The 121,896-nt window shown below is 46.9% G+C and overlaps 1 protein-coding gene across 1 annotated transcript; it reads left to right on the plus strand.

Annotated features, from left to right (window-relative positions):
• The first annotated feature begins 47,112 nt into the window (after window positions 1-47,112).
• Window positions 47,113-121,373, plus strand: LOC137538916 (catalase-like). The gene is made up of 13 exons (XM_068261348.1): window positions 47,113-47,191; window positions 61,812-61,980; window positions 78,781-78,891; window positions 86,457-86,587; window positions 88,969-89,073; window positions 94,488-94,613; window positions 99,361-99,549; window positions 103,506-103,658; window positions 110,022-110,160; window positions 112,438-112,565; window positions 116,817-116,924; window positions 119,042-119,122; window positions 120,600-121,373. Exons 1-13 carry the CDS (start codon window positions 47,126-47,128, stop codon window positions 120,672-120,674), a joined length of 1,581 nt encoding a protein of 526 aa, XP_068117449.1. The 5' UTR covers window positions 47,113-47,125; the 3' UTR covers window positions 120,675-121,373.
• The last annotated feature ends 523 nt before the right edge of the window (window positions 121,374-121,896 follow it).

A 121,896-nucleotide genomic window follows, 5' to 3' on the forward strand; every position in this document is an offset into this window, starting at 1 on the left:
CCAAAAAGTTCAGTTTTGGTCACATCTTTCCAGAACACATTCTTCCACATGTTTGCTGTGTCCCCCATATGGCTTGTGGCAAACCTCAAACTGGACTTCTTATGCTTTTCTGTTAACAATGGCTTTCTTCTTGCCACTCTTCCATAAAGGCCAATTTTGTGCAGTGCACGACTAATAGTTGTCCTATGGACAGATTTCCCCACCTGAGCTGTAGATCTCTGCAGTTCGTCCAGAGTCACCATGGGCCTCTTGACTGCATTTCTGATCAGCGTTCACCTTGTTAGGCGTGTAAGTTTAGGTGGACGGCCTTGTCTTGGTAGGTTTACAGTTGTGCCATACTCCTTCCATTTCTGAATGATCATTTGAACAGTGCTCCGTGGGATGTTCAAGGCTTTGGAAATCTTTTTGTAGCTTAAGCCTGCTTTAAATTTCTCAATAACTTTATCCCTGACCTGTCTGGTGTGTTCGTTGGACTTCATGGTGTTGTTGCTCCCAATATTCTCTTAGACAACCTCTGAGGTCGTCACAGAGCAGCTGTATTTGTACTGACATTAGTAGTAGCAGTAGGGTATTGTACCGTGTTAGCCATCAGTAAAAGCAAGAAGTTTTAAATCAGGATGATACCATTTATTGGCTAACTACAAATGAATAAGAATAAACAAGCTTTCGGCCTTGCAGCCTTCGTCAGGTTTATATCCTGTTAGTTTGCAAGCTGGTGGTACAGACAGCTTATATACATGCAACATCAAAAGGAAAAACAGATATTTTTTTCAAGCATAAATACATCATTAAGATGCCTTAATACAAACAGACCATCTAAATGGGGTAAGATAAGGATCCTTGTTTACTTTCTTGCTCACAGACCTGGTATTAGGATTGACCCAGAGCAAAACCAGAAAGAGGAACGTGTCCCTTTGGTTGTCACCTACAACCCACACCTGGAAATCTTAAGGAGGATTGCTAAGGAACTTCATCCCATTTTACACAAGGATCACAGACTGAGAACGATATTCCCTAAACCTCCACTCTTGTCATATCGGCAACCACACAATCTAAAACAGATGATTGTCAGGAGCTCTTTGAATAGGCCTCAACAAAACGGAACATCACCCTGCCGACAAAAAATATGTGGGACCTGCAGACACATTTACTCCACTGACAGGGTAACGATACCAGGTTCACAACTGGAGTACAGAGTACAAGGTACATTTTCCTGTGGGTCCACCAATCTGGTATATCTGATCATGTGTGCTAAATGCCCCAATGTTATGTACGTGGGAGAAACTGGACAAACTCTGCGCAAACGTATGAATGGACACAGGCACACTATTAATGATACCAAATCTGGACTCCCAGTTGCTACACACCTTCGGTCCAACGGACACAGCATGGATGATCTTCGTGTCACTGCCCTGAAGGGCGGCTTCAAAACGTCAAATGACCGATTAATAGCAGAAACAAAATTTATAAATTGTTTCAAAGCTGTGCAGAAGGGTTTGAATAAGGACAACAACTTTCTATATTGGTATGAGATTGATGATATATGAACTGTCTCAGCCACCCTAGCTGAACTTGTGAACTAAGAATTTACGATACCTCTGGGTCAATCCTAATACCAGGTCTGTGAGCAATAAAGTAAACAAGGATCCTTATCTTACCCCATTTAGATGGTCTGTTTGTATTAAGGCATCTTAATGATGTATTTATGCTTGAAAAAAATATCTGTTTTTCCTTTTGATGTTGCATGTATATAAGCTGTCTGTACCACCAGCTTGCAAACTAACAGGATATAAACCTGACGAAGGCTGCAAGGCCGAAAGCTTGTTTATTCTTATTCATTTGTAGTTAGCCAATAAATGGTATCATCCTGATTTAAAACTTCTTGCTTGTACTGACATTAGTTTACACACAGGTGCACTCTATTTAGTCATTAGCACTCATCAGGCAATGTCTATGGGCAACTGACTGCACTCAGACCAAAGGGGGCTGAATAATTATGCACACCCCACTTTGCAGTTATTGATTTGTAAAAAATGTTTGGAATCCTGTATGATTTTCGTTCCACTTCTCACGGGTACACCACTTTGTATTGGTTTTTCACATGGAATTCCAATAAAATTGATTCATGTTTTTGCCAGTAATGTGACAAAATGTGGAAAACTTCAAGGGGGCCGAATACTCTTGCAAGCCACTGTATCTACCTATGCTGGGCACCTACACTTAGCTACCTATGCTGGGTCCCTACACTTAGCTACATATGCTGGGCATATACACTTAGCTACCTATGCTGCGCACCTACACTTAGCTACCTATGCTGGGCACCTACAGTTACCTACCTATGCTGGGCACCTACACTTAGCTACCTATGCTGGGCACCTACACTTAGCTACCTATGCTGGGCACCTACACTTAGCTACCTATGCTGCGCACCTACACTTAGCTACCTATGCTGCGCACCTACACTTAGCTACCTATGCTGCGCACCTACACTTATCTACCTATGCTGGGCACCTACACTTATCTAACTATGCTGGGCACCTACACTTATCTACCTATGCTGGGCACCTACACTTGGCTACCTATGCTGGGCACCTACACTTGGCTACCTATGCTGGGCACCTACAGTTATCTAACTATGCTGGGCACCTACACTTATCTAACTATGCTGGGCACCTACACTTATCTAACTATGCTGGGCACCTACACTTATCTAACTATGCTGGGCACCTACACTTATCTAACTATGCTGCGCACCTACACTTAGCTACCTATGCTGCGCACCTACACTTAGCTACCTATGCTGCGCACCTACACTTAGTAGCTACCTATGCTGCGCACCTACACTTAGCTACCTATGCGGCGCACCTACACTTAGTAGCTACCTATGCTGCGCACCTATACTTAGCCACCTACGCTGGGCACCTATACTTAGCTACCTTTACTGGGCAACCACACTGAGCTACATTTACTGGACACTTAGCTACCTGTACTGGTAGATCTCTTGGTCGCAGTAAATTTCAAAACAGCTCATGAGCCAAAAAAGTGTGGGCAACCCCGCTCCAGAGTATATATTAGACAAGCTAATGTGATTACTCATTTATCCATATACAGTACAAAATCTTGGTAGCATGTACTGATGCAATATTGTTATGTCAGCGATACCAATTTTTGTCCACTAGATGGCTGTAGAACACTGTAACACAGTCTGTTAACATGTATCCCATACACTACTACAGTTAAATACCAAATAGTTTTCACAACACTTACCTGTACACGAATATATTTCTTTTTTTATATTTTATTTTACCTCTACTTTACATCACCTTTTGTACCCAATTATTTTTGAACATAGAGTAACACTTGCTTATGTCACTAAGGGCAACATGCCCTCTAACAAGATGGCTGCACTTACACCGCTGCTTCCTACACTGGCACGGACTTCCTATGGATTTAGTGTACTACACCCTGGTTAAAAATGGCTGAACGGAGCCTTCCATCATTTCCACACATGCGCAAACCATCACTGATGCATGACATCACTGATGCGACGTAAAGGTCGCATCACTCTATCAAATTACCCTCCGCCCACCCCACAAATAACGTCATATGATGCGATGTAAAGGTTGCATCAGTCAAACACCATGCCCGCCCCACGCATTACATAACAGGATGCGACGATTTCTGATTGGATGCTGGCCGGCGTCCTACACTATTTAACATGCTGTTTTCTGACACTAAGGCACACAGGCGCCTGGTGTCACCCTGCTTAGGGATGATCGGAATTGAGCAAATTCCGCTCTCCCGCGATTGCGGTATTCCGCCAGCGCTAAAGTCCGTCGCCATTACATTTCCGCGGAATTTTGCGAATTTCCACGAAATTCTGCATTCCGGTGGAAAAATTAAAGTTCCCCCGGTCATTTTTTTTTTTTTTTTTTTTGCAGCAGGAGGTGTCGCTTAAGCCATGGGACCTAGCGGTGGTCCCATGGCGGTCATTTTGGCGCTGCAGGAGGTGTTTCTTAAGCCATGGGACCTAGCGGTGGTCCCATGGTGGTCGTTTTGGGGCCACAGGAGGTGCCGCTTAAGCCATGGGACCTAGCGGTGGTCCCATGACGGTGGTTTTGGCACCGCAGGTGTTGCTTACACCATGGGACCACCGTAAGGTCATTTTGGCGCCGCAGGAGGTGTCGCATAAGCTATGGGACCTGGCTGTGGTCCCGTGGTGGTCGTTTTGGTACCGCAGGAGGTGTCTCGTAAGCTTTGGGACCTGGCAGTGGATCCATGGCCGTGGTCTTGGCGCCGCAGAAGGTGTCGCATAAGCTTTGGGACCTGGCGGTGGTCCCATGGCAGTGGTTTTGGCACCGCAGGAGGGGTCGCATAAGCTTTGGGACCTGGCAGTGGTCCCATGGCGGTGGTTTTCGCGCCGTAGGAGGTGTCGCGCAAGCTTTGGGACCTGGCAGTGGATCCATGGCCGTGGTCTTGGCGCCGCAGAAGGTGTCGCATAAGCTTTGGGACCTGGCGGTGGTCCCATGGCAGTGGTTTTGGCGCCACAGGAAGGGTCACATAAGCTTTGGGACCTGGCGGTGGTCCCATGGCGGTGGTTTTGGCGCCGCCTGAGGTGTCGCGTAAGCTTTGGGGCCTGGCGGTGGATCCATGGTGGTAGTCTTGGCGCAGCAGAAGGTGTCGCATAAGCGTTGGGACCTGGCGGTGGTCCCATGGCAGTGGTTTTGGCGCCGCAGGAGGTGTCACGTAAGCTTTGGGACCTATACAAAATGGTTGGGATAGGTGAGATTGTTAGAGAGCTGGATTCCTAACATAGGATTGATTGCTTTTTGTTAAGACTGTAATTGGTGCTGAAATAATTCCGATTTTCATGCAGAAATCCTGTTGTTTTCACTTTACCCTTCTTGGCGGTAAGCCCGAGCTGAGCTCGGGCTATGCCGCCGGAAGGCACCGCTCAGGCCCCGCTGGGCCGATTTTCATAATTTTTTTTTCACTTTGCTAGCTGCGTGTGCAATCCAATCATCGCCGCTACCCGGCGATCCACCGCTATCCGTCGCGCCGCAGCCGCCCCCCCCAGACCCCGTGCGCTGCCTGGCCAATCAGTGGCAGACAGCGCTGTGGGGTGGATCGGAGTCCCCTTTAATGTCACGACGTCGATGACGTCATCCCGCCTGTCGCCATGGCGACGGGGGAAGCCCTCCAGGATTCCCTTCTTGGTGTAGCCGATCGCTACATGAGAAAAGCCGATGGCTGCATGAAAACTTTGCTGCCCCCTGGCGGATTATGATAAACCGCCAGGAGCGTTAAACTTCTTCTAGGGGCTTCCTTGTGACTGGCTAACAAAATTCCGCATTCCGCCAGAATTATGCATCGTTCCGCGGAATTTCAGCTATATCGCTAAGGCTATTCCGATGCGACGGAACAGAATCACCAAATTCTGGCCAGAATCTCGGAAAATGCAATTCCGCAGAACGCGGTAAGCATCCCTAACCCGGACTAGTTACTGGTAAGATGCTAAAAAATGTATTCCCCCCCCCCCCCACTACTCTCCTCATCTAATATATATAACTCCTGTTTATATTACTTATCTGTTACTATCTGCACATTTGTATACGCAATCTCCTCAATCAGCCTTTATGTCTATTACTGTACACCTGGCTGTTTATATTTATAACTATTTTCATCCACTATATATTCAATCCCCCCCCCCCCCCCCCTACACACACCTCTCCACAAACATCACAATCCCAGCCTCATATATTATAACAACCACATACCATGATTGTACTTCTCTAGCACTGTCATTTTAAAACTAAATGCACAAAAATACACAAGAACACATCCATACCATCTACTTACCTAGTTCTGGTGCACACCATATTTTGCCTTTGTCTCCAGTTGTGTGCTCCTATATTTTATTTCCTGAGGAAGCAGGTTTACACCTGTGAAACGCATTGCAACCCTCTTTGGAGTATGCCAATAACATTTGTATCTACGTAAGTTGACAGTTTCCAGTGTCTGCTCGCAGGAGGTAAGCCCACCACTGCCTCCTAAGCATTTTTAAACCTTTTATCATTGTGATTTTATTCTTTTGGTGCCTCTGTTCTCCTATTGTACATAACTCATTTATCCATACTGCTGCTCTGCCAGAAACCACCAGATGGCAGCATTGGATAGGACTGCGTATATCCTACTCTTGATTACTGATAAAAAATACTCTTATAAAGGAACTCCAGCCTAAACAAACATACTGTGATTAAGTTACATTAGTTGTGTTAATTAAAATAGATAGGTAATATAATCTCTTGCCCACCCTGTTTTAAAAGAACAGGCAAATGTTTGATTTCATGACGGCAGCCATCTTTTTGGTTGAAAGGAGGTGACAGGGAGCATGAGACACAGTTCCAACTGTCCTGTGTCCTGAGCGCCTCTCCCAGTTGCTAGGCAACATGAACAACAACATAGGAAATCCCATCATGCTCTGCACAGCATTAGGGAAAAAAAGCCCGGGCTTTTTTTCTTTGATGGGTGGAGCTTAGCTAAAAATGCAGCTAAAAATGATGCTTTGGTAAGAAAAACAAAGTTCTGATGCTGTGAAACTGTTAAAGAAACACCAGGCCTTTTCAGTGCTGCTGAGTAGATTTTTAGTCCGGAGGTTCACTTTAAAATATAGATTCCTGATTCAGGGCCAACAGTGGTTCTGAGTGTTTGTTAAAACGCTTGCGGGGGAAAAACGCTTGGCTAATGAAAGTGAATGGGATGGTGCACACCAGAGCGGTTAGTTTCTATTTCACCAAACGCAAACCCGCGTCCTGCAGCATTTTTGCGTTTTTCTGAGGTGATTCTGCCTCAATGTAAAGTATAGGAAAGTGGAAAACCACTCTGAAAAACGCCAGATCAGAGCGGTTTTCCAGGCGGTTTTGTTACATTAGCTGCTCAGTAACAGCTTTTACTGTAACAATATATGACATCTGCTACACAAAAATGCTCCAAAAAATGCTAGGCATGGTTAGAAAATCTCTCTAAACATGCCTAGAATCGCTCTGAAAAACCTCTTCAAAAACCTCTAGCGTTTACAAATCCGGTTTTCGGTGTGCACTGGCCCTAACTATAATTAGAATTTGACCTGTTTGAAGGAAAACCTGAGGCGAATATATGAAAGCTTAACCTCCCTGGCAGTAAGCCCGACCTCAGGTCGGGCTACGCGCGCAGGAGGATTTCTCAGGGCCTGCTGGGCCGATTTGCATATTTTTTTTTCTGTACACGCAGCTAGCACTTTGCTAGCTGCGTGTACTACCCGATCGCCGCCTCTCCGCGTCGATTCGCCGCTATCCGCCGCACCGCCCCCCCCCCCCCTAGACCCCTTGCGCAGCCTGGCCTATCAGCGCCAGGCAGCGCTGAGGGGTGGATCGGGACTCCCCATGACGTCGATGACGACCGTCACCATGGCGACCGTTCTGAACGGGATTTCCTGCTTCCGCTGATCGCCGGAGGCGATCGCAGTAGGTAGGGGGATGCCGCTGTCGGCGGCTATCATGCTAGGCTAGCTACATGACTTAAAAAAAAAAAATAGTGCTGCGCTGCCCTCTGGCGGTTCTAATTGACCGCCAGGGAGGTTAATAAGACACAGAGGCATGACCTGTGCACAATGACATGCCTCTGTGCCATTCTGGACCGGCCCCATCCCCCCCCCCCCCCGTGCTCTGCCTTCCCCACCCTCCAATCGGAAGCTAACCCGGGACTCAGGAAGCGTTTCCTGGGTCATGGCTTCGCTTCCAGTTGGAGGAAGCTAGCAGAGATGGGGAGCGGCAGGGGGAGGAGCCACGTTATGGAGAACAAGCAGATTGACAAGCTCCGCTAACTATCAAATTGTCGCTAGCCTGGCGGTATTTTTCTGGGGGGGGGGGGGGGTAATGGGGCCGGTCCAGAATCACACAGAGGCATGTCATTATTCACAGGTCATGCCTCTGTGTCTTATTAAGATTTTATATAACCGCCTCGGGTTCTCTGTAACAGATCAGTGGTAACAGATAATCGATAATGCAATCATTTAGGAACAATTGAGCCCACCAGGTTCTATTTTATATACAATACGATCATAAAAATCTGTTCAAAAATATAATCGTTTAGTAAGAATTGTACAATTAATGAGCGCCTTTGGACCAGTCTCTATAAAGATTATAAAGAGTGTCTCCTGCAGATGCCCCAAGAACCCCCAAGATGCCCCAAGAACCCATCTCACTGGAGCTTAACGTAAATGTGACTCCTTTAAAGAAAAAAAGAAACCAGATACTTACCTAAGGAGAGGGACGGCTCTGGGTCCTGATGAGTCCCGGTGCACTCAGTGGAGTGCTGGCTCCCCATTTAAAGAGAACCAGAGATGAAGCACCCTCTTGTATTTTACCTTCTAAATCAGTGGGAACATGACAGTAAACACCTAATCTGCTCTCTGTTTCATTGTTCTCTGTTTAATCTGCCTGTTATCACCTCTGATAAGAATCCCCGACTGAGCACTCAGTCTAGCTTTGCTACGGAAAGATTATAGCTGAGCCTGTCTTCTCTGGTGTCTTTTCAAGCCCAAGCCTGCCCCCTTGTGGCTCTGCTATAATGACTCAGCTATAATTATTCCCAGCAAAGCCAGACTGAATGCTCAGTCCGGGATTCTTATCACAGCTGATAACAGACACTTTTAGCAGTGAGGATGAAACAGAGAGCATGGTAAGTGTTTTCTCTAATGTTCTTACTGATATATGTGGTAAAATACACAAGGGTGCTTCGTCTCTGGTTCCCTTTAAATCCCCCACTGCGGGGGACTTTGGAAGCCGCTGTGAGCTGAGTCCTCCCGGAGACAGTCGGCTCTGTACTGCGCACTCGGCAGTGTGTGAGAGAGGGTGCTCACAATGCGCAGTATAGGGCGTCCCGAAGACTTTCTGAAGTCATCTTCGCCTGTCGGAAGGAGCAGTATTTGGCCAATTTAGTCAAATACTGCTTCCCGGGAGAGGAGAGGGAAGGCTGATTAGGATCCAAAGCTTTCCCTCTCCTTAAGTATCTAGTTTCTTTTTTTTAGCAAGCGGTTCCCATTCACTTTAACCTCTTCAGGACCACAGTCTTTACCCCCTAAAGACCAGGCCATTTTTTGTAAAATGGGCCACTGCAGCTTTAAGGCCAAGCTGCAGGGCCGCACAACACAGCACACAAGTGATTTCCCCCCCTTTTCTCCCCACCAACAGAGCTCTCTGTTGGTGGGGTCTGATCTCTCCCCCATGTTTATTTTTTTTTTTGGTCAATATTTTTCTTATTTATTTTTTATTAAATATAGCTATTTTTTCGCTTCCCGCAGCCAGCCAATCATGGTGATCGGCTGTCATAGTCTTCTGCCTATGAGAGCCATTCGCTCTCTAGTGTCCCAAGGGGACAGCGGTGTGATACGACTGTCCCCAGTAGGGTGCTGCTGCAGATCGCAGCGCTGTACTGTTTCGCCATCTAACAGTCTCCAAGCAGCGATCGCCGCTGGGAGACTGAAGCTCCACCTACCAAGCAGGAGATGCGCGCGTTTCCTGTGCCCAATCTCCTGCAAACTGAAGCCACAGGACTTTACGCCGATTGGCGTTAGGCGGTTGTGGGGCTGCTGCCGCGGCCACGCCCTTCGGCGTGATGCGGTCGTCAAGCAGTTAAAACCTGATACATGCATCCAATTTTAATTGGCCAAATGTACAACTTCCATGTATTATGGGGGCAAACCGAACACTGTGGATCCAGCATGACTCCTGATCTATCTAGAGAGCAGTGGATGGTCCCTTATGAGCCAGAGCTCAACAATTCCACTTAGAGACCAGTGCTCTGACTGTATGAGGCAGCCTGGAAACCTCCATCCAATACTTAGGTGCAGCACAAGCAGGGCTTCCTATTGGCTAAGAAAATGTGCTGAATCTGAGATAGCATCATTAGAATCAAAAGCAGTACAGTTATCATATGACCAGAGCGATAGGACACGTGTGTGTGTGTGTGTGTGTGTGTGTGTGTGCGTGCGTGCGTGCGTGCGTGCGTGTGTGTGATCGATCTTCAGGGCTGCCATCTGAAATTTCTGGGGCCCATACTGGGAAAACCTATTTGGCCCCTCTTACTCCCCTCCCCCATATTTAAGGTGAACCACCTATATTTAAGGTGGTTCAGCAAAGCGCTGTGTTCACTAACTGAACTTACAGTAAGTTGCTCAGTTCAACCTCCAAAATAGTGGGAAAGTTAGTAGGATAGTTGGCTGATATTTTTATATTGATCCTTTCCAAGAAGTGCTTTTGTAGAGAATAAAGGAAATATCGAGAACCTCCCGTGAGGAGGTGGACTAGTCCAAAATTTTTCAAAACTGTCAGTTGTTTTTAACCTACTGTAAGTAACAGCAACCTGGGGGAAAAAGTAATTTACAGACCATTTTAGCTGGAGAGAGGTACATTTTATGGAGTACATATTATTAGGGCTTCAGTGTGAGAGCGCTTGAGTTTTCAGCTCTCCAAATGATCATTCATAAAGTTGACGTTAGTGAATTGGCCTCTGTGCTGTGTTGTCTTTCTCCTTTTCGGGGCTTGATGTAAATTTGATGCGTCGTGTTCTTTACTACTTCCTCGGAGCCACAGCTTGTTCCGCCCCCTTGTAAAGTGTTATGGGCCAGATATCCGGGTACACCAGCTAGGATATGCTACCCCTGACGCTGGAATGAAAGGGAGAAGGGCATAGGACTGCACGTCATTGAGAGCAGCGATCGGCTCCCATGTCTGCAGTGTAGCCGTTACACAAGCCAGGAGTGGCTGCCCTGCAAATGGACCGTGGCTCCCAGCTGCAGACACAGTCCTCTGCTCTTCTGCTTTCATCCTTTCCTGCGCCGGTGGCAGTGTTTCCTAGGGGTAGTAGCCAGACATGTTGGGAGCGAAAAATGCAGCGGGCTCCTAGCGTGCCAAATGGGCAGCGGCTTCAAGGGGGCCCAACGTGCAGCAGCTACAGATCACCCATGGGAGCCGCTACACTCTCCAGCGAGCGAGGGGGTTTGTCAAACCAGGCAGTGGGTTCTTGGTGAAGAAGACTGTTGTCACCGGTGTAGCCGGTGTCCTGTGCCGATAATGCGCAGTCATGTGTAGCGGCTCATTCTGATAAGGAGCATTTCTCTGCCCTCTCCTTTCATCCTTTCCGGTGCAGGGGGCAGAGGCTCCTAGCTACGCATCACCCAAGGGGGCCAAACAGGCTGCGGCTCTGTGAGGTGCAAATGGGCTGCGGCTCCCAGATGTAGCGGCTACACAGCCTGTCCTAGCCGCAGCGGCTACACATCACATGAGAGGGAGAAACAGCGGCTCCAAGGGGGCTAAATGGGCTGCGGCTTCCAGATGCAGCGGCTACACAGCCTGTCCTAGCTGCAGCGGTTACACATCACCTGAGAGGGAGAAACAGCGGCTCCAAGGGGGCTAAATGGGCTGCGACTCCCAGATGCAGCGGCTACACAGCCTGTCCTAGCTGCAGCGGTTACACATCACCTGAGAGGGAGAAACAGCGGCTCCAAGGGGGCTAAATGGGCTGCGGCTTCCAGATGCAGCGGCTACACAGCCTGTCCTAGCTGCAGCGGTTACACATCACCTGAGAGGGAGAAACAGCGGCTCCAAGGGGGCTAAATGGGCTGCGACTCCCAGATGCAGCGGCTACACAGCCTGTCCTAGCTGCAGCGGTTACACATCACCTGAGAGGGAGAAACAGCGGCTCCAAGGGGGCTAAATGGGCTGTGGCTTCCAGATGCAGCGGCTACACAGCCTGTCCTAGCTGCAGCGGTTACACATCACCTGAGAGGGAGAAACAGCGGCTCCAAGGGGGCTAAATGGGCTGCGACTCCCAGATGCAGCGGCTACACAGGCCCGTGCTAGCCACAGCGGCTACACATCAAGCAAGGGGGCGAAACAGGCGGCGGTTACAAAGGGTGTAAATGGGCTGCGGCTCCCAGATGCAGCGGCTACACAGTCCTCTGCTCTTCTCCTTTCATCCTTTCCGGCGCCAGAGGCAGAGTTTCCTAGATGGCGTAGCCGGACATGTTGGAGCGATACACGCAGTAGCGGGCCAAATGGTCAGTGGCTCCAAGGGGGCCCAACAGGCAGCGGCTACAGATCTTCCATGGGAGCCGCTACGCTCTCCAGCAAACAAGGGGGTTTGTGAAACCGGGCAGAGAGTTTTTCGTGAAGAAGACGGTGGTCACCGGTGTAATGCACTGATAAGGTGCAATCATGTACCTTTCTGCCTCTCAATGCAATTAGGCGCAGGCATTTGCCCAGGGCTTGAAAGGGCAGGGTGTACTGGCTGCACAGCTCCTGACTGGTACCGATAAGGAGCGTTTCTCTGCTCTCTCCCTTTGTCCTTTCAGGCGCTGGGGGCAGCGGCTCCTAGATTGCGCAACTGGACATGTTGGGGGCAAAACATGCAGCGGCTCCTAGAGGGCCAAATGGACAGCCGATCCCAGCTCAGTTGCAGCAGCTACCAGCTGTTGTGACTACACAGGCCTGTCCCAGCTGCAGCAGCTACACATCACCCAAGGGGGACGAAACAGGCAACGGCTCCGAGGGGGCCCAACGTGCAGCGGCTACACAGCGCCCATGTGAGCCGCTGCTCTCTCGACCGTTCATTTAGCACGGGGGCCAAACAGGCCAAACAGGCAGCCAGTTCTTGATGATGTAAACTGTGTATCCGGTGGCCAGCGCCGATAAGGCCTGGTCATGTGCCGTCTAAGTACCTCGCCCTGGTAGGCGCCGGCATTCCCTGCAAGCCACTTACCACCGGGGTAAAAGGATTACAGGGAATGTGGCTGAAAGTGTAACAAGGCAGGCAACAGCATCCTATCGGCACCATAGACCATATCTAGGAGCTGCTGCCCCCCCCCGGCGAATAAATGTTTGAAGTGTGAAGGGCACACGACGTTGCCGTATCGGCAACGGCCAGAAGCTAACATCTGCTACACTAGCCAGGTGACGCTACATACACAAAGCGACTAAGCTGAGCTACACCAGGGAGGAGATGAAAGTGTAGCGGCTCCCATGAGGGCTGTGCCGCCGCTGCACCTAGAAGCCGCTGCCCATTTTGCCTGCTCTGAGCCAAAGCCCGTTTCGCCCTCTTGTAAAGCTTAAGGAGCAAGATATCCAACTAAATCATCTAGGAGCCACTGCCACCGGCGCCGAAAAGGATGAAGGTAGAGGGCAGAGAAGCACTCCTTATCGGATCTAGACAAGAGCTGTGCAGCCGCTACACTAGCGAGGAGCCGCTGCGCTTTTGAGCCCTGGGTAAATACCAGTGCCTAATTGCTTTTGGAGGTAGAATGGCACATGATTGCGCATTATTGGTGTTGGATAACGGCTACACTGGCAAACACCATCTTCAACAGCAATAACCCGCTGCCCGGTTGGAGCCCTTGCTAAATGATTGGTGGAGAATGTAGCGGCTTCCTTGGGCGCTGTGTAGCAGCTGCATGTTGGGGCCCCTTGGAGCCGTTACCTGTTTCGCCAGCTTGGTCGCTGTGGAGTCACTGCAGCTGGGAGCCGCAGACCATTTGGCCCCCTTGGAGCCGCTGACTGTTTTGGACTCTTGGGTGATGTGTAGCCGCTGTGGCTAGCACGGGCCTGTGTAGCTGCTGCATCTGGAAACCGATGCCCATTTGCACCTTACAGAGCCGCTGCCTGTTTTACCCCCTTGGGTGATGTGTAGCTAGAAGCCGCTGCCCTCGGCGCCAGAAAGGATCAAAGGAGAGGGCAGAGAAATGATCCTTATCGGTACCAGCCACGAGCTATGCAGCCGCTACACTGGTGAAGAGCTGCTGCCCTTTTAAGCTCTGGGCAAATGCCGGCGCCTAATTGCATTGGGATGCAGAAGAGAACATGACCGCGCCTTATCGGCGTGGGACACCGGCTACACCGGTGACTGTCTTCTTTTACAATAACCTGCTGGCCGCTGAAGAGTATAGCAGCTCCCATGGGAGCTTTATAGCCGCTGCATGTTGGGCCTCCTTGGAGCCGATGACCATTTGGCCCGCTAGGAGCTGCTGCATGTTTCGCCCCCTACATGTCTGGCTACACGATCTAGGAGATGCTGGAGAAGGGCAGAGGACTGCACCTCATTAGAACCACCTGCTAAACTGGCGAGGTTCACTACACTTTTACCGCGGGGGCTATGTAGATCCAGGGCACAGGGAGCAGAGCTTCTGTTCTAGCCGATGTGCACAGTCAGGCAATGTGGACGTGCACAGATAACGTCCTGTGCGACAAAATGATAAGTGTTTAACTGTTGAAAGATTAGTTACAATTACTCGGTAGAGGAGGACACAAAAATGAGTATCGGTGTAAAGCATGGACGGACAGATGTAAACAAAGTCTAAATGAACTGATTCGATTTTATGGGCTTAATTCACTAAGACAAATAACATCGAGGAGAACGCCAGCGCATACCACTAAGGCTGCATCTGAAATGTCCACCAGCTCAGTGTGAAGCACCTAAATAGATTTTCTGCACACTTTGCATTCAGTTCAGATGCAAATCATATGCAAATCTTCTACTACTTATTATGCAAACAGGAAACTCAGGAGGAGGGACTGGGAGCAGCTAACCTGACAGTTACATAGTTACAAAGTTAAAAAAAAGGTGGGGGACATTTTTTTTTTGCTTAGCTGCTCCCAAGGTTTTAAATTTAGGTTAGGTCACTTGCCCGGAGGTTTGCCTCAGTGGTGCAAGTGTCTAGTATAATATACTTTGCATGCAAACCATATTGGAAGCTAAAGTTCCTCCTAGTTTAATAAATGTTAGCACTTGTCTTGGATGCAGGGCATGCATTTTTCAGTCTGACAGAGGCGGTGTATGCCTGTGCGATTAACCATTCAATTGCAACATGTGTTTAGGGATGCGCAGCCTTTCCCCCCCACTTTTTTTTTACTTTGTAACTATGTAACTGTCAGGTTAGCTGCTCCCAGTCCCTCCTCCTGAGTTTCCTGTTTGCATAATAAGTAGTAGCAGATTTGCATATGATTTGCATCTGAATTGAATGCAAAGTGTGCAGAAAATCTATTTCGGTGCTTCACACTGAGCTGGTGGTCATTTCAGATGCAGCCTTAGTGGTATGCGCTGGCATTCTCCTCGCTGTTCAACAAAATGTAAGTTACACATTTCTTTTTTGCTTAGCTGCTCCAAAGGTTTTAAATTTAGGTTAGGTCACTTCCCCGGAGGTTTGCCTCACCGTGGCGCAAGTGTCTAGTATAATATACTTTGCATGCAAACCATATTGGAAGCTAAAGTTCCTCCTAGTTTAATAAATGTTAGCACTTGTCTTGGATGCAGGGCATGCATTTTTCAGTCTGACAGAGGCGGTGTATGCCTGTGCGATTAACCATTCAATTGCAACATGTGTTTAAAGACAAATAACATACCTTATCAACGTTAACACGTCTTATCAGAGTAGCATAGCGAACTTATGCCTGCTAATTGGCAATGACGAGAGCTCCACTCGTCCTGCCCTGAGCCCCTGTGCGTTCGTAGCGCTCGCTGTGCTACTCTGATAAGGCGTGTTAACTTTGATAAGGCTGCTATTTGTCTCAGTGAATCAAGCCCTTTGTGTATGTATTTTAAAGTTTACAATTTTTCCAGATAATGCCTAGACCATTGTCTATGTCTGTACGCAGCTTAAAGAGGAACTTTAGCGGAAAAAGGGGGAAAAAAGAAATCAATACATTGCAAAGTGAGAAGTAAAAAAAAAAAAATAGAAGAGCGATCAAGAAATGATAGATATTCGCCATGCAATTTGTTCCTAATGTTTGATCCACAATCAGCCTGCAGGTCCTCATCTTCACTACTGGCGGGCATGGAAAAAAACAGACAGCACCAACTCAGAGTGTTCGTTCCTGTTTCGGAGGATAGCACATTTTGGTGCTATACTTTTTATCACAGCATCATAGATTACGGTCCCTTTTTTATGGTTATAGCGGCTACTCCTGGTAATAATGCATTTGTGTGCCTCTGAGGAAGCGGCTTTTGGCTGTAAAACACGTGTCAGGCATTGTTTGGTTCTGTGATTGGATACTTTGTTCATATGACTGCAATCAAGGAGACTGATATTTATAAAGAATAAAAGACGGACGCTGTTCCTTTAAAGCCCCAGTTGTCTGTTTTGTATATATCTATAACCACACCCCCTAACATTGCGATAGGCTTAAAGGTTGTTTTTCTATAGATATACATATGCACAGAGGTAGATACTGGTTGCTTGGCAGTTGGAAACAGCTGTTATTTCCCTCAACACGGCTCACAGACCGGAAACTGTCAGGACCATGGCCATGACATCACACTGTGGGAGGGGTTTCACCACTATCCGCCATACAGACTCCCCTGATGATCTGTTAGAGAAAAGGTAACGATTTCTTGTGGGAAAGGGGGTCTCAGCTACTGATCGGGATGAAGTTTAGGGATGCTCATTCGGATTCCGCGGAAATGCAATTTCCGAAATTCCGATTGGAAATTGCATTTCTGCATCGGAATGCGGAAATCGGTAATGCAAGTGCGCATCGGAAATTTCTGACAGACTTTAACATTGATTTTCTCAAAAACTATAAGGTCTTTTTGAAAACTTTATTTGCATCTTGTTCACAAGATTCTGTTTAATAAACCCTGAAAATGTGGTGTTTCTAGGACTAAAGGGGGCTTTTCTATTAACCGCTAAAGTCGGCAGATTTTTACTGTAATGTAAAATGCAGAAAATTTGCTTCTGCCTATTTTCTGCATTTTACATTACAGTAAAAATCCGCCGACTTTAGCGGTTAATAGCAAAGCCCCCGTAAGTCCTAGAAACACCAAATTTTCAGGGTTTATTAAACAGAATCTTGTGAACAAGATGCAAAAAAAGTTTTCAAAAAGACCTTATGGTTTTTGAGAAAATTAATGTAAAAGTTGGGCGGAATTTCCGCGATTTCCGGCGGAAATTGGTAGCGGAAAGCGGAATCGGTAGTTGGCCATGGCGGAATTGGCATTTCCGACCATCCCTAATGAAGTTCAATCCTTGGTTACAGTTCCTTTTTAAAGTAAACCTGAGATGAATGAAACACAAGGTGTTATACTTGTGTGGGGTTTCCTCCAGTTCCCTGTAGTCCGTGGGCTCCTGTCTGTCCATCCGGGACCACGCCTACGCAGTTGGGGACTCTTCCGCGGCTGCCAGCTGTTGACCACACGGTAGCAGACCGACACTCACAGAGCCCATGAACTACAGGGGACTGGAGGAAACCCCAGGTAAGTATAAATCATTTTGTTTGAGGACAGGTACACTTTAACACATGTATTTTATGGCATATGTCAGACATTATTATTTTCAATGTAATCTTTAGTGACGCTTGAGTCATATAATACGAGTACTTCAGCGGAGGTGACTTTTACCAAATCCCGGGGATGAGGAAGACGCTGTGACTGTGCAGTATTACACAATATTATAAATCATAAACTCATCATTGTGACACATGACAAGGAATGATGTGTTCCGGGAATTAATCTTCAATAGGCCGGTAGATCTCGCCCGATGCAATAGAGATTACACACATGATGTTAGGCTCTCGGTAGCCTGAGTTATAACTCCTTCCGCAACAAACTATTCACCGGCAATAGTCATAAAACGCAGTGATGAGCGAAAATGCAAATATTCTTTTCACCGAATTTTCACGAAAATAAGTACTATTTTCGTTTCGAAAGGCGAAAATTCGTCCAAATATTTTCGCATTAATTTTCGCCTAAAGTCAGGGGTTTTTTTTGCGTTTAATATCTAAGCCGCCTTACAAACTAGAATCGCCAAATTTGCAGGGCATATTAAGGAGATATGTGGGTACAAGAGGAAAATTTTTTTTTCAAAAAGACCTTATAGTTTTTGAGAAAATCGGTATTTGAGTTTCAAAGGAAAAAAGTATACATTTAAATGCGGTAAATGACAGTTACTGTAGCAAACCTAGCGGTAGTGTAAATTTACTAATATCAAAAGAAAGGGCCAAGTGCAAAATTTCGCCTTTTCAAACAAAAATAGTACTTATTTTCGCAAAATTCAGCAAAATGGGATTTTTGATGCGAAAATGTGCAAGCAACACTGATAAAACGCACTGATCCCAGATGCAGGTGTGTCCAAGGAGCCACACAATTTAAAAATAAACCTATTCTCAGGGCCAGTTCAGAATTTTTGCAGTCTGAAGCAAACATTGTGAGGATGCCCCCCCCCCCCCCCCCATCCTGCCCCCACACATTTCATTTCAAATACTGTATAGACTCGCGTATAAGCCTAATTTTTCAGCATGTGCTGAAGTGACCCCCTTGGCTGATATGTTACCCCCCTTGGCTTATATGCAATTCACTGGAGCAGAATGGATGGTGGAGCAGGTTTCGTTACTGGCAGAGGAGCCTAAGGATTGTGCACTAGTGATTCTGCTCTTGCCAGCTGGCTTCCTGCTGTGTTAGTGCCCCTCATCCCCTGCAACCTGGATTGCAGAGTGAGCTGCTCAAGACTACCTGTGTCCCCTGGCTTGTGGAGCAGAGTATGTAAGCAACGTGTCAGCGGTGCAATGATCGGGGATTCTTCCTGTGTGGCAATCTCTATGTCTCATATCTATGACACCCATCTAGTGGCGTCTTGAGACACAGCTGTGTGATCCTGGGGAACATCTGGCTATGGGGAGGGGGGCTGACTTGTACTGGGGGAACATCTGGCTGTTGGGGAAAGGGCTATACTGAGGAGGGGGCTTATACGCGAGTCATTCACTTTTTCCTGGTTTCTGAGGTAAAAATGAGTACCTCGGCTTATACAGGGGTTGGCTTATATGCGAGTATATACGGTACAAAAATTACCCCACATATGAAACACAGCAATAACCCACATATAAACTGCAAAAAAATCTCTTCCACGTATTATCACTGGTGTCCGTGGGCATTATAGATACAAATAATACCCCATCATTCTGCGTATTATCCCCCCAACCGAAGTGCAGTCATCGCACCTGGCCATCATTGGTATTCACTCAGTGGGCAAGTGTGCCGGTTCCTCATCACTTTTTGTTCAGTGTGTGTGCGGGGAATGGGGGAGAGTGAGTCAAAGTTAACCATTTCAGCCCACAGGGATTTTTCACCTTATGCATCAGAAAAATTTACACCTCCCATTCATTCGCTAATAACTTTATCACTACTTATCACAATTTATTGATCTATGTCTTGTTTTTTCCGCCACTAATTAGGTTTTCTTTAGGAGGTACATTTTGCTAAGAATTATTTTTTATAAATGCATTTTAACAGGAATATTAAGAAAAAAATGGAAAAAATTCATAATTTCTCATTTTCCGGCCATTATAGCTTTAAAATAATATATGCTACCATAATTAAAACCTATGTATTTTATTTGCCCGTTTGTCTTGGTTATTACACCATTTAAATTTTGTCCCTATCACAATGTATGGTGCCAATAATTTATTTAGAAATAAAGGTGCATTTTTTCAGTTTTGCGGCCATCACTATTTACAAGCTTATAATTTAAAAAATGTTCGTAGTATACCCCCTTCACATGCATATTTAAAAAGTTTAGACCCTTAGGTAACTATTTGTTTTTTGGTAATTTTTTTTTTCCATTAAAAAATTTATTTGGGTAATTTTTGGGTGTGGGAAATAAACAGCTCATTTTAAATGTTATAATGTGTGTAAATTGCCTCGAAAAATGTATGTAGATGTAGTTTTACTATTTGGCCACAAGATGGCCACATTGAGTTTTTTTTTTAATGTCCTCCTTGCTTCCCGGAAGCATAAGGAGGACGGAAAACTTTTTTTTTTTTTAGAAAGACTGCGGCCTCTGATAAAAGACCATCGGTTTTTCTGCTGGGGACTTAGATCAGTGAACGGGAACCATGATCTCAGGGCTACCGGGGAACAGCACGGGGGCGCGCCAGCGATCACGCCAAAGCGCAGCACTGCAGCAGAGCAGCCGCCTGGACATGAGGATCTTTAAATGGTTAAAGAAAGTCAGAAACAGTGACAGCTTCAACACGTATGCAAAATTCATGCAGAGCCCTGTTTTAAAACCAGATGATATCACAGGATCATGGCCAGATTTGAAGCTAGGCCACTAAGGCCATGGCTCAGAGCACCAGGAAGCAGGGGGTAGGAAGCGGGCTGCCACACTCAGACAGTTAAATTGCCAAACAATTAAACTACAGCGATCCGAGACCCAGTCTGTGGCCACCCTGCTTCCACAGGCAGGGGCAAATGCAGGATTTTCAAGGGGGGATTCCTGACCGGTCTCCATCACCAACACAAAATACAATATAATAATATGGTAGGACATCATTCTGGGTACACATAATGCAATTCCCATCCGACTGACAGGATCTGAAAATTATGTTCTAAATGTCTGATCTGCTCCCGATCGTCAATGAGATCGGGAGCAGTTTGGATACAGATAATAATGGGGACAGCTGACATTGGTAATGAAGGGAAAAGTGAAGTATTGAAACAGCAGGGCACAGGGCTGTGCTCATACCTGACTCTGTTATAGATATTCTGGCGTCTCAACTTGTGCCTGTCCCCAGACACTGCACCGGCTCTGGTCTGATGGGGGATTCTGGGCAGCTGTAATCCCCCCTGCGTTTGCCTATGACAGGGGCAAACATTGGAACACAGGAAGAGAGCACAGGATGGGGGCAAACACATGACAGTGGAACACAGGATGGGGCAAGGGGGAGGGGACTGGTGACAATGGACCTAGAGCAGTAAAATGTACAAATCCATCCCTGCCCAGGATGTTTACACATATACAGCAGTTTATTAACCAAAGCTTCTAACATAATCAATTAGCATGAGAAAGCAAGAAACTCAATTAGACTGAGAACAATTGTTTTTCTTTGAGCTGACTGAACTACATCATGTATCTGACTACTAATCAGCACTGATCTATATTTCCCTGCCCTGTACTTTTTATTTTTTTATTTTAGGATACTTCAATAAATCAAATGAACAATTTATGATACAGTAGTTCCTGGTGTTTATATTTATGAAGGTGCCCATATTTTTGTTGAAATTTCCTGTCGATTCCAGGCAGATCCTGTATGTCAATCTAAGGAAAGTCTGAAAGGGATAGTCTACAAAGTACACTGCATTGCCTGTAACTTTGTACATGAAGTCATTAGAACATTGCTGCAGACTGAGACATGTTTTTTACAAACCCTGGGGCAGGGACAGTGTAAAAATGCCAAAGTTTGTATAATTCCTAATCTATGTGTAGTGGGCACATGCAGTCATTAGAACAATGGAATAGAGTATACCTCAGCGGCACTGAGCAGGCGCCAAAATGATCTGTCTTGTCAGTATGAACTTCTGGGCCTCACTCCTGCACTGTAAGCCACTCATGCACTAGCAGCTCCCCTTGTGGCTCTGCTTTGATGCTATTTAAGCAGGAAATCAGAGCCACAAGGGGGCAGGCTTGGGCTTAAAAAGACATCACAGAAGACTGACTCTGCTATAATCATTCCCGAGAAAATCTAGACTGAATGCTCAGTCAGGGATTTTATCAGAGCTGATAACAGGCAGATTTAGCAAAGAAGAATGAAACCGAGAGCAGGGTAGGTGTTTACTGTCATGTTACCACTGATATATATGGTAAAATACATAAGGGTGCTTCGTCTCTGGTTCCCTTTAAGTGGTTAAAAAAAAAGGGCTGTATGAAGTAAACTGTGTTCAGCAGAATAACGTGCGTAGTCTTACTGCAGGATGAGCAGAATGCAATTTACTAACTGCAATATATTAAGCTCTACTCAGCGTGCGTAAGACTTTACGCATTTAATTCTGCTTCATGCAGTTGACTGCATACAGCCCAGAACACCTTGCAGCTTTTTTAAAAACAGAATGCAGAAATGAGATTATGTACTAGCTGGTTCTGATGGAGCCGGTTCTGCTCCATCAGAGATGGACAGAGTGAGTGTAATAAGCTGAGGCTGGGAGAACACTTGTCTGTCAGTTTTCTATATGAAGTTTCTGCACACAATGGGCTTGATTCACTAAACTGTGATAACTCAAATATCTCACCTTATGGAAAGATATAACACCTTATGAAAAGATATCACAGCTTGTGAAAAGATATCACGCCTTATCAGAGTAGCATAGCGAGCACTACGAACCTGCAGTGGCTCAGGGCAGGATGAGTGCCATTGCCAATTAGCAGGCATAAGTAGTGCTCGCTAGCATCCTGCACTAATAGCACAGGGCGCTATTGCGGGCTGGAACGCGAAGAAAGATATGCTTGGCTTGGGGCGCACAGGTGCAGTTGCCATCGATTTACAAGTCGACGGGAACGAAACTCGCTGGCGGCAGAAGAATGGAGGATATCGGCTTTTTTGAAACAAATTTGTGTCGGCATGGGGGGGGGGGGAGTGGAACTGTAACCTGGCTGTAAATTTATTACTTTACAATGCTAAGCAGAAAGAGAGACACAGGATCGGGAACACATTGATGATTATTTACACACATTTGTAGCTATATTTCTGCTTTCTATCATTCTGAACAGATTGTAGTCGCAGTATTAGAGCCAGTGAAGATTGTTTCCATATGCTGGATGTGCTGGACACAGTCCTCTGTAATTATGCTCACAGTGAACAATGTCACATTTTCTTCTTATAAGATAAGAAAAGATGAAAAAAAAGCCATTGTATTACTATGTGCTAGTAATTACTGGAAATGTATGTGGCATTTAGAATTTTAGTTACAGTAACTTTGATAGTTGTCCTTTAGGATGAAAATACCCGCGGGCTAAAGTGGTTACATTTTTTTTATAGATATGGTGCTCAGTGCACTTTAAAAAAAAAAAATCAACACTGGGGAAATTAGACAGCTTTGGCTCGCCCAACTCCACCCAATATTTTTGCAACCTACTTATATTGGTGTGCAGAGGTACAGGAGTTGCATTTCCTGGAAGAAAAGAACAGGATCATCAAATTTTCTGTTCGCGAACAGCGAACACAAACGTACGCAAATGTCCGCGAACTCGGCGAACCGCCATAGACTTTATTGGGCAGACAAATTTTACAACCGACAAAGACTGTTTCTGGCATCAAAAGTGATGGAAAAGTTGTTTCACGGGGCCTAACACCTGGACTGTGGCATGCCAGAGGGGGATCCATGTCAAAAATCCCACCAAAAATTACGGAGTTGACGCAAAGTCGGGTTTTAATCGCTAAAGGGCAGAAATCACATTCCATTCCTACAAATAATGCACTGGAGTGGTGCTCTGTGCCTGCAACTTAATGTGGCCACAATAGCAGTAGTGTGCACACATGTCTGGGTGTCTGTGGGCTGTGGAGTGTCACACTAACACATTATTGAATTAACAATAGTGGAGTGATAGTGAAGGGGTCAATCACTGAGCTTATCACTGTGTACAGCTCTTGGCCCAGCAACAGCACTGCAGCTGTGCAGCACACACTCTGTCACACTATGAGATAATCAATCAAGCTAAATAACGATTACTATAGAGTAGTGAGGGGGTTAATCAATGAACAGCTTTAGGTTTATCACTGTATACAGGCAGCCCTCGCTAGGCCACCAGCACTGCAGCATGTCTCTCAGGAAGCATTCAGCAAGCCAGAACGATCTGTCTCATCATGGCAGCCCTCCTTATTATACAGGGGGGCTGGCCAGTGTGCCTTTCTGTGATTGGTTGCCAGGGCTTAGGCTGGGAGCACTCTGATTGGCTCCAGGACGTCATCACCTTAGTTACAGTATTTCGGATTCGGATATCCGCGGATATCCAGGTCATGCATCAAACTATCCGCAGATAGCTATGCGGATTTCTATAGCTATCCGGGATCCGGAATCTGATCCGGATAGTGTAAAAATGGTCGGATATCCGGGTTAACCTGGATATCCGGATTCCGGATAAGCATCACTAGAAGCGGGACCACACCTGCGAAACGCGTTGCCCTGACCCATTGGAGTGTATATATATAAATACATTTGCTTGTTGATATAATATCAACCTGTTTTTTGTGTCTGCTTGGAGGGGGTAAGTCCACCACTGCCTCCCCTGGTTTTTTTTAAGTTTTGGCTACTTTTATACTTTTGGCGCCTCTGTTCATTTCCACATTGTTCAGCCCATGGTGGAAGGGTGTTAAAGAAAACCTGTACTGAAAAAAAGTTCCCCTGGGGGGTACTCACCTCAGTCTGGACCCTATCGAGGCTTCCCGTCCTCCTGTGTCCCACGGCGGTCTCGCTGCAGCCCCCGGAACGCATCAGGCGACAATTTGTCGCGCTGTGCAATATTTACCTCTTCTGGCTCCAGCGGGGGCGCTGTTGCAGCTCTTCCCACGGAGATAGGCGAAAATAGCCGATCTCTGTCGGGTCCGCTCTACTGCGCGGACACAGGAGACTTGCGCCTGCGCAGTAGAGCGGCCCGACGGAGATCGGCTATTTTCGTTTATCTCCGTGCAGAGAGCGGATACTGCGCCCCCGCTGAAGCCAGAAGAGGTAAATATTTACATCGTCGCCGCTCCGGGAGGATTTTCGCCGCCACCACGGGCCCGAGGACGACGGGGGAAGCCTCAATAGGATCCGGAGGCTTCCCCCACCTGAGGTGAGTACTCCACCAGGGGAGGTTTTTTTCGAACCCCTTATTTCCAGATCTACAGAGAGCGACTTCTTAATCCTGAGTGAGGACAGGTCTGTTCTCCCCACCTGCATCTACAGTGGTTGCCTATCGGGTAACCCATGTTTGTGAGTATAACTTTACATACTTGCCTCTCGTTACCGACATCAATCCCATACATACTGCACTATATTGGGCTCTCTGTGTTTTCTCTCGTTTTCTCACTGCAAGGTAAACCAGATGTTATAGCAGCGTGGACAAAACTAAAGCAAAATATAAAGTGAATCTGAAAAAAGGGGTTCGATACTCACCTCAGGAGTGGGAAGGCTGAGGATCCCATAGTGCCTTCCTGGTCTTCCCTATGTGCCCTCAGTCCACCACTCTACCCCCCCCCCCCCCCCCCCCCATGAAAATTCATGCCCTGGGGAGTCCTCAGAAGGCTCGAAAGCATTAATGTTCCTGCGCGCTTCTGTACTGCGCATGCACAAGCCAGGACTCGCACATGCACAGCTCGGCCCCGCTTGTGTTCCATAGTAATTGGGGACGCAAATACTCCTGGAGCCTTCATGAGGATATCTAAAGGTGTATTCCACCAATCGGCAGAATGGCTTTCACAGGGGGACAGCGGGGGAACGAGAGGACCTAGAAGACTCTATGGGATCCAGAGTCTTCCCTCTACGTAAGGGAGTACGGATCTGAACTCAGAACTTCCTCTCTGCTTTAAACTATAAGCAACAGCATAATAACCTTTAAAGCAAAACATTTCTGTTACAGCTGATACAAATCCTGCAATACATCTGCAGTGTGTCTACTTGCTGCTTTCATGAAAGCAGACCTAGGGTTAACATCCTATGTTTGCAAATTAGCTGCTCTGTCTAGGCAGCCAGCTGACTCGGCTGAGATACCAAATTACAATAGTGATTAGTCACAGATGAGGGGGAATTAGACTGGCTAAACTCTCTAAATACATACAGGGTGCATTTCTCTATGTTTTCCTTCTGTCCTGTGCCAGAGTTCAGGTCCACTTTAAGTTCACTTTGCTATTACTTTAAAGTGCATCCGAGATGAACTTTTACTCATTGCATAATTGTGTTCCTTTATAGTTTATAGGGCATTCCTCAAGCCAAATACTTTTTTGTTTTGTTTTAATACTCTAATTGCCTATAAACTAAACCAGTATCTCCCACGGTTCCTTTTGTGCCTTGGCACTGTAGCAAGGGCTTATGGGAGCTCAGTCTGGGCAGGGGGAGGAGGAGGAGGAGGTTACTAGCCAGAGATTTCAGAGGCAGAGGGGAGGAGGGAGCAGGAGAGGGGACTGAATGTACACACAGGCAAGCTGATAGCATCTCCAGCCCTCAGCCTGTGACACTGTGACAAACAGAACATGGCTGCCCTCATTGTATCACAGGGATATACAATCATAAACTGTTGCAGATGTTTGCAGATATATATGTTGTGTAATCTAAACATAAAATTGTGTAATCTAAACATTAAATAACATATATAGACAAGTTACTTGTTATAGTTACTTTTTCATCTTGGATCCGCTTTAAAGTATTGCTTTATCCCACAAATCTTTAAATGGAAGGTGTTAGAAGTTAAAGAAAACCTGAACTGAAAATTAAAAGTCAAAATAAGCATACACAAGTCATACTTACCTTCCATGTAGTCTACTCCTCAGTGTCTGTCTCCTGTCCCGCGTCTTATTTGTTCACTGTGATCAAGGGAATTTTCCGTCCTCCATTTTGAAAATGGCCATTACACATAACAGCTTTCTGGTCAGCACACAGTTAAACTGTAACATCGTCCACTTGAGCCATAGGTAAACATGGACATTACCTGGTACATCAGTTTTCCTCTCAGCTATAACTGACAGCAACTGCTATTTTACTGACAGCAACTGATACATTTCAGATCTGACAAAATATTGTCAGAACTGGAAGCGATTATTGCCAATTTGCCAGAAGAAAATGGTGAGCTTCTTAGAGGAGCTGATGGCAAGGTAACTATGCAATGTTAATTTGAAGTTACCTCATGTGTTTATTTTAAATATTTTTACTCAGTACATGTTCTCTTTAAGTATTATGTAGGCCTCAGTGATTTGGACTGAGTTAGTCAAAAAGGCTTGGGGTGCAGACTTGCCCTTTAACCACTTGAGGACCCACCCTTTACCCCCCCTTAAGGACCAGCGCTGGTTTGATTGATCTGTGCTGGGTGGGCTCTGCAGCCCCCAGCACAGATCAGGGTGCAGGCAGGGAGATCAGATTGCCCCCCTTTTTTCCCCCCTATGGGGATGATGTGCTGGGGGGGTCTGATCTCTCCCTGCCTGCTGTGGGTGGCGGGGGGGGCACCTCAAAGCCCCCCTCCGCGGCGAAATCCTCCCCCTCCCTCTCCTACCTGGCCCCCTCCTGGAGATCCGGCTGCACAGGACGCTATCCGTCCTGTGCAGCCAGTGACAGGCTGTCTCCTGTCACATGGCGGCGATCCCCGGCCGCTGATTGGCCGGGGATCGCCGATCTGCCTTACGGCGCTGCTGCGCAGCAGCGCCGTACAAATGTAAACAAAGCGGATTATTTCCGCTTGTGTTTACATCTAGCCTGCGAGCCGCCATCGGCGGCCCGCAGGCTATTCACGGAGCCCCCCGCCGTGATTTGACAGGAAGCAGCCGCTCGTACGAGCGGCTGCTTCCTGATTAATTAGGCTGCAGCTGGCGACGCAGTACTGCGTCGCTGGTCCTGCAGCTGCCACTTTGCCGACGCACGTTATGAGTGTGCGGTCGGCAAGTGGTTAAAGAGATTTTCTCTTAGAGAGAAAATCTACAGTTCTGACTGTCAGCAGAACTAGGACATACCAAGAAGCTGTTCTATGGACAAGGCCACAGATCTCACTGACCTCAACATGTAAACCACAAGAACAGTAAACACAGCCATGTTTAATCAATATCAAATTATTTGCAACTAGGACAAAGGGCTCATAGAATATTAATCAAGTAGGTGTGTATCATGACACCATGAGGGGTCTGAGCCAATTGTAGGTTTGGGGGGAGGCTCAGATGATGTTCCAGTTAACTCTTTTCTAGTCCGTATAAAACCCACTGCCGGCATCCGGGGAGGCACTTTTCTGCTTCCTGTCCCTGCTGGCTATAATAATCTTTAGTAATATTTTGACATCTTGTATGCTCTATCTGTATCTGTATATACTTAGTTTAGATGTAACTTAGTATAGAAAGAAGATAATCTGATTACCATTCATTAGGAAGGTAATCAAGAAGCTGTAACGCAATGGACTTACTACAGAAGAATCTGCTTTGCTGAGATGTAACGAACTGTATCTGTATATCTGTTTACTGAATAAACACTTTGGAACTTGGAAGCTGCCTAAAGAAGTTCTGTCTCCTATGCTGTGTGCTGTGATGAGTCGTGTTTGCAGCTCTTACTAATGAGTTGCTGGTGCCGGAATAAAGGTGTGTTGCCAATAGAAACATATATAGTTTCTTACAGAAGGATCTGAGTCTTGTGCAAGCTGCTCGTGCATTCAATGCACCCTTCCCTTTATTCATTGAGAACAAAAATGGCCTTTTTATTTGGCCATTAATGCTTAATAAAGCTCAGTGACTGTCATACAAACAAATCCTTTATGAAAATGATTAGCTGTGTAAGTCTCTTGGTGCATTCCACTTTTTAAGAGGCCTCCGAATGTGACGGGTGACTCAGATCTGGCGGAGGATGTTTACAATACAGCCTCCCTTTAAAATATTTATTTTCAAGGTGTTGATCTGTTCACTGGATAACCCACTTTAGCATTGTCTGTTAAATGGAACCCGAGGTGAGAGACCTATGGAGGCTGCCATATTTATTTCCTTTTAAACAATGCAGATTGCCTGGCAGCCCTGCAGACCCTCTGCCTCTAATACTTTTAGCCACAGTCCCTGAACAAACATGCAGCAGATCAGGCGCTTGACTGAAGTGTGATTGGATTGTCCGCATGCTTGTTTCAGGTGTGTGAATCAGAGACTACTGAAGACAGAGAGATCAATAGGACAGCCAGGCAACTGGTATTGTTTAACGCAGTTCTATTTCAGCATCCAAGGACATAGCGAAACCCATGGCCAGGCACTTATATGTCTATACTATCAGTTTGTTGGTGAATGTTCAGTACAGGAATTGATTCTACCAAAAGGTGCCCCATAACAATGCAATTTTTGTTGAACAATCCTATTTTCAATGAGATTATTCAGATCATATTGCATGAAAACAGACAAGCTGATGGGTCTACAGAAAGTGACCATAAAAAAGCTAATTAGTGTTTCACTTCAGCACAGGAATTCCACTGATGACATAATAACCATCTGGGTATTCAGCCTGAAGTCTTATTTGAATACTTTTTCTGGCACACAAAGTACTTGTGATAAAGTAAAATTTAGGTAAGAAATGTATACATGCCTGGGGCTTCCTGCAGCCCTCTTCAGGCTGACTGCTCCCTCGCTGTCCACTTCCACCTACTCGATCCTCTGCCATGGCTTCTGGTAATTCGTCCAGCCAGGGCCAGTCGGCGCAGGTGCAGTCCGGCCGGGCTCGCTCCCTATCATGCTCCCGTGATGGGGAGAATCCTGTGCCTGGACAGTAGTACTGTGCAGGTACAGAAAGATCCCAGCGACAGGAGCATGACAGGGCGTGCACCGCCAGGCCAGCCATGCGCATTACGCCCCAACTGGCTGTATTACCGGGAGCCATAGCCGAAGATCCAGTAGGCGGAAGTGGGCCTCGAGGGAACGTCAGCCTGAAGAGGGCTGCAGGAAGCCCCAGGTATGTACTGTATACATTTCTTACCTAAATCTTACTTTATCACAAGTACTTCGTGTACTAGAAAAAAAAGTCTTCAAATAAGACTTCAGGCTGAATACACAGATGGTTGTTATGTCATTATCAATTCCTGATTTCGAGGAAGAGGATGGCAAGGGAGCGATGAGCCTGAAGGGGGCTGCAGGAAGTCTCAGGTATGTACTGTATACATTTCTTATTTTACTTCCTCTTAGGTTCACTTTAAGACAAAAGCTGTACACAACAGGCTCATCATCGGCAGTAGCTTGTAAGGCTGGGTGCACACATAGCAGAAACGTTTTTTTTCTTTGCCACTAATGGATCTATGGGCCGCAGGAAAAAACATTTTTAAAAACCCTGGTTTTGTTGCATAATATTTACAGCCGCATCAAAAACGCACATAAAGAAAGTCAATGGAAACGCAATGGTATACGTTTTCCATGCGTTTTTTCTTTGCGTTTTTTTTGCAAAAAAAAAATTTATGATGTATTTCCGGTTCCTGTTGTGTTCCTAGTGATTTGCATAAGACGCAAAAGAAAAATGCATACAAAACGCATACAAAATGTTGTATATGCGAACCGCAAACGCATTAAAACGCACGCAAAATGCTTAAAAAACGCATCTGCAGTAAAAAACGCTAAGGGCCCGTTCAGACTGCAAAACGCGGACGCCCACGCATGCAGAACGCAACGCGTACGAACGCACGCCATCCGCGTTCGTATGCGTTGCGTGGCTGATCCCATCACTGAAAAGTGAATGGGACAGCCGCGCGTTTTTGAAAAATCTGCGTGCAGCATGCGTTCCCGGACCGCACAGGTCCGGAACGCATGCAGTGTGAACATCAGACAGTGCACTCTATGCACTGTCTGATGTCGTGCGTGTCGGCCACCTGCACGCGTTTCCAAAACACGGCTGGAAACGCGTGCAGTCTGAACGGGCCCTAACGCAAATGCACCAAAAATGCAGTAAAAACACACAGAACATTAATATAAAACATGACATAAAACGCATGCCTTTCACGCTATGTTATGAGTGCACCCAGCCTGTAATGGTGGCCTCCATCAGACAGAAAGTCACGCTATGTTCTGAGTGCACCCAGCCTGTAATGGTGGCCTCCATCAGACAGAAAGTGTAGCTTGCTGACAGATTTGCGATTTGCAAGGAGCTCAGTCCCTAAATACAGAGGCGTAACAATAGAACCTGCAAGGGATGCAGCCGGGGGCCCAGAAGCTGCAGGGGCCCCGTGCGGGAGAAGTCCTTTTCTTTTCCCTGTCCTTAGAGACTGACAGCTAAGGGCATGGAGAGAAAAAAAAATTCTGCTCTCTGCACAATTTTTCTAATGACTGCATCTGCTCAGCCCCTGATAATGACTCATACAAAGTTTTGCAGACAAAGATTTGTAAACAGTCCCTATTCAGTGTTCAGCAGAGTCAAGGGGGGACCCCATCCAAAGTTTTGCAGGCAGGCCCAGTGAGTTCTAGTTACGCCACTGCCTGAATATCTTCTGTCCTGGAAGTATTGCATAGCGAGACATTCTTCCCCATAGTGTCACTGATGATTACAGCCAAAGCTTTACTCTAAATACCTAAATCGTTCCATATTACAGGTGTCTCATCGCAGAATGAAAATAATGACAGAGTTATTGGCCTGAGGCTCCCCCACAGCCGGTTCTACAACTCGCGTAATCTCTGCCTGTGTTGACATAGTTGTGGGGATGAAATGCATTAAAGGAAAACTTAAGTCAAAAAAAAAAAATGACATTTACTCACCTGGGGCATCCCTCAGCACCCCGAAGCTGGATGGTGCCCTCGCAGCCCCGCTCCGATCGTCCTGTCCCCGCCGGCGGCTACTTCCGGTTATATACGCTATAGCAGCATAGAAGGTGATAGCAGCGGCTGGGAACGCGGAAAAACAGCCGCGTTCCCAGCCTGTCGGCGGCTGTCGCCGAACCGGAAGTAGCCGCCGGCGGGGACAGGACGATCGGAGCGGGGCTGCGAGGGCACCATCCAGCTTCGGGGTGCTGAGGGATGCCCCAGGTGAGTAAATGTCATTTTTTTTTTTTTGACTTAAGTTTTCCTTTAAAGGAAAGTTTGGAGATGGCTATACTGGATTGCTCCTCCTACCTTTCCTGCCACTGTGTGTAGGTAAAATGATTATTAACCTCCCTGGCGGTATAAATATTTCCAGGTTAAGGCTAGTTACACACCAGGATGTTGCATTTAGGGGACGTTATAGGGCACATAACGTGCCCCTAACGCAACGCCTGGTGCTCTCTGCTTTGGACGTCAGAGAGAGCCGCGTTGTGCAGCTCACTCTGGCGTCCGTGATGCCGTGAGGCGCACTCTTGGACGCATGCGGGCTGCGGCATCACGTGGTCCCGCCCGGCCAATCGCCGCACAGAGCGGCCGCTCCAGGAAGTAAACACTGCACGTCACTGAGTGCAGTGAATATTAATTAGCCATGTGCCCGGCCGCTCTCCCCTCCTCCCCAACATGACTGCGCATGTACAAACAGTCTAACGCGGCTCAGCCACGGAGAACGCACAGCATGCAGCACTTTGCTGCGTTACAATGTAACGCAACATGGGCAGTGTGAACAGCCCACTTGTGTTACATTGCTGTGCGTTGGGGGAGCGTTACAGGCTGCACTAACGTGCGCCTGTAACGTCCCTGTGTGCAAGCAGCCTTAGGGTCTAAACCTGGTGCCATTTTTTTCACAAGCTTTTAGACCCTAAAAACAGGGGGGAGGGGAGGGGGGGAATTCATACCGAAGAGAGATCTGCATATAATGCTAGATACACGCCATAAGATAGTTTAGCAGATACATGGTTCAAAAGATAATTTCTGTCATGTCTGATCTTATTTTCAATCGTTTTTCTGATCGATTTCTTATAGAAGTGAATGGAAATTGATAAGAAAAGATCAGAAAATCGATCGGAAAATCGATCGGAAAATTGAAATCGGCTGAAAAATCTCATCGTGTCGTGTGTACCTAGCATAAGTCACTCGGGCACGGGATTACCGCTCTGAGATGTGGATTTCAGTCCCGAGCCTGACGCATTCCTAGGTTTTTACCCCTTTAAGAGGACCTTTCAAAGGAACCCGATGTGTGAGACCGATGGAAGCTGCCATATATTTCCTTTTAAACAATACCAGTTGCCTGGCAGCACTGCTGATCTTTCTGGTTAGTAGGGTCTAAATCACATAACTAAAAGAAGCATGCAGCTAATCCAGTCAGATTTGTCACATCTGATCTGCTGCATGCTTGTTCAGGGGCTATGGCTAAATGTATTGGGGAAGAGGATCAGCAGGACTGCCAGGTAATGTGCATCATTCGTCACCTCTGATCTGCTGCATGCTTGTTCAGGGGCTATGGCTAAATGTATTGGGGAAGAGGATCAGCAGGACTGTCAGGTAATGTGCATTGTTTAAAAGGAAATAAACATGTCAGCTTCCATATCCCTCTCACCTCAAGATCCCTTTAGCCCAGGATTGAACTGTAGCTGATACCCCCTTTTCCCATGAGGAATCTTTACCTTTTCTCCAATAAATCATCAGGGGCTCTGTATGGCTGATATTGTGGTGAAACCCCTCCCACAGTGTGATGTCATGGCCATGGCCCTGGCAGCTTCCTGTCTGTGAACCTTGTTGCATTGTGGGAAATAATGGCTGTTTCCAACTGCCAAGCAAGCAATATCCCCCTCTGTGCATAGAACTCTCAGTAACGAACATTCCGTACAGATCACCTGGCAGGACTAAAGATGTCACCACCTGTGCTAAATACCAGGCTGTAAATCAGGGAGAGGAGAGATTTCAGGCCCCATTCACACTGCATGCGTTTCCAGCCGCGTTTTGGAAACGCGTGCAGGTGGCCGACACGCACAACATCAGACATTGCATAGAGTGCAATGTCTGATGTTCACACTGCATGCGCTCCGGACCTGTGCGGTCCGGGAACGCATGCTGCACGCATTTTTTGTAAAAACGCTTACAATGGGCAAACACTGATGAAACAATCCATAAAACGATATTGTAAAAAATAAGTAATTTTATTCATCATGTTGTTTTCACTACAGGTCCTCTTTGAGGTTTCTGACAATTTTAACATTTCAGCTGTGTCACTGTTTATACAGCAATACATTTTTATTACTTATGCCACCAAAGAGATACATATATTGTGTTTTTGGGGGTTTTTTTGTTTTGTTTTTTTGTTTTGATGTGTTTTTTTTCTTTTTGTTTTTTTTTCAAGACAATCTAGGCTTTCTTTGGGTAACATTTTTTTTCCCCAAGAATTGTTTAACTTTACAGGAATTTTATCGGAGTAAACGCAAAAATTACACATTTTTTTCACTATTCCCAATTTTCACATGCCAAGTTCCACAGCTGTAAAACACCTCAAAATACATTATTTAGCTTGTCCTGGTTAAAATGATACCATACATGCTATATTTTATCGCTAGTTGGATATGTAGCGCACCATCATTGTCAGTCTGTGCGTCTGTAGTGACTGGATGCAATCGGAATGGCGCATAGTTTGCGGACCTCAATGCTGCAGATACATTGCTAGGCAACATCAGTTGCTAGGCATCTATATTCAGCGTTGGGTCCCTGAACCATTGCACTAGCGATCGCAGCCATTACAGGTGTCCATGAATCTTAAGGCCAAGTATAGGTGACATAAGGGGTAAATTAGTTAGGTAGGGGTTAAAAGTTAAGGGGCGGGGGGGGGGGGGGGGGGGTGCACGTGCATGCCCAGAAGCAGGCAGTCCAAAAGTGAGAGGGATATGAAGGATGCCATATTTATTTCCTTTTAAACAAAGTACCAAATTTTTCAGACTATAAGACACTCCTGACCATACGACCCATATATATATATATATATATATATATATATATATATATATATATATATATATATATATATATATATATATATATATATATATACTAAACCAGGTGCATCCATGGTGAAGGGACATCTTGTGGATTATGCCCCCTTTGTACCTTATGCCCTTTTGTACCTCTTGTGTCTCCCTGTGTCCTTCTCTATGCCCCTTTGTGTCCCCATGTGCCCTTCATTTGTCCCCCTGTGATCTCCTCTGCATGGGCACAGTACAGGGAATCCCCAACATTATGGCGGGTTGGAGGTTCGCTCTTGCAGGAACTCCCTGCCTTTGGACTATAAGACGCAGTGACTTTTTTCCCCACTTTTGGGGAAGGAAAAGTGAGTCTTATAGTCCAAAAAGTAAAGTACATAGCCTGGCTTTCCTACTGATCTTATGTCATAGACCCTGAACAAGCATGCAGATCAGCTGTGGTCACAGGTTACTGGCTCTGTCGATCACGCTCCCAAAGTTGGGAGTGTTCTGCGCTTGCACAGTTCACAAAGACCTGTGGAATGCTCCTGGCCACAGGACTGTGATCAAGAGAGGCCCCGAGCAGCCAATCAAGTCCCTCGATGTAGTTCCGCTGCCCTCCTGAATGCTGCTGTCACCTCGAAAAGATACGTGCATGGGCACACCCGCATGCGGCGAATCATCTTTGATCTTAATGCTGAACAAGACTGAGAAATAAAAAGAGGTAATTTTAATAGCTTCAGTCTCTCTTTAAACTGCGCAAGCACAGAACGCTCCCGGCCACAAGTGAGGCGCATGCGTAGTAGCCCGGGATCTTTTCCAAAGGGGACAGCAGCACCCTGGAGGGCAGCGAAAGACCTGATAGACTGGTAGGGGCGGAAAGAAGCCCCAAGTTAGTATATCTAGTCTCCCCCCCAGCTCTGGGACCCCCAAAAAAGACACTTGAAGACAGTTTGCGCAGGCACACTAGCACCATCCCACTCCGCTCGGCTTTCTTCAGAACAAGCTGGGCCAGATCGGGTTTACGCTACTGCGCAAGCACGAGCTGCCCGTGCAGTACCACAGCCAATCGAGCTGGGCTACTTCTGCAGGAGCTCAGGCTGGATGGTACTAGTGCGCATGCGCAGGGAGGCCACTCTTTGGGGGTTCTAGTGCTGGAACGGGCTGACATACAAGGACAGGGAAGCCTCTTCAAGATGACAAGACTTGTGGCCTCATTTGCTAGCCCCTTCCTCTTCTCACCTGTTGCCTCTGCCCAACCAGGGTCGGACTGGGCCACAGTAGTACAGTTTCTTTCCTCGGTGGGCCCCGCCTCCAGGTCTCTGGTGGGCCCCCTCCTTGTCTGACAGAGCTCCAATTGCTGCTTGCAGCACAAACATTCTCTTCTCAGTGCTGTAATCACTCATGCTGAGAGCCGTGGCGTAGGAGCTGTAGGCCTCGATGCAAATTTTACAATGGGGCCCCCAAAGCACTCTATACATAACAATTGATACGACGCACCAAAACCTGCCAATGGCAACTACAGTGTCAGAGGTGCAAGAAGGGGATGGGAAATAGCTTGTTAATGATTACCACTGTTCAAAGTATCTATAGAAGTGATTATTATGAGCACAGGGCCAATAGAGAGCTAATACTGTAGTTGAGGGAGGGCCCTTCGGGGGCCCTTTGGCCCAAGGGCCCCGATGCGGTCGCTACCTCTGCGGTCGCAACCTCTGCAAAGTAGGACATTACTTTATATTGAAGGTGGGAACTCTATGCAAAGTTTTGCTGGGCAGCAGTGTCTCTGAATTACAATGCTGCTAAGATCCTGTACATTTGGCCCTGTCCATAATACATCATGACCCCGCCCACCTTCCGGTGCATGGTCACGCCCTTTCTTCACCGCAATCATGGGATGTGTGGGCCCCAGGTTGAAATTTCTTTGCTGGGCCCCCAGTGTCCCAGTCCGACCCTGTGCAGCCCAACTACCCTCTAGATTGTAAGCTCACCAGGCAGGTCCCTCCCCCTTGTGCTTCTTATCTCTGCAGTTCTTATTGTATCATAGGGACATGTGCCTGTATTGCGGGATGTTATCTTACAGCTCATCACCTAAGTATGTATTTTGTACTTGTGTTGCTGGATATTCCAATTGTACTGCGTCATAAATTATGGAGGTATTTATGCTCCCCAATAATGTACTGTACTCTGTACAGTACCATGGAAGATGATGGTGTTTATTAAAATAAATAAACAGTATTCAAATCAATAATAATGACAATAATAATAATAATAAAGGCTTTCAGTGCACCTTAAAGGGTCACTTAAGGCTAAAAGAAAAAGTGAGCTACTTCCGTTCCCGGCGACAGGCACAACAGGCCTGGGAACGCGAGTGATTCTTCTCGTTCCTGGCCGCAATAGCGCCCTCTATACTGCTATTGCGGCCAGGATCGCAAAGAATCACTCACATTCCCAGGCCTGTCGGGCCTGTCGCCAAAACCGGAAGTAGCTGCAGGCGGGGCCAGGAGGATCCGAGCGAAACTGCAAGGGCACGGGACAGCTGCAGGGGGCTGCTAGAAGCCCCAGGTGAGTAAAACTCCTTTTATTTTCAAGTCTTAAATGAACACTATTGATTCACATATTTTTTTCAATTGAGATAGGAATTGTTTGGGAAGTGCTGCGAAGTACTGGTGTATACATTTCACTGGCAACCTCTTTGTTTATTGTTATCAAAATACTTTTAAACTTTACTGATGCCAAAACTGACTGACTGAGCCATGAGGAGAGGGGAAATTCCCCTCACACTTGATCAGTTAACCCTGTGTGTAACTCTGTGTAAGAGAGAGAGAGAGAGAGAGAGAGAGAGAGAGAGAGAGAGCTCCCAACAGCTGCAGCTTCTGTGTCCTGTGTTTCTGACTGAAGTGTCTAAAGAGAGCTGCAGAGGAAACTTGTTATGAACATTTTTAATTGTCACAGCTTTTCATACTGTTTCTGCTTTCAGAGAAAAATACTCTGTAGTCTGATATGCAACTCTGGCTGTGCATTGAAGCAGACAGCCCTTCTGCAATTGATTTGTTCCAATAGAGCTAAATCCTGCCTTCAATACATTAAAGCTTTTGCCTCTGATATTTAACATGAAAAGTAGGAAAATGTTTACACAGCTACTTAGACATTATTTGTACATTGTCATTTTAGAACACATGGGTATCGATAGTATTCCTTTAAGTGTCCCTTTAACCTCCTTAGCGGTAACCCCGTGTGTGACACGGGGTAAGCCGCCGGAGGGTGCCGCTCAGGCCCTGCTGGGCCGATTTAAATAATTTTTTTTTTGCTGGACGCAGCTAGCACTTTGCTAGCTGCGCCAGCACCCCGATCGCCGCTGCCACGCGCCCGATCGCCGCTATCCGGTGCGGCGCGCCCCCCCCCCAGACCCCGTGCGCTGCCTGGCCAATCAGTGCCAGGCAGCGCCGAGGGGTGCATCGGGTCTCCCAATGACGTCGCTGACGTCGGTGACGTCATCCCGCCCCGAGCAGCGGCTATCATGTAGCGAGCCCTGGGCTCGCTACATGATTTAAAAAAAAAAAAATTTTTAAAAACTGCTGCGCTGCCCCCTGGCGGTATTTTTCATACCGCCAAGGGGGTTAAAGAGACACTGAAGCCAAAAAGAAATTATGATATAATGAATTGGTTGTGTAATACAGATAATTACTAGAACATTAGTAGCAAAGAAAATATTCTCATATTTTTATTTCCAGTTATATAGTGTTTTTTTATAACATTGCATCATTCTCTAATATTTGCAGTTTACACACTACTCAGCATTTTAAATGATTTTACAGAGCAGGCCAGTGAACTTTTGAACTGTCCTGTGGAGAGAAAAAGAAAATACAGTGACTGACTCTAGAGAAAATAAGCTTCAGAAGACAGAGCTCTCTGTGACTTTGAAAGTCATGGAGCTCAATGGCTGGAGTTTCTTAACTCTATCTGTACTGGAAACAATATTAGACTTATTTCTCTGCTCCTAATGTTTTATTTCTTGGCTGTACTACACATACAAATCATTAGATCATAATTGTTTTTCGCTTCAGTGTCTCTTTAAGAGCCTCTCAAATAATGTAAGAGATGACTTCTAGTCTTAGGAAGCCAGAGGTGCTCCCTCGTATTCAATAGCCAGGGGTTCCCCGAAATAGTATTAAGTAGCAAGAGGTGCCCCCAGTATTAGGTGACCAAAGTGTCCCCCATATTAAGTAGCCAAAGGTGCCCCCCAAATAATATTAGTAACCAGAGGTGTTCCCAGCATTAGGTAGCCAGAGGTGCCCCCCGGTATCACATAGCCAGGTACCCGCCAGTCTAAGACATTTATAGTAGGTAGGTGTTCTCCAGTATTAGGTTGCCAGGGTTCTCCCAAATAGTATTAGGTAGCAAAACCTGCTCCCCGAGTAATAGCAACTAGAGATGGCTCACACTCTTAGCTAGCCACATGTCTCCCCCATCCCCAGGAATAGGTAGCCAGAGTTGTCCCCAGTATAAGGTAGCCAGAGTTCCCCCAAATAGTATTAGGTAGCAAAACCTGTTCCCTGAGTAATAGTAACTAGAGATGGCTCACACTCCTAGCTAGCCACATGCCTCCCCCATCCCCAGGATTAGGTAGCCAGAGTTGTCCCCAGTATAAGGTAGCCAGGGGTTCTCCCAAATAGTATTAGGTAGCAAAACCTGCTTCCCGAGTAATAGTAACTAGAGATGGCTCACACTCCTAGCTAGCCACATGCCTCCCCCATCCCAGGATTAGGTAGCCAGAGTTGTCCCCAGTATAAGGTAGCCAGGGGTTCTCCCAAATAGTATTAGGTAGCAAAACCTGCTTCCCGAGTAATAGTAACTAGAGATGGCTCACACTCCTAGCTAGCCACATGCCTCCCCCATCCCCAGGATTAGGTAGCCAGAGTTGTCCCCAGTATAAGGTAGCCAGGGGTTCTCCCAAATAGTATTAGGTAGCAAAACCTGCTTCCCGAGTAATAGTAACTAGAGATGGCTCACACTCCTAGCTAGCCACATGCCTCCCCCATCCCCAGGATTAGGTAGCCAGAGTTGTCCCCAGTATAAGGTAGCCAGGGGTTCCCCCAAATAGTATTAGATAGCAAGAGGTGTCCCCAGCAGTGGTGCTTCGAAATTTCGCATGCGCGAATTTCGCATCGTAATTCGCCATTTTCCATCGTAATCGCAATGCGAAATTTACGGAGGATGCGTAATAAATTACGTGTGGACCGTAATTATGTATCGTAATTTCGTATTACTTCGTAACTTCGCGAAATTACGGTTCATTACAATATTAGTCATTTTGCATTGATGCACGCTTACAGATTTCCGCATGCGGACATGTTATGTTAGCAACGCGCATGCGCTGTTTAATGCGTATATTTATACGCATCATAAGCATGATTGTACGCATTAAAATATAGTATGCGCATGCGCAGTGGCTAGTTAAGTCATGCGTAATTACGTTACGCAATTTCGTTTACACGCGTAGTATCGTAGCCGTAACTACGCTGTACCCCTAACTTCGTAAAATACTATGCAAAGTTTAATGCGAACTTTTACGATGCGGAAAACTTCGCGAAATTTGCGAAACAACATTTTTTGGCCATTACGAGCACCACTGGCCCAGTATTAGGTAGCCAAAGGTGTCCCCCAGTATTAGGCAGCCAGAGGTGCCCCCAGTATTAGGCAGCCAGAGGTGCCCCCAGTATTAGGCAGACAGAGGTGTCCCCCAGTATTAGGTAGCCAGAGGTGTCCCCCAGTATTAGGTAGCCAGAGGTGTCCCCAGTATTAGGTACCCAGAGGTGTCCCCCAGTATTAGGTAGCCAGAGGTGCCCCCAGTATTAGGCAGACAGAGGTGTCCCCCAGTATTAGGCAGCCAGAGGTGCCCCCAGTATTAGGCAGACAGAGGTGTCCCCCAGTATTAGGTAGCCAGAGGTGTCCCCAGTATTAGGTACCCAGAGGTGTCCCCCAGTATTAGGTAGCCAGAGGTGCCCCCAGTATTAGGCAGACAGAGGTGTCCCCAGTATTAGGCAGACAGAGGTGTCCCCCAGTATTAGGTAGCCAGAGGTGTCCCCAGTATTAGGTACCCAGAGGTGTCCCCCAGTATTAGGTAGCCAGAGGTGTCCCCCAGTATTAGGTAGCCAGAAGTTCCCTCAGTATTAGGTAGCCGGAGGTGTCCCCCAGGATTAGGTAGCCAGAAGTCCCCCTAGTATTAGGTAGCTAGGGGTTCTCCCAGTATTAGGCAGCCAGAGGTGCCCCCAGTATTAGGTAGCCAGAAGTCCCCCCAGTATTAGGCATCCAGAGGTGCCCCCAGTATTAGGTAGCCAGAGGTGCCCCCCAGTATTAGGTAGCCAAAGGTGCCCCCAGTATTACGTAGCCAGAAGTCCCCCCAGTATTAGTTAGCCAGAGGTGTCCCCCAGTATTAGGTAGCCAGAGGTGCCCCCAGTATTAGGTAGCCAGAAGTCCCCCCAGTATTAGGTAGCCGGAGGTGTCCCCCAGGATTAGGTAGCCAGAAGTCGCCCCAGTATTAGGTAGCCAGAGGTGCCCCCAGTATTAGATAGTCAGAGGTGCCCCCATTATAGGTAGTCAGAGGTGCCCCCAGTATTAGGCAGCCAGAGGTGCCCCCAGTATTAGGTAGCCAGAGGTGCCCCCAGTATTAGGCAGCCAGAGGTGCCCCCAGTATTAGGCAGCCAGAGGTGCCCCCAGTATTAGGCAGCCAGAGGTGTCCCCAGTATTAGGTAGCCAGAGTTGTCCCCAGTATAAGGTAGCCAGGGGTTCCCCCAAATAGTATTAGGTAGCAAAACCTGCTTCCCGAGTAATAGTAACTAGAGATGGCTCACACTCTTAGCTAGCCACATGTCTCCCCCATCCCCAGGATTAGGTAGCCAGAGGTGCCCCCAGTATTAGGCAGCCAGAGGTGCCCCCAGTATTAGGCAGCCAGAGGTGCCCCCAGTATTAGGCAGCCAGAGGTGTCCCCAGGATTAGGTAGCCAGAGTTGTCCCCAGTATAAGGTAGCCAGGGGTTCCCCCAAATAGTATTAGGTAGCAAAACCTGCTTCCCGAGTAATAGCAACTAGAGATGGCTCACACTCCTAGCTAGCCACATGCCTCCCCCATCCCCAGGATTAGGTAGCCAGAGTTGTCCCCAGTATAAGGTAGCCAGGGGTTCCCCCAAATAGTATTAGATAGCAAGAGGTGTCCCCAGCAGTGGTGCTTCGAAATTTCGCATGCGCAAATTTCGCATCGTAATTCGCCATTTTCCATCGTAATCGTAATGCGAAATTTACGGAGGATGCGTAATAAATTACGTGTGGACCGTAATTATGTATCGTAATTTCGTATTAATTCGTAACTTCGCAAAATTACGGTTCATTACAATATTAGTCATATTGCATTGAATCACGCTTACAAATTTCCGCATGTGGACATGTTATTTTAGCAACGCGCATGCGCTGTCTAATGCGTATATTTATACGCATCATAAGCATGATTGTACGCATTAAAATATAGTATGCGCATGCGCAGTGGCTAGTTAAGTCATGCGTAATTACGTTACGCAATTTCGTTTACACGTGTAGTATCGTAGCCGTAACTACGCTGTACCCCTAACTTCGTAAAATACTATGCAAAGTTTAATGCGAACTTTTACGATGCGGAAAACTTCGCGAAATTTGCGAAACAACATTTTTTGGCCATTACGAGCACCACTGGCCCAGTATTAGGTAGCCAGAGGTGTCCCCCAGTATTAGGCAGCCAGAGGTGCCCCCAGTATTAGGCAGCCAGAGGTGCCCCCAGTATTAGGCAGACAGAGTTGTCCCCCAGTATTAGGTAGCCAGAGGTGTCCCCAGTATTAGGTACCCAGAGGTGTCCCCCAGTATTAGGTAGCCAGAGGTGCCCCCAGTATTAGGCAGACAGAGGTGTCCCCCAGTATTAGGCAGCCAGAGGTGCCCCCAGTATTAGGCAGACAGAGGTGTCCCCCAGTATTAGGTAGCCAGAGGTGTCCCCAGTATTAGGTACCCAGAGGTGTCCCCCAGTATTAGGTAGCCAGAGGTGTCCCCCAGTATTAGGTAGCCAGAAGTTCCCTCAGTATTAGGTAGCCGGAGGTGTCCCCCAGGATTAGGTAGCCAGAAGTCCCCCTAGTATTAGGTAGCTAGGGGTTCTCCCAGTATTAGGCAGCCAGAGGTGCCCCCAGTATTAGGTAGCCAGAAGTCCCCCCAGTATTAGGCATCCAGAGGTGCCCCCAGTATTAGGTAGCCAGAGGTGCCCCCCAGTATTAGGTAGCCAAAGGTGCCCCCAGTATTACGTAGCCAGAAGTCCCCCCAGTATTAGTTAGCCAGAGGTGTCCCCCAGTATTAGGTAGCCAGAGGTGCCCCCAGTATTAGGTAGCCAGAAGTCCCCCCAGTATTAGGTAGCCGGAGGTGTCCCCCAGGATTAGGTAGCCAGAAGTCGCCCCAGTATTAGGTAGCCAGAGGTGCCCCCAGTATTAGATAGTCAGAGGTGCCCCCATTATAGGTAGTCAGAGGTGCCCCCAGTATTAGGCAGCCAGAGGTGCCCCCAGTATTAGGTAGCCAGAGGTGCCCCCAGTATTAGGCAGCCAGAGGTGCCCCCAGTATTAGGCAGCCAGAGGTGCCCCCAGTATTAGGCAGCCAGAGGTGTCCCCAGTATTAGGTAGCCAGAGGTGCCCCCAGTATTAGATAGTCAGAGGTGCCCCCATTATAGGTAGTCAGAGGTGCCCCCAGTATTAGGCAGCCAGAGGTGCCCCCAGTATTAGGTAGCCAGAGGTGCCCCCCAGTATTAGGCAGCCAGAGGTGTCCCCAGTATTAGGCAGCCAGAGGTGCCCCCAGTATTAGGCAGCCAGAGGTGTCCCCAGTATTAGGCAGCCAGAGGTGCCCCCAGTATTAGGTAGCCAGAGGTGTCCCCCAGTATTAGGAAGCCAGAGGTGTCCCCAGTATTAGGCAGCCAGAGGTGCCCCCAGTATTAGGCAGCCAGAGGTGTCCCCAGTATTAGGCAGCCAGAGGTGTCCCCCAGTATTAGGTAGCCAGAGGTGTCCCCAGTACTAGGTAGCCAGAGGTGCCCCCAGTATTAGGAAGCCAGAGGTGCCCCCAGTATTAGGTAGCCAGAGGTGCCCCCAGTATTAGGAAGCCAGAGGTGCCCCCAGTATTAGGTAGCCAGAGGTGCCCCCAGTATTAGGAAGCCAGAGGTGTCCCCAGTATTAGGTAGCCAGAGGTGCCCCCAGTATTAGGTAGCCAGAGGTGCCCCCCAGTATTAGGTAGCCAGAGGTGTCCCCCAGTATTAGGTAGCCAGAGGTGTCCCCCAGTATTAGGTAGCCAGAGGTGCCCCCAGTATTAGATAGTCAGAGGTGCCCCCATTATAGGTAGTCAGAGGTGCCCCCAGTATTAGGCAGCCAGAGGTGCCCCCAGTATTAGGTAGCCAGAGGTGCCCCCAGTATTAGGCAGCCAGAGGTGCCCCCAGTATTAGGCAGCCAGAGGTGTCCCCCAGTATTAGGTAGCCAGAGGTGTCCCCAGTACTAGGTAGCCAGAGGTGCCCCCAGTATTAGGAAGCCAGAGGTGCCCCCAGTATTAGGTAGCCAGAGGTGCCCCCAGTATTAGGAAGCCAGAGGTGCCCCCAGTATTAGGTAGCCAGAGGTGCCCCCAGTATTAGGAAGCCAGAGGTGTCCCCAGTATTAGGTAGCCAGAGGTGCCCCCAGTATTAGGTAGCCAGAGGTGCCCCCCAGTATTAGGTAGCCAGAGGTGTCCCCCAGTAGTAGGTAGCCAGAGGTGTCCCCCAGTATTAGGTAGCCAGAGGTGCCCCCAGTATTAGATAGTCAGAGGTGCCCCCATTATAGGTAGTCAGAGGTGCCCCCAGTATTAGGCAGCCAGAGGTGCCCCCAGTATTAGGTAGCCAGAGGTGCCCCCAGTATTAGGCAGCCAGAGGTGCCCCCAGTATTAGGCAGCCAGAGGTGTCCCCAGTATTAGGCAGCCAGAGGTGTCCCCAGTATTAGGTAGCCAGAGGTGCCCCCAGTATTAGGCAGCCAGAGGTGCCCCCCAGTATTAGGTAGCCAGAGGTGCCCCCCAGTATTAGGTAGCCAGAGGTGCCCCCCAGTATTAGGTAGCCAGAGGTGTCCCCCAGTATTAGGCAGCCAGAGGTGCCCCCAGTATTAGGCAGCCAGAGGTGTCCCCAGTATTAGGCAGCCAGAGGTGTCCCCCAGTATTAGGCAGCCAGAGGTGTCCCCAGTATTAGGCAGCCAGAGGTGCCCCCAGTATTAGGCAGCCAGAGGTGCCCCCAGTATTAGATAGTCAGAGGTGCCCCCAGTATTAGGCAGCCAGAGGTGCCCCCAGTATTAGGCAGCCAGAGGTGTCCCCAGTATTAGGCAGCCAGAGGTGCCCCCAGTATTAGGTAGCCAGAGGTGCCCCCAGTATTAGGCAGCCAGAGGTGCCCCCAGTATTAGGCAGCCAGAGGTGTCCCCAGTATTAGGTAGCCAGAGGTGTCCCCCAGTATTAGGCAGCCAGAGGTGCCCCCAGTATTAGGCAGCCAGAGGTGTCCCCAGTATTAGGCAGCCAGAGGTGTCCCCCAGTATTAGGCAGCCAGAGGTGTCCCCAGTATTAGGCAGCCAGAGGTGCCCCCCAGTATTAGGCAGCCAGAGGTGTCCCCCAGTATTAGGCAGCCAGAGGTGCCCCCATTATAGGTAGTCAGAGGTGCCCCCAGTATTAGGCAGCCAGAGGTGTCCCCAGTATTAGGCAGCCAGAGGTGCCCCCCAGTATTAGGCAGCCAAGGGTTTCCCCAGTATTAGGTAGCCAGAGGTGTCCCCGGTATTAGGTAGCCAGAGGTGCCCCCAGTATTAGGCAGCCAGAGGTGTCCCCAGTATTAGGTAGCCAGAGGTGCCCCCAGTATTAGGAAGCCAGAGGTGCCCCCAGTATTAGGTAGCCAGAGGTGTCCCCAGTATTAGGTAGCCAGAGGTGTCCCCAGTATTAGGCAGCCAGAGGTGCCCCCAGTATTAGGTAGCCAGAGGTGCCCCCAGTATTAGGTAGCCAGAGGTGCCCCCAGTATTAGGTAGCCAGAGGTGTCCCCAGTATTAGGTAGCCAGAGGTGCCCCCAGTATTAGGAAGCCAGAGGTGCCCCCAGTATTAGGTAGCCAGAGGTGTCCCCAGTATTAGGTAGCCAGAGGTGTCCCCAGTATTAGGCAGCCAGAGGTGCCCCCAGTATTAGGTAGCCAGAGGTGCCCCCAGTATTAGGTAGCCAGAGGTGTCCCCAGTATTAGGTAGCCAGAGGTGCCCCCAGTATTAGGTAGCCAGAGGTGCCCCCAGTATTAGGTAGGCAGAAGTGCCCCCAGTATTAGGCAGCCAGAGGTGCCCCCAGTATTAGGTAGCCGGAGGTGCCCCCAGTATTAGGTAGCCAGAGGTGCCCCCAGTATTAGGTAGCCAGAGGTGTCCCCAGTATTAGGTAGCCAGAGGTGCCCCCAGTATTAGGTAGCCAGAGGTGTCCCCAGTATTAGGTAGCCAGAGGTGTCCCCAGTATTAGGCAGCCAGAGGTGCCCCCAGTATTAGGTAGCCAGAGGTGCCCCCAGTATTAGGCAGCCAGAGGTGCCCCCAGTATTAGGTAGCCAGAGGTGCCCCCCAGTATTAGGTAGCCAAAGGTGCCCCCAGGATTACGTAGCCAGAAGTCCCCCCAGTATTAGTTAGCCAGAGGTGTCTCCCAGTATTAGGTAGCCAGAGGTGCCCCCAGTATTAGGTAGCCAGAAGTCCCCCCAGTATTAGGTAGCCGGAGGTGTCCCCCAGGATTAGGTAGCCAGAAGTCGCCCCAGTATTAGGTAGCCAGAGGTGCCCCCAGTATTAGGCAGCCAGAGGTGCCCCCAGTATTAGATAGTCAGAGGTGCCCCCATTATAGGTAGTCAGAGGTGTCCCCAGTATTAGGCAGCCAGAGGTGCCCCCAGTATTAGGTAGCCAGAGGTGCCCCCAGTATTAGGCAGCCAGAGGTGTCCCCAGTATTAGGCAGCCAGAGGTGTCCCCAGTATTAGGCAGCCAGAGGTGCCCCCCAGTATTAGGTAGCCAGAGGTGCCCCCAGTATTAGGCAGCCAGAGGCGTCCCCAGTATTAGGTAGCCAGAGGTGCCCCCAGAATTAGGCAGCCAGAGGTGCCCCCCAGTATTAGGTAGCCAGAGGTGCCCCCCAGTATTAGGTAGCCAGAGGTGCCCCCCAGTATTAGGTAGCCAGAGGAGTTCCCAGTATTAGGCACCCAGAGGTGCCCCCAGTATTAGGCAGCCAGAGGTGTCCCCAGTATTAGGCAGCCAGAGGTGCCCCCAGTATTAGGTAGCCAGAGGTGCCAGCAGTATTAGGTAGCCAGTGGTGCCCCCTGTGTTAGGTAACCAGAGGTGCCCCCAGTATTAGGTAGCCAGAGGTGTCCCCCAGTATTAAGTAGCCTATAAGTACAGCCCTGCTATACCTCTGCAGATATAACTCTGCCATACCCCTACTCTAGCAATTGCAGCCCTGCTATACCCCTGTTTCTGTAGGTACGGCTCTGATCTGTCTTATGTCTGGTCATTCATTGAGCAGCCTTTCTTTTATTCTCACGGTGTGTATGGTTAGAGTGTTTTGCTCATAGACCTCGCACAGTTGGATTCACCTATACAGCACAGCTATCTATAGCATAATGCAGACATCGCCTCCTCATTTTATTGTGTCATGTCGTATAATTAAGCAGTTTAAGAGCTGAAACACTTTGCATACTTGGGCTGGAGGGAGTGGGCCAGTATTACTCATTGTATAAAACAACCACACACTCCTCTGTAGTAAGTCATTTGTCACCATGGCTGGAATATGCCCGTTCGTCTCTCAGTCACAGAAAATGGGGCAGGAGGCCCACGGAACGCAGGTAAGCACTCATTTGCTTTTAGGAACAGATGCTGTTTTGGGGCTTATTTAACCACTTCACTGCTTAGTGTTTTTTTCCCCTTATGGACCAGAGCAGTTTTCACATTTCAGCACTCCTCTCATTTATTCCCCAATAACTTTATCACTACCTATCACACCAAAACAATCTAGATCTTGTTTTTTTGCCACTAATTGGGCTTTCTTTAGGGGGTACATATTGCTAAGCAATATTTTATTCTAAATGCATTTTAACGGGAATAAGAAAAATGCAAAAAATGTATTTCTCAGTTTTCGGTCATTATAGTTTTAAAATAAAACGTTCTGAGGTGGATAAAACCGACCCATTTTATTTGCCCATTTGTCTCGGTTATGACAACGCTTACATTATGTCCCTAGAACAGTTTTTGGTGACAATATTTTATCTGGAAATATAAGTGCATTTTTCTGTTTTGCGTCTGTCACCAATTGCACGCCCTTATTTGCAAAAGTAACAGTAATTTATCCTCATGAACTACATATTAAAAAAACTTCCCTAAGGTAACTATGGGAGATCTAAAAGTCATTTTCAGGAGTAGGAGGATAGATACAATTGTTTATCTCTTCACTTTGTCTTCACTTTAAGCCAGTTTCTTCAGAATGGAAACACAGAAAATCCATGCCACAGCTACAAATCACCACCAGAATATCCTTCTTTATTTCAGTGCCGTCTCTCCAATCATTCATAACATCCTTTAGAGATTGCTGAATTGGCAGGGACTGAAATTAAGCAATGTTCTGCTGTGTTGACAGTTGCTTGGCATAGGTATTGATTAATCATTTTCCTTATCAGCCACAAATCAAGCCTTGCGAGAGACTTGAGCTGAGCAGACTTGTATTGTCGCTAGATACAGCAGCAACTCGCAGGTAGCTATGCATGCCTAATGCTGGGAATACACGATGAGGTTTTTTTTGGGCAGATTTACTGGTTGATCGATTTTCCGATGGTTTTTCAGTAAAACAATCAAAATCATATCAGTCCTGCCAGAAACTATCTATTGAGCCGTCTATCTGCCCAAAAAACACATTGTGTATTCCCAGCATAAGACAGATGTGTAACTCCTATAGATAGATGCATGCCACTTCTCATTTGTCCAGTGCCGGATCATCCACAATGCAACTTAGGCAGTTGCCTATCGCCTGGAGAGAGACTAGGGGCTTGGTTGATGCAAGCCCTTAGCCCCGTAAATCTTACCAAAAAAGTCAGGTGACCATGGTGGCCCCAACGTTTCTACTTGCCTAGGGCTTCATTCCACCTTAAAGTGGACCTGAACTCTTGCACAGGACAGAAGGAAAACATAGAGAAATGCACCCTGTATGTATTTAGGGTCTGATTCACAAAGCTTTTCTGTTAAATTATCTCACGGTATTTGTTAACTCACAATTTATATCTCTTTAAATGACTTAACTCATGGTTTAGCTCTCCTTATCTAACTTAACTCATGATTTACCTCTCCTTATTTGACATAACTCATGGTTTAGCCAGGGGCGTAACTAGAAATCCCCGGGCCCCCCTGCAAAAAAAAATCCCCCCCCCCTCCCTAGGGCCCGCTCAGGGACTTTTGGGGGCAGAAGGGGTCGCAACATAAGAGGAGAGCGTGGCTGCAGATCGGTGGGGAGGGGGGACATACCCCCCTCCCTCACCTTGGGCTCTCCTCTCTGCGCTCCCCTCCTGCAATCATTGGCGGGCGGCGGCAGGATAACACATACCTCCTTCGCCCTGGAGGTCTCCGATGTCTAAGAGCTTCATGCTACTTCCTGTTTACACAGGAAGTGACATGAATCACTTACTGATCGGAACCTCCGGCGCGATGGAGGCATGTGTTATCCTGCCGCCGCCCACCAATGATTGCAGGAGGGGAGCGCAGAGAGGAGAGCCCAAGGTGAGGGAGGGGGGGTATGTCCCCCCTCCCCACCGATCTGCAGCCACGCTCTCCTCTTATGTTACGCCGGTGGGTTTAGCTCTCCTTATTTGACATAGCTCATGGTTTAGCTCTCCCTATTTGACATAACTCATGGTTTAGCTCTCCTTATTTGACATAACTCATGGTTTAGCTCTCCTTATTTGACATAACTCATGGTTTAGCTCTCCTTATTTGACATAACTCATGGTTTAGCTCTCCTTATTTGACATAACTCAGGGTTTAGCTCTCCTTATTTGACACAACTCATGGTTTAGCTCTCCTTATTTGACATAACTCATGGTTTAGCTCTCCTTATTTGATATAACTCGTGGTTTAACTCTCCTTATATGATATAACTCGTGGTTTAGCACTACTTATTTGACATAACTCATGGTTTAGCTCTACTTATTTGACATAACTCATGGTTTAGCTCTCCTTATTTGACACAACTCATGTTTTTTAGCTCTCCTTATTTGACATAACTCATGGCTTAGCTCTTTTTATTTGACATAACTCATGGTTAAGCTCTCCTTATTTGACACAACTCATGGTTTAGCTCTCCTTATTTGACATAACTCACGGTTTAGCTCTCCTTATCTATTGACCTCATGAATTATCTCTCCTTATTTGTTTATCTCATGCATTTTCACTCCTTACAGGTAAGGTGAAAAATAAGTAACCTTTGTGAATCAACCCCTTCGAGAGTTTAGCCTGTCTAATTCCCCCTCATCTGTGACTAATCACCACTGTAATTTGATCTCTCAGCTGTGTCAGCTCAGGAATCTCTTCTGCCATGGCAGAGCAGCTAATTTGTAAACAAAGGATGGTAACCCTAGGTCTGCTTCCATGAGAGCAGGAAGTAGACACAGTTCAGATTGATGACAGGATTTGTATCAGCTGTAACAAAGAAATGTTTTTCTCTTGTATCATGCTGGTACCTCATGTGAGGAAGTTGTGTTTTGTGTTGTCTGTGGAAGAGAGAGCAGCTCAGGGGTCCTGTGGTGAACCAGGAGAATCTCCCAAGCGGCCAGGAACCAGAGAGGACTTGCTGTAACTCAGAGTTGCGAGGCCCTGGACTGTGGACTGTTGTTTTTCTCCTTCAGGTGGTCGTGTGGACTTGTCAGATACTGGATGTTGGGACTGATGAGGACTTCACCTATTGGGACTGCTGTGGGATGGGATCTGTTGTGCACCTCTTGGACTTCTGCTATTTGTGGAGCTACTGGGACTAGACGTGTGTTTATTTTCCTGTGAAGCTGGGAATTAGGACTCCTTGGTTAGGGGGATCCGTAACACTCCCTTGTGGATTGTATAGCAATATTTTGGGCCTGTTGTGTGAGCTGTGTGCCCAATAAACACCCTACTATACAATAATACAATACAATAACATTTCTATAGCGCTTTTCTCCCATAGGACTCAAAGCACTTATGCTCTCTCAGATTCAGTAATTAGTTGGATGAAGTATTCACACAACAAAAGTTATATTTCTGCAAATGCCAAACTGAACAGGTGGGTTTTCAGTCTGGATTTAAACACGTCCAGGGATGGAGCTGTCCTGATCTGTTGAGGTAAGGAGTTCCAAAACGTAGGGGCAGCATGACAGAAGGCTCTGGGACCAAAAGTTTCCAAGTGGACTCTACTAGTCGGGTTTGTTTTACTCTACTGCTATGCACTGTCTCTCTTGGTTGCGTTGTCTCAGAACTGCCACAGTTGATGTTCATAAGTCCATCACCAGGAGACCACTGAAGAGTAATGCTGTGTCTGGCACGTCAGCATGGAGGAAACCAAAGCCAATGCTCTCCTCCAAAAATATTGCTGACCATCTACAGTTTACTAAAGATCATGTGAACAAACCAGAAGGAAACTGGGAGAATAATTTGTGGATGGATAAAGCTAAAATAGAACTTTTTTTGCCTGAAATGAGAAGCATTACATCTGGAGAAAGAAAGACACTGCATTCCAGTATAGAGTTGTCTCGAGCCTTCCGATTTTGCGAACCTCGAACGCGAACTCGCGAAAAAAGTTTGCGAACTTTTGAACCGGCCTAGACTTCAATGGGCAGGCGAACCTTCAAAACTACAAACATTAATTGTGGCCACTAAAGTGATAGAAAAGATGTTTCAAGGGGTCTAACACCTGGAGGGGGGCATGGCGGAGTGGGATACACGCCAAAAGTCCCGGGGAAAAATCCGGATTTTACGCTCAGCAGGGTTTAAGGGCAGAAATCACATTTTATTGCTAAATTGGAGGCCTAAAGTGCTTTAAAATATCTTGCATGTGTATACATCAATCAGGGAGTGTAATTAGTGTACTGCTTCACACTGACACACCAAACTCACTGTGTAACACACCGCAAACAGCTGTCTGTGTAGAGACGGCCGTGCTGGACTGGTGCGCACCATGGCGAGAGTGCAGGCGATGGCGGTTTTCAAGCCAATTTGGTCGGGCTGAGGTAGCTCAATGATAGAACAACAGTGACTGAGTGTCCAGCTGATCGAATTTGGTCTGTCCACAATGAAGCAACGACCTTATTATCTTCTTGGGCCAGGTGTGCTCCCCAACCCCAACACACTCATATAGCCGTGGGTCATTGCTTCTTTGTGATACGCAAGCCCCTTCACCGCGGCAAGGTAATGATCACGTAGAGGAATGGGCACATGTACATGCCTTTTGTTTTGTTGTTGCAGCCGCAGTACAGCCAGAAAAATTAGGCAGGCATGTACACGCACCAGAAAAATTATTTTAGCGGCCGCTGCTAGCAGCAGCCTTAAAAATTCAGGAATCCACCTGGAGTCCTGGACCCTGTTTGTGGTGGAGGAGAAGGCAGTCAAGCGGCCTGCAGGCAGAGGTGCTGTGTGGGGAGCGACTTAGTCTTGGGGCAGGCAGTCACAGTGTGCAGGCAGAGATGCTGTGTGTGGGGACTGACTTAGTCTTCGGGCAGGCCTGAGAGTGCTTTTCAGACCAGGCATCTGTGGTCAGATGGACCCTTGATCCAACGCTGTGTGCCAGAGATGTCACCACTTGCCTTTCAACATCACGGTACAGTTTGGGTATCGCCTTTTTTGAGAAATAATTGCATGATGGTATCTTACTCTGCGGTGTGTGGCTTTGCTTTTGTGTGTTGCTTTTCCTCAGGTGGTCATCCCATTGCAGTTTGTGCTTTGTAATCATGTGCCTTCGTAAGGTAGTAGTCCCTACGAGGGTCTTGGTTTTTCCACGGCTCAATTTTCGGTGGCAGAGAGTACAGATGGCATTGCTCTCATTTGAGGCAAACACACAAAAATTTTCCACACCGCTGAGCCCTGGGATGATTGCACTTTGGTGATGGCTGCCAACGGAGTGTTAAGTGGGGTGCCAGAATCAGAGCAGGAGGAGGAAGATATGTGACGCTTCCGTGCTGAGGAAGATGAGGTGTTCTGTGTTAAATAGTCAACTACGTCCTGACAATATTGGGGGATGATGGCACATGCCTTCTTCTGAATACTGTAGTATGGTCGACGAGGGCTGCACGAAATCATGACAGCGCGACCTCGAACAGACCTGCCAGGTGGCCTGCCTCTGGCTCTGCCTCTACTGATGTCCGTATTGGGGGGATGAAGTGAAAGGTATGCACTGACTTGACTAATACGATGTGCGGTTACACAGGTGCAGTGAAAAGGTGACTGCTGGTACAACAATGTGCGGTTACACAGGTGCAGTAAAAAAGTTGCAGTGACTGCTGGTACAACAATGTGCGGTTACACAGGTGCAGTGAACAGGTATGCAGTGACTGGTATTATATAACACTGCGTGCTGTCACGCAGGTGCAGTGAACATGAACAGGTATGCACGGTCGGACTGGTATTACAAATGTGCAGCTGTCACACACAGGTGCAGTGAACAGTTATGCAGTGACTGGTATTATATAACACTGCGTGCTGTCACACAGGTGCAGTGAACATGAACAGGTATGCACGGTCGGACTGGTATTACAAATGTGCAGCTGTCACACACACAGGTGCAGTGAACAGTTATGCTGTGACTGGTATATAACACTGCATGCTGTCACGCAGGTGCAGTGAACATGAACAGGTATGCACGGTCGGACTGGTATTACAAATGTGCAGCTGTCACACACACAGGTGCAGTGAAAGGTAGGCACTGAATGTGCTGGGCCTTGCACAGTATAGCAATTAGTAAGGGCCAGCTGCGACACACAGGGCTGTATAATGCAGTGTCAGTGGCACAAAAAAAAAGACTTCTCAAGAACATTAGCTCTGAAAAAAGCTCTTTTTGTGGTGCTTTTCAACAACAAATATCAGCTGGGAGAAAGCTACAAGAGCCTAACTAAGCTTCCCCATCTCTACAGCAGGTTCCCCTCCCTTCTCTCACTACTGCAGCAACACCGAGTGAGATAATGGCCAACGCAGCTGCCTTATATAAGTGGGGGGGGGGTGATGAATGATACCGAAATCGAGATGATTAGCGATTCTGTATAGTTCCGCAAAGAAGAGCGGAATGACATTTTTTTCTTTTTAAACGTACAACAGATGTCTTTCCTTCTCTCTGAGTGAATACAAACCCATCACCCACATTTAATTAACTTGTTCAAAAGGATTCCTTGCTGGCCAGTGACACCGAGGTGTGAAAGCTCTCCAGCAGTAACCAAATGGCAAGTGTTACTGCCTTTTGAAGAGACAGGATAAACTCAGCATGAGACCAGACTGCCTGACTCCGTCAGGAGCAGAGAGAAAATGAATGCTGTATATGATTTTTTGCCTATTTACGGAATATAGTATCTAGGATAGTTATGAGAGTTGTAGCATTGGGTTTGTAGTGTCTTGCTGAATCTTTGGATACCAGTCTTGAGGGGCAAGGGGTACACTATAACCAAGTTATTAAACTTCTCAGGAACTGGACCCTCTACCCTAATCAAGTCTGATGTCATAGGAATTGTCATTATCTGAGGAATATTCATCCGCCCAAATATGACATGTATAGCTTATGAGTTACAGAGTTTTACAGTTTAAGCTCAACATCCTCCTAGAGGAGGTGGACTGTCATTGGTGGGTAATTCAGAGGGGGCAGGCGTTGCTACACCCCAAACCAGCTTCATCAAAAGCACATTGCCAGCAGGTGGACTTCAGTCCTCCATTTTAACATCATCTGGATTACACCTCGACCTGCTGCTGCTAAGCAGAGGACCATGTGGTTAGCAGCCATCTTGGAACTGTAACCTCATCGAGAGCTTAATGCGCAGGTGCAGTATGAAGTTTTCTTGTACTGCGCCTGCGCAGTAAGCTCCTGATGACGAGCGACCATTATTCAGCCAGTATGACAGCCTCTATATACCTCTCGCTTAAGGTTCATTTTAACCACTTAAAGGGAAGGTTCAGGGTCGCTACAAAAAAAAAAAATTAAAATCCACATCCACTTACCTGGGGCTTCCTCCAGCCTGTGGCAGGCAGGAGGTGCCCTCGGCGCCGCTCCGCAGGCTCCCGGTGGTCTCCGGTGGCCGACCCGACCTGGTCAGGCCGTCGGCCAGGTCGTGCCTCTTCTGCGCTCCATTGTGCGTTCCACGCCGGCGCGCTGACATCATCGGACGTCCTCCGGGCTGTACTGCACAGGCTCAGAACTAAAGTAGTTAAGAAAAGGCTAAAAAAAAAAACCTTATTTTCCCGAGCCTTTAACACTGCCGAAGGGTCAGTGCAGGCAGGGCCGGATTTGTACTCTTTACCACCCTAGGCCACTGTCACCAGCCGCCCCCCTTCAGTATAGGAAGCGATATGACCCCTCCCCTCTTCCCTCTAGTATAAGTAGCCTGATGACCCCCCAAGTATAGGTAGCCAGATGACTCCTCCCCCTTTCCCTCCAGTATAGGTAGCCAGATGACCTCTCCCCTTCCCTCTAGTATATGTAGCCACTAGCCAGATGACTCCTCCCCACTTTCCCTCCAGTAAAGTTATATAGGTAGCCAGATGACTACCTTTATCCCCCCCCCCCTTCCAGTATAGGTAGCCAGCTCGCCATCACACCACAGCAGCCATCCATGTCATTCATTTCTTAGCTCATCTCCAGTGCAGAAGCTTCCTCTTCCCCTCTTCTGTCTCCAATGCCGTCCAAGTACATAGCCACCACCCACAATGCAAACGTGCACAGAGAGCAAGATGGCTGCTGCACAGACAGCTAGCAGCAGAGTACCGCGGTCATACGCTCACCTGATCTCCCTACATTGCAGCATTTGCAAGCTTGAAAATGTTGCACCAGTTTAGCCTGCTGCTTTGGTGCCCTTGCTTCTGTGGTGCCCTAGGCCATGGCCTAGGTGGCCTAGGCCTAAATCCGGCCCTGAGTGCAGGGTCATAGCACTTTGAGTTCCCGGGGAGAAAAGTATAATAAAAATTCTCTTTTATAATATTATTATTATTATTGTTATTATTATTATAGATGTTGAGCAAGTGTTGACCTATTTTCAATGTTTCCTGGAAAGTGCCCTCCCCTGCTCCCCCCTGAGGCTGCCTGGTGTTTACACACAGAATAAGAAGCGCACTTGCTTGGCTGGGGCGTTCGTGCGTCTGTGTTTACGTTGTCGTCGTTCTGCTGAACACCCATTCACTAATAACATCTTTCCACCATAATCTAATATGGAGACGTTTAAAATGCTACAAATTTCAGATACTAAAAAAGGGAGTAGTCCGTCAGCCAAGTTATTAATTTGATTTATAGTTGTTTGGAATCTGTAGACATCCACCCACACCTCCAAGTGAAGGTTACAGTGGGGGAGGGGTTTGTGATTGTGACACAACTGCAATATGTGTCCTGTTGTTCAGATAAACTGCCTGGGTTTTACGCATTCTCTGCCATTCTCAGTGTCATGTGATCAGTTCAGCAAAGGCTAATCACTGGCAATCATTCTCCGCAATCTGGTTCAATATATGAAGATACACTGCTGCTGTAATGATGAACGTAAACCTGAAGTGAAAATAAACTGATGAGATAAACGATTGTATCTATCCTTCTACTCCTAAAATTAACTTTTTTTTTTAGATATTCCATGGTTTTATTTTATGTTTGAACATTTACAAAGCAGATTTAATGTTTTAATGTGTCTGCCCAATGTCAGTCTATAAAGAGTCCCAGAGCTAAAATATATGAACTATTGACCTTTCTTATCTATTCCCTGCAGTCAGAAGTTGTCCTCTGCAGGAAAAAGTTGTATGGCTGTAATTCCTCTTCAGAGAGAAACTGTCACTTGCGGAGCTGAAGGTTAACGCTTTCCAGCAGTAAAAGAAGAACGGGGACATAACCTAGTTATTTGTATGCTTAGCATTGTGTTCATCTTATGTCACCTCGGTTACACTTTAGAATACATTACAGTAGACATAAGGTAAAACATTTATAACTTTTGAACTGTGCTTGTGGATAAAGTTACTGAGAGTTCCCTGGACTGCTAGAAGATCTCACCAGTCAATAGAGAAACAAGGCCAAAGGGGTCACTAGAAGGGCTGATACTAGTGATGTAGCCAAATATCACATTTTGAGTTTTTTAAATTTCGAATGCGAATGTCTTTAAAAAATTGCGATTCTGCTATTCGCAGTGTGCTCCATACACTTAAATGGCAGGCGAGCGGCTGCCGACTTTAGCTGTTAATAGCAAAGTCCCCTTACATGCTAGAAACACCAAATTTGCAGGATACATTTATATGCATATTAAGCATCCTGGCGGTAACCCCGAACGTAGTTCGGGGTAAGCCGCGCAGGAGGTTTTCTCAGGCCCTGCTGGGCCGATTTACTTAAACCAATCAGTGCCAGGCAGCGCCGAGGGGTGGATCGGGACTCCCAATGACGTCACGAGGACGCTGACGTCATCCCGCCCCGTCGCCATGGCGATGGGAGGGGAAGCCCTCCAGGAAATCCCGTTCTTTGAACGGGATTTCCTGATCGGGGATCGTCGAAGGCGATCGAAGCGGGCGGGGGATGCCACTGAGCAGCGGCTATCATGTAGCGAGCCCTGGGCTCGCTACATGATTTAAAAAAAAAAACAAAAGAAAAACTGCTGCGCTGCCTCCTGGTGGAATTTTTTAAATTTTTTATACCGCCAGGAGGGTTAATGTTTATAAACATGTTTAAATACAGGGGAATGTGAAAGCTTGGCCAAGCTAAGGCTAAGCAGCATACTTTTTACTGTATAAATCATTGGTTGTTACGATAAAAAATGTCAGTTACATATATCATATAGGAGACACACACAGCGATATTTGAGAAGTTAAATTCCGTTTATTGGATTTACAGAAAGTGCGCAATATTTGTTTAAACAAAATTAGGCAGGTGCATATATTTGGGCACTGTTGTCATTTTATTGATTACAAAACCTTTAGAACTAATTATTGGAACTCAAATTGGCTTGGTGAGCTCAGTGACCCCTGACCTACATACACAGGTCAATCCAATTATAAGAAAGACTATTTAAAGGACTTATGAGTCCAAATAAAAATAAAAAGTTAAGAACCTGAATTAAATTTGAATGCACGGAGGACGCCATCCGTGCCATGCCGTTCCGCCGGGTCCCCGCAGTTCAATAGTCCCACCAGCCCGGGTGGGGCTCTCCTGCCTCCACTAAAATGGCCACCGGAGCTGGCCGCGGCTGCGCGGCTTAAGGGCCTCCCCCCAATCCACTCTACAGGAGACAGCCCACGAAGGCAAAACAAATCGGCCCACCAGGGCCTGAGAAATCCTCCATGGCGGCTTAGCCCGAGCTCAGCTCGGGATTACCGCTGAGGAGGTTAAATAGGAGCTTTTTTCCGCCACCTGCTGCCACTGATTGATTCAGGAGGGGAGCCCCGCTGAGGGGAGAACCCGAGGTGAGGGAGGGGGTGCGACTCTCCCCCACCCCGCCGATGTGTGGCCATGATTTTCCCTCATGCTGCAACCCCTCCTGCCCCCCAAAATGGCCCTGAGCCCCCCCCCCTCCCACAGGTGCAGGGGCTGCGGCCCCTATTGTTACATCACTGCCTCTTGTTCCTCTTGCACCCAATATTCCCCTCCACACACCCTGCACATTTGGTGTTTCTAGCACATAAGGGGGCTTTGCTTTCAACCGCTATATTCAATGGCCGCTCTCCTGCCATTAAAGTCTATGGGAAAAATGCAAATGCAAATTTATATTTTTAAAAAAAAATGTGCGTTACACGTGCATTTCGAATACCCCTTGTTCACTGCGAACTATTCACCGTCAGAACAGTTCAGCCCATCTCTAGCTGACACTGCTATTACAGCTCAAAAACTTTGGTCACATGATAAGAAGACCGGTTTCTTTAGAGAAATTCTTGAGGAAATTCTTAATGAATGGAAAAATCGAGGGCAAAAGAAGAAGAGGATGGCAGAGGCTAAGATGGATAGACAGCATATGTGACGCACTGAACATGGCTATGCAACAGCTGAAAAAAGCATGCATATTGTTACGCAGAGTTGCAGTCAACTGAATGAATGAGGAGGAGGAGGAGTCAATTAACTGAGTACTTAAATTAAGTACAATTAACTGAGGATATAATGATAATATTCACCTACCCTCCCCCCCCCCTCCCCCCCCCTATAAGTACAATTAACTGAATGATAATATTCACCTAATTAGCATTTCATGAGCCTTTTCCGGCGATTCTGGAAGTGATTTTAAAATGTGTATGCTTTTTGCCTGTGATTGTAATAGGGATTTGGGATTTTAATTCTGATTGGTCCTTTCCATTGATTATAATTTTTTTTACGGTTTGCAGTAATTTAAAATCTCACACAGATTGCTATGAGTAGCAATTCATGATTTGCCAGCACTTATATACTTTGCATTGAAACACAAACGCTCCCAAAATCCTGCATGTTCTGCGACTGCGATTTTGCTAATCCCATTCGCCACTGTGGAATTTATCACATTTATTTACGCTGGCAGAGTGTTTAGGGAAATCGCTAGCGATTTAAAGCGCCCGCTTAATGCTCAAAAAAGCCCTCTAGTGGCTTCCAGCCCTCATATTGCGGTTTATAACTACTGTTAGGTACATAGCACAGCTGTTCCAGTCTGTCATTTTATTTATTTATTTATTCAAGTATTTATATAGCGCCGACATATTACGCAGCGCTGTACGCAGAGTATATTGTTTTGTCACTAACTGTCCCTCAGAGGGGCTCACAATCTAGTCCCTACCATAGTCATATGTGTATGTATGTATCATGTAGTGTGTGTGTCGTACTCTAGGGCCAATTTAGGGGGAAGCCAATTAACTTATCTGTATGTTTTTGGGATGTGGGAGGAAACCGGAGTACCCGGAGAAAACCCATGCAGGCACGGGGAGAACATACAAACCTCTTGCAGATGTTGACCTGGCTGGGATTTGAACCGGGGACCCAGAGTTGCAAGGCAAGAGCACTTACCACTATGCCACCGTGCTGCCCTGTCATCCTAACAAATAATAGCCCAGGAGTCTGCTTCCAGGTGCCGAGTGCGCAGGAGCAGAGACATTTTTTCAAACAGGCCTAATTGACTAGTGTAACATAGCGGGATGTATGAATCTGATATGAGCATGCTTCTGATTGGATGCAGCTATAGGGGGTTAATTAGCGTAGTAGCGCGACCATGCTAATGCACTATCACGTGGCCTTTTAAAGTATCAGGCGTTGCTAAGAAACGCACGCTATGATGCAAGTAGCGTGAGTAGTGTGTGATTTAAAGGACACCTGAGGTGAACATAAACGGATGATAAAAACAATTGTATCTGTCCTTCTCCTAAAAATGACCTTTTTTAGATATCCCACAGTTTTAGTTTTAATTTAAATCTAGTTTTTAAGTTTTTACTGTTTCATTGACCCTTTTTATCTCTTTCCTGTTCTCAGAAGCCATTTACTTACAGGAAAGTGTTTTATGGCTGTAATTACTTATCAGTGAGGGGTATGCTACAGTCCGACCCGATCCCGACTTGGACAGAAACTGTTACTTGCATACCTGATGTTTAACTCTTTCAGGTAGAGAAATAAAAAAAGGAACACGATTCTGGTTGAGCTCCATGGACGTGTGGTTGAACTCGATGGACGTATGTAACTATGTAACATAGTGATTTGTGTGCTAGGCACTGTACATCCACATGTCTATCTCATCATGTCACATGTCACCTCGGGTATCCTTTAAGTCGCGCTACTATAGTGTGCGTCAAGCAATTTAACTCGCACTGCTGTAGCACATTAATGTTGATGAATCAACTCCAATGTGTTATAAGATGGCCGTTAACGGTAAATCATTTTCTTCAGATGCGATCATTCGATTGATTGTTCCCATAAACGGGTCGATAAGGGCACTTTCTCTCTGCAGATGCGATAGAAAATTCCAATATTCTGTATTTCATCCAACCATGGAATCATTTCACGTTCATTCTCTCCACATACTGCATGGTTTTCTGTACAATACGATTGTAAAAATCTAATAGGATGATCGCATCTGAAGAAAATACTGTACAGTTAAAGGAACACTATCATGAAAATCGTAAAATTTAAAAAACTTGTAAACATATACAAATAAGAAGTACGTTTCTCCCAGAGTGAAATGTGCCATAAATTACTTTTCTCCTATGTTGCTGTCACTTACAGTGGGTAGTAGAAATCTGACAGAACCGACAGGTTTTGGACTAGTCCATCTCCTCATGGGTGATTCTCAGGGTTTTGCTTAGTTTTAAAAGCACTTAGTGAATGGCAGTAGCTCTGAAATATGTTCAGCAATCAGGGAGGCTGACCAGCATCATTGTATAAATCCTTTTTCAGGGAATGTCTTTATAAAGAATAAAAGCCTTGCTGAAAATCCCCTATGGAGACATGGACTAGCCCAAAACCTGTCACTTCTGTCACATTTCTACTACCTACTGTAAGTGACAGCAACATAGGAGAAAAGTAATTTATGGCTCATTTTACTCTGGAAGAAACATGCTTCTCACTTGTTTATGTTTACATGTATTTTACATTTTATAATTTTGGCGATAGTGGTGCTTTAAAGAGGAACGTTAACCAAGTATTGAACTTTATGGCAATCAGCTGGTAGTAGCTGATATCCCCTTTCCTATGATAAATCTTTTCATTTTCTCAATTAGATCATCAGGGGGCTCTGTGTGGCTGATATTGTGGTGAAATCCCTCCCACAGTGTGATGTCATGACCATGGTCCTGACGGTTTGCTGTCTGTGAACCCTGTTGCATTGTGGGAAATAATAGCTTTTTCAAATTGCCAATCAAGCAGAATCTCCCTCTGTGCATAGAACTCTCAGAATTGAATATCCCGTACTGGTCACCTGGCAGGACTAAAGCCTCATTTCCAAGGACTGTTGATAGGCAGTGAAATGCCTCTCAAACGCTCACAACTGCTCGCTACTGCCTGGTAACTGCTCACTGCTGCCTGGTAACTGCTTGTTGCTGCCTGGTAACTGCTTGCTGAGCACACAGTTCAACAGTCCATGGAAAAGAGTTCACAAGATGCCACCGCCAGTGATAAATGTCAGAATATATATCAGGAAGAGGAAAGATTTGACAATGGGCAAACACTGACTAAATAATCTATAAATGATTATTATGTTATTATTATTATTATGTTATTTTCACTACAGCTCCCCTTTAAGGGAGCCTGAACTTGCCCAAGCGTCACCCCCTCCTGATAAATGCCGCTCATCCTTGTCTTTGCAGGATAATGTGGCGACGACAGACAGCGGGATCCCTATTGGACAAGTGAAGAACTCGCTGACCGTCGGACGCTGCGGGCCAATTCTCATGCAGGATGTCTTCTTAATGGAAGAAATGGCTCATTTTGTCAGGGAGCGGATCCCCGAGAGGGTGGTGCATGCCCGAGGAGCTGGTGAGACCATACATGATACAATGTGATTGTACAATCTTAATGCACTCTTACCAGGATTTGTGTATTATGAGGACTGACAGGTTGAAGATCATTTAAAAGCAACCCGAGGTGAGAGACATATGGAGGCTGCCATATTTATTTCCTTTTAAACAATACCAGTTGGTCCACCCATGATGCCGCCTGAACAGCTTGCGTCAAGAGGTGTCTTCCTCGCTCCACTGCCTCCCTATCCGCCGCTACCTATACTGGGGGCACCTATACCTGGCTACCTATACTGGGGGCACCTATACTTGGCTACCTATATTGGGGGCACCTATACCTGGCTACCTATACTGGGAGCACCTATAGCTGGCTACCTATACTGGGGGCACCTATATCTGGCTACCTATACTGGGGCAACTATACCTGGCTACCTATACTGGGGGCACCTATACCTGGCTACCTATACTGGGGGCACCTATACCTGGCTACCTATACTGAGGGCACCTATACCTGGCTACCTATACTGAGGGCACCTATACCTGGCTACCTTTACTGAGGGCACCTATACCTGGCTACCTATACTGGGGACACCTATACCTGGCTACCTTTACTGAGGGCACCTATACCTGGCTACCTATACTGAGGGCACCTATATCTGGCTACCTATACTGAGGGCACCTATACCTGGCTACCTATACTGAGGGCACCTATACCTGGCTACCTATACTGGGTGCACCTATAGCTGGCTATCTATACTGGGGCACCTATACCTGGCTACCTATACTGGGGGCACCTATAGCTGGCTACTAGTGTTGGGCGAACAGTGTTCGCCACTGTTCGGGTTCTGCAGAACATCACCCTATGCGGGTGATGTTCGAGTTCGGCCGAACACCTGATGGTGTTCGGCCAAACCGTTCGGCCACATGGCCGAACTAAGAGCGCATGGCCGAACGTTCCCCGAACGTTCGGCTAGCGCTGTGATTGGCCGAACGGGTCACGTGGTTCGGACCCGAACGCGCTCTGATTGGCCGAACTGTCACGTGGTTCGGGTAAATAAATACCCGAACCACGTCATATCTCCGCCATTTGTCTGTGGGTTTAGCTTTGGGTAGGCAGGCAGGGTAGTTCGCGCTCCAGCCATGCTAGCCAGGGTCCCCCCAGTCATTGTGTCGCTGCTGGGAATAGTAGTACACTGCTCGCTCAGCCACACTATATAGCATTCTGTTTACTGCCACTCTGTGTCTGCTGGGAATAGTAGTACAGCGCTCGCTCAGCCACACTATATAGCATTGTGTTTACTGCCACTCTGTGTACCTCGCTCAGCCACACTATATAGCATTCTGTTTACTGCCCCTCTGTGTCTGCTGGGAATAGTAGTACACCGCTCACCCGCCACTGTATAGCATTGTGCTCTGTGTCGCTGCTGGGAATAGTGGTACATCGCTCAGCCACACTATATAGCATTGTGTTTACTGCCACTCTGTGTACCTCGCTCAGCCACACTATATAGCATTCTGTTTACTGCCCCTCTGTGTCTGCTGGGAATAGTAGTACACCGCTCACCCGTCACTGTATAGCATTGTGCTCTGTGTCGCTGCTGGGAATAGTGGTACACCGCTCAGCCACACTATATAGCATTCTGTTTACTGCCACTCTGTGTACCTCGCTCAGCCACACTATATAGCATTCTGTTTACTGCCACTCTGTGTCTGCTGGGAATAATAGTACACCGCTCACCCGCCACTGTATAGCATTGTGCTCTGTGTCGCTGCTGGGAATAGTGGTACACCGCTCACCCGCCACTGTATAGCATTGTGCTCTGTGTCGCTGCTGGGAATAGTGGTACACCGCTCACCCGCCACTGTATAGCATTGTGCTCTGTGTCGCTGCTGGGAATAGTGGTACACCGCTCAGCCACACTATATAGCATTCTGTTTACTGTTCTGTGTCTGCTGGGAATAGTAGTACACCGCTCGCTCAGCCACACTATATAGCATTCTGTTTACTGCCACTCTGTGTACCTCGCTCAGCCACACTATATAGCATTCTGTTTACTGCCACTCTGTGTCTGCTGGGAATAATAGTACACCGCTCACCCGCCACTGTATAGCATTGTGCTCTGTGTCGCTGCTGGGAATAGTGGTACACCGCTCACCCGCCACTGTATAGCATTGTGCTCTGTGTCGCTGCTGGGAATAGTGGTACACCGCTCACCCGCCACTGTATAGCATTGTGCTCTGTGTCGCTGCTGGGAATAGTGGTACACCGCTCAGCCACACTATATAGCATTCTGTTTATTGTTCTGTGTCTGCTGGGAATAGTAGTACACCGCTCGCTCAGCCACACTATATAGCATTCTGTTTACTGCCACTCTGTGTACCTCGCTCAGCCACACTATATAGCATTCTGTTTACTGCCACTCTGTGTCTGCTGGGAATAGTAGTACACCGCTCACCCGCCACTGTATAGCATTGTGCTCTGTGTCGCTGCTGGGAATAGTGGTACACCGCTCACCCGCCACTGTATAGCATTGTGCTCTGTGTCGCTGCTGGGAATAGTGGTACACCGCTCAGCCACACTATATAGCATTCTGTTTACTGTTCTGTGTCTGCTGGGAATAGTAGTACACCGCTCGCTCAGCCACACTATATAGCATTCTGTTTACTGCCACTCTGTGTACCTCGCTCAGCCACACTATATAGCATTCTGTTTACTGCCCCTCTGTGTCTGCTGGGAATAGCAGTACACCGCTCACCCGCCACTGTATAGCATTGTGCTCTGTGTCGCTGCTGGGAATAGTGGTACACCGCTCACCCGCCACTGTATAGCATTGTGCTCTGTGTCGCTGCTGGGAATAGTGGTACACCGCTCAGCCACACTATATAGCATTCTGTTTACTGTTCTGTGTCTGCTGGGAATAGTAGTACACCGCTCGCTCAGCCACACTATATAGCATTCTGTTTACTGCCACTATGCGTACCTCGCTCAGCCACACTATATAGCATTCTGTTTACTGCCACTCTGTGTCTGCTGGGAATAGTAGTACACCGCTCGCTCAGCCACACTATATAGCATTGTGTTTACTGCCACTCTGTGTACCTCGCTCAGCCACACTATATAGCATTGTGTTTACTGCCACTCTGTGTCTGCTGGGAATGGTAGTACACCGCTCGCTCAGCCACACTATATAGCATTGTGTTTACTGCCACTCTGTGTACCTTGCTCAGCCACACTATATAGCATTGTGTTTACTGCCACTCTGTGTCTGCTGGGAACAGTAGTACACCGCTCACCCGCCACTGTATAGCATTGTGCTCTGTGTCGCTGCTGGGAATAGTGGTACACCGCTCACCCGCCACTGTATAGCATTGTGCTCTGTGTCGCTGCTGGGAATAGTGGTACACCGCTCACCCACCACTGTATAGCATTTCTGTACTGCCACTGTACTGCTGCCAGTCAGCGTGTACTTTAAGGATAAGTGAAATGAGGAAGAAATCCGGTGTAAGAGGGAGGGGCAAGGGAAGAGGTGTTTCCCCTGACGGTTCACGTACAGGCCACAGGGGAGCACCCAAGAAAACCCACTCAATACCGCCCATGTTGTCCAGGACAACAACCCTCACAAATCCAAAAGAACAGGACCAGATAATTACTTGGATGACCTCTCAAGCGTCCAGCAGTGGGTTAAGCAGCACCAGCACATCACGCACGAGGTCTGAGTCCTCAGCCAGTTACAAGGAGCCAGTGGGCACAAAGCTGACACAACCGGCAGCGACACCACGCACACAACTGCCAGATAACCAGTCCGATGAATTACCTCAGGACACAATGGGGTATTCGCAGGAGCTATTCCCAGCCCAACAAACTTCCACCTTTCAAAGGTCAATGGAGGAACAGCCAGAAATGTTGTGCCCGGATTCACAACCATTAACTGTGGGAAATGCACCGCGCACTGAAATACAAGGCGAGTCCGAGGAGGACTCGGAAACCCAAATCCCAGAGCAAGTTGGGCAGGAGGGGTTGCAATTGCAGGAGGTCGGCCGACAAGATCTGGAAGACGACGTTGGAGTGAGCTGCGCAGAGGTTGTTCTGGGGAGCTCTACTCCACGGCGGCGGCCCCCCACAATGACATATGACGAGTTTCAGGAGATGGAAGAGGAGGGTATGGACAATGTGGACAGAGACCCAGATTTTGTTTGTGAACGAGAACATCGCCGTCATAGCAGCAGCACAGATGAGTCTGTTGAAGAACCCACTGCTGCACGAGTTCGCCTTGTGCCACAAGGTAGGCGGCGCGCAATTTCAGGCACCACAAGCGTGGAAGTTCAAGTGAGAGGCAAAAGAGGCGCAAACAGAAATCGCCAGCAAGGCAGGTGCTCCAAAGTCTGGGCTTTCTTTGAAGACTGCACTGAGGATGGTACTATGGCGATTTGCAAGGTGTGCAAGACCCGCCTGAGCAGGGGGAAAAAGTATTAACAACCTCTCCACCACCAGCATGAGCCGCCACATGCTATCCAAACATCCCACTCTGTGGGCAAACGCGGCAGGACAGGGTACCAGCAACACTGCCTCCCTTGAGGTCATCAGACTCACCACCAGACCCGCCTCAGCAGCAGCAGTAGCCCAGCCATTGCGTGGTTCACAACATTCACAAACATCAGACGCTGACACTGTCACTTTCCGGAGTAGTGCTCTTAAGGTCTCCCAGTGTTCATCAAACACAACAACCAACAGCCCTTCAGTGTGCAGCCCTACGATTCAGTTGTCTGTCTCGGAGATGTTTGATCGCAAGAGGAAATTGCCAGCAAATGACCCCCGGGCCGTGGCAGTAACAGCCAGCATAGCCAAGCTTCTGGCCTGCGAAATGCTGCCATATCGAGTGGTGGAGACAAACAGCTTCAAGGGCATGATGTCAGTGGCCATCCCACGTTACGTGGTTCCCAGCCGCTACCACTTTGCGCGCTCTGCAGTGCCTGAGTTGCATGAGCACGTGGTCAGCAAAATAACCCGAAGCTTGAAGAATGCCGTTGCCTGCAAGGTTCACCTCACCACTGACACCTGGACGAGTGCGTTCAGCCAGGGTCGATACATCTCCCTTACTGCGCACTGGGTGAACCTTGTGGAGCCTGGCAGCGATTCCTCACCTGCTACGGCGCGGGTGGTGCCCACGCCGCAAACAGCTGCACCGCCGTCCCTCCCACTGGATAACAACAGCAGCACCTACCTCTCTGACTCCTTCTCCTCCAACGCATCTCAAAGCTGTACCTCATCCGGAAACGCTAACCCAGCAGCAGTAGGATCGTGGAAGCAGTGCAGCACAGCTGTTGGCATGCGTCAGCAAGCGTTGCTGAAGCTGATCTGCCTTGGGGATAAGCAGCACACAGGGGAGGAAATTTGGAGGGGAATAAAGGAACAGACGGATTTGTGGCTGGCACCGCTGGACCTGAAACCGGGCATGGTTGTGTGTGATAATGGGAGTAATCTCATTCACGCTTTAAGGTTGGCTAAGCTGACACACATCCCTTGCCTGGCGCACGTGATGAACCTAGTAGTTCAGCGGTTCCTGAGTACATACCCAGGCGTGGCCGATCTTCTGTTGAAGGTGCGACGAGTGGCCAAACATTGCAGAAATTCCAGTACTGCTTCGGGGGCACTCGCCAAGATGCAGGAGAGCTTCAATCTCCCCCACCATCGCTTGCTGTGTGATGTCCCTACGCGCTGGAATTCTGCGCTGCACATGCTAGCCCGCTTTTGCGAGCAGAAGAGTGCAGTGGTCCAGTACATGACGGCGCAGTACCGAGGCGCATCCGGACAGCTGCCAAGCTTCTGTGGATCCGATTGGGCCAACATGTTGGACCTCTGCCAAGTCCTCCAAAATTTTGAGCAATCCACGTTGCTTGTGAGCAGTGACAACTCTTCAGTCAGCATTACCATACCACTGCTGTGTTTACTGAAGAGGTCAATGTTGAAAATCAAGGAAACAGCTGTCATGATGCAACTGGGGGAATCTGAAGGAGAAAACGATCAGCGTGATGGTACCAACATCAGGCCATCCGCATCAGGAAACGCTGGCCCCAGCAGCTATGACGAAGAAGAGGAGGAGGAACAGCTGGAGTTGGAGCAGGAATTTCCTGCCACCACTGACGAGGGCCAGAGCGGTGCACGTTGGACTTCCACAATTCAGCGCGAATGGTCAGCAGAAGCAGACCAGGAAGAAGGTGATGACTATGATGCATCACAACAACTATCACAACGCTCACAAGAGGATGATGAGGATTCTGGCAGGACTCTGGCACACATGGCTCAATTCATGCTAGACTGCATTGAACGCGACCCACGCATTGTGCGCATTCTGGACAACACCAATTACTGGGTTTATACCCTTCTGGATCCACGGTACAAACACAATGTTCCAAAACTGCTTGAAGAAAGAGTCAGACAGGTCAAAATGGAAGAATACCAGCAGGCCCTTGTGGAGACTTTAGAGAGGAGATTGACATCCTCCCCCTCCTCTAGCCAGTTGTACGCCGACAGACTGACTTCCGCAAACCCAGGACGACCAGGAGGGCAGCAAACAACACAAGCCGCAGCTAGTGCCCAAAAGGGAATGATATCGGCAGTGTCCTTGGAGTGGGAAAATTTTATGACACCCATGCAGCAGCAGCCCACAGAACAGCAAGCATGCAGATCCACCTCCAACACCGATCGCCTGGAGAAGATGGTCAAGGACTACATGTCAGATGGCGTAGCTGTGTCGAACAATCCATCTGCACCCTTCAACTATTGGGTATCGAAGCTAGACACCTGGCACGAACTGGCAATGTACGCAATAGAGGTGCTGGCTTGCCCGGCAGCCAGCGTTATGTCGGAACGCTGTTTCAGTGCTGCCGGAGGCATCGTCACAGATCGGCGTATCCGCCTCTCCACAGAAAATGCAGACCGTCTGACTCAAATTAAAATGAATCAATCCTGGATTGGAAACGACTACGCAACACTCCTGGACCCCAACCAAGTAACATGAACAATGACCATCTGTGATGGGTTAGCGTTTCCGGTCCCTGTTTATTGAACCTCTCATCTTTATTACATTTATGACTGCATGGCGGCAAAAAGCATTGCTATATCCGCACGCTATTTGTCCTCATGCAAGGCCTGGGATGTTGTGTCTCAAAAAGCGTGGCCTTCTCCTCCTGCGGCTCCTCCTGTTCCCTCACGTGTGCTGCTGCTGCTGCTGCTGGGTTAGCGTTTCCGATCCCTGTTTATTGAACCTCTCATCTTTATTACATTTATGACTGCATGGCGGCAAAAAGCATTGCTATATCCGCACGCTATTTGTCCTCATGCAAGGCCTGGGATGCTGTGTCTCAAAAAGCGTGGCCTTCTCCTCCTGCGCCTCCTCCTGTTCCATCACGTGTGCTGCTGCTGCTGGGTTAGCGTTTCCGGTCCCTGTTTATTGAACCTCTCATCTTTATTACATTTATGACTGCATGGCGGCAAAAAGCATTGCTATCCGCACGCTTCTTGTCCTCATGCAAGGCCTGGGTTGTGTCTCAAAGCGTGGCCTTCTCCTCCTGCGCCGCCCTCCTCCTGTTCCATCACGTGTGCTGCTGCTGGGTTAGCGTTACCGGTCCCTTTTCCTGGAACCTCTTCTCTGTATTACATTTATGACTGCATGCCGACAAAAAGCATGTTACCTGTGCAAAGAAACATGACATTTTCCGCATTTTACAATCAATTTTCTCAAAAACTATAAGCTCTTTTTCAAATATTTTTTTTCCTCTTGTACCCACTCCCAAGGTGCACATACCCTGCAAATTTGGGGTATGTAGCATGTAAGGAAGCTTTACAAAGCACGAAAGTTCGGGTCCCCATTGACTTCCATTATGTTCGGAGTTCGGCGCGAACACCCGAACATCGCGGCGATGTTCGGCGAACGTTCGCGAACCCGAACATCTAGTTGTTCGCCCAACACTACTGGCTACCTATACTGTGTGCACCTATAGCTGGCTATCTATACTGGGTGCACCTATACCTGGCTACCTATACTGGGGGCACCTATACCTGGCTACCTATACTGGGGCACCTATACCTGGCTACCTATACTGGGGCACCTATACCTGGCTACCTATACTGGGGCACCTATACCTGGCTACCTATACTGGGGGCACCTGTAGCTGGCTACCTATACTGAGGGCACCTATAGCTGGCTATCTATACTGGGTGCATCTATACCTGGCTATCTATACTGGGGGCACCTAAACCTGGCTACCTATACTGGGGACACCTATACCTGGCTACCTTTACTGGGGGCATCTATACCTGGCTACCTATATCTCACAAGTTTGCTTCAGGCAGCAAAAAAGTCTAGAACCGGCCCTGGTGGTAGGGATGGTCAATTACTCAGCTATGTAGAGGAAAGGCTCTGGGTATAATAGAGGCTCCCTGGTCCTCTCTCTGTGCCCCTGTTCCCCTGCTGTCCCTCAGAGGTTCTTGCATTCAGGAATGCCTTCAAAGCTGGATGCATCCACTCGTCTTTGTAAGCATTCTGGAGCATGCGTACTCCTGAAGCCAGGTAGGTACAACAAAGAGTGCGGAGTCGGCACTGCTGCAAACTTGTGCTTGAATCCACAGGTGGAAGTTCACAGATGGTAATTCATCACATTGCGTGCAATACAAAATAAGGTAAACATACCGTGCGGTGGGGGCTGTAGGCTGTAAGCTGGTGGTGGGTGCTGGGTACAGGAATATTGAATGGCGAACCCGAACTTCCGCAAATGTTCGCGAACAGGCCAATCTGGCGAACCGCCACAGACTTCAATGGGCAGGTGAATTTTAAAACCTACAAAGACTGTTTCTGGCCACAAAAGTGATGGAAAAGTTGTTTCAGCGGGTCCAACACCTGGACTGTGGCATGCCGGAGGGGGGTCCATGCCAAAAGTCTCACCAATAATTACGGAGTTGACACAAAGTCGGATTTTAATCCCTAAAGGGCAGAAATCACATTATGCACAGCTCTGGGTATCAGTGGGCTGTGGAGTGTCACACACACAAAAACACAGGAGACTGATGTGCTAGCTCTTAATAGGGCTGTTTGAAGGGCTTTCACAGCAAGTGAGGAACAAGAACACAGGCCTAGCTAATGCTTTCCCTACCTATCTGCAGCAAGTCTGATTCTGCTCTCACTAACAGCCAGCAGAGAATGAATCCAATATGGCCACCGCAACTGCTTTTTGATAGAGGGGTGGGGGGTCCAGGAGGGGATGCTAGCTGTGAGGTAAGGGGTCAAACAGCTAAAAAAGAAAAGGTTGAGGTGGCTTTCCTCAAATAACGACAAATTCATATATAAGATTCACAAATTTTATTAAGCACTAGGCAATGCATTTCGTGGGCCCATGCCCACTTCCTCAGGCCAAATACAGTGCCAAATAAAATCTCAGCCTGTGTAAGGGACGCCTCTCAAAGGCAACACCAACGCCGGTTTTGAGTGTAAAACTGACCTTAGGGTGCCGCGGTTATCAACTCACTTGCTCTCCCATAAGTCATTACATATGTCTGAAACGCAACTCTTCACATTCAGGACACTTTGGACAATTTTTGGATAACTTTTAACTATCTTTTTGACTAGTTTTGATCCATTCTTGACCTTTCCTTGGAAATCATCCACAAGAAAATCATAACTCATTAAACTGTCTGTTCTAATTACATCCCTAGCTCCCACAATTAATATTTGATGAGTGAGTGTTACACAAATATCACTGACATTGTTATCACAGCAATTTAATCACAGCTGGTTGTATTTTCCCTCAGATAATGAATGCTACTATCTAATTATACACGATAAAAGCAAGCTAGACCAGAGCAGTGACCTTGTTTCCTCCAGTATTGAGCAGTTGTTGTCACATATGGGTTTTCACACACATCGGGGGCAAAAAAGTCTAGAAGCAGCCCTGTGGATAAGGGTCACTGTGTTTACACTTTCAGATCAGATCGTCAGGAACGCAGGAGTTTTTCTTGTATGTACTTTACATTAAAGGAGAACTGTAGTGAAAGGTACGTGGAGGCTGCCATATTTATTTCCTTTTAACCAATACCAGTTGCCTGGCCAAGAATATCACCTCCTACATTAGCTTCTGTGAAGAAGCATGTATTCCGTCCAAGTCCTTCAGAGTCTACCCCAACAACAAGCCGTGGTTCAACGACAAGCTTCGCCGACTTGGGAAACGCAAAGAGGAAGCGCACAGGTCTGGCTCTTCAGAGGAATTCAGAGGGCCAGGCTCGCTCTGAAAAGAGAATTGCGAGCGGCAAACAGAGCCTACGCCGAGAAGCTGGGGCTCTGCCTCCAGTCTACCAACACACGGGAGGTATGGAAAGGCCTGAGAGCAGCCACGAATTTCAAATCAGCATCCCAATCGGCGACCCCGAGCCAACGACTGGCGGAGGAGCTCAATGAGTTCTACTGTAGGTTTGAGCAACACCACAACCAGCCCGTGGGTCATCCAGCATGGCCCCCCCCCCCCCTCTGGTGAACTCGGCGCCCTGGCTCCTAGCGCTGTTCTGGAATCGGATGTACTCCGGCACCTCCGGAAGCTGAACCCCAGGAAATCTTCCGGCCCGGACGGTGTGTCGTCTACTTGCCTGCGAACCTGCGCCGATCAGCTAGCCCCTGTGCTCACCTCCCTTTTCAGGCAGTCATTATCTGACGGTACAGTCCCCTCCTGTCTAAAGAGGTCTATAATTGTACCAGTTCCGAAAAAAACAGGCAGTACCGAGCACAATAACTTCCGACCAGTGGCCCTAACCTCTAACATCATGAAGCTCCTCGATCGGTTGGTCCTTGCCCACCTGAAGAGGTCCCCGGACGCCCTTTTAGACCCGCTCCAATTTGCATATAGGGCAAACAGATCCGTGGAGGATGCCATCAATGTCAGCATGGCATACATCACTGAGCACCTGGACAGCCTGGCCTCCTACGTCAGGATCCTGTTCCTAGACTTCAGCTCGGCGTTCAATACGATCTGCCCAGACATCCTGATCACCAACCTGACGCAGCTTGGAGTTGATCCTACTCTCCGAGCATGGATCAAGGACTTCCTGACTAATAGAACGCAACAGGTGAAGCTTGGCAACTACTACTCCAGCGTATGTACCACCAACACCAGGGCTCCACAAGGCTGTGTTCTGTCACCTCTACTGTTCTCCCTGTACACCAACAACCAGGGCCGGGCCGAGGCATAGGCTGGAGAGGCTCCAGCCTCAAGGCGCAGTGTAGGAGGGGGCGCACAATTCATTCAGCTGTCATTCCTAATTGTGTATGAAGCAGAAAGAAATAAGAAAAGGGGATACATAGCAGTGACTGCAAGCCAGATAACTAGAGATTAAGGTGTTGGGGAGGTTGTGGGCCCTGTGGCCCTCTTTGTCTAATAGCAATCAGTGTGTGACAGCTGGGGTGGGAGGGATGGAGGGGCGCACTTTGGTGTCTCAGCCTTGGGTGCTGGAGGAACTTGTCCCAGCTCTGTCAACAACTGCATCTCATACGCTAACTCTGTGAAAGTCATAAAATTTGCAGACGACACCACTATCATCGGCCTTATTGGTAGCAACGGGGAGCACGAATATCGTAGCGAGGTTGAGAGAATAGACAACTGGTGCAGAGATAACAACCTAGTTCTCAACACAGCAAAGACTTTTGAACTGGTAGTAGATTTCAGGAGGAATCCCCCCACCCCTCCGTCCGGTCATCATTGGAGGAACAGAAGTCTCCACTGTGTCATCGGTCCGGTTCCTCGGCACGACTCTCACTAACAACCTGAAATGGGAGCACAACACCACCAAAATTCAGAAGAAATCCCAGCAGAGGTTGTTCTTCCTGCGCCAACTGAAGAGATTCGGCATGCCCAAGGAACTGCTGACCAGCTTCTATACTGCCACTATAGAATCCATCCTCTGCTCCTCAGTCATTGTCTGGTACGGGGGCGCAACGGCCAGCGACAAACAGAAACTGCAGAGAGTCATAACTGATGCCGAGAGAATCATCGGGTCTCCTCTTCCGCTTCTTGATATCCTCCACTCCGCTAGGTTGAGGAAGAGGGCCTCCATGATCTCCCATGACCCCTCCCACCCTGGCAGCCACTACTTCAAGCTCCTCCCACTGGGACGTCGCTACAGGACTATTCCATCCAAAACTACCAGGCGGAAGAATACCTTCTTCCCCCAAGCTGTCCGGTCACTGAATTCCAACCTCCCCCGGCCCGGCCTGCAGTTCTAACTGCCGGGTCAGCCGGCCCCGGACGCTGCCTGCCTTGGCTCGTATCCGAATATGGACTCGGGGCCCTTAACAGCATTTTATTTGTCTACTGCATTTTTATAACTTGTATGTGTTGTATGTCTGCCTACGTCGTCTATGCCATGTGTACCACAAATAATTCCGACTATAGCTCTGCTGTATTTGGCGAAATAAAACTGATTCTGATTCTGGCTATCCTGCTGATCCTCTGCCTCTAAAGGCAGCCATACACTGGTGGATTGCCACCAGATCGACCAACAGGTAGATCCCTCTCTGATTGAGACTGATCAGAGAGGGATCTAATGGCTGCCCATACACTGCACACAGATTTTGAATCAATTTCACCATGATGCACTTGAAACAAAAAGAAAAACCGAGAGCCCAATATAGTGCAGTAAGTCTAACAATTGTTGGCGAAATAATTATCAGATGTGGATATACTCACAAACACGGGTTACCACAAATGAAATGCAGGTGGGGAGTATTAGAACCTGACCCCACTCAGGTTTAAGAAGTCGCTCTCTGTAGATAGAAAGAAGGGGACAGTCCCCTCCACCCAAGGTGGACTATATACTGTGCAAATTTGGACAGAGGCGCCAGGCAGGTTAAAATGATCTAAAAACAACTAAAAAGGAGGAGTACAAGTGGACTTACCTCCTGAAATGATAGACAATCAAGATTGTTCAAATCGCAAATAACAATTTATTTTGGCACTCCGCAACGCGTTTATTGCCTGGGACAGAGGCGCATTGCCACTATTGGACCTTTTTGAGTTTGCACTCCTTGCCTGATGAAGCGGGTTATACCTGCGAAACGCGTTGCGGAGTGCCAAAATAAATTGTTATTTGCGATTTGAACAATCTCGATTGTCCATCATTTCAGGAGGTAAGTCCACCTGTACTCCTTTTTAGTTGTTTTTAGATCATTTTAACCTGCCTGGCACCTCTGTCCAAATTTGCACAATTTCAGCATGAGATCGATTCACACCCTGTGGAACTGCCGCCTGCTCGTCGCCCCTGCTCCCCTGGCCTGCCGCAATATATTACTGTTATAATTTAAGTAGGCCTCAGTTATTTGAACTGAGTTAGTCAAAAAGGCTTGAGGAGCAGACCTGCCCTTTAAGGGGATTTTCTCTTAGAGAGAAAATCTGCAGTTCTGTCAGCAGAACTAGAACATACCAAGAAGCTGTTCTATGGACAAGGCCACAGGTCTCCCTGACCTGGGCATGTACCGCCACTAGAACAATAAACATCAGCCATGTTTTGTAAATATCCACATTCCTGTATGTATGTCAAATGCCTCATTGAATATTAATCGAGTAGGTGTGTACGATGACACCACGAGTGGGTCCACCAATAGTCTGATCTAGGGGATGGCGGAGATGATGTCATGTTTAACTCTTTCCTAGTCGGTATTAAAGCCTGAGTGAGCTATGGGAGCTCACTCTGCTTCTTACTTTCGCACTAGCTCGCAAGGCTGTATGGGACCTCTAAGTATGTTCATTCCTTTCTGTAATCTGATATAATGTATGCGGTACATAGGTAGTCTAGTGTAACTTAGGTTAGAAAGAAAGTACCTGATTGACTTCAGCAGGAAGTCTAATCAAGAAGCTTGTAACGCAACATGAAGATTGGCGTGGCTAGGATATGATGAACTGTATCTATCTGTATTTCTGTTTTCTGAATAAACTCCGTAAACATTGAAGAAGCCTGAGAAAAGTCTATCTCCTGCTTGCTGTGTTGAGAGTCAAGTGATCTCACAGTCTGTGAGACGCAACTATAAGAAGTTGATGGTGTCGAAGCAAGGTGATTTAGAACAGAATCTAACAATTACCAGTCTGCCAGCGCGATTCCTCGGGTCCCCGCAGTCTCTCTTCCAGCGTACTCCATCCTCACTTCATGTCCCGTCCTGTCACAAGCAGAAAGAGCGCCCTACTGTTTGAACTTCGCTGTTCTCACAGGATGGGACAGGAAGTGAGGATGACGGGAAAAGTGAGAGACAGCGGGAGACTCGCGGGGCCGACAGGTGATGTATTGCTGCGTCGGTTGTTGCCGTATCGAACGCCGCTAACGCCGCGCTCCTGACCCGCCGGTGATCGAGCAAAATTTTCCACCTGGGCAGATCAACGGAAATGATCGATTTCGGATGGAAAACGGTCGATCTATCCGTGTTATCGATTTCACAGCGGATTCGATCACAGTAATTGAACCTGATATCTATCAGCGAGAAGTAGCATTAGTGTACGAGCACCTTAAAGAGAACCTGTACCGAGTAAAATTATTTAAAATAAACACATGAGGTAACTTCAAATGAACATTACATAGTTAACTTGCCATCAGTTCCTCTCAGAAGCTCACCATTTTCATCTGACAATCCCTTCCAGTTCTGACAATATTTTGTCAGAACTGAAATATATCAGTTGCTGTCAGTTACAGCTGAGAGGAGAACTGATGTGTCCATGTTTCCCTATGGCTCAAGTGGGCGACATTGCAGTTTAACTGAGTGCTGACCAGGAAGCTGTTATGGGGTAATGGCTAGTTTCAAAATGGCGGATGGAAAATTCCATTGATCACAGTGGACAAACAGGACGCAGGAGAGGAAAAATAGATTGAGGAGTAGACTACACGGGAGGTATGTATGACTTGTGTATGTTTATTTTGACTTTTAATTTTCAGTTCAGGTTTTCTTTAACCACCCTGGCGTTCTGATTAAATCGCCAGGGTGGCTGCGGGAGGGTTTTTTTTAAATAAAAAAAAAACTATTTCATGCAGCCAACTGAAAGTTGGCTGCATGAAAGCCCACTAGAGGGCGCTCCGGAGGCGTTCTTCCGATCGCCTCCGGAGCGCCCATAATAAACAAGGAAGGCCGCAATGAGCGGCCTTCCTTGTTTTGCTTACATCGTCGCCATAGCGACGAGCGGAGTGACGTCATGGACGTCAGCCGACGTCCTGACGTCAGCCGCCTCCGATCCAGCCCTTAGCGCTGGCCGGAACTGTTTGTTCCGGCTACGCTGGGCTCGGGCGGCTGGGGGGACCCTCTTTCGCCGCTGCACGCGGCGGATCGCCGCGCTGCAGCGGCGATCAGGCAGCACACGCGGCTGGCAAAGTGCCGGCTGCGTGTGCTGCTTTTTATTTCATTAAAATCGGCCCAGCAGGGCCTGAGCGGCAGCCGCTGGCGGTGTTGGACGAGCTGAGCTCGTCCAGACCGCTCAGCTGGTTAATACTTTTAGCCATAGCCCCTGAACAAGCATATGAAGATCAGATGCTTCTGACATTAATGTCAAGCTGCATGCTTGTCTCTTGGTGATTCAGATAATACTGCAGCCAAATAGACCAGCAGGGCTGCCAAGCAATGTGCATTGCTTAAAAGGAAATACATATGTCAGCCTCAATGGGCTTGATTCACAAAGCGGTGCTGTTAGCATGCCTGTGAAAACCCCCTTAGCACGTCTAAACAAGCTTTTCGCGCATAAAACTTTACGCGCGCAAAACTTTATGCGCGTAAAACTTTACGCGCGTACTGCACAGAGCGCAGGGCGCTCCGCGCGAAGTGCCCATTAAAGCCTATGGGACTTAGCGCGCGTAAACCTTTGCGCGCGTAAAACTTTGTGCGCGCAAAGTTAGCGCGCGATCTGATTGAGAAATCCAGTGCTAACCTACTTAGCACCCTGGTTAGCACGTCTAAAGACTTTAGACGTGCTAAGTAGGTTAGCACCGCTTTGTGAATCAAGCCCAATATCTCTCACTTCAGTTGTCCTTTAATTATATAAATAGTTTCTGGTGAAGGATTTTGGTCTTTGCCTTGCTCAGAGATTATTATTATTATTATTTAGTATTTATATAGCGCCGACATATTACGCAGCGCTGTACAGTGTATATATATATCTTGTCACTAACTGTCCCTCAAAGGAGCTCACAATCTAATCCCTACCATTGCCATATGTCTATATTATGTAGTGTAAGTACTGTAGTCTAGGGCCAATTTTAGGGGGAACCAATTAACTTATCCGTATGTTTTTGGAATGTGGGAGGAAACCGGAGTGCCCGGAGGAAACCCACGCAGACACGGGGAGAACATACAAACTCCAGAGATCTATAACTTTGCCAGAAGAATCCATCTATTATTATTATTATTTAGTATTTATATAGCGCCGACATCTTCCGCAGCGCTGTACAGAGTATATTGTCTCGTCACTAACTGTCCATCAGAGGAGCTCACAATCTAGTCCCTACCATAGCCATATGTCTATGTGCGTATTGTGTAGTGTATGTATCGTAGTCTAGGGCCAATTTAGAGGGAAGCCAATTAACTTATCTGTATGTTTTTGGGATGTGGGAGGAAACCGGAGTGCCCGGAGGAAACCCACACAGACACGGGGAGAACATACAAACTCCTTGCACATGTTGACCTGGCTGGGATCTGAACCAGGGACCCAGCGCTGCAAGGCGAGAGCGCTAACCACTACGCCACCGTGCTGCAGGTTGTTTAATGTCCGGCTCACAAATATTCATTACTGAGAACCCTTTGCTTTTATTTAGGAGCGTTTGGCTACTTTGAAGTGACCAATGACATCACCAAATACTGTAAGGCCAAGGTGTTTGAGAGCATTGGGAAGAAGACCCCAATTGGTGTGCGCTTCTCCACGACAGGTAAGACTTCCCCAAACTTTATCTGGTCATTTGACAAATGCAGCATCAGCTGACTGGTCAGAGGGGGTGCCCTCCTCTCTGCTCACAGTGGTCATAAGAATGCCTAGGCTAGCTGACACTGCTGACCTTATTCACAACATGTTTATTGCGGGATCGGTTGAAAAGGGCGCCCGAGCTGCCTGTATGAAAAGGGCGCCGCCATAGACATCAATGTTATTTCTGGAAATATGGGCTACAAGGTGTAGAAAAGGGCGCCCGAGTTTTGATATAGGCTACAAGCGGGCTCCCCTTTGTAGCCCATATTTTTTCGGCTACAAGATTTTCGGCTACAGTAGGGCGCCCTTTGTAGCCCATATTTTTTCGGCTACAAGGTTTTCGGCTACAAGCGGGCTCCCCTTTGTAGCCCATATTTTTTCGGCTACAAGGTTTTCGGCTACAAGCTGGCTCCCCTTTGTAGCCCGTATTTTTTTCGGCTACAGTAGGGCACCCCTTTGTAGCCCATATTATTGCATTTTTTGTAGCCTATGTTTTTATATGGGCTACAAGCACTGTAAGCCGAATTATTTCACTCCCCCACTATCCATGGCGGCCTGGAGGGGGAATAGTAATTTACACATCCCAGAGTTTTTTTGTAGCCTATGTTTTTATATGGGCTACACCAGGCGCCTTTTTTGTAGCCGAAGTTTTTATATGGGCTACACCAGGCGCCTTTTTTGTAGCCGAAGTTAGTATATATGGGCTCCACCAGGCGCCCTTTTTTACCGGCGCCCTTTTCATGTAGACCCGTTTATTGCCTGGCTATATTGCTGTAGGTTTAAAGAGTGTATAGGAGAATTTTATCATTATGTTTTTTTTATGGATTTGGCTTAATAGAAAATGAGATTTGACATGTTTAAAGAGGAATTTCAGCCTAAACAAACATACTGTCAGTAAAGGGACTCCGAGCACCTCTCAAGGGCATGCCTTTAAGCCAGACGACTTCCAACAAAGTCGTGCTATGACCCCTCTGGAGGAGCCTCTTGCAATGGCCATGCGTGTCACTTCCTCTTCCTGTTTCATTCAGTGATGCACTTCTCTAACAGAGAAGACAGGGGTGACCTGGAAGTTATAACATAGCCAAGGTGGCAGCCGCAATTTTTAAATTGAAATCGAACGAAAACAATTTGGTGTAGAATGGGGATTCAGGCATCAAATGAAAGAGGAGAGCACATGCTACAGAAAGGTGTGCATCTTTAAAGAGACTCTGTAACATTCAAAACATCCCCTGGGGGGTACTCACCTCGGGTGGGGGAAGCCTCCGGATCCTAATGAGGCTTCCCACGCCGTCCTCTGTCCCACGGGGGTCTCTCCGCAGCCCTCCGAACAGCCGGCGACTGTGCCGACTGTCATTTCAATATTTACCTTTGCTGGCTCCAGCGGGGGCGCTGTGGCGGCTTTCCATTCCGAACTACACGGAAATACCCGATCTCATTCGGGTCCGCTCTACTGCGCAGGCGCAGGAAACTTGCGCCTGCGCAGTAGAGCGGACCCGACGGCGATCGGGTATTTCCGTGTAGTTCGGAGCCGACAGCCGTCAGAGCGCCTGCGCAGGAGCCAGGAAGGTAAATAATGACGTCACCGCTGCCCGGACTCCACGGAGGGCTGCAGCGAGACCCCTGACGGATGGAGGACGGCGTGGGAAGCCTCATTAGGATCCGGAGGCTTCCCCCACCCGAGGTGAGTACCCCCCAGGGGATATTTTTATGTTACAGTTCCTCTTTAAGTACTTTGCAGTACTAGTCCGAGTCTTAAAGGCATGCCCATGAGAGGTGCTCAGAGTCCCTTTAAAGAGAACCAGAGATGAAGCACCCTCTTGTATTTTACCTTATAAATCAGTGGGAACATGACAGTAAACACCTAATCTGCCCTTTGTTTCATTGTTCTCTGTGTAATCTGACTGTTATCACGTCTGATAAGAATCCCCGACTGAGAAGTCAGGCTGCTCCGTCTAGCTTTGCTACAGAAAGATTATAGCTAAGTCTGTCTTCTGTGGTGTTATTTCAAGCCCAAGCCTGCCCCCTTGTGGCTTTGCTATAATGACTCAGCAATAATCATTCCCAGCAAAGCCAGATTTAATTGCTCAGTCTGGGATTCTTGTGACTGCTGTTAACAGACACTTTTAGCAGTGAGGAGGAAACAGAGAGCATGGTAAGTGTTTTCTCTAATGTTCTTACTGATATACATGGTAAAATACACAAGGGTGCTTCCTCTCTGGTTCCCTGTGTCATTAGTTATGTTAATTAAAATAGATAGGTAGTATAATCTCTTAAAAACAAAAGTAGAAAAGGAGGAGCGCTCCATAGTGTAAAACCGCTTTATTAAAACAATTTGCGCAAAATCAAAATTCACTTACTAGATGCAAGTGGATACAAGCATGTAATCAGGCTTTGCATCCTTAAAATCCTTCCTTGGTAGGTGCACTACAAACTGCCGTGGCCATCGGAGTTGTGTGGATTGGATGGAGAGCGACCCTAGATGCTCCCCCAAGGGATGAAAGTGTGCTGGTGGCGTTATTACGCGTTTTGGCGTTCCACGCCTTCGTCAGATAACCTATCTTCGTTATCTGACGAAGGCGTGGAACGCCGAAACGCGTAATAACGCCACCAGCACACTTTCATCCCTTGGGGGAGCAACTAGGGTCGCTCTCCATCCGATCCACACAACTCTGATGTCCACGGCAGTTTGTAGTGCACCTACCAAGGAAGGATTTTAAGGCTGCAAAGCCTGATTACATGCTTGTATCCACTTGCATCTAGTAAGTGAATTTTGATTTTGCGCAAATTGTTTTAATAAAGCGGTTTTACACTATGGAGCGCTCCTCCTTTTCTACTTTTGTTTTTCTGACCAAGCCTCTCTGACAGCCGGGCTTTAAAGGAGCAGCTAAAATGTGACCGATCCCAGCCACCCTTGATCACCGCCCTAGCAGCGCAAGATTTCACATCTCTTTAGTATAATCTCTCTTAACCACCCTGTTTTAAAGAGCTGGCAAATGTTTGTGATTGCATGATGGCAGCCATCTTTTTGGTTGAAAGGAGGTGACCGGGAGCATGAGACACATGCTCCCTGTCCTGTGTCCTGATCACCTCTCCCAGTTGCTAGGCAACAAGAACAACATCATTCTTTGTATTTTGTCACTATTTATGTATTTTGTATATTGTATATTGGTGTACACCATTGTCTGTATTATTATGTACCCCATGTTTGTTTCTTACATTGTACAGCGCCACGGAATATGTTGGCGCTTTATAAATCAATAATAATAATAATAATAAATCCCATCATGCCTTGCATAGCATCAGGGGAAAAATGCCCGGGCAGATTTCTTTGATGGGGCGGAGCTTAGCTTTTGCGCAGCTAAAAATGAGGCTTGGGTAAGAAAAACAAGTTTTGATGCTGTGAAACTGTTAAAGAAACACTAAGGGCTTGATTCACAAATGCTATGCGTTTAGCGCGCAATGTACCGCGCGTGAAGGTTTACGTGTGCGCGCTAACAAAGGTTTTTGCTCGCATTTTGCCGTGGTAACACGCAAAGAACTTTGTTAGTGCACGCCTGTGAATCAGTACATGCGTAAACCTTCACGCGTGTTGCATTACATGCTAAACACATAGCACGGTCGTGCTATGCGTTAGCACGGTTTTGTGAATTAAGCCCCAAGCCTTTTCAGTGCTGCTGAGTAGATTTTTAGTCTGGTGGTTCACTTTGACCACTCTCCAACCACAAGTTTTTTCCCCCTCAAAAACCAGAGCAATTTTCACATCACGCTCCTCCTATCCATTCGCCAATAAATGTATTGTTACTTATCACACCAAAATGTTATATATATATATATATATATATATATATATATATATATATATATATATATATATATATATATATATATATAATATATATAATATAATATAATATCATTTTTTTTTTATTTTTTTTTTACACAAATTAGGCTTTCTTTGGGTGGTACTTTTTGCTAAAACTTATTTTATTTTAAATGCATTTTAAAGGGAATAATAAGAGACAAATGAAAAAAAAATATTATTTCTCAGTTTTCAGCCATAACCGTTCTAAAATAAAATGTGGTTCGATAGATAATGCCCACACATTTTATTTGCCCATTTGTCCCAGTTGTTACAACGTTTTAATTGTGCCCCTAGTACAATGTATGGCAATAATATTTTATCTGGAAATAAAGCTGTATTTTTTATGCTATATTAACAATTACAAGCCTTTATTTGCAAAAATAATTTAATCATCGCGGCATTAGGAGCGCCCTCTAGTGGACTTTCATGCAGCCAACTTTCAGTTGGCTGCATGCAATAGTTTTTTTTAATTAAAAAAAAAAACGTCCGGTCGCCAGCCTGGCGATCTTAATAGAACGCCAGGCTGGTTAACAGGCAATCTCCTGATGTAACTGTCATTAATAGGGAACAGGCAATCTCCTGATGTCACTGTCATTAATAGGGAACAGGCAATCTCCTGTTGTAACTGGCATTAATGCTTGATGTCTTATTATTAATCTCATAACAGGTTTTCTTTATAAGCACAATTAGAATTTAATTGACTGCAGAGAATCTGTATCCACATTGCCAGCAAAGTTATTCGGTATTTCTAGTTAAACAATTGAGGCTATGACTATATACACATTAATGTGCACCTGTCATGATGTGCTAATGCTTTAAGACTGTTTGTTTGTCTATTTATAGTTGTGTAATTATATCTGTACATAAGCAAGGCGTATTTGCTCATTCATAATTATACCTCAGTTAGTTATATAGCCAAATTGTGCTTTACTTACATAAAACATTTCATTAGAGAAGGAACCATGGCTGTTTAACAGGAACCTAAGGTGAAAGGGGAAGCTGACATATATATATATATATATATATATATATATATATATATATACATATATATATATATATATATATATATATATTCCCTTCTAAACAATGCACATTGCCTGGCTGTCCTGCTGATCCTCTGCCTCTAATACCTTTAGCCAGAGCCCCTGAACAAGCATGCAGCACATCAGGTGCTCTGACTGAAGTGTGACTGGATTAGCTGCATGCTGGTTTCAGGTGTGTGATGCAGACACTACTGCCAAAGAGATCAGCAGGCCAGTCAGGCAACTGGTATTGTTTAGCTAGTTTAGCCTTTTGCATGTAGCTGCTGCTGTGCTGCTGCGTGCCTCCGCGGCCGATAGCACGCGCCCGCCCACTTGCTCCCGTGCCGCCGCCCGTTAGCCCGGAGATCAATGAATGGGAACGCAGTTCCCATTTATTGATCTAAGTCCCCGTTATAAAGACCAACGGCTTCTATAAGAAGCCGTGATCTTTCCAAACAAAAAAAAAAGTTTCCCGTCCTCCCTTCACTTCCTGTAAGCGTGATCACCCGCTTACAGGAAAAAAAAATGACTGAGGCCATCTTGTGGCCAAATAGTAAAATTACATCAACATACATTTTTTTTTTAATAAACACAGAAACAATTACATTTAAAATTAACTGTTTACCTCCCACACTCCAAAAAAATCCCAAATACATTTTTTAATTTAAAAAAAAAATACAATTAAAAAACAAACAAACAAAAAAACATAAATAGTTACTTAAGGGTCTAAGGGTTTTAATATGCATGTCAAGAGGGTATATTACTATTATTTTTTTAAATTATATGCTTGTAAATAGTGATGGACGCAAAACTGAAATAAATGCACCTTTATTTGCAAATGAAATATTGGTGCCATACATGATAGGGACATAAGTTAAGGTGTAATAGCCGGGACAAATGGACCAATAAAATATGTGGGTTTTAATTATGGTAGCATGTATTATTTTAAGGCCCATAATGGCAGAAAACTGAGAAATATTTTTTTTTCATTTTTTTCTTAATATTCCCATTAAAATGCATTTAGAAAAAATAATTTTTAGCAAAATGTACCACCCAAAGAAAGCCTAATTGGTGGCGGAAAAAAACAAGATATAGATCAATTCATTGTGATAAGTAGTGATAAAGTTATTGGTGAATTAATGGGAGGTGAAAATTGCTGAAGGCTGTATCGGTTAAAAGGAAAATATGGCAGCCACCATATCCCTCTCACCTCGGGTTCCTTTTAAAATACAGGCTAAAAGAAGGGCATTTAAAGTAAAAAATTGCCAGCATTCCCCGTCTTCCTCCTGCCCACCATCCCATGTGTCCAGAATGGACCATAAAAATCAGATAATGTAAGCTGGAACGCCTGCACACGGGCTGTGGAAAAATGAAAGCGTTTGGGAAAGAATCCTTAGTGTAAAAGATAACATTCCATCCATGAAGCTTTCACTGAGCCCCACTGCGTTCTGAAATGACTAATGGTGGCCACTAATGATCCAACCTTTTTCATCCAATCTTACCAAATCTATGTAGTATAAGGGTAAACTGAATGAATATACTGAATGGATACTTCAGGCAGTTACCTTATATTACATAGAAATGGTAAGATTGGATGAAAAAGATTGGATCATTAGTGGCCACCTTAACTCAGCTAAGGGTTTGCTAACTCTGGCCACCTAATCGCAGTTTCTAATAAATACAGTCCAGGTTTTCGGATCACTTAAAGGAAACTTGTGAGGAAAAATAGTGCCGCAAATGAGTACTCACTTTAGGAGAGGGACGCTTCTGGATCCTCCTTGCATTATGTTTGGCCCACTCTAGACCACCAGGGAAGCTGTATTAGAGGGTAAGCCCCTAGATTAACAGGGAAGCCATATGGGGAGGAAGGACCACTAGACACCAGGGATATGTGTAGGGGAGGGGGGAGGCATTAGACACCAGGGAACTGTATAGGGGAAGGAGGCACTAGACACCAGGGAAATGTGTAGGGGAGGGGGGAGGCATTAGACACCAGGGAACTGTATAGGGGAGGGAGGGGAGCCACTAGACACCAGGGAACTGTATAGGGGAGGGAGGGGGGCCACTAGACAGCAGGGAAATGTGTAGGGGAGGGGGGAGGCATTAGACGCCAGGGAACTGTATAGGGGAGGGAGGGGAGCCACTAGACACCAGGGAACTGTATAGGGGAGGGAGGGGGGCCACTAGAGACCAGGGAAATGTGTATGGGAGGGGGAGGCAGTGCAGCCGCGCATTGGAGGCCCCTGTTCTCGAACAGCTTGGAGGAGGAGGAGGACGGAGAAGCTTGTAAATGATCCAGAGGCTTCTCTCTCCTGAGGCAAATCATTTTTCTCTCACTTAACCTCACAGGTTTACTTTAAAGGACAGGTCTGAGCAGAACATTCTGGGCCACGTGAGCGCGATCAGCGCGGCTGCACGCTTACACAGGCGCAATAGTCACCGACCTGGCAAGGTCGGCCTCTACAACGGAGGGGACTGGCTGGGACCAGGAGCTGCGGTGAGGGTCAGATCGGCTGCCAGGGGGTTGGAGGAAGCCCCAGGTAAGTATATTTACAGCTTGGATGTGTCCTTTAAGCTCTGAACTTTTAAGACGGGATTCTTATGTTGGTAGTTCGTAGTAAGAGTGGTTTTGTCTCTTTGCAGCTGGCGAGTTGGGAAGTTCAGACGTTACCCGCGAGCCAAGGGGATTTGCTGTGAAATTCTACACGGAAGAAGGGAACTGGGACTTGGTTGGCATCAGCAGTGCAGTGTTCTTCATCAGAGACCCCATCCTGGTGAGTGATGGCCCTACATGTAGCACACAGCTTAAAGAGACACTGAAGCGAGAATAAATCTCGCTTCAGTGCTTAAAACCGCCGCTATCCCGTGGCTGAACGGGGGTCCCTTCACCCCCAAACTGCCCCCCTGCAAAATCAACGACCAACTTGGTCGTAGATTTTGCTGCTCTTCAGGCAGGGCTAACGGCTGCAGCCCTGCCTCTCAGCGCGTCTATCAGCAGCGCATCGCCGCCTCTTCCCCGCCCCTCTCAGCGAAGGAAGACTGAGGGGCGGGGGAGAGGCGGACAGACACGTGTGAGGCAGGGCTGCGGCAATTAGCCCTGCCTGAATGCGGAAACGCTGCCCGCACTGCACGAGGGGGATTGGGGAGGTAAGGGACCCCTGATTCTATTACGACATGATGGGGGGCCCAAATCAGCCAAATCAAATTACTTTGCTTAGGGCCCCATTTAGCCTTAATCCGGCTCTGGATGAGATAGACATGTGTATGTACAGTGCCTAGCACACAAATAACTCAGCTGTGTTCCTTTTTTCTTTCTCTGCCTAAAAGAGTTAAATATCAGGTATGTAAGTGGCTGACTCAGTCCTGACTCAGACAGGAAGTGACTACAGTGTGACCCTCACTGATAAGAAATTCCAACTATAAAACACTTTCCTAGCAGAAAATGGCTTCTGAGGGCAAGAAAGAGGTAAAAGGGGAATTTCTTATCAGTGAGGGTCACACTGTAGTCACTTCCTGTCTGAGTCAGGGCTGAGTCAGCCACTACCATACCTGATATTTAACTGTTAAAGCCTGTGGTCCTTAAAGAGGAACTGTCGCAAAAATCTTAAAATTTAAAACACATACAAATAAGAGGTACATTTATCCCAGAGTAAAATGAGCCATAGATTACTTTTTTCCTATGTTCCTGTCACTTCTAATTTCTTATTGGAAGTGACAGGAACATTGGGAAAATGTAATCTATGGTAGAAATCTGTCATTACCAACAGATTTTGGACTAGCCCATCTTCTCATGGGGGGGCTCTCAGGGTTTTCTTTATTTTTAAAAGCAGTTAGTGAATGGCAGTTGCTCCATCCAACTGCCAAAATAGTGTGCAGCAAGCAGGGAGGCTGGCCAGCATCTTTGTATAAATTTTTTTCTGGTGTGTCTTTATAAAGAATAAATATGCAATTTGTACAGAGGCGCAAGAAGAGTAAAACAACAGACACTAAGCCAGGATACAGACCTGCATGAGTTATATGCTCCCCCTGTATTGCCTGAGGAAGTGGGATATACCCATGAAATGTGTTGCACCCTTCAACAATTTTTGTTGTAAAAAATCAACAATGTTTTGTGTGTACATTTGAAGGGGTAAGTCCACCACTCCCTACTTCATTTTAAACTTTTAATTAGTTGTTTTACTCTTCTGGCGCCTCTGTACAAATTGCACAGTTAAAGGTGGAGGGGATTTGGCCCCTTTTTATGATCTACAGAGAGCAACTCCTTAATCCTGAGTGGGGACAGTATTAATTTGTACATTTCGACCGCGGCCGTGATCCCATGTGGCTCTATGGGGGGTCCAGTGCCGGTACCAAGTGCCAACAAGCCAGTGCAGGAGAGCAGCTGAAAGGCAGCAGTTGCCTGTCTGAAAGAAGCCTCAGGTGTGTGATTCAGACACTACTGCAGCCAGGGAGATCAGCAGGACAGCCAGGCAACTGGTATTATTTAATAGGAAATAAATATGGCAGCCTCCATTTGTCTCTCAGGTGTCCTTTAAAGAGAACCAGAGATGAAGCACCCTCTTGTATTTTACCTTATAAATCAGTGGGAACATGACAGTAAACACCTAATCTGCCCTTTGTTTCATTGTTCTCCGTGTAATCTGACTGTTATCACGTCTGATAAGAATCCCCGACTGAGAAGTCAGGCTGCTCCGTCTAGCTTTGCTACAGAAAGATTATAGCTAAGTCTGTCTTCTGTGGTGTTATTTCAAGCCCAAGCCTGCCCCCTTGTGGCTTTGCTATAATGACTCAGCAATAATCATTCCCAGCAAAGCCAGATTTAATTGCTCAGTCTGGGATTCTTGTGACTGCTGATAACGGACACTTTTAGCAGTGAGGAGGAAACAGAGAGCATGGTAAGTGTTTTCTCTAATGTTCTTACTGATATACATGGTAAAATACACAAGGGTGCTTCCTCTCTGGTTCCCTTTAAATAAGAAGAAAGTTCTAACACTACATTACCTAGTAATGGAAAACCTCTGTGGTCCTGGAGGCGAAATTGTTCTTTTTATAATACATCACTTTTGAATATTTGTTCCTAGATTTGACCTTAACTGGACAAGTTTAACTAGTTTGGTTTTCCAGATTTCAACTTTTCTATTCTTCTCTCATTCAGTTCCCGTCTCTTTCACATGTCCAGAAGAAAAACCCTCAGACGAACCTAAAGGACCCCAATGCATTGTGGGATTTCTTCAGCTTGCGTCCGGAAACCCTTCACGAGGTACTCTATCCTGTCCTGCAATCTTTCCTGCGCATGTGGGTACTCGGGGGAATATATGTGCCGTCAGGGGGCCTAACCAAGGCACACCTTATCAGCAAGGCCGGTTCTCTCATGAAGCAAGGTGAAACATTAGCATCAGGTAGCAGAGATTACAGGGACATCATTTTTGTAACAGCATGCAGTCAGAGTAGGAAGAGAAGTGCGAGGAGAGTGAGGTGAAGAGGTCATCATTAGAGATGGCTCAAACCTCTGATTTTCGGTTTGTGAACCTCGAATGCAAACCTCCGCAAAAAGTTTGGTTTGCGCAAAGGTTTGCGAACCGCAATAGATTTCAATGGGGAAGCGAACTTCGAAAATTAGAAACATTTATGCTGGCCACAAAAGTGATGGAAAAGATGTTTCAAGGGGTCTAACACCTGAGTTTTTGTTTTGCATGGATGAGTGGGATAGACAACAAAAGTCGCGGGGAAAAATCTGGATTTGACGCAAAGCAGCGTTTTAAGGGCAGAAATCACATTGCATGCTAAATTGCAGGCCTAAAGTGCTTTCAAACATCTTGCATGTGTATACATCAATCAGGGAGTGTAATTAGAGTACTGCTTCACACTGACACACCAAACTCACTGTGTAACACACCGCAAACAGCTGTTTGCGTAGTGACGGCCGTGCTGGAGTGGTGCGCACCGTGGCCAGAGTGTAGGCCGTGGTGGTTTTCAAGCCCATATGGTCGCCGGGCTGTGGTAGCTCAATGACAGAACAACAGTGACTGTCCAGCTGATCGAATTTGGTCTGTCCACAATGAAGCAACAACCTTATTATCTTGGGTGTTCCACCCCCCCAGACACTCATATAGCCGGCGGTCATTGCTTCATTGTGATACACAAGCCCCTTCACCGCGGCAAGGTAGTGATCACAAAGGGGAATTGACACATGTACATGCCCTTTGTTTTGTTGTTGCAGCCGCAGCGCAGCCAGAAAAATTAGGCAGGCATGTACACGCATCAGAAAAATTATTCTAGCAGCGGCCTTAAAAATGTGGGAATCCACCTGGAGTCCTGGACCCTGTTGGTGGTGGCGGAGAAGGCAGTCAAGCAGCCTGCAGGCAGAGATGCTGTGTGGCGACCGACTTAGTCTTGGGGCAGGCAGTCACACGGCGTGCAGGCGGAGATGCTGTGTGTGGGGACTGACAATCTTCGGGCAGGCCTGAGTGTGCTTTGCAGACCACGTGGTCAGATGGTCCCTTGACCCAACGCTGTGTGCCAGAGATGACACCACTTGCCTTTCAACATCACGGTACAGTTTGGGTATCACCTTTTTTGAGAAATAATTGCGGCCTGTTGTCTTCCACTGCGGTGTGTGTGGCTTTGCTTTTGTGTGCTGCTTTTCCTCAGGTGGTCATCCCATTGCAGTTTGTGCTTTGTAATCATGTGCCTTCGTAAGGTAGTTGTCCCTACGCAGGTCGTGGTCTTTCCACGGCTCAATTTTTGGTGGCAGAGAGAACAGATGGTATTGCTCTCATCTGAAGCAGACACACCAAAAAATGTCCACACCGCTGAGCCCTGGGGTGATGGCACTTTGGCGGTGGCGGCCAACTGAGTGTTACGTGGGGTGGCAGAATCAGAGCAGGAGGAGGAAGATGAGGTGTTCTGTGTTAAATAGTCAACTACGTCCTGACAATATTGGGGGTTGATGGCACGCACCTTCTGAACACTGTACTTTGGTCCAGGGCCGCACAAAATCACGACAGCACGACCTCGAACAGACCTGCTGGGTGGCCTGCCTCTGCCTGTTTTGCCCATATTGGGGGGATAAAGTGAAAGGTATGCACTGACTTGACTAATACAATGTGCAGTCACACAGGTGCAGTGAAAGGTAAGCAGTGACTGGTATTACAATACAATGTGCAGCTGTCACACAGGTGCAGTTAACAGGTATGCACGGAGTGGTATATTACACAGCGTGCGGTCACACAGGTACTGTGAACAATTATGCAATGACTGGTATTACATATTTGCAGCTGTCACACACACAGGTACCGTGAACAGGTGCAGTGACGCTGCGTGCGCTCACGTAGGTAGGTGGGTGCACTGACCAACAGGTAGGTATATGCAGTGATGGGTATTACAAATGTGCACCTGTCACACAAACACAGGTACTGTGAACAGGTGCAGTGACACTGCGTGCGCTCACGTAGGTAGGTGGGTGGGTGCACTGAACACAACAGGTAGGTATATGCAGTGATGGGTATTACAAATGTGCAGCTGTCACACACAGGTAGTCACTGAATGTGCTGGGCATGGCAGTGGCACAGTAGGAATTACCAAGGGGCCAAGGTCCCACCAGCAGCTGCGACTGACTGACAGGGCTGTATATGCAACACAACTAACTAAGCTTTCCCTAATGTCTGTGCAGCACCTCTACCTTCTCTAATTACTGCAGCCACATGAGTGAGTGAAATGGCTGACGCTGCCTGCTTTTTATAAGGGGGGGGGGGGGCTCTAGGAGGGAGTGTAGCCTGATTGGCTACCCTGTGCCTGCTGACTGTGATGTATAGGGTCAAAGTTGACCCTAATGATGTAGTATAGGAGGCAGGTCGAACCGCCATAAAGTTAGCGTTCGCTTGCGAACGCGAACCACCGAAATTTGCGCGGTTCGCGGACGAACTGTTCGGGCCATCTCTAGTCATCATTGGAGAAAAGCAGCTTGTTGTGCTGTGTGAGGAGTCTGACAGTGAGTGAGGAGGGGAGAGGCAGGAGAGCAGCATTAAAGAAAAGCAGCTTGTTGAGCTGTGTGAGGAGTCTGACAGTGAGTGAGTAGTGGGAGGCAGGAGAGCAGCAGTGTGTCATTTGACTTGCACAGCAGAAGGGAGGAGGTGGCACTGCTGTCCTGACTGAGGAAGGGGCGCATCCTCACAAGTTCGCCTCAGGCAGCAAAAAGTCTAGAACTGGCCCTGATTATCGGAGACAAAAGGAAAGGTTGAGAGCCTCTGATAGTGTAGTTTGTTAGACAAATGGAACAATCTTAATCGATCAGATTTGTACTCCCAAAATTTGGTTGCCGCCAAGGCAACCACGGAGATCGCAAGTAAGGGGATTAGACCCCACCCCACCCCACTTGGGCTAAAAGTCGGTAATGACAGTGATAAAAGTAACATGATGAGTAAAATGTATAATGATTTCCAAGACACAAAAGGGGGAGAGAACCCTGCCCTTGCGAGCTTACAATCTAAAGGGAATGGGGAGGAAACAAGAGGAGGGGTAGTATACGATAAAATACATAGAGTATACGGTGTGTTTTAGGATACCTAGTAGGAGAGCAGTTTGGTCTTAGGACAAAGGGAAGTGGCTTAGGGTAGCGCATACGCTTGTCTCAACAAATTAGTTTTTAGAGAGCGTTTAAAGGTAACAAAGGTTGGCGAGTGATGGATGTGTTGGGGGAGGGCATAAATAAGGATGATCCTAATGATTAAGAAAAGTGGCACAGAGTACAGCTAGTAGAATCATTTACATGGGTGATAATTCAGCTTTAAATGAGTGACTGTGGTTACCCACAATGCATCACTACTGAATATGCAAATCATCTCTTTCTCCCCCTGTAGCCAGGCTAGCATCCAGGACCGCTGGTGTATAGCACGCCTATAGCTTATACATGTTACAGAGCCACATCAACCCCACATGCAGACAGCCTCTGACTTTTGGTCCTCCTCAGAGTATGGCAGGGAATGGATTCACTGGGGAGGACCAACAGTCCAAAACAGGCTGTCTGCGTGTGGCGTTGATGTGGCTCTGTAACATGTATAAGCTATAGGCTTGCTATACACCTGCGGTTCTGGATGTAAGCCTGGCTTCATGGGCATAAAGAGATCATTTGTATATTCAGTAGTGGAGCATTGTGAGTAACAGCAGTTACACACGTAAATCTGAGTTATCGCAAATAACTTCTGTTCTAAGAATGCAAACCACACTAAGCATTGCTTTATTAGTCGAAGGGCTTATTCAGTCTCTTTTGGTCCCTATACTTTCCTAGTGGTTTTGGGTCACCCCGAGCTGCTTGGGTATTCTGTTACATGGGTGAGATGCCTCCAACTTGCCCAAGAGTCAAATACATTATGGATCTGTGTGTCTGAATAACTACTAAGTTGAACCACACAACAGTGGGCTCCATTCAGTGAAATGTATTCAGCTATTGCATTGCTTAGGACTAGATCACAATATCGCCAGACAGGCGGTGTGTCCAGCAGTTAGAGCTGTGTGCGCGGTGTGGCATAGGTGGAGGGGCTACCAGAGGTAGTGCTGGTAGGGACAACTACCATGAAAAATTGCTACATTTAAAATGCATACATATAAATGTACATTTCTCTCAGAGCAAAATGTAGTATACATTATTTTCCCCCATGTTGCTATCACTTACAGTTGAAAATCTGGTCAGGTTTTAGGCTGCTTTCACAGTTAGACGTTACAGGCGCACATTAGAGCAGCCTGTAACGCAGCCCACCGCACAGTAATGAAAAATCAATGGGCTGTTCACAGTGCCCATGTTGCGTTACATTGTAACACAGGACGTCCGTTGAATGTGCTGCATGCTGTGCGTTATGCACGGCTAAGCCGCGACTGTTCGCACATGCTCCGTGATGTTGGAGGAGGAGGTCTTCCCTTCTCTTCCTCGGCCAGCCACATGGCTAATTAATATTCACTGCACGGTGTGATGTGCAGTTCTTACTTCCTGGAGCGCCGCTCTGTGCGGCGATTGGCTGGCGGGACCACGTGATGCCGCATGCGTCCAAGAGTACGCAACACGGCAGCCAGAGTGAGCTGCACAACGCGACTCACTCTGACGTCCACATCTAAGAGCACCAGGCGTTGCGTTAGGGGCACGTTATGCGACCATAACGTCCCCTAAAACGCAACGTCTTGGTGTGTAAGTAGCCTAAGACTAGTCCATCTCCTTTTGTGTGGTTCTCAGCTATTTCTTTGCGTACAAAAGCACTTACTGAACTGCAGTTGCTCAGTCCAACTGCTAAAATAGTGTGCAACACAAGTAGGGAGACTGGCCGGTACCTTGATCCTCTTCAAGGAGCGCTCCTGTAAAGAATAAAGGTAATACTGAGAATCTCCCATGAGGAGATGAGGGAAAAAAGTAATTTACAGAGCATTCTACTTTAGTAAAAAAATGTGCATTTTAAATGATCGTATTTTAAATGTTACCATTATTCACGATAGTGGTTCTCTCTCCTATGAGCATTTTCTGTCAGCGTTTATAATATTTTTTTTTGACAAAGGAGATTATTAGCCCCTATGAGATAGAGTAGCTCCTATGTTGATGAGGCTGATATCCCATCTTTGATGCTCTTGCATATCTTGCCTCCATGAGTGAAGATGGCTGACTGTACTTGGTTTTATCTCCCAAACATCTAGGTCACACTGATGCATACTGACCGGGGTACTCCTGATGGATATCGGCACATGGACGGGCACGGTGTCCATGCCTTCAAACTGGTCAATGCCTGCGGTGAGCCTGTGTACGCCAAATTCGTATGCACTGTGAGTACCCACCCCTTTTTATTCCCACCAGCCCTGCACCCCTTTCTTTCCGAGGACATTTCATGGCTTGGTAACCAGGACAAAATTTACCATCTTGCAGTATCTAGCTTAACCTTCTAACCTCCTTCGCGGTAATCCAGAGCTGAGCTCAGGCTATGCCGCCGCGGAGGATTGCTCTGGCCCTGGTGGGCCGATTTGCATCATTTTTTTTTCAAACACGCAGCTAGCACTTTGCTAGCTGCGTGTTTGTTCCGCTCGCCGCCGATCCGCCGCTACCCGACACGAAAGAGGGCCCCCCGCAGACCCCAGGAGGCCGCAATAGCAGCATAGGGGGCGATATACAGGCTGGGAACGCGAACAATCACTCACGTTCCCATGCCTGTCGGCCGGTGACGGCCAAACCGGAAGTGTTCGTCGGCGGGTCCTGGAGCGTCAGAGTGGGGCTGCGAGGGCACCGATCAGCTGCAGGGGGCTGAGGGAAGCCCCAGGTGAGTTAATCTCATTTTTTTTACTTGACTTTAGGTTCACTTTAAGGAGGGTTAGGCAGCCGGTCCTAAAAGGGTTAATCTGCTAGCAACTCGTTAAAAGGAACTTAAAGTGAGAGGGATACGCAGGCTGCCATCTTCATTCCCCTATAAGCGATGCTGGTTGCCTGGCTGTCATGCTGAGCTTCTAAGTTTAGTTATGTGTTGACAGTGTTGCTTGCAAAATTCTCACCAAAGTCATTTTCTCAGCGAAAATGCTATTTTTTATTTTCAGAAATGTTCACGAAAAATAGACTTGACTTTTAACGTTTTTGCATTTTTTGCAAGAATGCAACAAAAAAAAAAACGAAAACGTGAAAAATCTTTATTTTTACCACGAAGAATCATGAAAAGTGTGACAACGCAAACAAACAATACTTTTACTGTGACAATTTTTACTGCGAAAAATCAATATTTTTAACACGAAAATTCGCAAAAAAACCTCAAAAAACCCCAAACAAATGTTAGGTGGAATTTTTGCTTGAAAAACAATTATCATTATTTTCGGGAAAATGAATGCGAAAAGAATGTTGGCATTTTCTTTTATCACTGGTGTTTGAGTCACAGCCCTGGAACAAGCATGCAGCCAGTGGAGTCCCAGCCCTGCAACAAGCATGCAGCCAGTGGAGTCACACCAGAGTCACAGCATCTGATCTGCATGCTCATTCCGGGGCCAGTGACTTATAGTATTAAAGGGAGAGCAGCAGCGCAGAAGTCAGGCAACCAGCATAGTTTATACTGGATTGAAGATGGCAGCCTTTGGGCGTGCGCTCACTGCCGCGTAGTGCAGGTTCCAGGGCGTCGCCATGGACGTAGCTTTATTACGTCTGCAGTGGAGCAAGCGATTGCAGAGATTCACCTCTGCAAATGAGACATTCTAAACATAGCTTAAATCTACACACAGTGAATGAAAACTTTTGTCTCTGATATTTAAAGGAGTTATCAGGCAAAAATAGCCCAAATAGGTTTTACTCACCTGGGGCTTTCTCTAGCCCCTTGCAGCCGACTGTCCCACGCTGACCGCTCTGCTCCCTGCCGCTGTTTCGTTCTCTGGTGTCCATATTCAGGCCGACCACGGGGTCGGCCTTACTGCGGCTATGCGAGGCGCCGCTGTCAATCACGGACACATGGGCCACAGCAGTTCGCCGCAGCCATGATTGACAGCGCCACTTTGCGCAGCTGCAGTAAGACCGACCCCGCGGTCGGCCTGGATACGGACACCGGGACAGCGGCGGGGAGCGGAGCGGTCGGCGTGGGACAGTCGGCTGCAAGGGGCTGGAGAAAGCCACAGGTGAGCGAAGCCCATTTGGGTTATTTTTGCCTGATAACTCCTTTAACATGAAAAGTAGGAAAATGTTTACACAGCTACTTAGACATTATTTGTACATTGGGGTCAATTCATAAAGCATTACCATGTTTAGTAATGCAGAAAACAGCTGACTTTACAGAGCACTTAGAAAATTGTCAATTCATAAAAGCTGTTACCGCATGAAAAGCTACAATTACCGAGCAGTGAGGTAAATTACCGCCTTGTGCGGTAATTACATCAACACATGTCAGTAAATGTCAATTCATAAAGATTAGAACAGGTGGTAAAAAGGGCAAAAAATCTGATCCAGGAAATTATAGACCTGTAAGCTTAACATCAGTTGTATGCAAACTATTTGAGGGGTTACTAAGAGATACTATACATGACTTCATAGTAGAAAACAATCTTATTTCTCAGCATCAACATGGGTTTACTAAAGACAGGTCCCGTTTGACTAACATGCTCAGCTTTTATGAGGTAGTGAATGCTAATATGGATATTGGGAATGCTGTAGATGTGATATACTTGGACTTTGCAAAGGCCTTCGACACTGTTCCCCACAGAAGTCTGGTGCAAAAGTTGAGGATGCAAGGACTGGGGAAGAGTTTGTGTGCATGGATAGGGAACTGGCTAATGGACAGAAAACAAAGAGTTGTGGTCAATGGATCGTACTCAAAATGGGAGACTGTTAGCAGTGGGGTCCCACAGGGGTCTGTACTGGGTCCAGTGCTCTTCAATTTATTTATTAATGACCTAGTGGATGCAGTAGTGAGCAATGTTGCTATTTTTGCAGATGATACAAAATTGTGCAGAATCATCAACTCTCAGGAAGATAGTGTCATATTGCAACATGATCTGGATAGGATGGCTATATGGGCACATACATGGCAGATGAAGTTCAATGTTGACAAATGTAAAGTCATGCATTTTGGTCGTACCAATGGTCTAGCACCATACAAAATAAATGGGATACAGTTGGGGACATCAAACTTGGAGAAGGACTTAGGAGTACTCATCGACAACAAGTTAAATAATCGTACTCAATGCCAAGCAGCTGCAGCTAAAGCTAACAAAATTTTGGGATGCATTAAAAGGGAAATAAAAACTCGAGATGCTAGCATAATATTGCCCCTGTTTAACTCTCTAGTAAGGCCACATCTGGAATATGGAATTCAGTTCTGGGCACCACATTATAAAAAAGATATTGCAGTTTTAGAGCAGGTGCAGAGAAGAGCTACAAAATTGATACGTGGGATGGAAGGTCTCGCTTACCAAGAAAGGTTAGATAAACTGGGTTTATTTAGTCTAGAGAAAAGACGCCTTAGAGGAGATCTAATTAACATGTATAAATACATCAGAGGGCAATATAATAGCTTGGCGGATGAGCTTTTTGTCCCTAGGCCTTCTCAAAGGACTAGAGGACATGATCTGCGCATGGAGGAAAAACGTTTTAGCCATTTATTTAGGAAAGGGTTCTTTACAGTAAGAGTGATTAAGATGTGGAATGCATTGCCACAGAAAGTCGTTATGGCAAACTCTATACCTGCATTTAAAGGGGGCTTAGATGCTTTCCTTGCGTTGAAAGACATCCATGGCTACAATTACTAGGTTATGCCTAATAATGTTGATCCAGGTTTTTTATCTGATTGCCATCTGGAGTCAGGAAGGAATTTTTCCCTTTTGGGGCTAATTGGACCATGCCTTGTGGGGGTTTTTTCGCCTTCCTCTGGATCAACAGGGGTATGTGGGGGACGGGCTGGAATTGTACTTTGTACTGGTTGAACTCGATGGACGTATGTCTTTTCTCAACCAAAATAACTATGTAACTATGTAATGGCACAGAACATACCGCCTGCTTTGAAGTGCTGATAAGAGAGTGAAGTCTGTGGCTGGACTCTGATGGGAATAAACAAGGCTTCCCCTGAATACCTTAGACCAGTGTTCCCCAACCCTATCCTCAAGGCCCACCAACAGTGCATGTTTTCTGGAAATCCACAGAGGAAGTTAATCAGCTCTGCTGAGACACTAATTACCCCACCTGTGCAGGTTTGTGGTTTTCTGCAAAATATGTACTGTTGGTGGGCCTTGAGGACAGGGTTGGGGAACTCTGCCTTAGACTGTTTGGCTGTTTAACCTCTTGGGTTCTTGTTTTTTAGATGTGTATTTGCTGGAGGTGAACATCACCTAAGCCTGGCATGTGTAAAGATTCTTGAAGTTCTTCTAAGCTGTGGCAATTAAATAGATTGTTAAGAAGGACTAATAGACAGATTCAGCGCAGATTCAGGGCAAGCAGAGGCAGTATAACAAAACATGTACATCTAAAGGGAAGTTGGGATGCCACTTATATTGTAATGCGGTCTCTGCACGTAGAACAGCAAATGTACCAACAGCTACTCTTCTGATGTTACCGACAGTTTACTTCGGTAAGGGCTCGATCACACTAGAAATCGCAAAACGCTAGCAATTACTGCTACCGTTTTGCGGGCGTGATTTTTCCCCGATAGACGCGGAAAAATCACTGGACAAAGTAGCTTTTTGGGAGCAATCGCGATTAGCGGTTTTATACATGCTAATCGTGATCGCTCCAGAATCGCCGGCAAACCGCTGCAGGCTACACGTTTGTGATTAGCGATAATCAAAAAACGCCCACGATTGAGGCAGTGAGAACACTGCCATAGACTAGCGGTTTGCGTTTAGCGGGAATCGCGCTTAGATGTGAACGGGGCCTAAATCCTTGCACTTTCACAGCTGTGAGAATGTTTATGAATTAGCACACAAAGGTCTAAAATATTGAATGCGGTATTTTCCCGGCCAGATTTTTTTTCCCGCACAGCCTTTTATAGATTGACCCCAATGTCATTTTAGAACACTTGGTTTGATAGTTTTCCTTTATACCTTTCTGTGAACTTTTCAGACTAACCAGGGTGTGAAGAACCTGACGAGGGAGGAGGCACAAAGTCTCTCCGGGAATCCGGATTACGCTCTTAAGGATCTATCAAATGCTATCAGCAGAGGCGACTTCCCATCATGGACGCTGAACATCCAGGTGATGACCTGCGAAGAGGCCAAGAGGCTGTATTTCAATCCCTTTGACGTCACCAAGGTGAGGAGCTATAGGTGGTCGTAGTGGGGGTGGGAGCAATGGGTGTAATGTGGGTGGGTGCAGTGTGTGGGCATGTAATGTGTATCGAAGCCCACTAGGGAGCACTTTTCTCACAATCGTTTGCCATTAAACAAAAGCGATCTGAAGGAACGGGATTTGCAGCTGCGTTACTTCAATGAGACAATGCATGCATCGATATTGCAATCTCATAGAAATCACAGCCCTGCAGTGGACCCACAATCATAAGATTCTATTGTTACATCGCTTTTCTGATCTCCATGAAATCAGCAAGCCCTGCAAAGTGCTCGGAATGGGCCCCAGAACTTATATACATACAACAGATGGCCAAAAGCCCTATCCCAATTAAAAGAAAACTACTTTTATATATAACTTTACTTATACAGTATATGCCCTGTTTCTGGCTAATTGGAGGCCCCAATCCAGGATATTAACTGAGTGCGTTGCATGGTTCCTTAGTACCTCTCCAATGCCCTAGGTAGCTGCCTAGACCTAACAACAGCCCTGGATATATTGTTGCATGATGATGATGGTCAGCCTAATCAAACGTTTTTGTTGTTGCTACGGAAGCCTGGGTAAGTTTTAACTCTCCCTCACCCACCCCTCAGGTATGGCCCGGTTTGCGTCCCCACATCCCCCCCAGACCCCCACCCCCAGTGGATTTTGCCCTTAACAGTCCATTTCTTCTCTAGTGTTCAAGAAAGTTTCTGTTCTCTCTTTGCCCCCAATACCGGGCTTCGTCTTCTGTTTCCGGTCCGCTGGGCTCAGCGATCCAGAAAAATAGCTGCAGCACTTGCGGTCTGTTCTGCGAATCGTGCGGAACAGATCTGTTCCAACGTACATATGTGAATAGATTAATAGGTTATCATTGGATCCGTTTCCCATCCGTTCCGTTTGTACACTATCCATTCCGATCCGGGTAAGGACTGTTTTTTACAATTGTGAACTGGGCCTAAGAACTCCTCTTTTCACTCACTTAAAGGGACTCAGAGCTCACTGCAATAAAAAGATGTATACATACCTGGGGCTTCCTCCAACCCCATCCGCTCGGATCGCTCCCACGCCGCCATGTTCTGATACCGTGTCTCGTCCGTGCCAGTCTGACGTAAGAGAAGTGCGCCCTCTACGTATCTCTTCAGTGGCTGCAGGAGAGATACGCAAAGAGCGCATTTCTCCTACGTAGACTGGCTCCAACTGACGGAAGTGCGGGGAACCGGAACAGAAGCTGCGGGCAGCGGAGGACGGCGGCGTGCGAGCAATCTGAGCAGTTGGGGCTGGAGGAAGCCCTAGGTACGGTATGTATAAATCTTTTTATTGCAGGGAGCTCTGGTACACTTTAAGAGCGATGTGTCTCCAGCAAGCGGCTGCAGCGTTTTTGGGTCAGGATGGTGTAAAGAAGTCTGTGGTCAGGACAGGGTGGGTCAATAAAGGGCAGTTTCTTGAATGAAGTGAGACATGCCTGGTTGAGAGTAAAGGGGAAGGGTAGAAGCAAGTTAGAGAATCTAGCAGAGCAGAAGCTGAATAAAGACTTAAAGTGGATCCGAGATGAACTTTTACTTATTGCATAATTGTGTTCCTGTCCTATTGTTTATAGGGCATTCCTCAAGCCAAATACTTTTTTGTTTTTGTTTTAATACTCTAATTCCCTATAAACTAAACAGGCCATGCCCACAGGTTTTCAGAGAGCCAAGGCACTTTCAGACAGTAGCAAGGGCTCATGGGAGCTCAGTCTGGGCAGGAGGAGGAGGAGGAGGTGTTACTAGCCATTGATTTCAGAGGCAGAGGGGAGGAGGGAGGAGGAGGGGGGGTTAGGTTTTTTTGCTCAAGATGCAGATAAGCCTGCCTCTGTGTAATGTTTACAAACAACATGGCTGCTGTCATTGTATCACAGGAAGAAATAATCATATTCTATTGAAGCTGTGTGCAGCTAGATTGCTGTGTAAACTCTAAATCTAAACTTGAGATAAGATATATAGACAAGTTCCTTGTTATAGTTAGTTTTTTATCTCGGATCCGCTTTAAGGAAGTTACACACGAAGGTGCACATCTGCAGAGTCACAACCAGTCTCTCGCACACACAAGGACATGTCAAGCTGCTTCAGCACACATGTTGCATGCATGCAACCACCTACAGCCGTAAGACCCACGACCACCCAGGAACACAAGACTTTCATAAAAACTTCGGTAGAACATTTCCTCACTCGAAAACTTGAATATATGTTTTATCTTCTTTGTAAAATAATCTAAGGTTACAGAATACCCAGCTAGCTCGTGGTGAAGCAGAACTATTTGGAGTGAGTAAGGGGGCTTCAAAGGACCAAAAAGCCCTCTTACTAAAACGCTATGTAAAACAGAAGTTTGCCTTCTTAAAACAGAAGGGGGTTGATTCACTATAACAAATAGCGCACCTTATTTGAGTTAACACGCCTTTTCAGAGTTAGCATGCCTTATCAGAGTTAATATGCCTTATCAGAGTAGCACAGCTAGCGCTACAAACTTATGCCTACTAATTGACAATGACGAGAGCTCCACTCGTCCTGCCCTGAGCCCCTGCGTGTCCAATCACTTTACAGGACATTATCCCCGCACTTTGACTGGCCCAATAGGCTGCCTGTCACTTGACAGGAAACTTGACAGGCAGCCAATCAAAGTGCGGGGATAATGTCCTTATACCATTTAATATGTATTCTAACGTATTAAAACATCATGTTTTAGCCTGTTAACGGCAACATGTCGTTTTAATACGTCACATGTTCCCACCGCCGCTCCGCACGTGTGCGCGCCGCCGCCGTTTCCGTCGGGTTTCCGTATTAAGCGATTGGCGAAGAGGACTGAGCGGTCCTCTACCCAATCGCAATGCTTGGAATGGACATGACCGCGATCAGCGGCCACGTCCATTCATAAAACAGGAAGTCGTCTCGTATTTAAATGTAGAAAAAAAAGTGAACATTTCCTATAACGGGAAAGTGTTCACGAGCGCCATCTTGTGGCCAAAAAGTAAAATTACTCCTACAGACACATACATACTTACACAATACTAATAAAATTAATAACTTGCAGTACCAAAGCCCCCCCCCCCATGAAAAAAAAAACACTTTATAAAAAAAATCAGTTAAAAAAAATACATAAATAGTTGCCTTAGGGGCTCAGCTTTTTTAATCTATATTTTATGATGAAAAATTACTTTTACTTTTACTACATAGGGGCTTGTAATTAGGGACCGGACAAAAGAAAAACAAAACAGAAAAATAACACCTATATTTCAAAATAATATATTGTCGCCGTACATTGTGATAGGGACATAATTTAAACAGTTTAATAATCGGGACAACTGGGCAAATAAAATGTGTCTGTTTTATAACTATAGAAGTCTATAGAAAACTATAGAAGTCGAAAACTGAGAAATAATGATTTTTTTTCCATTATTTTCTTATTTTGCCCATTAAAACACATTTAGAATAAAATAATTCTTAGCAAAATGTAAAACCCACAGAAAGCCTAATTGGTGGTGAAAAAAACGAGGTACAGATCATTTTCTTGTGATAAGTAGTAATAAAGTTATTAGGGAATAAAAGGGAGGAGCACTGACAACTGAAAATTGCTCTGGTCCGTTAGGGTAAAAACCCTTGGGGGTGAACTGGTTAAAGTTATTGGACCCACAGGAGCTCAGGGCAGGAGGAGTGGAGCTCTCGTCATTGCCAATTAGCAGGCATAAGCTTGTGGCGCCCGCTATGCTACTCTGATAAGGCGTGTTAACGCTAATAAGGCACGTTAACTCTGATAAGGCATGTTATTTGTTATAGTGAGTCAACCCCAAGGTATTTGTGATAATTCAGGTTGCAGTTAGAAATGCATATGATATCTCCCACGATGCTTCACTGCTGAATCTAACAAATTGTGAGTGTAATCTAAAAAATGTATTGATTTTGTCTTTGCAGATTTGGCCTCAAACCCAGTATCCTCTGCTGCCAGTGGGCAGGATAGTGTTAAACAGAAACCCGGTGAACCACTTTGCTGAGGTGGAACAGATCGCTTTCTCCCCGCACAACATGGTGCCTGGCATAGAGCCCAGTCCTGACAAGTTACTGCACGTAAGAAACTACCCTTCATGTGGACCACACTAATTCAATTTGAAGTGGTTCAATAAGGCTGGCATATGTGCAGGGCCGGGCCGAGGCATAGGCTGGAGAGGCTCCAGCCTCAGGGCGCAGTGTAGGAGGGGGCGCAGAATTCATTCAGCTGTCATTCCTAATTGTGTTTGAAGCAGAAATAAATAAGAAAAGGGGATACATGGCAGTGACTGCAAGCCAGATAACTAGAGATTAAGGTGTTGGGGAGGTTGTGGGCCCTGTGGCCCTCTTAGTCTAATAGCAATCAGTGTGTGACGGCTGGGGTGGGAGGGATGGGGGAGGGGCCTCTTAGTCTAATAGCAATCAGTGTGTGATGGCTGGGGTGGGAGGGATGGTAGGGGCCTCTTAGTGTAATAGCAATCAGTGTGTGACGGCTGGGGTGGGAGGGATGGAGGGGCCTCTTAGTGTAATAGCAATCAGTGTGTGACGGCTGGGGTGGGAGGGATGGAGGGGCCTCTTAGTGTAATAGCAATCAGTGTGTGACGGCTGGGGTGGGAGGGATGGAGGGGCCTCTTAGTGTAATAGCAATCAGTGTGTGATGGTTGGGGTGGGAGGGATGGAGGGGAGCACTTTGGTGTCTCAGCCTTGGGTGCTGGAGGACCTTGTCCCGGCTCGGCATATGTGTCACAGACAAAAATCAAAGATTACCTTGAATTACGAAAATACAAAAATGTAGCTTTATTAAATAACTCAAATTCAAAAGTATACAATAAAAATGCATGGGATGGCCGGGGTGACACACATACAGCGAACACACCACACACAGTTGCACTGCACAAACATTTGTGGGTTTGATGGTATGAGGAGATATTGATATGATTAATTGGCTCCTCAGTCTTGTCATCCGCTATGAAACACTCCAAATAACAGGCAGCAGTAAGGAACAGCAGCCAAGTCCCTCCAATATGATTAGCGCAGCACAGCATAAGCTATTTAAAGAGAAGCTGTATTGTTAAAATTGCACAAAAGTAAACATACCAGTGCGTTAGGGGACATCTCCTATTACCCTCTGTCACAATTTCGCCGCTCCCCGCTGCATTAAAAGTAGTCAAAAACAATTTTAAAAATTTTGTTTATAAACAACCAAAATGGCCACCAAAACAGGAAGTAGGTTGATGTACAGTATGTCCACACATAGAAAATACATTCATACACAAGCAGGCTGTATACAGCCTTCCTTTTGTATCTCAGGAGATCATTTGTGTGTTTACCTTTTGTCCCCCTGCAGCTCTCATGCACTGAAGAGTTACAGGCTGATTGTTTCTTCCTGCAGACAGCTCTGCCCTGTGTCTGTAATTCCTCAGTATGTGTCAGCCAGCTCCTTTCACAGCCTAACAGAGGAGGATTTTTATCCAGCTCTCTTCTCTCACTGATAAGAGAGCAGAGATGCTGCTGTTTTATGTAAATAACACACACTGGAGTGTGCATAGAGGGGCCTGGAGAGGGTTGTGCATAACAGATCAGCACGGAACAGTTGGCAGCCTTCCAGACACAGGGCGACAAGTCCGACGGGAAAGATACATTGATTTATTACAGAGATGGTGATAGTAGAAAGTGCTGCAGTAAGCCAGAGCACATTAGAATAGGTTTAGGAACTTGTAGGATGGTAGAAAAAAGGATGACATTTTTGTTACTGAGTCTCTTTGAGCAGAAAGCAGTAGCAGGCTTTCCCAGCAAACAAGGAACCAAAGCCAGATCGCCACAACAGTACCAGCAACACAGGCTGTCAAACAACAGGCGGTAACAGGGTCACCCTGTGTATTACATTGGCAAAATAGTTCCACTCTGTTCAGTGCATCACATAGGGGTGAGGGTTACACATGTGCTTATCTCACCCAATCCTCATCTGATTCAGTGTCAGGTAGTCGACTGGGGTAGCCGCAGGATGTCTCTGTCAGTCAAAGCACAAAGTCCGATTGTGCATGACCTGGTATGGACGTTTCACAGTGTGCGGATACACCAGCTGGGGACACGGGAGGAGGCTGAGGCAGGCAAGATGGCAATAGCTGCCTAGACAAACCAACAAGTCAGATGGCAGATGGAACTGGCGTCTCCGTGCCGCGCTGTCCTGTGGCAGCCCATGTAGGTGAGCGGCTCCCTACCGCAATTTCGCCGGCTTCCTCAGGGGGAACTTCATGTGGGTTGCCAGGGTTAGCTATTATAGCATCTAGGCATGGCTTTGTGTAGAACGTTCACCTTAGATCAGGGAGAGAGCTGCCATGTCTACCTGGGTTGAATATCTGGGGGATTCATTATTCTTAAAGGGGGTTTTCAGACTCCACATAAGTGGCGCATGTAACCTTAAAGGATACCCGAAGTGACATGTGACATGATGAGATAGACATGTGTACGTACACAAATATGCTGTGTTTCTTTTTTTCTTTCTCTGCCTGAAAGAGTTAAATATCAGGTATGTAAGTGGCTGACGCAATCCTGACTCAGACAGGAAGTGACTACAGTGTGACCCTCACTGATAAGAAATTCCAACTATAAAACACTTTCCTAGCAGAAAATGGCTTCTAAGAGCAGAAAAAAGATAATAGTCAATAGTTCATAGATTTTAGCTCTGGCACACTTCAATGAATGTGTCATTGAGCAGAAACAATAAAACAGTTAAAACTTAAAAAGTAGATTTAAACATAAAATAAAACTGTGCAATATCTTAAAAATTCATTTTTAGGAGAAGGAAGACAGATACAATTGTTTATTTTATTTGTTTATTTTCGTTTCGGGTGTCCTTTAACTATGGAATTTCCCCGCCTCCTTGCAAGGTACCTCCCACTGTTTAGGTTTACCCGAGGTGACATGCGCCAGGATGAGATAGACATGTATAATGTACTATGCTAAGTACACAAATAACTACAGGGGATAGATAAAAAAGGTCATTCGAGCATATATTTTGAGCTCTGGGATAAACAAATACTATGTGAAAGGCTGTATTATTCATTTGAGACATTTAGAACATTAAATATGTAAGTGTTAGCTTACAAACTGAAAATCAAAGTGTGGGATTCTCACAAAATAGTCATTTTTTTGGAGTAGGAGGATAGATACAATTGTTTATCTAATCATTTTCGCCAGGGGTTTTGTTTAAGAACCGGATACAGTATTATTGCTCAAGGGTTGGCATGCCGTGCCTGTAGGCTCCACCCTCTAGTCCAGCACCAGCTTGCATGGGCGATAAGATTTTTTGGGGGGGGGGGGGGGGATTTGCTTGATCATTAATAAAATAAATTAAAAGTGCCAAACTTATTTAACCTTCCTGCCGGTAAGCCCGAGCTGAGCTCGGGCAATGCCGCGCAGGAGGATATCTCTGCCCCTGGTGGGGCGATTTGCCCCATTTAAAGTGCTGTGCGCGCAGCTAGCACTTTGCTAGCCGCGCGCACACCTTGATCGCCGCCGCTCTGCGGCGATCGCCCGCACACAGCAGCTGAAAAGGCCCCCCCCCCCGCAAGAGCCCTGCGCTGCCCGGACCAATGAGTTCCAGGCAGAGCTATGGGCTGGATCGGAGGCGTCTGACGTCAGCTGACGTCCATGACGTCATTCCGATCTTCGCCATGGTGACAGGAGAAGCCAAACAGGGGAACGCGTTATATACGCGTTCCCCTGTCTGCTATTGATGCCGGCGACGATTGCACTAGAGGGACACATGCGCCCTCTAGTGGTGTGTCATGTAGCTACCACTCTGGTAGCTTTACATGAAACAAAAAAAAATATTTAAAAAAAAATGGATTTCTGCCTATGTGGCAGAAACAATTAACCTTACTTAAAAACAGACTAGTGCCTACCTGCAAAAGAGTGCAAGCCCCACTTGTGGGGTTGAATACACACCGAGCATACACATGACCTGTCTACCACTAGAGGAGGATGTTGGTTTCCATTAACAGCTTGCATGCAACCTATCAAGTACTCGTCCCTCCCACTGCGAAGAAGTCAATCCTCCATGGGAGGGGCCTAACACTAACTAAATCCTAACCTATGTATATGCATAGCCTGGGTGCGGCTAATCAAATAAAATCGAAAATTTAAAATTGCGCAAAAGGTGGATCAGCGCAACACCAGGCCGCCTCCGAATGGCCTCCATCAGAGATGCGCTGAGCCCCCCCAGGAACTACAAACGCACCTTGAACCCAAACAGAAGCTCTGCATATACACCAAAAGCATGGCTGTCAAGTGGGAGCAGCTGACCAAAAACGAATTACATTAGTACATAGCAAGGAAATGAGCAGCGCTACTTAAAAACAGACCAGTGCCTACCTGCAAAAGAGTGCAAGCCCCACTTGTGGGGTCGAATACACACCGAGCATACACATGACCTGTCTACCACTAGAGGAGGATGTTGGTTTCTATTAACAGCTTGCATGCAACCTATTAAGTACTCGTCCCTCCCACTGTTTTTAAGTAGCGCTGCTCATTTCCTTGCTATGTACTAATGTAATTCGTTTTTGGTCAGCTGCTCCCACTTAACAGCCATGCTTTTGGTGTATATGCAGAGCTTCTGTTTGGGTTCAAGGTGCGTTTGTAGTTCCTGGGGGGGCTCAGCGCATCTCTGATGGGGGCCATTCGGAGGTGGCCTGGTGTTGCGCTGATCCACCTTTTGCGCAATTTTAAATTTTCGATTTTATTTGATTAGCCGCACCCAGGCTATGCATATACATAGGTTAGGATTTAGTTAGTGTTAGGCCCCTCCCATGGAGGATTGACTTCTTCGCAGTGGGAGGGACGAGTACTTAATAGGTTGCATGCAAGCTGTTAATGGAAACCAACATCCTCCTCTAGTGGTAGACAGGTCATGTGTATGCTCGGTGTGTATTATATCCCACAAGTGGGGCTTGCACTCTTTTGCAGGTAGGCACTAGTCTGTTTTTAAGTAGCGCTGCTCATTTCCTTGCTATGTACTAATGTAATTCGTTTTTGGTCAGCTGCTCCCACTTGACAGCCATGCTTTTGGTGTATATGCAGAGCTTCTGTTTGGGTTCAAGGTGCGTTTGTAGTTCCTGGGGGGGCTCAGCGCATCTCTGATGGAGGCCATTCGGAGGCGGCCTGGTGTTGCGCTGATCCACCTTTTGCGCAAGAAACAATTAACCGCCAGGAGGGTTAAGCTGTGGACTTTCTGTTGGGACATATACTTTTACAACCTCCTTGCATTTTGTCACATTTAAAAGTGTCAGAATCACTGCTACTAACTGGCGATCACCAGAACCATCGGTGGGATCACGATTGCCATGCATCGCATAGTAAATTCCCAATTACGGATGGACAGTGAAATGCAAAACATTCATACAGAATGATGCAAATTTTGCTTGCAAAGAAATGCGGCCTCAAAATGGACCAATCGAATCCCACCTTGCCAGAATTCAACTGGGGCGTTTTCAAGCTGCCTACATTTGTGTACAATATTTGTATAATCCAACCATCAACTCTGAATCACTTGGGCCACGTACGTATTGGCGTTTAGGCACGTGGCTGTTCCTATTTGTGCATTGAATGTCGTTCGCTGTGTTTCAGCGGTGGTGGATTTAGGACAGTTTTGTAATCAAGCCTGAGGCCCGTTTCACACTGGTGCATTGCGTTACCCTGTTTTTACCGCAGAGTAACGCTACATTACCAAAAGTCTATGGGGCATATCATAACGATGCGATGCGGCGGAAGTGACGTTTTCGCTGCACGGTCAATGCTGACGCAACAGTGCATTGTTGTTTGACTTGTGTGTGTTTTTATTTGTTTGTGTTACGACGCACATTCGTGGAAGCATATTTTGTCTATACACTTCCACGCAATTCGAATGTCGGCCACAGTAAGGTCTCATTCAGTCTATATGCACTGCCGTGTGCATTTCGGCTGTGTGTATGATGCGCGACACGCAAGAACGGTAGAAGGACATAGACAGCCCTTCTACCGTTCCCATCATATGTGCTGCGCATCAGTGCGATGCGCTATCGCACTGCCGCATGCATTTTTTGGGAATCGCAGTGCTGACCCATTCACTGTAGTGAATGGGATCAGCAGCGCGGCACATAGTAGCGCAGATGGCGTGCGATTGTACGGCCATCTCCGCTAAATGATGTGAACGAGGCCTTGGCTTGCAGCCAAAATGGAGATTACCGCGCACTGCAGCAGTAATCTCCATAGGCTTTGTTTGGCGTTGCCGTGCAATCAGCCAATCGCGCCGCAACCGCAGGTCGGCATTGTGAAACCGGCCTCAAGGGTACTTGTCTTCCATGCAGCAGTTACGTAGGTTCTAGAGATAGAAGCTCATGTCCATGTATTTTCTGTCTTATAACTACTGACTTCTGACATTATGTCTTGAATACTTTCCCTTAGGGGCGCCTTCTTGCTTATCCCGATGCCATCAGGTATCGACTAGGAGCTAACTTCGCACAGATCCCAGTCAATGCCCCTTTGCAAACCAAAGTGGCAAACTATCAGAGGGATGGCTTCATGGCAATGGGTGACAATCAAGGTATTGTATTCATTATAAACTAATTGGGTTGGAAGACATGTTTTCTGCTCCTCCGTTGAAACAGGCAGAGAGCAGTCAAAATATTAACATGGCACTTAGGCTCGGTCCACACTAGATGCGGTTGCAGAACGCAATCCGCGGTCCGGGCTCTGTTTTTTTTAAATCGGAATGTAAACTGCTGGAAAACTGATCTGTGCTGACCTTTTTGCAGCACACTTACAGTCCATTTACATGGATGCAAATGGTTACATGCTGGGTGGGGAGGGGGGCCACCATGCTGGATTTGGGTAGTAGGCAGGAAGGGGGCCTCGGGCACATCGGCAGGGAGGGGGGTCAGAACCCCCCCTGGGGAAGGGGGGTCTCAGGTGAGGGAGGGGGGTTCTGTTTCTTTTAAATTTAATCCAGCAGCGAGCGGGGAACTCACTCACTTCCTTGTTTTACCGATCGCCGCGTCACTTCCTGCAATGCCGCCCAATAAAGTACAGAGGAAGCAGTACTGCAGGAAGTGACGCAGCGAGCGGTGGAACGTAAGGAAATGAGTGAGTTCCCCGCTCGCTGCCGGATTAATTTTAAAAGAAACTAGCTAGAGGGGGAGCGGGGAAGGGGGGTCCCAGGTCAGGGGGGGGGGTGTCCGACTACCCTCCCTGCCAATGTGCCCGCTGCCCCCCTGCCTGCCTGCTACCCCCTCCAGCATGGCGGCCCCCTCCCCACCCACAGACAGGGCTAGGACACTGGAAACGGATCCGTTTCTGTGTCCAAAGCCGTCTGTGTAGAGGGAGATCCGTTTTTGCATTGGGTTTCACTACCCCTTCCTGTGAAAACCCTGCAAATCCGGACCCACTGTTCAGTTTTTAAAAGCGGATCCCCTGGATCGCTCATGGATCCGTTTTTGAAGTGGGTGAAGACAGTGCTATTTTTAACATTTGTATCCGTGGCTTCGTTTCTTTTCCGGGCCCTAAAATGGAGCCACGTATACGTTTTTAAAACAAATGTGAACCGAGCCTTAAACAATATGTATCATGATGATGATGTGTGATGATGATGAAATATGTATCACTAACTATGAAGAATTTAGCCATCAATGCCATAGTACCCTTATGACTTTCTTAAAGTGTACCAGAGACGAAGGGGTATAGAAGATTTATACATACCTGGGGCTTCGTCCAGCCCCCTCTGTGGAGATCGCTCCCTCACCGCGGTCTAAATCCTTCTGGATCGCCCGGGATTAATCCCGTTCTTCCCGGCCAGTCAGCGCAGGAGCAGTGCAGCCAAACATGCTTCCCCTTCTTGCTATTGGAGCACGGTGGGGCGGGCACGTGCACGCATGCACAGTACGCCCGACTAGCCTGGGAGAACGGGAACGAGGGAGGGATCTGCGCAGAGGGGCCTGGAGGAAGCTACAGGTCTGTGTAACTCTTTTATCCCCCTTCCTCTCAGGGTCACTTTAGGTAGAGATGGTGGTTTGGTGAGGCAAGCAGGTTCACATACCTGAATATCTTTTGGGATTTGTTGGTTTATGAACTCCAGAGCTTTCGATATGGGGTTCACTGTTCACAACGCCCAATGTTCTGTCCATCTGACGTCACCTACTCTCTCCTTCTGCTGCCTTATTATCATGTTACTCCGAGAGCGCGGACCAGTCTGTCTATTCTCTATTCTGGTGCCGAGCTGATGTCACCACCGCCATACCATTGAGAGGCCGGGATGGGTGGGTTCGATGCAGAGCCCTATTTGAGAATATAGGGCTTCTACTGTACATTTTGGAGGTTATGGAGAGGACAGCTTGATTGCAGCCAACAAAGCCAGGAGGGCCCAGACTGTCTGATTGGATGATGATGTCCTAGAACGTGGTTTGCCCCTGCCCCCTAGAACCCTCCTATCCTTACCTACACGAGAAGTGTAAGAGGCAGCGGTGAAGCACTGGGGAGGTGAGAATGGGAGGGTTCTAGGAGACGGAGGTAAAGCTTGGGAGAGGTGAGGATGGGAGTGGTCTAGGAGATGGAGGTAAAGCTTGGGAGAGGTGAGGATGGGAGTGGTCTAGGAGATGGAGGTGAGGATGGGAGGGGTCTAGGAGACGGAGGTAAAGCTCGGGGGAGGGGAGAATGGGAGGGGTCTAGGAGATGGAGGTGAGGATGGGAGGGGTCTAGGGTGCAGGCGTACAGCTGGTTCTAGGTGGAGGGGGAGACTTCAGTTACAATAGTCTGCTTCTTTTCCAAATTTTCTTTTTCTATACAATATCTGATAAATACCCCATTCCCTGTTTTGTTTTCTGTTAAGGGAATGCACCAAACTACTATCCAAACAGCTATGGAGGCCCAGAGGGTAAAAGCTACACAGAGGCACCTTTCCGTGTATCTGGGGACGTGGGCAGATTCGACGATTCCAAGGACGACAATGTATCTCAGGTAAATATTTACAAAATTTCAGGTTATAGATACTGCAGGGCACTGCCTAAATTACTATTATACAGCTTATTGTAACTATGTAACTACACTGCTATTTAACTATGTAATTGGTATCACAATGATACAGATCCTTCACAACAATATTCTGCCTCCTGCTGCAACTATCTTACTGTAAGGATCCCTCCTGTAGCATGTTCTGTTTGTTTCAGTGGAGCTGCAAACGGACAGTTCTGGCTTATCTGCCTGCATTCGGTTGTGTATTCGCAATAAGTCTCATTGTCATTTGCAATCGCTCTGCAGTTCTGGGCAGCTCAGGATGCTGTCATCATTCCACCAAATGCTTGTTGTAGCTGAGCTGCGGCCAGATAGCCCTGGATTTACTGCATGCATGTTGTTACATTCACAGCCAGCTAGCAAATGGCAATCAAGCCAGCTCAGGATTGAATATCATTCAGCTGTGTGGGAATTTGCATACCTGCATCCATTGGCTGATGCCAGCATAAAAGTCTGCCTCTCACTTCCTACCTCGCCCGTCATAGCGTTCAGCTCTCTGAGTTGTCGTTGGGTCTATGCTGTGAAAGTTGTTATTGTAAATGTATAATGCCTTGCTCTGTATTGTCATGTCTGCTGGATGTTTGCTGACCTGCGGGGGTCAGTGACATCCTTCTGAACCTGATAGTTAGATTCTGCCAGCACCACGTTGGTGACTGGTAATATTCCTTCTTGCCTTGTTCTTAAGGATGAACTATAGCAGTGGTTGCCATTAGTTCGCTCCTACCTTTTAGTGTTGTCTATCTCAGTGTGAATGTCGCCGTCGATGAAACAGCGACTAGATTGGCCGAGCATTCCGTCTGTCTTGTTAATTACCATTACATGTGCTTTAGCTAATGAGTTATTTGAGAACTACATTTCATGTATTGCGCATCAGCACGATATATATGTACTCTAGTCAGTCAGTCTTGTACTTTGTAGTTTATATCTTGTAATTTATTCGTAATATTCTAGTAATATTATTGAAGTAGATCTATTGTAATATTGCATTGTGTACCGACCTTTGCCTGCCTCTCGACTACGAATCTGCCTAATCCTTCCAATACGACACATCTGAGTTAACGTGTATGACCCAAATCTGTTACCGACTACATGTGTTGTGTATTGTATCACATAGCATCTAGCCTGATAGGCGGCCCGGAGCTGCAGTTGCTGTTGGGCAATCTTGCTCCCTTGTTCATTACTCCTGTGTCCATCTGTGGAGCCTCTTCTATTATCCAGCTCTTAGCCTTGTTGCGCTGGGTGGTCAGAAAAGTATGACCCCCCCAGCGTTACACTTACTTAAGTCTTAATTCCTCTTTGGAGAATGGGAGCAGCCAACAAGACACAACATTTGGGAGATTAGGGACCAGCAATGCAGGAGGATCAATGCATTCTTTAACCAACAGGTATACAATGAAAGGGAGGGGATATATTGGGAGGATGTAGTCTATAATCTTAAACAATTAGAAAAATGATTGACTAAAGAAACAAAAATCAATGGGAAGTAGCTACCCTGGATCAATATCTATTGTGGGAAGTCTCACCTGTTGGCCTAACACTATATAAACAATTGGCAGCGGACCTTACTACACCGATAGTACAGGAAGAATGGGACAGGATGTTCCATGAGTTTTCTATGCAGGTTGTCTCTTTTACTAGGGACACCAGGAGGAACAAGTGTTTTGGTTTGAATAAAGAGATTAAAAAGATGAAAGGGGATATGGAACCCTTTTGTGAGGTTCCAGAATATCAGAATTTAGAGAAAAATATTTATAACAGATTGGACAATCTTGAGAAAGACATTATAACAAAACAGAAAAAGAAGTTTATAAGGGATTGGACCCAATCCAGACACTGGTCCCTCAGGGTATGTCACACATTGAGGTGGATTGTAAATGGAGTGTACATGGCCAATCGTTTGAAACATTAGATGCCACGAGGATATGTGATGGAAGTGGGGCGAAAGAGGATGAGGAGGTAGTGACTACAAACCAAGAGGATGGTGAGATAGATTGGGGGGGATCTCCAAGGTGCAGAGGGTGGAGTGGGATATGACAAGTCTATAGAAGTAGAAGACTCCACAAGGGAGGAACAATCAGATACCCCGAACACCCCCGATACACCGGGCACAACCCAGGTGGGATTTGCTCATCGAGACAACGAGAATTGTACAAGACAATCAAAAAGAGATATGAATAAGTGTAAAGGGAACTATGGTAATAGCAGCCTAAACAAGGATGTGAGAAAGAAAGAGTTCAAAAAGAGCCAAGATATATATAATATGTCAACGAGAGGCTAAGAACGTAATAGTAGAGACTTTAATATAACGACCTATAATAGATGTTCCACTCTGACAGATACATCAGGGGAACTCTCAGAGAAATTAAAACAGAAACCAAAAAAAGATCCAAAAACCCATAGGGGGATCCCTAAAATAATTTTTGATAAAAGGGCACCTAAGAATGACTCTACACTGAAGGGCCCTAATAATCATGGGAATGTGAAGGGTACTTCCGCAAAAGGTTCGGTTCGCGCAAACTTTCGAGAACCGCAATAGACTTTAATGGAGAGGCAAACTTTGAAAACTAGAAAATTTTATGCTGGCCACAAAAGTGATGGAAAAGATGTTTCAAGGGGTCTAACACCTGGAGGGGGGCATGGCGAAGTGGGATACATGCCAAAAGTCCCGGGGAAAAATCTGGATTTGACGCAAAGCAGCATTTTAAGAGCAGAAATCACATTGAATGCTAAATTGCAGGCCTAAAGTGCTTTCAAACATCTTGCTTCAGCAGCCTACCGAGCACTAGACCTGGGTTCGATTCCCAGCTAATGTGAGTTGGCTTTTGACATGCTACAAATCCTTAAGCAAGCTCATTTTTCTCTTGGATATATGATAATGGTACATGCTAGGCTGGCTTCAGCATGTAGCATTGTAGTGTGTTGTGTTGGTGGTATAATGGTTAGGATAGCAGCCACCTGAGCACTAGACCTGGGTTCTATTCCCAGCTAATGTGAGTTGGCTTTTGACATGCTACAAATCCTTAAGCAAGCTCATTTTTCTCTTGGATATATGATAATGGTACATGCTAGGCTGGCTTCAGCATGTAGCATTGTAGTGTGTTGTGTTGGTGGTATAATGGTTAGGATAGCAGCCACCTGAGCACTAGACCTGGGTTCTATTCCCAGCCAATGTGAGTTGGCTTTTGACATGCTACAAATCCTTAAGCAAGCTCATTTTTCTCTTGGATATATCATAATGGTACATGCTAGGCTGGCTTCAGCATGTAGTGTTGGTAGTGGTATAGTGGTGAAGAAAGCCACCTACCACGCACTCAGACCTGGGTTCAATTCCCGGCCAAGGTATGTAAGCTGGCTTTTGAAATACTACAATTCCCGGGAAGACGAGACCCTCCTCCCGGAGGGGAGAAAAGGAGTAGAAATACTTGTTATCAGGCAGAAATCAGTTTGGTGGGGAAACAAATTTGAATTCCGCGACGGTAACAGATCTGACAGATACGGTACAAAATCTGCAGGCAAATACAACATGAGTGAACAGGCAGAGGTCGGCAACAATCAGATATGCAAAGGTACAGAGTCGGCAGGCAAGGGCTAAGTGAGTGTTCAGGCAGAGGTCGGCAACAGATCAGATATGCAAAGGTACAGAATCGTTAGGCAAAGGGGAAGTCAGATAACAGGCAGAAGTCAAACACAGTATAACAGATAATAATAATAATAGTAGGCTAGCTAGTATGGAATCCCCGGGGTCCTGCCGGTTCAAGCCACACACGGAACTGACTAAGGTCTGAAGCCTTCACTGCGAAGTGTTAGCAGACAGTGAGCAAGTGTCAGAACAGAGCTTAAATAGCCCGGGTAAGCAGGAGAACATGCCCCCAAGCCGCTTGGCCAATCAGGAACCGGAGGTGGAGTCCTGCGTGTCAGCTGACAGCTAGTCAGCTGACACGCTTCCTAAGGGCATAAGAGGAGCGACGCTGCCAGCGCATGTGTCCGCCCTCATTTTCAGTCAGAGTATCCTGTGGCCAGATCCCTGCTGCCGGCTGCACCGGAAGTGCCAGATGCGCTGCCAACAGGGGTAACAGCAACTGAGCTGGTAAGCGCAGGATTACTGACATTATGTATAACGTTTCCGTTTATGGTATGACGGTCTACTTGCCACATTTACATCGATGCCATTAATCCACATGAACCCGTGTTTGCCAGGTACGGGATTTCTATCTTAACGTTCTGAAGTCAGACGAGCGACAGTCGCTGTGTGAGAACATTGCGAGGAGTCTATCCGGAGCCCAGCCCTTCATTCAGAAGAGAGCGGTGAGGAGCATTACTACCATTACTATTCTTTTATTCTGCATCTTCTATAGGAATGTATGACACATATAAAGCTCTAATAGGAAAATACAGGAATAAAAAAAAAAAAAGTTTTTATCAAACTTTTTTTGTTTTCTACTTAAAGTGTTCTCAAGGCAGCACGGGGGGGTCAAAAGGGAAACAGAGGCATGTTCCCCGCTCTATGCCATGTCTCTGTGTCCTCTCCGATCCGTTCTCAGCCCCCCTGCTTTGCGCTTCACCCCCCCAGAAATTGCAGCTTGTCAGCAATCTGTATATACTCGAATATAAGTCTAGAAATTTAGGTCTGATTCACTTCATAAAAGTATAGGGATAGACTTATACACGAGTCACAGGCAACACTGAGCACACTGAGTAATGTGTGTACTAATAGTGACATTCCTATGTGCAGCAATTTACCCAGTGGTAAGTGATAATTTGAGGAAAGGAAAGGCCAAGAAAACACAGGTGTGAAAGTCCTGCCCACAAGGAAAGGGGCAGGGGGGGGGGGGGGGGATACTGGGCTGCATAAAAAGGGAGTGAATAACTGCAGCACTTGGGGGCCTGGAGGAGGTAGTGGCTGCACTTAAGGGACAGGCGGGGTTAATGGATGCAATACTCTGTGCAGTTCAGTCATCAACCCCTCCAGAGCCCAAAGTGCAGCCGTTAAAGGCTCACTATCGTGAAAAAAGTAGGCAGTTAAAATCTGACAGAACCCAACAGGTTTTGGGTCAGTCCATCTCCTCATGGGGGTTCTCAATGTTTTCAACAGCATTTCCTAAACAGCTGTTTAACTGCCAAAACAATAAGATACCAGCCGGCCTCCCTTCTCATTTGCACACTATTTTGTCAGTTAGACTTTGCAACTGCTGTTCAGGAAATGCTGTTGAAAACAAAAAAAAAAACCCTGAGAATCCCCCATGAGAAGATGGACTGGCTCAAAACCTGTCGGTTCTGTCTGATTTTAACTGCCTACTTTTTTCACGAAAGTGGTCCTTTAAGTTTGCAGGGTAGACTTATACTTGAGTCAATAAAAATGTTCAGCTTAATTGGGTTGACTACAAAGTCGACTTATACACTGGGTCGGCTTGTATTCGAGTATATACAGTAAAAGGGTAAGAGGAAACTTTTGCAGGAGAGGCACTCCTGCAAAATCCCCCCTTCTGGGCGTCCAGTTGCAGATCTCGACCTCGCCAGGTTAGCATCTTCTGTGCCAGAGCAAGTGCATGGCCGCGCCGCTCCCTATCGCACTCACATGGCTTGGAGCGTTCTGCGCAGGTGCAGAAGTACTTCCCCAGCTCAGAACGCTCCAGACCATGTGAACGCAATCAAGAGTGGTGCGGCCGCAGAGGATGCCGACCTGCTGAGGTCGGCATCTGCAACGGAGGGGATCCCGGGACACTGGAGCTGCGGCGAGGGACACATAGGCTACCAATGGCTGCTCGCACCTTCCCTTTAAAGTGTACCAGAGATGACATGAGACGTGATGAAATAGACATGTGCATATACAGTGGCAAGCATACAGACACTTATGCTGTGCTCCTTTTCTTATTTACCTGTCTGAAAGAATTTATAATTAGCTATGGAACTGACAGTTTTTCTCCAGTCGGGACTCAGTCGGCTCACTGATAACAACTTACAGCTATAAAACACTTTCCTAAGCAGATTCCTGGGCTTTTTACTGTGAGAGGAAAAGATAAATAGTTCATGTATTTTCACTCTGGGACTCTTGAGACACTGCAATTGAGCAGAGACTATGAAACATTAAATCTGTTTTGTAAATTTTTATACATAAAATAAAGCCTTGAGCTATCTAAAAAGAGTCATTTTTAGGAGTAGAAGGACAGATCCAATTGTTTATCTCACTAGTTTAATTTCATCTCTGGTTCACTTTAAGTATGAAAGTCTCCATAGACTTTCAGTGACTTAGCGGCCCCTTGATGTAAAATTGCTTATCGCAAAACGCCATAGTGTGGAAGGGCCTCATGCAGGATTTGTTTCTGGCAGGAATGTAAGGAAGGAGAAAGGAATACACTAATTACACCACAGATGCACCTCTGCTACTTTCACGTGTATAACATTTATTCTTTATACATTTCCAGGTGAAGAACTTCACAGATGTACACCCTGACTATGGCGCTCGGGTCATGGCTGAGCTGGATAAACTGGCAGCTGGCAAACCGGTGAGATGATGGGGAGAATGGCAACAGATAGGGGTTTCAGGGCTGGATTTGAATGATCATGTGACTGCTGGACAAGTATGGCCACGCCCTCCATCCCGCCTTTTCCTTTCTGGGGACTTTCTGTGATGGTGCAATGCTCTGGTGCTTGCTTCTCCCCGCACCCTCTGAGCAGCCATGGGTGGGGCTACACTGGGGCACTGCCCCCCCCCCCCCGGGAATCTATGTGCCCCCCTTTCTTAGTAATATACAGTTAACTGTTTCCGGGCACCACACAGTGAACTGGAAAGAGTCTGTAAAAACTCTCTATATCAGCCTGAATCTATGTAGGGCCTTATCCATTTGCCATAAATACCTCACAATCCTTGCAAGTTCCCTTGTAATTAATGTATCTGGATGACACTTATATTTACAAAGAAATTCTCTCTACCTCCTGCTGACTGTATGTTCTAACATTGTCGATCAACAGGAACAGAGTCTAAAGAAGGCTTACTAGCTGAAAGCTTACTGTTTTTCTTTTAAATGAGCCAATACACTAGATCTTGTATTTAACAGGCAGGAAGTTTTGAATCAGGATAATAATAATCCTGATTCAAAACTTCCTGTCTGTAAAATATAAGTTCTAGTCTCCAGCAATGCTTAGCTACTATGGTAAGGAATTACACACACACAGTGTTTCTCTCCCCTTGCTTGTAGAGTCAGAAGACACAGGCTAGGGACTGTAATGATTTGTCTGTGATCTGTCCACACAGGAGCAGCTTGCTAGCAAGTAAGGATTAAAGCCTGCCAGCAAGCTACCCAAGTACATCTGTAGGTATAGTAACTTTTCTTCAATAATAGTACCATCATTTGGACAATCTGCTCTGCGCTCAAAAGCCTCTGAGTTCTGTTTGTGATGTTTACATTTTGTTCCTATCATTGCTGAACTAGTTAGTCTCAGGGCCCTTTCACACTGGCGCGGTGCTGCAAATTGCCGTACGGCTACCGCAGCCTAATGAAACCCTATTGGGAAAGTTCATACTTCCCACCTTGCGGTACACTGCGCCGGAAATGTCTATGGCAACGCTGGGTTTTTTTAAAAGTTGCCGTTGCAGCGCGCATGCGTGGAAGCGTTTTTTTACAATAGGATTCCGCATACATGAAGCAGGAAGTGACTGCAAGTGCGCGAAACTTCCTGCTTGGCTGGTAGCCAGACAGGAAACACCGTGTACTAACGTGGTGTTCCCTGAAGGCCTGTTTTTGGCAGTGCCATGCGGTGTGGCGGCCGCGCCGCACCGCAATGCTAACGCCAGTTTGCAGTGTCACACATTGCCAAAAAGCTAAACCAACGAGTTGGTAAGAGGAACATTCAGCGTTTTTCTTGGATCTCAGCGTTAATCCAGCTGACAAAGTTGGGTGCTGTTTTTTTCCTCTAAAAAATGTGCCTGTGGTCTTCATTGCTACTTCTGCTGTAACATCTCCTGCTTCCTCTCCTGTCTAGGGACACATCGTAGAACAACAGAAACTGGAGGAGGTTCAACAGGCGCCAGTACTGCGTCATTACAGACTTCACTAGGATCACGTGACCTCTCTGACGCATCTTCATGCCGTTCCACTAATTCTGAGTTGTCATAAATGCGAAAATTAGCATAACATTTTCTTACAATTTACACAGTTTGTGTTCCGTGTGAAAAATTGCAAACATAAGCCTGCAGTGGTAACAAGGTTTATGTGAGATAGAAAAAGTCACATACTTACCTGCACTGCACCCCCAGAGGCTTCCCCATCTCCCTGAATGAGTATAGCCAGACTGCGCAATTGCAGGTCGGCTCGTGCACTGCACAGTAGCAGTACATTATATTATGTACAGTGGCTTTAGCCTTATAATTCCATGGCCTCAGAAGAAGCACGAAATGCATCAGTATACCTGAAATTGAATGTGGACCAACCCAATGTGGAAAGAAGCTTCCTCTGTCTCCCTGAATGAGTATAGCCAGATTGCACAATCGCAGGATGGCTCGCCTGCTGCACGGTAGCAGTAGATTATATTATGTACAGTGGCTTTAGCCTTATAAATTCCGTGGCCTCAGAAGAAGTGGTTTCTAAGCGCGAAATGTGTCAGTACACCTGCAATTCAATGTGGACCTACCTGTATCAAAACGTTTTTCGCTTTCCGTAATTTATATTGTATAAAAGCTTATTTTGCTGTAAATTGCTGATTTAAGCTTCTCTCAAACTGTATTTGGCCTCTAATAAATGTTTTTTATGCACCATATGATCTATTTTGTGTGCTGGAATCACTCACCTTTTGTGGTTAATCATTGATTTATATATTAATATTGATTTATATATTAAAAAGTGTCTGGTGATCCCTGGTGTCTAGTGGCCACCTCCCTCTCCCTTATACAGATCCCTGGTGTCTAGCGGCCCCCCTCCCTCCCCTACACAGTTCCCTGGTGTCTAATGCCACCTCCCTCCCCTATACAGTTCCCTTGTGCAGTGGCCCTCCTCCCTCCTCTATACAGTTCCCTGGTGTCTAGTGGCCTCCTTCTCCCTCCTATACAGTTCCCTGGTGTCTAGTGGGTCCCCTCCCTCCCCTCTACAGTTCCCTGATGTCTAATCATTTCCCCCATACAGTTCCCTGGTGTCTAGTGCCCCCCCTATACAGTTCCCTGGTGTCTAATGTCCCCTTCCTTCCCCTATACTGTTTCCTGGTGTTTACGGCCCCCCCTCCCCCCCAATACAATTCCCTGGGGTAATGGCCCTACTCCATTCCAACCACATCAACTCACTGTCAG

This window comes from Hyperolius riggenbachi, chromosome 11 (genome assembly GCF_040937935.1).
Source record: "Hyperolius riggenbachi isolate aHypRig1 chromosome 11, aHypRig1.pri, whole genome shotgun sequence".
Taxonomy (NCBI): domain Eukaryota; kingdom Metazoa; phylum Chordata; class Amphibia; order Anura; family Hyperoliidae; genus Hyperolius; species Hyperolius riggenbachi.

What these genes read in the sequence shown, in the direction of transcription:
- LOC137538916 (XM_068261348.1), top strand. Translation starts at nt 47,126, where the DNA reads ATGGCTGGAATATGCCCGTTCGTCTCTCAGTCACAGAAAATGGGGCAG. An exon ending in GTCCGGAAACCCTTCACGAG is followed by an intron (nt 89,074 to 94,487) that starts GTACTCTATCCT and finishes CCAAACATCTAG; the next exon opens with GTCACACTGATGCATACTGA. An exon ending in AGGACGACAATGTATCTCAG is followed by an intron (nt 112,566 to 116,816) that starts GTAAATATTTAC and finishes CGTGTTTGCCAG; the next exon opens with GTACGGGATTTCTATCTTAA.